Below are 135,824 nucleotides of genomic sequence, written 5' to 3'. Positions count from 1 at the left end.
TGTCAGGACCAAGCAATAGCATCACAGGAGGGAGATGTGACTGATATGCTAAAGAAAAAATCAAAAGATGATGCAGGATAAGCTTTTGGACAAAAACATACCCGTAAAGATGACAAGGCCAATTGACTCTCTATCCCAAGCCAGTTTCTGTCATCACCTGAAGCTTCTGATCTGTACAGGAGTATGAGAAATGGTAATCTGTCTCTTTTAATCACTTATATTAAATTCTTTGTTCACTTGCATCTGAGGGAGCAACACAATCTCCCTGTGGGTAAATTTCCAGCTGGTTCAACCCAGCTTAGCACCAGGTTCTTCATTAGCAGTGTGTAATTTGTACCCATGGTGAACCTGCCCTGTAAGTGTGGTGCCCAAGTCTCTTAGGTTGCTCTGGCTTTTAAAGTGCGGATTGCTGGCATTGTTTTTTCCCCTCCTTCACAATATGCTTCCTTTTTATTAGCTTGTTCTAGCCTTTTTAGTATATGATTAAACTATTTGGTAGTTTTACTGCAAGAGCCATAAAATAAGTAATTTATGAAGAACCTTAAAATCAGTTTTATTTCAATAGTAACTATTTCCAGTGTAATGGTTCTGGTGTAATTGTGAGTCAAGTGAGAAAACTGACCTCTCTGTATGAAGAATACCTTTGATTCTTGAGCCAATTTTTTCTATGACTAAATGAATGACCTGAGCACACTGACAACAGCTGAAGTTTTGATAGCAAGTAATTTTTGCAAGGTGGCCACACAATTCTGGCTGAGGCTGTATTTAAGATCTGATCTTTCATCCTATTTGCATGTGAAAGAAGCTGTGAACACCTCAGATCCTTGTGCAGCGAAAATAAAGCGCTTTGCTTTAAGCTGATGTTCTAGTCAACCACAAATGGAGGGTTTGAAGCCGTATTTACTGGCAAGTACCTGCTGATATATTGTTGAATTGGGGCCAAAAGTAGGAAAGAGGCCAATGTATCTCTAAGTACTGTCTAGGTCCTCAAAATAGGGAGGAAAGATGAAACTTCAGCTGGCATGTAGGCTTTGTACAGGTCTTCTGCACTGGGAAAAAGATCACCTATCTGCAGTGCACTCTCAGGTTTAACTGATGTTGCGTTCCCAATTCCCAGCCTGTAATTGGGCCTGAGGTTCACTCGATTGCTGGACGGACTGGTTGATAACTGCAGAGTGAGCTGTGCTGGTCAAAAGAAATAAAAAGGCAGTGAAGGTGGCAGGTGTTTTTGTCTAATGAAAGCAAACTGGTGGAGTGCTGGGCTGAACTCAGGAGCTTCTCCCTGCTGTTAGGAATGGGCCGGTAGCCAGGGCCGCCTGCCCTTGCGACGCTGAGGGTCACCTTGTTACAGCAGGAGGTCCCAGTGGCAGCCGAAAGGGAAGAACACATCCAAAAGTTTGCAGGAGGAAATAAAAGTTGGAAGGTGCCTGTGTCTAAGCCAACGAAAGGCATCTAGAATGTATGATGGGTAAACGATCACTCTGTGTGGCCTTGAAGCTGCAGGAGCTGCTCACTGGTGTTGGAAAGAGAAAGCTGTGTTTTAGTGTTAAGGCCAAGGTTTGGGGATCTGGCATCCTTAGTTCAGTATATTGCTGATGCTTTTCTGTGCGTTCCCAGGGAGAAATCACCATGTCCTAGCAAATACTGGCCACTGGAGAAGGTCAGAAAAATTATAGCTGTTATGTGGGAAACAAGTTAAAGGGAATAACTAGTTTTCTATTTTTCCTATGGGAGTTTTCTCTGGAAGAAAAAAATATTTTCTCTTATCTTTTCGACCTTTCATTTGTTTTTCTTTTATTTTTGTAAATGGGAAAAGGAAAGGGGACAGTAAAGTCAGTGGAAAATAAGAAGCTTTGGTTTTCTGTAGAAACCAGAAAAAAATAAGTTGTGACAAGTTAAAACGAGGGAGGAATATTATTCAAAAAGCTTTGTTTTCCTAGAAAAAGTACCCCTAGTAGATTTGCCAGTATATTTTTATGAAGTGTTTCTGGTGACTTTGCTGTGTAAGTATAAAGTATCCTAAGCAAGTAGATGTTTCCATGTGGAAAAAGTCCTGTGGTCTCTTGCCCAGTCCATTGTCTCCCCTAGGCATTGGGAAACACTGGACAATCTTTGCTTGAATTTGTTTTTACATTAAAATGACTTCTTAAGCTTAAGAAATAAGGGAGAGCGCTTTTTCCAGAGCATGACCCACTGGTAGATGAGTGCACGCATCCTGCTGCAGGGTGGGTCTGGGGCACAGCCCAGCTTTACGCCAGGACCTGGAGGACTGGAACTACTCCAGCGCTTGGTTTGGAGCGAGCGTCGTGGCTGCTCCCTCACTGCAGCCGAGCAGGGGCTGGTTTGACATACCTTGCGATTGTGTGACGCAGGACACTGTCAAATGGTTCTCCATCTGTTTTTATACTGTCTCAGTAAGGGTTTTCTTTCCCTGGGGTATCCTGAGGATATAAATTAAATTAATCTGAATACTGTACACACCGAATCTTTTTTCCTAAACAGAGACCATCAGAGTCCCATTATTGCATGAGGATGATGTGAGCATCTCTGGGTTTGCCAAGGCTGATATTTATTTCCTTCCTTTTGTTTGGCCAGGAGTGCAGAGGAGCCAGTGCCCTTTTCTTTCTGCCCCACAGCTATTTTCCAGAGCAGTGAAGCACACTCACATGGGGGTGCAGCCAAGCACGTATCCAGAAGTCATGTGTTTGGCAGCTCCTTTTATGCAGCCAGGAGCTCACTATTGCCACTGAATCCATGATGATAGGAAGTGAATGTGGCAGTGCTACCCCTGGAAACCAGAGAGCTGCCTACTGTCACTGCATCCTGCCCACAGGTGCTTGAGAGTTCACTGGGGATCTAAGGAGAGAATCTGCCTGCCTCCCAGTACTGCATTTAAATGTAGGTTCTGAACACGGAATAAGAAATTAAGTAATTAGTGAAAAGAAAATTAAACTGCCAGACATCTTCCTATATAGCTGACTGATAGGAGTCATAGGCTTTGTTATTTATCTTTGCTTTGCTCCCATGAATACCTTCCTAAATCTGGGGTAAATCTGTTTTACTCCATGATATCAAAAGCATTAAAAGGAATTGGAGGCAGTGGTCTGTACCCTCTCAAGGAATGACCAGCACACCGCCTTCTTTTGCTGCACAGGAGCATGAATGTAGCATCTTGCCAGTGTAATCAGAGGCAGACTACCCTCAGGAGATCCAAGGAGGGTGTGATTTCTGCTCTGTCCCTGCGGAGGAACAGAGGAATATTTAAATGATACAGTTGAGGAGTGAGGCAGCAACTCAGTGAATAAATCTGTGTAGCTGGGTTCTAGTCATCCCACAGGGGACGAGTTAGGTGCTGAATACAGTGAGGATCATTTACTTGCAGGCATTGCACAGTCTAAAGGAAAAGGTGAGTTACAGTTTGTGCTTTGTTATTGGACAGAGACTAGAAGAGCGAAGACTCTGAAGTCAGGTAATACTGTGGCCCTTCATCTCTTTTTTCCTTTCCTACTTGTCTATTCTGTGTTCCTATTTAGATAAAAGAACCTCCAGGATAAGGAGGAAGGTGTGTTGCTTAATATCCTTGGTTTTGAGGATGTCATCTAGACCAACTTCCTTTGCTGGTGGTGTTGCTGAAACAGAGGTACCAAATGCCTGTGTGGACAATAAGGATGTCACCTGTAGGTGAAGATCATTCTCCTCAGCCCAGGCTGTTTTAAGTTTGATTTAAAACCAAAATGTTCAAATGCCCTGTGAGCATTGATAAACCCTGCACACACAAATTTATATATGTTGCCATAATATTTGTATACTTTTTAAATGTTTGAGCTGAAGCTTTGGTCCTAATTGAAATCAATGTTAAAAGGACTAATCAGCGAGTCCAGAGTTTTACCTGCAATCTCTTAATTCTTTGAATAAAAATCCCTCCTGGATTCTGATCATTCCCTCCACTGGTCTCTTGACACCTACTTATTGCATAGTAAGGTTCCATTTCTGATCCCTCAGCTTGGAGATGCTCCAAACCTGGCCACAGGTGTATCACTAGTGTGCAGGACTGGAAATGCTCTCCACAAATTAATTTTCTCCAGGTTCTTGGGTTTGAAACTTAAGCAGCAAAAATTAATTTAAAACAATTTCTAGCAATAGGTCAGTGGCAACTTTCCCAAGGACAGACTAGCAGGAATCTGGAAGTGATTGAGCAGGAATAACCAGACAGGTTGATACTGAAATAGATGGTGAAAATGGATGGCGTTACTATTAGCTGTAGAAGTAATAGTGGGAATACTCGTACTGGTAGCTGTCATGAAAAAAAATGTTAAATCTGAAATTACGAACTGCTATCAGCACTGTTAATCTAGCTATGAAATCCTTCAATTAGTATCTGGAATGATAAACTACTGGTCTTTGTGTGATCATTGCTGATGAGGGGCAGACTGAATCTGTTTCTGGACTTTTTTCTCTCCCTCAGAGATTATGTTCAAAGGATAACACGAGGAGCAACAGCTGGATTCTGAGACAGATGTGCAGAGCAGTGAGTCAGCGAGGTTGCTGTGATTAGTGTGATAAGCAGCAATCACGGCACACCAGCTGCCATGTCACCTCCAAGACTTTTGCAACACGGTGTAGCTTCTGCAGCGTGTCAGCCTTGGGAAGTCCTGCACATCTGCATGCAGAACTGACTTCCCTTTCAGCAGAACCGGAGCTAACCTGTGTGAAGCATAAAAGATGCTCTGCAGTGAGCCCTACGGTCGTCAGTCTGCCACCCTGGGATACTGGTGGTCTCCCTCCTGAGCTGAGTGCAGTCCCAAGCCTTATTAGCTACCATGAGATTTTGAGACCCTTCAGGTGACCCACTGTTCCTTCTGAACCCTGACCTGTATGCTTGAGGCATTGTTTCAGTCTAAAGGCAGATGCCACTTTCCCTGATTGCCAGATTCTTGTGATGTTATAATGTGGCCTGATAAAAGTGCCAGCAAAATCCATCCATCTGGCCTCACTTGCTTTGATAACTTGGATCTCTGTTCGTTACCACTTCATCTGCAGAGAGCACAAATGCACACGTGGGCACCCTCTGTGCACCCACGGGGTGTGCTTCTCCACTGCTTCTGTTCAAAAACGTCTGATCAATAACTCTCTACCCATGGGGCAATGCAAAGGACTTGTGTGTCCTGGAAGGAGCCTATCTTCAAGAGAGCCTGTCTCAAGATTTGATAGACAACCCTGAGTTTTCCTAGGGCTTCATCAACAGCTGGTGGCTTATGTAGCTGTGATTGTACTCCTGCTAATGAGACTGGTGTAAAAAGATACTGAGGGCTCATGATGGTGAATAGGTGCAGTTGTTATTGTAACCAGAGCCTTCCACTTCATTTGATATCAAGTGCTGAAGGTATAACTATGGTTATACTGGGTTTTTTGGGCACCTTTTATTGATTGCATATGTTTATACCTGGTATTTCAGGAGTACCCAGAAAGCCTCACACCTGAGGTAGTGAATGGTGCCAAATGCTCTGGAAATGAGTAACAAGGAGAGGTTCATTTCCAAAATGGCAAAAGCAGTCTGAGAGTATTGCCTTGCCTTTATTACTGCTAGCCTTCCAGTATAATAAAACGCAGCAGTGCTACAGCGCAGTGCAAGTCTGACGAAGCTCAAAGTGCCTACTGTAGCAACTAGAACCAAGCCAAATTTCTTCACTGAAGCATGTAAGGAGAGTTTATGTGCTCTGTTTTACCAGCAGAGCTCTAAGGATGTAACTTTTGTCAAGAGAAGAACAATTTAAACCCTTGCAGTTTTTATAGTGAATCTCCTCTAACCTAAGAGCTAGTTCCTCCTGTGACGCAATCACATGCTAAAAGCATAAGGCACGTGTGGGAAAAAAGGCAGGGTTACTTCCATTTTACAGTGGGAAATCTGTAATGTAAGGGAGATGATGTGATTTTCCTCAAACTTCACAGGAACTGATAAAACCCACCAGACATCAGTGGAGGTGTAACCATTTTACAGGTCCATTATGGGAGGCAACTGCATCTTATGACTGTAACTGCAAGATGATGTTCTGATTTCAAATTTTCTTGTTCACCGTTGGATGGAGGGAAGTGGATGAAGGCGGTGAAGCTGCTGAGGACTGTTAAATGTGCCCATGTAGTTACAGGCCAGGGAAAGGTGATGGTTGAGAGCCTATAGTCTTTCAGCACATTTAATACAGATCTTTCCTGCAGCTAGGGCTAACAAAACGGTGTTTGCATATAGTCAGTGTTTTACCTGAGATCCCTCATGCCTGCCACTTTGTGTTCACTGAGGGTCAGAAGGCTGCAGAGCAAGTCAGCCTACGAGTTCTCTCCTTAGAGCAGTTCCTTGCACTGTGCTCTCCTCAAATCTGCCATGAATGCCAGCTGTTTTGCATATATGGAAAAATACATCGGGAGATGAGAGGGGATGTGTAAACCTCCCTAGAGCAGCGTAAATTACCTGTTCAAGAGCTAGGCTGTGGCCATCGCCATTACCTGAGCTACGGGTCTTTCGTCTGAATGGCTTCAAAGCAAGCTCTGTTGTTGTATATTACCCATTCATCCTTTAATATTTAGAAGATGAAAGGAATGATTTCAAGCACCGGTGGGGAACTTAAGCAGGAACAGAACATTGTTACTTACTGTGTAGGCAGAGGAGATCTCATAATTAAGGTAGAAACTACAAGCACAGCTATAGAAATGTTGATTTCTAATGGCCTGTGGATGTGCCTGGGAATAGAATTTACCTATCTGTGTTCCGACCAATTCAGGCCAGAAGCAGGATACACCAGAAGGCCTGTGGTCCTAATTTTTCAGTTCAGTCTTTGATCTGTTGGACAAGTCTCAAGTCCAAGCTGCTGAAAGCTAGTTAAAAGCAATGGATGATGTTAGTTTATAATTTCATTAATAATTACTGCTCTTGATTTTTTCAGAAGAAAATACCTTGTAACAACAGCAACAAACCCCTGGTTTGGGGGCTTTCTGCTAGACCAGAAAGCAGCTCTTGTGAGGCATAGCTGTGTACGTTGCCAAGGAGAAATGAGAGCTAATAAAATGCAGAATATACATCATCCATTTACATTTATTGCACATTAAACCTCGGCACACACAAAAGATAATGACAGATGCAAATTGAGAGCGCTCAAACAGTGTGTCTGTCGATGGGGAATGGGCACGGAGCCAGAAACCCAGATTTTCAGCATCCACATGTTTTGAGGGATGGTGAGGGAGGAACCAAGCTGCAGTTCAGGGTCTATTAGATTGTGGATTAACCTCACCAGGGAAGTGTGCTAGCAACTTTCCTTCTGTTTTGCATCCTGATTCACTGCAATTAATTATTTGCAGAGGTGGGACTGAAGCTGAAGCCAAAATACCACTGTTGCAAGCTTAGAGGTCTGATCCAGACAGCCTAGCTTGGGCTCTGACTGTTGATTTGTATTGGGGCAGCAGCTGGGAACCCCAGCTGAGGTCAACGTCACGTTGTACAAATGTATAAAAGGCAGTCCCTAGCCAGAAGAATTTGATATGAATAGGCAATTCAGACAAAGGAGTCAGCATCCATTTTGCTCGGATGGGGTGACACTGAACTTTGATGCGCTGTCCTTGTGCCAGTGTATTAATTACAAGGCAAACTTTTTAATCTGCTCTAGGAAGGAGCTGACTGGATCTTTCTCCTTATTCTTTGTATTCAAACTGTTTACTCTTTTTTTAGATCACTTTTCTTTAGTCAATCAGCACAAGACTCTGCTCCTCTGCTGCAGAAACCCCTCTTTTAGATGGGAACAGCAGAGCAAGATGCAAGTTTCTGCACAGCTGGAGCATAGCTGTAGTACTGGAGAAACATCTGGATAGAACACAAAGCCCTTAATACAACAAGCGACTTGGTTGACAGATCTCTATCAAAAAAGCCACCTGGACAATTATCTAGAGATCTGATCCTTGTTCAAGTAATTATTTTCAAGAAACAATACTTGCACCAAAGATTGAAGATGTTTGTCTTCAGCTTTTCTATCTCTTCGCCCTCCTGTGAGTGAATTGCTACAAGAACATTTTGCTGCTTCCTTCGCTTCTGCTGTGCCAAAGATAAACAGCCTGTCAGCGCAATGCTGAAAAGGAACAGAGAAAGGGGGCTGGAAATGGTTTAATTACTGAGAGCGCTTGTTTTGTGTACGGTGTGATTGCTTCCTATGATACAGTAACTTCTCTTTCCCTATGCAAGCATGGTGGTTCTATTTATCAGGATGAAACCCAAGCAGCAAATTACAGAGGGAGAAGGAGCGACTGTCTTGCTCTATTTGTAAGCAAAACTGGCTGCTTGTGTGGAGAAAGCAGCAGTTCCTGCTGGAAGCCTATTATGGATTTTCTCTCTGCAGTATCCCAGCTTCCCTGGCCCTTCCTTGTGCTTGTTCTTAATTAGATTTTAAAGGGTTGCCCAAGTTCTTGCCAAGTTTGAAAGAGCTGGATATTATTCCCATTTTACGAAGGGAAAACTAAGAAACAGAGCAACTTTTATCTGTGCACATTGGTAGTTACCTTTTTTTGATACTGCAGATGTGTTGAAGCTGAAAAATCAGATAAGGTGGACAGCGAAGCTGGCTCTGCTCTGGCTCCTCGCTGAGGGAGCTGCCTCAGTTGGGTCCAGAGCTGTCAGGCGTTCAGCTGTCACGGATGATGCACCAGAAACCCGTCTCAGTGCAGCAAACTGGGGAGATGCGGTCTGGCCAGTAGATCCATCTTCAGGTTGATGTGCAACACTGGGGGGTCTGGCAGTGGGAGGAAGGGTTCTGTTTACGTTAGGTAACATTTCTTTAATCACCTTTTCTGTTTAATTTTCTGGGCTTTGTGCTGCCTGCTAGGGATCATTAAGCAATGCTCCAGTTATCGCTGCACATCACTTAGTGTGCTTTGCTCTAATAAGCTTTTGTAAATAAAACCCAGAGAGATGAAAAGGCCAAAGCCTGATTACGAGCTACCAATTTTGTCTCATTAAGTTCTTATAAGGGGAAAAAAGTAAACAGAATCTCTATCAATCTCATACACTTACAGTGCTGAAGAGAGCTTTCCACATTCATTAAGGAGGATGCTGAGGAGAGAGATGTGTTTCCAGGCACTTCTCACTTCTGAAGCTGTTAAGGCATGTTTTACTGATGATCAGCTTTTACTTCAATCAAGAGATGAGAAGGTAAAGATGACCAAAGGAAGCATTAAATATTTACGTGCAGAGGTTGGAAGGGGCCAGTACACAATGGTATGCCACTTTCACTCTTTGAATGTGTATCTTGGCAGTTATGCATACTAAAAGAGAAGAATGGCTTTCCTGCTGGGATTCTCTGCGTTTCCATTTTGGTAGCTGTTTACATGGAATTAACAATAAATGTATAATTCTTCTATTCTATTTTTCCACATAATCATGTTGACCTCTCTGATCAACAGGAACTTACCTGCCATTTTGTTTCTTTTCTACATCTACCATTTAAAAAAACCTGAAATGTCATTTATTTCAGTTTTTGTCTTTTATCATCCATACTTTTTTGAATGTGTTAGTCATCAGTTTAAAGACAAATTACTATTGTGGTCATTTGACTATTCTGCTAAAAACATCCATAAATTTGAAGGTCCCTTCTGACTCTAACCATTCTATGATTTCACTAAGCAAAACTTAAACCCAGCTTCGGCTCTTACTAGATAAATACCTTTACATGGAAAAGCCTTCTTGTTGGAGATATTTCCCTAAAATTTGGGGTTACATTTGCTCCAGAATCTGCAGTTGGGAAATGCTGGCCAACTATGAGCAGACCCTGGAATTTTCATTGGCAACTTGAAATTCAGAGAATCCTCACTGATTCTTCTCAGATACAAGCCTGTGTGATATCCTTACTCTGCTAGTTACACATTATTATATTTATTCTAAAACACTAAATACATAAAATCTCTCATTCTGCTCCATCTTCCACTATTTAGTCTCCTTTTATCTCGCACTTCCATACTCCAGCTTCCGTGTCCTTGTTCTTCCTTCATGAACCAGGCACTCCATTCATCAGACAAATTTGTGAACTAGATGAGTTGAGATGGCTTAGTCAGCTAATTTCTTGTGGGCATCACAGCACTAGTAGATGATTTAAAAATTATAATAGCATTTTCTTTTGGAGAAGATAATGTGGAATTTTTCTTTTCACTTCTCATGTTACTCAGGCTCTGTTTAGTCTTTTTTTTTACCCAGTCTTCACAGCTTTGTCCTCTATCATCTCTGATCATTCCTCCTTTCATCCTGTTTAGGAGCAAGAGCAATCTTCCCCACTGGGTATGATGGCAAGGAGCTTAACCTTTGCCCCTGCCTTTAAATACTAAACAGAAATCATCCATTAGCATTAGCAGAATGAAACCTGTGCTCCCTAAAACTGCTTGGCATTATTATATTGACATTCCTGACCTCTGCTGATATTTGAAGCCTGACCATTTTTCTGGTGTGCTGTTCTCCAAAAACCACTCTGACGCATTGCATATTAAGTGATGTTTAGTCCTAGGCTGCTCAGGAGCTGTGGATGTTGGAGAAGCATGAAGTGACCATCCAGTTTGAAAACTGGGTGCTTTGCTTTCTTAGTTGTGGTGGTTTGGGTTGGATTTCCTGCATTCCGTGATTGTGGTATCACAGCCCAGCTGTCTGCCTGCTTCTCGCAGTACAGACTTTTCTTTTAATTGCAGCCTCTTCTCACTCTGCCCACTTTTCTCCACTCTTTGGGCTGTGCAGTGGCATTTTTGTTCTGTTAGAGGCTCGGATGGTGCCAAGATGCGCTCTCAGCCATTGCAGGACACCTCAAGCTGTAGTCTCCAGTGCACGAAGCTGATGCTACAGAAGCATGGAAAAGGGGTTTTGTGACCCAGTGCAGCTGTAGGTTCTTTTGTGATGAGTGTGTACTCAGGATCAGAGAGGGCTCGGAGGGTCTGTCCTTCCAGTACGATTTCTGTTAAACCTTGCTCAGGCTGCTGACCCAGGGATGCCTGTACCAGTCAATACCTCCGTCTAAAACCGAGCTCAACAGTAGCAATACAGACACACCAGACCTGTTAATGGCAAATGCATACATGCAGGTGTCAGACTTAAACATGGCTTGTGAAGTTAAACAATACACAGTTTTAATCTACAAGCAACTTGATTTAATGTTTTCTTTAATAAAAAAAAAATTGCATTTGCCAGTGTACTGCCCTGAAGAGTAAATGCAACAGCACCACCTTTGGGTCCTGGAACAAAAGGCACTTTGAGCCACAGCTACTTTCTCCCTGGTTTTCTGTGTAGCTGACTTATCTGCTGCATTGATGAAGATTTAATATGAATAGTAAAACTGGGGAGGGGGAGGAACTGCTGCAGTGCTGAAGTAGCCTATCGCAGGGTAGAAGCAATGGCAGGGCCATGGCTGTTGTATACATGATGTCTTCATGCTCGTAGGCACACAAAGCAGGGACAAGCTCTGACTTTTAGGTGATACTAAGACCCACAGTCAGGCTAGCATAGATTTTCCCACCTCTAATTCTTATTTTTGCACCTGACAATAATTCATGCCAATGCTATGCACTTGACTAGCAGCATTTTAATTAGAAAGATTAGCTTTATGAATGGCGAGCCAGCCGGGTACTTTTTCCTCTGGAAGGAAGGTTTTGAACCTTTCACTCTTGCTTACAGAATGTGTGTGCCTGCCCGCGACTGCGTCAGCTGGGCGCGTGTGGCTGTGCACGCAGGCGAGCACGCGTACGTGACGGCTGTGCTGATAGGCGCAGCTGAGCACATGCTGTGAGTTCCCGTACACGCCTGTGTGTCCTTGGGCAGCCAGATATGCGCATAAGCAAGCGGTTGTATGAACATACATTCGTATGTTTTCATCCTGACGTTGTATGTGTTTCTGTGCTCACGTTGATGCGTCACTGTTTATATGGATGTATCTATGGATGGTGCCTGTGCATGCAGAGATATAGTTACTGTGCTTGCTTGGGAATTGAATCCCTATATCTCTGTGTGTGTGCACGTTGGGAATGTTTGCACAAATACCAGTGAAGCTTAAAAATTCCAGTAGAAGTAGTTGGGTACTGTTATTACCAGTGCATTCAGAAAGTGATATTCCTGACCAGAACAACTTTTCCCCCAAAGAAACAAAACAAAAAGCCCCAAATAACCAAGTAAATCAAGTAAAAGTGCTGTTCCTTTTATACGTGGAAGGTGAAATCTAAACATTGTTAGACCTTGCTCCTTCACACGGTCTAAGCGACGGGAAGCTCGCTAATCACAGGGAGATAAACCGGAGAAGTGTTGCTAACAAGCCTTCAAACTGACAGCAGGATTTGGCAAGGTTGCTGTACTGCTGTGTTGAAGGTCTTTAAACTTTAGGGGTCATTATTTTCTGACCCTGGAAAAAACCCTACCAGATATCCAGACGCACCGGCTGCGTGGTTCTCACTCTTAATTGGACACACAAGTGTGCTGAGGAGCATCTGACATTGCTTGATGAACTATCTGCATGGTTATCACACGTGTCTACTTCACGCCTTTACAGAAGAGAACAGCTTGTGCTGTGCCTGTCCAAGATGGTCATCAGCCTCGTACCCAACTGTGGATGCCAGTTAAAAAGCTCCCCTGGGCTCCAGCAGGCTTCAAGCCAGACCTGGCCAAATCCTCTGCTTCTGTAGGTATTTGTGTGTGAATGTAAACACAACCCCGAACTTGCTCCTCTGCACTTAACGTTCACAGGACCTGAGGAGATTAGCAACCTCCAAAAAAACCTCTTTGCATGTCGCGTTCCCATCAGTCCTGTGAATCGGTCCCTTTACATTCAGACTTCATATTCCTGGGAGAACAGTCCCTCAGCACTAATATCCTTCAGGCTGCTTAGCTTTCAGCAAGGTCACTTCCTTGCCTTTGTGTCCTCTGTCATTCCCTCTTCCTGTACTCGCTTTGATGCAATTGATTTCATTGCTGTTTCTCAGCTCCCCAAAGAGTTTTTCTCAGATCACGCCAAACATGCTGCGGTCATGCACCTCGTAGCAATTTCTAGCTGGGCTCTTGTTAACTGAAAAGCTTCCTAAGATGTAGCACTTGCATGCATGTGTGATTTAAAGTATCTGTATTTTTTTCTCATATCTCACTTGGATATAATGCTCAAAGGAACGAAATTAGTGAAGTGGGATTTGGCCTTATTCCATCTCCTTTTCATTCCCCCCGCCATCTCTGAGAAAACGGTTAAAGTGAGAATCTGCCCATCTACAGCCGCAGAAGGAGATCAGCTCCCTGGAGCGGAAAGGACAAAACCCAGATTTGTGTTGGTTCATCTTACGCTACCGCTGCTCTGTTCGCTTCCCGGGGGCTCTGACACTGGAAGAGTGAGCACAGCACTGATTCTACAAAACCTTGTCTTCTCTACGCTGTGGTCTCATCCACACGTTGTCAGACCCCTCTGAGTCTCTTTGAGGTCTACGGAGTGCTTCTAACCACATGCAGCTCTCCTTGGAACAAGCTGTGTTTGAGATCGGCCCCCCGAGACCGCTCGCTGCATCCCCGGGGGGTCTGTGGGGTTGGGGTAAGCTGAGGATTTTTACAGAGGAGTGCAAAGCACCATGCAGATTTCTAGCACTGCACAGATTTTAAGTCCCTGTGAAAAAATAATTGATAGCAGCATTGACACACAACCTGATCCTGCTACGTCTTTCCTGGGGAACGTGATGGTGCCAGCTCTCTGACCTTGGTGCTCGGGATCGTGTTGTGCCCATGGGGAGGCATCCAGGTAACTTCTCTGGATTGGGCCCTTCATTAGCAGTGCTTTCAGACCGCATCCGTTAGAACCAATTATTGGCTGGGTTATCAATAAAGGTCAGCTTGGTGACCAGATGAACTAACGAGCAGATGTATCTTGAGAGAGTTCCCTCATAGGAAGGGGAGGGAGGAATGAGCAAGCGATGTTGCCACTTCCACAACATTTCTTTAGGGGAAAAAAGAAAGCAAATGAAGTGGAATAAAAGCTGCAAACAGAACAGTTTGCTGCTGAATGCAGTTTTTCATTTAGAACCAAGAGGGTGGTTCAGAACAGGAGCAGAATGAGAGGCACACAAGTGAACGTGCCATCCCAGGGAGGTTTCGAAGAATATCTTGAAGAATTTGTGTGATTATCTGGAATTACACAAAGATGCACAAACAACCTTGGCAAAATGGCATGACAAAAAGGGAAAAAAAACTCGAGTCCTTCAGTGTCTGATGCTATTTTGTCTTTTGATGTTTGTTTTCTGCACAGTGCCAGCAATTTCTGTCATCTCTGGTGCATGTTGCCAAGTCTATTATTCGGGATGATTTCTGCTTTAAATATTTTTTAGCAGCAGCGGATCTTTAATCATGGGGAAATTGTTTTCAGGAATGATTATTTTATGTGCATCCAAAAGCAAATCTGAAGGTCTGATCCAAAAGCATTTGTAATCATCTTGTAGCCAAGGGACAAAGCAGGAAGGATGGGGCAAACTCAAAGGCCATTAAGGAGAAGGATGTTTCATTTGGATGAAACAACTGATCTCTGCCCTCTGAATCCGTAGGGTGCTCTTGAGCTGGTAATGACGAATCCGATCTGTGACTGGAGAAAGCAGTCCACCTCTGATATCCATAATGCTGGAAATTAAGTATTTATCTGCAGCGTGTTTGTGATGAGCTACATAAATCATAACTAGAGAAAAGGCTTTTTAATGCTCCAGAATGCTCCAGAATATCCATTGTTCTCTTTTTAAAAAGCCATGATTTTTGATGCTTGAGAGTGAGATACCTAGCTGGTGTATTTCTTTACAGTTCCATTGGCTTCACTAAGGAAACAGCAGACTGGAGAGCAGAAATGTAAAGTCAAGCTTGTCTTTTATTATTTCTTTCCTAGGATCCTGGAATAGAATAGTCTGATTTTGAAAAGGCTTATTATGAGTTTAAGAGCTGTGGCTTTGGAGCTAAGTGAGACGACCTTGAATTTGTTCCCCCTGTGAGGCAAATCTCTCTCAGGATACGCTGGTATTTGAGCACAAAGCTGCCCTGAGTTTTACTGCTGTGTTTCTGTGTGTGTGCTAAATACCTCTAACAATGTTACCTCAGCATCGGAGGCTTGAAGGTTGAGATAAGCACCTAAAATCTCAGATGATTATCTGAATCAATTTAGGAATGTAAAATTAATATAAAAATCTTAACAAGAGCCCAGTTTTTCTCACAGCCTATCTGCATGACTCCTATTGATTATTATTTGTGTTAAGGAAGCACCTGTAGTGGTCTGCAGAAATTAAAGGCAAGTATTTTTCATACTCGCACTTAAAATCCATAGCCAGGGCTTGCAGGCTCAGAAATGAGCACACAACGTGCATTCATAAGGATTTCTGTGCTACTGGTGAAGCAACAAAGACATTAAAAGATTGTTTGCTCAGGTAGATGTAGAAAAACTCATGCAAACTAACTTTCAAACTGCTTTAATTACATGAACTTAAACTGTGGGGAGGATAACCTCGCTCGAAACTGAAGGAAGTGTAATTCAGTGTGGATGTAGGATTGGAAAAGATTGAGCTTCTCGTCTTTCTGAGCTACCGCCTGTCACAAACTCTTACCCTGGCCCAAATGCAAAGCAAAATCCCAGTGAAGCTGGTGGTTTTTCTCTGCAGTGATGGCTAAGAGCATACACACAGGCAGCTCCTGTCTCGTAGAAAGTTATTAAGTCGTGGTAACGTGATTGCTCTCGACAACACCCATTCTCTCTAGACGGAATTAAAGTTGACTCAGTTATGAACCGGTGTGTCCCCATGAGGCGAAGAGTGTTTTAACTAAATCATCTAAATTCACGTCATTACTTAATTAGGATTAACTTTCCTAAGTATCTCAGTGTTGTATAGGAAATCTAGGGCAGAACAGGGAGGCACATTAACCAGCTCATCCATTAGCCAAGACTGTCTTTTGTCATTGCCACTAGATGATTTTCCACAGTGTATTTTAGTATTTTGCTGCTGTTCCTTCTGTGAGCCTATGGATAGGAGCAGAATATTAAATGAGAGCATAAGAAAATCCCATAGAATAGTCCGGCCATTCCACACAAAGCTGTGGTCCGAGGTCCAGTCTGGGTCCTGTACAGATGCAGAAGCTGATCCTTACTTTAGCCCAGGGTGTGTGGTCCACCTCTGGTGCTGATGCTTGCTCTTTGGGCTGTGTCAGTGTTGTATTTACGATTTTCCCAGAGCTGTCACCTCTGCAGAGCGCAGGCTCTCAGCCCCGAGCTGTTCCGCACCAGGATACTGCCTGGATGTGTGCGGAGCGCTCTCGGTAATGGTAATTTGGGCAATGGGTGAGCCGACTGCTATGGCAATCCAGGGAGTACCCTGAGCTGCCCCTCTCTAACAGGAGCTAATTTTTGCCAGCCAGAACGCCGTCTGCTTGGGGCTGGCCGTTTTACCTCGATAAAAAATTACAACAACTGACGGGAGCACATTAGTTACAGTAAATTAGCTTGGGTAACACTCGTAGAGAAACAAGCATGCAAACAGTCGCTGAAGGAGTTCAGCTGCTGCTCGCTGGCTGAATGGGGATGGGATGGTGTGTGGATTCCCGTCCTTCGGTACAGTAACAGAGCTTTGTTTTAACTCAGGGAGCAGCCTGTGCCCCAGTGCTCGGGCTGATCCGGTCAGAGGCGCTACTCAGAATGGAAACAGCACAATCAACTTGGTAATTTCTGAAGAAAAGGAACTGGAAACTAGAAGAGTAATTCCTTGTCTCTTTTGCAGAAACACGTAGGAGTCAGTTCATTCTAAGTTATTACAATGTGTGCCAGTCAAAAGGAGTGCGTGGAACAGGCTGAAATGAGGCGTATTATACTCTGTTACTGGTATTGTGGTTGCAGTCTGCCATTCATTAACCAGTTCCTCAATGGCATAGGCGTACCTGCCCCAGGAAATCAGTCAGTGTGATCGAGACCATCTTCTGAGTAATGTGGGTTCCCATCAACTCTAAGTCAAAATTAAATGTATTGGGGAGAGTTTAAACTTAAGTTTTATGTCCTGTGTGGCTCCAAACATGTGCTTATGCCTTGCTTAGAAATAAGATAATATTTGCAAAAGTGGATTCAGTTGATACAAGCATTTGGGGGCAAGGTCTGTCATTTCTTGTTGTCTTCATAGGACAGTTTTTTTTGTTGTGCCTGTAGGCAATGCTATAATAAACACAATGGCATAAGGTACACGCAGAGCTGGAGTACAGGGGCTGGCTCGGGTCAGCACTGAGGTGCCACAAAAGAGCTAGGAAGCCAAAAAAAAACCTCCTTGCTTGAATAATATAGTCTGATGCATGTTTGTTACTTAGCCCTGCAGAGACTCAGGATGTGACATGCTGGTACTACTGAGCCAAAACAAGTGTATTTCAAGCTGATGCTAAATGCAAAACACAATCATGTGCTTAAAATCTAAGGTGCTGTATACATGTGTCAAAAGAGATGACTAGTGAAATTGGCCCCAGGAGCACCGTTCAGTACTCATTAGCCTCCTTGCTTTCATGATTATACTAATCCAAGGAGATGGCTGAGGTAATCCTACAAGTGATCTTTAAGAAAAAGTTTGTTTTACATCTCTTTTATGATTTTGGGCTGAAAAGAAACCTGGTCGTTAAATACAATGAACAATCGCAAACTAAACCTGAAATAAATTGTTTGTTTTATTAGTTCCTGCATCCTTTTTCCTTACCTTAATGTAGGAGTTTCTCTGTGGCAGCGTAAATGCAAACAAATGAGCAGGGCCCCGAGAAGGGACTGCATTGTTTGCAAATGAGCTCATACAATGCAGTCCATGCCTCGGCTGATCCCTTGGCGCTCCAGTAACAGGGCCAGTTAAGGATGGTAATTATACAGTCCAATCAAGAGGTAAAGGACTGATCAGGTCCCTTACCAGGTAGGGCTCTGATAGGTATGAAAGATTTCACGGCTACCAGCTCTTCATGGAAAGTCAGGCGACTCAGATTAAATTTAAAGCTGTTCAGCAGGAACAGTTCCTGGGCTGACAGCTCATCCGGCAAAGTTTGAGACATGGCAAGGGGACCTACCATGGGAGAAACCTGGAGCTGGGAGAAGAGCTCTTGCGAGCCTGCTGCAGAATCCGGTTTCCTTCATTAAGCTGCTGTTGCAAAGCAGGGCTTTTGCAGAAACCTGCAGCCTGCTTCGGTGGGAATGCCGCACGTCCTTTACTCCTCATTCTTTCTTTCTTTGAATCACGTTAGGCTTCTAGTTAGGAAACAGAGCTGTAAGACTTACAGCTACCAATCTCCCCCCACCAAGAGCAGATAGCTGTGTAAAGCTTGCTGAATGAATAATTCTTGGATTGCAAGCTTTTAAGGATAGGTAGGAGATACTCAAAGTCTCCAAAGGGATTGATAATGTTGCCAGGTTTTGTGATTCTCTCAGTACAAGTCTCTCAGTATTTACTGTTTGTTTTTAAGGCTGTGTTTGTTGCGGAGATGTGCTTACATGGGAAGCTCAGCATTATGCACTTGTTTCTTTATGAAAATGAATGTTTCTAACCCTCATAGATTGAGAGGAAAATGGGAGATGTGCCTTGCCCCTACCCTGGGACAAACAAAGAAATGTAAGCTCTAAGTTTAAAGATATTCCATAAATTTAATTAGATTTTTGCATTTTGAGCAGCTGTGCAGTTTCAGACATTTCGTCTCCTGCCAGAGCCAGAATTGCACGTATATGGACGCTTTTTCAGAGACTTGCTCCCTTTGTCCATATTTCTGCTGCCTTACAGCCAGAGCAGGTCCACCTCCCGGCTGTGACTACCCAGCCTGGTAGTGCACCAAGCCACAGATCATCTTTTACCCTCTGGCAGTCTAACTATCTTCTCTAACGTAATTAAAATGATAATTATTCCCCTCCCAGAACATTTCTCTTACTTATAGTCTGTGGAAGTATTAAAGTTGATTAAACACATATGCTGCCGGTAGATAGCTCCTCCAATCACATATGGAGTGATACAGGGTTAGCTAAGGGAGAACAAAATATAATGCAATATTCTGCTAATGCGAAAGAAGGAGCAACTGAAAAAAGGAGAGTCTGTAGCAGCAGGAAGGCCTGCATTCAACAAAAAGACCTCTTTGCATAAGGTAAGGCTAAGGCAGTAGGGGGAACAAGCCTACGGAAGTTTTGAGAGAGCTGGAAGAACATTTTTTACCTTTTTACCTGGTGGAGGCCAACTATCTGCGCTGCCAAAGCCGGTCATTTAGCCAGGGGACAATGCCATTGCTCTGCCCTCACCAGGTGTCCCTGTAATTGCTTTGCTTGGTTTCAGTTTGTGAGGTTCCGGTGCTCATCTTGGAATGAAGTGCAAATGCAGGGAGATGGCGTAAGCAGGCATATGCCAGATAGGTCTGATCTGTCCGCCTGTATCCAAATGTCTAGCCATCCATTTGCCATCCATTTATTCCTATATTTATTTGCTGCTGTCCTACATGTGTCTTCTCTCAATCCCGACACAACAAACAGAATCAGAGGCAACGTCATTAACAATTATTTCATGGTGTGTTTTCCTGCACACTGAAATTGTTAAGCAAGGTCTGAGTGGGTACATAAATACCCCCCAGCTGACACAGCTGCCTCAGAGCAGTTCAGTGTTGGCACGAAGGGGCCCTGCTCCTGTGATGATTTTCCCCCTCAGGAGTACCTGGGTGGGCACCCGTGGCAGTTTTGAGCCTGAAAAACACTATGGAGAAAAGTTTGCAAGTTTTTGTGGATAAAAAGAACTTCAGTCTCCAAGGCTTTCAAAGAATTTTGTTTAGCTGGTATGAAAACGAGCACGAAGCAAAGCTATTTCCTCATTCCCTCATCTCGTAGATGAGACACAAACTGCTGAAGGTGGCCGTCTTTCTCACCACAAACAAATATATCTTTATATATCTTAAAAGCATTAGTAAGGCTGCGAGGCGAAAGGGACAGAAATAGCACTGGCTTTCACAGCGTAATTGCCTATATTCCATCTGGGGAAGAAGTGTGCATTTTCTAATTTGCAGAAGTCACAATCTAAAGTGCTTTAAAATGTACTTTTTTTTTTTTTTTTTTTTTTCCCCCTTTTCCTCCCATGGAAAAAGTGCTGAGGTAGATTTTTCTCTCCCTGTAAACAGGATGCATTTTATCAGTGTGGTAGGTACACTGCCAACCTTTACAAAGGAAAGAGCGGAGTCGAAGGGAGAGAGAGTGACAAAAGCTCTGCAGATTGAGTTTGTGCCCCTGTATACTGCAGGGAAAGAATAGGAGCGTGTCGGTGTGGAATGAGGTCTTTGATCGTATGAAAAAAGTGGAGGAAGCTGCAGAGGTAGGGGCAATTTTTGAATAACTAATAACTAACAAAAAGTTGTTTGGTGTGTGCTCTTGGCTCAGAATTTAGTTCTTTCTAATCACTGCTTCTGATGACTTGCTTTTCTTTTGCTGCTGTCAGCAGAGTTTCACAGAAGACCTAGGTTCCTCTTTCTGCTTTTTCAGTAACAAGACAGACTTACTTGGGCTGCATATTTTGTAAGAATATAAGCTCCTGAAGCACAGATTTACATTTGCCCACCTTCCTGACGCACACATTTTCTTCTCACATAGCCTTCTGTTAACCTGGCTGTACCTTAGGGCTGTTTATTTTTTAATATATGGCCCCGTGGTACCCTAGTACAAGGGTTAGGTCCAGACTCTATAGCTGCAGCTGTAAATAACAGAAATATGTAGTTCTTACTGCTGGGAAATAGCCTACCATGAGGATTTCCTTCTGCAAGACTTGCTTTCCCTTTCTGGATAAAGCCATGGAGGATTTTTCCCCTAAGCGAGGCCATGGCTATCCGTGAGAAGCTCAAATGTAAGGGTCCAGCCTGTAACTTGGTTGTACATCCAAGGTCTCCAAGCCTGAGATGTAGTTTAGATAAGATCAGACCTCTGAACCTGTTCTGCATGCTCCTACCCTCTCCAGTGCTTTGCCCCTTGGTGGCTACAAATTAGTGTTCCCTACCTGAAAAAGGCCATTTTAGGGCATGTGATGTGGCTTTCTGACTCAGCCTTTGGATAAACTGAAAGCTCTCCCTGACCATCTATCTTGCTGTGGTGCAGGAATGGATGATGAGTAGAGCCTGTTCTAGTTCATCCTCGGCCCATCCATCATGCACCCTGCCACCCGCTGTCCCCTTAACGAAGGGAGCAGAGACAGATGAGACCCAGACAGACAAACAGACAAAGGGATATGCTCTTGAGTTTCTTGAGCCCTATGAAAAAGGGCTACATGGAGCTAATTGAACTGCTTCCTCTTGATGGAAACCGTTCCACTTGGGGTTTTTGTCAATATTTTTTCTCTTAGGGATTTGCAGATAACAGTTAACTTGGGAACAGTATCTGCACAGACAGACGTTTTTGAGGGGATATAGGTAAAGCAGGAATCATTAACCAAAACATATTGGTGGGAACGCCTCATTCTATACAATACAGCTGTGCTTTTGTCATACACCCTGCTACAGCGTGGCGCGCAGAGGAAGGATGATGTCTGTACAAGTAGGACAACCCTTGGAGCTTCATGCCATACTGATGTGTTTACAACAAACATAGCATGAAGGGGTTTGATATCTGGGCAAGATAGAGTTTGTTCTAAGCCGAAAAAGATTTTCTTCTGTGCCAAGAGAACATATAAGAACACACGTGAGGGTGCAGCCCCCGTTACAGTGGCTTTAGCAGAGACATCCAACTGACATGAGTCGCAATGGAAGTGCTGTTTGTTTTTAGAAGGGAAAATGGAAATTCGTTATCCTGCAGGAGGGGGAGGTGATGCTAGCATATCCTTGCCCCAGATACCAGTTTCAGCAAGCAGTGGTACAAAGTGAGAGTAGAAGTTCACCAACACTTACATCGATTCAGAAAGTTGCAGTAGGAAAGCTGGCTCGTCTCCATCCAGTAGTGTCTGGCTTCCTCTTCTCCTGTGGAGTTATTTCAGGTCAGCTCATGCTGAGAGTTCCCTGCTGAAGACTGCTGCTGCCCTCGTCATTGCAAATGCATATTGACATCCTAGAGCATCTCCACCCTCATTTAACTCGACAGAAAATATTACCCTGTTGTAAGCACTGTTGGTGCAGTAAGTTATGTCTGCAAGCTAACCTGTCACCTTCCAAGCGGTGGGAAAGGATGGGGGTGCAGTCTCCCAAGTCTCTTTGCTCAATGGGTTTTTGAACAATGCAGAAGAAAATTCTGTTGTTTTTTTTTTTTTTTGTTATTTTTCCATTTTAAAGCAGACTGACTTGGTTCTAGAAAACAAAAGAATATATGCTTAGCTTTTTTGGTGTATACCCATTTCTTGGAATGGAAAATCCTTGTCCCAACCTCACCCAGGATTTTCATACCTAAAGGGCTATTATGTCACCTGTATGCAGGACTGCCTTGTATTTATCATCTTACGGTTATTGCCAAGAGGACTCAGTAGCTAGCATGGATGCTCGGGGATTTGAGGGAACAACCTCATAAGAATGCAGTTGGCATTACTGCGGTGCACGTACAACCCAGCTGCAGAATGCCAGCTCTCTGCTTCCAACAAACTGCCCGTTGCCACTGGCAGTCTGCGCTCTGGGATGGATGTGTGGTCAAGGCATAACACAAAAGCAGTAAAAATCCGTTCAACTTGCTGAGCCACCTGCAGATATATAGAACCAGACGTAGTGAGAAGCTATTGCATTCAAGTTGTCCCATGTCCTTTAGAGACAGGTAGCTGACTCCCCCGGTGGAAGTGAACACCTGATTGACTGGCATGGTGTTTGCCAGATCCACAGAGCCCTGGGAAACAAGAGAGAGACACAGAGAAGGATCCATGATCAATAATTAATTGCCATACTCTGTTTTATAACGAGTATATTGTTCCAAAACTGCCTTTCCTTTTTCTCTTCCTGTCCAAGCTTCTTCAGGCTTTCTCTTCATCCAACCCTGTTTCGAGTGAGTGTCTCAGCGATGACTGTGCTTTCAGTCCTGCCTGGATACCAACGCTATAATAAACACAAATATCTTCCAGGCCTCTGATCGCATCCAGTACGAAAGGCTCATGAACTCTGGCTCCCTATGTACTACTTCTGGATGCTGTACACAGACGGTGATGAACTTACCGGCTTGTTTGGCACCATCCAGATGAAACAAGTGCACTGCCAGTTAACGCGTCTCTGCCTCCTTCGCCAGCGGATAATTAGACCTGCACAAGGTGGTCCTTGCAAATGAGATGATGCTCACCTGATTTAGCAGCTGAGGATAACTTCTGAACATCTCCCTGGCATGAGTGCTTTATTCTGCCAGTGCTGCCATGAGCTAAACAAGGATCATTCCCATTTTATGTGAAGAACCAGACCACAGATGGATCAAATGACTTATCGTAGGGAGTGGATGGTGGCACCAGGAAGTCAATGCACTTCTGATGCTTTGATTAACCTCTCTGAATCTGGCTGCATGTGGTTATTGGTGAGCTTTTAAGGGCTTTGCCTCCGAGTCAAGAGAAGCGGGCAATTTTTTAGTGTTTCAGGGTAAAATCAGACGCCATTTGTCCTTCTGTTTAGTCACACAATAGGACTTTTTCAGCATTTAAGGACAGTAAGTTCCTTTCACATAATGTCCCACAAACACAGAGGTTAGAAAGAGGCAGATTTCCCATTGCCTTGAAGTGAATCTCTGCCTACCCACCTTGCAGCGCCAGGATGTTTGAAGAGAACTGGAAGTTTAAGATCAATGGGAACCAAGCACAGACGGGTAGGGAAGGCTGCAGTGGTTTTAATATGTTATAAGGGAAAGAGAAATGTGCCTTTCTGCTTCAGCTGAATGGAGAATGGGAAAAGATAGCGCTTTTCCTTCCCTAAACAAACCCATCTGCAACACTTCCAATTTGAATCCAAATAATATCTGAGATTTGGGATTCAGCAGCAAACTAGCTCTGAGTCCTTAATCCCAGCGCCTGATGTTTGGGGGTGTTGGGATTTGGAGCTAATTAATTCAGCCACCTGTAATTCTCGCTCAGATGTGCTGTCTGCCTTTTCCTTAGATATATCATATGGTTTGGAAAGCTGCAGACAATGCTGGCCTGAATCCTAATCCCCCATATTGCTTTTATTTTTTTAATCTGTTAATCTTTTTTTTCCACACTTCTTGTTTCTTCTTCTTTTCTTCTATCTTTCTCCTGCTGCTGTCTCCCTCTTCTGGGTCCTTACTCAAAAAAAACCCAACCTAAAAAAAAAATCTGACATTCAGTAAGTGATTTGGCTCTGGACGAACGGAGAGGTCTTGTTCCCTTCAGGACCATCTGCAGAACGATGGTCGCGGTGCCTGTCCCCATCTCCCTGGCTGGTTTCATCAGCACAAAAGATTCGGTGATGAGTGTTCCTGTTGGGAACAAGGCTTCAGGTGATAAATATTGGAAGATCTAGAAAGCCCAGGAGTCCTGTCCCGATTTCTTTCCCTTGGCAGCAAAAGGACGGAAGAAGAATGAAAAGATAATTAGTTTGGAGTTTTTGGAAATGAAATGGAAAAGGTTAGTTTGTTCCCTTCTAACGCCAAGTGAAAGCTTGGGCTTCAGCTACCCGGGCTGCGAGGTTCTGCAGCCAGCAAACGTGTCTGCTCGCTTGTTCGCAAAACACCCTCTGCTTTTCTGATGCTGTTAAAATAATGCCTCACAATAACTAACGCTGGAGTCAGTTTCCCCACATCTGCAGAGCCTGGAGCTGTTATTTTTTATGACTGCTTTTCATATTACATTAGTGCCAAGCGAGCCTGGGAGCCCAGTTCCACTGGGTGCTCGCTTGCACGCGGCGGGAGGCAGCTGCGGCACCGGCAGCTTGCGGCCCCCGGGCTCCGTCCGGAAACCAGCTCTCTGCAGCGGTGCGGGGCGTTCGTGCAGAGCCTTAATGGTTTCAGTGGGAGCACCACACCGAAGGAGGGTGTCTCTTCACAGCTTCTGCAAGCCTGGAGGCTAACGGGTACACGAAAAAATGCAGAGGGATGGAAGATGTCAGGGCAACAGGAACAAAATAGTGTTGCGCTCATTACCTTCACATCCAGGTTTTAGGTGCCCAGTATAGATGTACTAAACCAGTCACCGATGCCAGGCTCGTCTCATCCTCTGCCCAGTCAAATTGTGAGCTTCTGAGCTACTCCATTTAAATTTCCAAATCCCCACCAGATTTACCTTGATTTTGCAAGAGAAAATGATCAGGCCTTGCAGGATTTCCTGGTTCAATCCCTGTTTTCCCAGGCTGTTAAGGCTGTTAAAGGTAATAAAACGTCCCCTAAGCCACATTTGTCATTTCACTTTTCATCAATTGGGAGCAAACTTGAGAAAATCCTACAGCTGCAAGCCCTTCACATGGTTTGGAAGACTCTCTTGCAAGTATGTCCTATTGCTCCTGCCAGGTTTTAAACATGCCTGGTAGATTCAGGTGGATGAAAAGCCCTCTTTGTCTCCTGCTACCTTAGCAGGAATCAGCTTGTATTCTTGTCTCGTGCAATCAGGCGGCAGAGCTGTAGTTCCTGGTGCTGGAAGCTGTTCATTAATATTGTCATCCATGCTTGGATCTGTCTTGAGGACTCAGGTGGAACACTTTGATATGTTATAGTCAGACTGCTAATGCATGCTACTGCTGTTTCCCTTGCAGAAATCCTTCTTTTGAAGGTACAGAGAGGCCACCCATGCTGTTTCGATTGAAGGTCAGGGAACATCTGCAGTGGTAGCAACAAACAGGCCAAAGGGATGCTGGAGCTCACGGACCATTGCTGTTCGGATGAGATAAAGTTACAACTATTTAACATTCCTGGGTGTGAAATTAGAATGATCACATAATCTCCTTAGTCTCCGACTACAGGTCCAGCATGGGAATATAAATCTTAATTGGTATTTTCTTATCAATATGCTCAAGTCGAAGGATTAAGGATAAGACTCTTAATACAACCTGAACTTTTGGAAGATGCTTCTGATTTTACTGTGATCAAATGGTGCCGAGAGATCCTGGGGAGAAGGGTTGTAGGAACAAGAACGTCGGCTCTCAAGGTGCACGTACTCTGTACACATGACCCCACCCGGGCTGTTCTCTGCCGCACGCCTAATGTACAGGCTGTGAAAAATGTCTCAAAGAATCGGCAACACAGACAGGTAGGAAAGGCAGATGCATTGCTGCTTGGTCTCTAGGTAGTTTTTAGGCATTTTATTGGTATGACAGTGCTTTAAACGATGTTCTATAAGAAAGATCTGTGACCATGTGAGTAAATACACAAAGGACTCCTGTTGATTGCTCTATTTTTATTTGCTATTTAAAGTTAAGGGCATGGTTAAAAACTTTGCTGAACAGTGGTGATAAGATGAATCCCCTTAATGCATATCAAAAGATGCATTACAACCACACATTGTATATCCTCTGTCTTCTCCGAAATACAGCGTCCTGAATTACTGTGTTAATGCAAAGCTCTCGCCATCCTAACGAATGAAGAGTGGCAGGTATAATATCCCATCAGCCCAGTCCCAGAGCATCAGCTGCTGGCTTTGTCAGGGTGACCCGGAGCAGCAACAGGATGAGTGAATTGGTGTATTTTCCTCCGATTAAGCGCAAACTTGGGGCTGCTTGGAGTACATTAGCGTGCAGGAATGCCCTCTGTGCGAGACGGCCTGCCAGCACGCATCCCTGTCCATCTTCATTTCCAGGGAAAGGCAGAGGTTTGTACCTTCTGTGGTAGTAAATGGGCAAATACGACTGCAATAACCAAATCTGCAATTCTCCCCTGCTGTGGATGCTCTTCCTATTTGTTTTCTCCCTGTCAGCTCCAAGTTGCGTTTCTCTCTTCATTATGCCTGCTATAACTGTATATCTCACCCTTCCTTCCCTGCTCCCCCCAGTTCCCTGGAGCTTTTCCCATGAAGTTCTTGTATTTCATCCTTTCTTAACTGCAGTTGCGTTCTCTGCCTGACCATCAACCTTAGAAGCTGAATGGCTACAAGGAAATACTGCTATACAGGGGGATATTTCCATCACCTTACTCTCTCAAATGTCTGGTTCAAAGCACGTTTCCATGGGCTCCTCTCAGTCGTGAGACAAATTCCTCTCGTGAGCCGTTCAGAGCCAGACCCAGTTTAGGAGCAGAGGCAGCTTGGAGTGAGAAGGAGCCGACTGTATCGGTTTCATAATCATCCCTCTGCGAATGAGGACTTCTGTGCAGACAGCCCTGAGCGCGGAGATGATAAGGCAAGCACCCCCACTTGTTTTCATTTTTCATTGCTGTCAAGCAAAAAGATCACAAGATTTGGCTATTGTATCCTGGTGTATATCACACTGGGCTGTGTCTTCTCGTTAAAATATTCGGTGTTGACGGCAGTTAGAGGCTGACAGAGCCATAGCCCAGACAGGGGCCTCATCCAGCCTGGGAGCTGCAGTGGGTCCTGCATCTGATTTTCCTCTCTGATCACTGTGCATCAGAAGTATTTACAATCGTGTATTCGCACCTTGTAACCAGCAAGAGAGTTGTACTTTCTTTTCTTAGCTTCGGTGGCTGAGAGGTTAGAAGGTGAAGAGGATATTTTATTCCTAGAACTCAGAGCATTTACTGTTTTCCTCAATGTACAGATGGAGGTGGGGACACATGGAGGGGCATGGCTGCGTATATTAAAGATGTCATGTATGAAGTCAGTGGCAAACTGGGAAAAACTCTCATCACTCCTAAGACCAAACAGTATTAGAGAGAACAGAGGAAATGCCTTGCAGAAAACTACAAACGCTTCCTTTCCAGGGAGCCAAAATCCCATCTAACTCAAACAGCTTCCAGCACTGTTCTTGGCACCGTAGCGTCAGGTCTCCTGCAATTGCCCTGCTGCTTAATCCTTCATGCCTAGCATAACACGATGCTTAATTAAATACACCGTTTCCTCTTCCAAGTAACGTTTCAGGAGTAAATGGAACCCTTGGCCTCGATGAGCAGGCCATTTTGTGTGTAGTTATTAGAGTCAGTTTGTGAAATGAGCTTGCCGTGCTGTGCAGACGGTTGTTATAACACAGCTGTCGAAGGCAGAAACCGCTCGGGTAGCGGGGTGAAGGTAAGGCTGCCGGCCCGGGGCAGCCTCCCTGCAAGACCTCCACCCCTGGATGCAACCCAGCATCCAGCCCCAGTTGCTCAGGTTGGAGCATGACAGAGTGGGACTTTGCTACTAACGACAGCGGTAACGGGCTGTGCTGGTATCAGCCTGCTTTAAACTAACTTTGCTTCTCTGGGTGGCATAGCATCAAACTCCTGAAGGTACGAGCCCGGTGATACCTGGCTCCCCAGCGCGAGACATCTGCTTTTAGAGCGCTGCTAGCATAGGGAAAGCGTGCAACTGGTGAAACCTAAACCTCTTTTGGACGGGAGCTGGCGCACACCTGCCCATAGCTGACCCTGTAGATACGCTTTTAAATCCAACACCCGCATGCTAGTTGTTTGCATGATGTTGGCTCTCACCCCGTATAATTACCGTCCAGCTCCGGGCCCTGAGGTCAGAAGCTGGTTCCAAGGAGTTAAAAGCGTATCCAGGAAACTTTGGGTGATCTGGTATGCACAGGCTTGCGCTAGCTGGAATAGTTCAGTTCAGGAGGCTGCACTTAATTAAAACTGAAAAATGGAACAATTAGCCGAGGCTGAAAATTTCCTACAGCCTCAGCTAAGTGTAACGGGTGTTTTCTAATCTCTCTATTTATCTCATTGTTAATCTGTAGCTATCAATTTAAATAATTCTCCAAACGCTGATGGGTCCATTTGGAGCCTACTCAGATAACAATAGAATCATTTAACTTTTCTTTTGTGAAGCTTAATTTGCCTTCACTTTCTTTTCAGGACCTGCCCTTACTACAGGGAGTTTGTGCGCTGGTCTCAGACCTGGTGCCTTACAGAGGATGCAACTGGGGCACCAGTGCTGGCCAGGCGGGCAGAAAGGGCAGAGGTATCGCTTATGGCAGTTTTCAGATGCTGTGGTAACTCCCGGTTGTGCTGATAGTTTCCGTCAGTTGGGGAAAAACATACAGCAGTCTTGGGCTTGGGAAAAGCAGCGGAGGTACGGAGCCTTTGAAGTCTGAAAATTGATTTTCTTCAAAAGGAAGAAAGCTTCCTCTCAGCTCGAAGCTACAGTCATGGGCAATGGTGGCTTTTTCCTGTAGCCACAGTTCAAATCCAGACCGAGAGTTAAAGAATAAATAGTGTGTAATGCTTCGTCAGTCGCAAGGCATTACCTCGGGTCCATTTTCCGCTAGTCAGGCTGGGGGCATCTAATTGAATTGGCACTGGTGAGAAACTGTATTGCCAGTTCAGAGTGTCACAAACTTCTGCTGATGTGAGGAGGTGATTTCATCCGAGCCACGCGGCTTCTGCGAGCGCCTCGCCCCGTCACCGCGTCCTGGGACACCTCACCCCATCACTGCGTCCCGGGGCGCCTCGCGGGCCTGGGGAAGGTTGAAGTCAGGCCGTTCTGTCCTGGACCGCTCCGCTTGCGTTGTAACAAGGCTGGCACTCCTGGTGCATGTGCATTTTCTTTTTTTTTTAATCCAACGCAGACACTGTTCTTTCAGGCCGTTCCGCACAAGTTGCTGGGCAGGCAGAAATAACCTGTATTGTCTGCTGGCCTCGGGCAGCGCTGAGAGCCGCGGCGCAGGGACGGCAGCTCTCCCCCCCGCCCCTCTCAGTTCCACCTTAGCATTTGATTCAATAAGCGTGAATAAACTGTGGGAAGAGCTGACCTTTGCAGTGACCCTTCCCGCACAAAGCTCCTATTCTAGCTGAGAGCTGCGTTTTTGTTTTTTAGCATGAGTTTTAAGCGCTCTAATTAAATCAGGGCTTGGTTTAATAATCCTGGTTGGCTCAGGCAGCTGAGACAATTCGTTCGCGGTTGCTTTATTAATGCAGCAGTAATCTCCAGGTTGGAAGTTCACCTTTTTATTGATTCATCCAATTCTTTGGGAATGGGGAACGATTTTAAAGCAGCCCATGCTCTGGCTGGGAGGCCCAGCCTGCGGCCGAGCGTGCAGCGTTGGAGCGCTTGGACAAAGAGGCAGAGAAGGACGGAGCAAGGAAACTGCACTGACAGCTTTCCATCAGGATTTCACGTTACGCTGGTTTGTATTTCTGCAGCACCCAGCATGGTTCAGGTCCATTAAGTCTCGCATCTAAGTTGAGGCACCCACTGCAATTAATAAATCTATTGTCACCTGTCCGGTTTCGAGTAAGCCTAGAAAAACCCTGACCAGGTTTTGAGCTGAAGGTCATGTTGTTCTGTAACTCATAAGTATGTGGCTTTGACTGTTGAGCTTCCTGTATGTGGCTGAGATTAGAATTTATTCTGGTATCCTCCCTGTAAAACTGATCTATTCATCCGCTGTCTGATGCTGTTTACACTCACTAGGGTGTAAACCAGCAGCCGCTCGATTCAAATTGACAGCTACACCACATAAAAATTGGCATGAGCAAGAGGAGAATCAGTCCCCTGTGCGTTTTCAAGGTGTAGAATGAAATGCCTTTCAAAATGCTGCATAATGTACAACCTAGCAAGCATACAGGATGGTTTGGTTTTTCTTGGTTCTCCAAAATACATAAAAGGGTAGAGATATGAAAAGAAAAAATATGCATTGCTCAGTACACGGAAACGATATCACGAAGCGGCTCTAAGGCAGATATATTTTCTTAGATGACACCAGTTCTTAGTAAAATATCTGACATGTCAGCCGTTGTAAATCGGCGTCGCTGTGTTGACACAAGCCAAGCTGCGTTGATTTACACCGAGCAGTGATCTGGCCTTTATTCATTATTATGGCCTCACATTAATCCCTCGGGAGAAAAGCAGAGAAGTTTGGGAAACTGGGCTAGTTTGTTGAGTGTATTCAGTCAAGACAACTTCCAGAAACTCAGATAGAGAAAAACATTCAAGTGAAGCGCAGATGAGTAATTGATGATCACAACTGTGATTATAAGGTGTAATTACAATTAGCTGCACAAGAGTGTTAAGCATGAAAATAGTTACGTCAGCTGTTTCCAAAAGAAAAGGGAGCGTAGTTAAGTGGCCCAAATGGGTGACAAAAACACAGCACAGGAGTGGAAGAGATGGTGTTGGCAGAAGGGGAACAGGAATGTGCTTAGAGGCAAAGTCCACTGGGTATTCACTATTGCCTCAAGGCTTTCCGAGGAAAGAAAAGCAGAGAGTCAAGCTCTTAGCTCTAATAATGAGCAGTTTAGGTTGATTGAGCCAATTTTAACACCATTAGAAAATGGGGAGGAAAGGAATCTCAGGGATGCAGCTACTGGATTTCTAATCTTTGTTAGGTTAGGGCTGTCTTTATTTCTTTTGCAGTGGGATTAAGATCAGACCAGTCCTCGAGCCACCTCTCATCTTCTGGACTCCACTTCTACATGAAGTTCCTCATTTTGTCCCACAGAATAAGGCTTAAGGCAGCCACCCAATTTTTAGATGATATTTATACAGCAAGTCTCTTTTATTTCTCATGAGATTGTTTTAGCTGGCTGTACCGGGAGCTTGCTTTTGGTCCTTTCCCTCTTTTTGCTTAGGCAGCTACTTCTTGTTCCAGCTGGTGCTGGGTGAATCAAATGCTGCAGCCTCCAGAGCAGGTCATTGTGCCACAGGATATCTGTCAGAAAACCCAACCGGCCATTCCCTTACACACGTCGTGAATTATAAAAAGCTCTCTTCAGGGAGTGAGGGTGGCAGGGTCCTGTAATTTATCTTGCATGAAATGAGCTTGTTTGAATGGACTGGAAAAGCCAAACCATTAATTTAGAACAGCTTCTGGACTCTGCAGAGCTGCAATTCCATTCAACATATCCACTGCTGTAAAAGTTATGGGATTTTAATACTCACTCCTTTTTTTTAAATTTTCTTTTGTCCTTCTGCAGACTCAGTGCTGGCTGCTCCGGTTGCGCGCTTCTGAATGCTTCTTCACCTCACCAGTCGCGTGTGAACAATTGAGTAAGTTTGCTCAGTGTAAATCCTCTACTTTAAACTCATTAAAGTGTGCCAAGCCTCTCCAAGAGCCATTTGACAAACTCCCCTGAGTAGCAAAGTAGTGTTTATGATGATTATTATTACTATTATTATTTTTCTCTCAGCTCCATTTGTAATGTAAACACCATTATGTTTTAATTATCTGTTTGAAAAGGAGATTTAAAAGTGAATCCCGCAGGAACCTGGCCAGCATGCAGAATAGAAATCCCCTTGAGAGTCACTCCAGTAGGTGAAGTCTGACATGGGAGGCATCTGAGATGCTCTGGAAGGAACAGAGCTAGATGTCACAGCCGCCCTGTACCCACAAAGACTTTTGTCCCCTAGAAGTGGGACTGAGAGCTGATGGATCACCCCCTCCAAGAAGGTGTTTTTCCAGGTCTGTTCTCAGCTGTATGTTAGGGAAAGGGAGGTGCTGGCAAAGGGATGTGTCTCTACCTTTGGTAAAGGGATTGTCACCCATTCAGCAGAGGAGAGACTCGGAAACTAAAGGAGCATCATCTTACAGACGAGGGAATGAAAATGCAGTGGTTGCCATGGTGCCTCCTCTCAGACACGATGATCATAACAAGAACAGGATCACGCAGGCAGTGCACCTCTGCAGACCCCTTGCAGATCCCCAGCTGGAGATCTGCTGTTCTTGGCCAGCTTTTCAGGTCTCTCTTTTTTGCCCTCACTCCTAAGGCATCTCTGCCCTCTCCCCTGTTGTGCACTAAAAAAGGAACTGGGAGTCTCTGCTCTCTGCCGGTTTTCCTCCCCTTTCTCACATTTAGGACCATGTTTCAATGTGCAGGATTTGACAGGGAACACTTGAAGTCACTGAAGTAAAGGAGATAGATAGGAAGGGTAAGTCAGGACAGGTGACCAAAGGGCAAATGTGTTAACGAATTAAAAATACTGCCAAAAAGAAAGGCACACTGAGGGGGTGAAGTCAGATCAAAAACCAGACAGGAATGAATTGTTGCAAAACCTGAAAAACATCTCTCACTTCTTAAGCTTGAAGTAAACTCAGCTTTTGACCCCTTTTTCACACCCCTGCATTGGGACAAATCTATTCGCCAGTCCTCCTCCGCAATGTAATCACTCCGCTGTTTAATGTTCTGCATTTTCCATTATCGCTAATCTCCTCAAATGAAAGGCAGGAACCCGGGCTGCTCCTCTGCCCGTGCCAGAGCCGATGTGTTAATCGCAGCCCTCCTGCCTGCCAGGACTGCGGGAGCTGGCTCCCCTCCTGCTCAGCAATCTCTTCCTGACCATCCCGTGCTGACCACAGTGAAGACACCTGTAGGAGGATGGACAGCAAGGCACAACATTCTTCTGGACTGCAAAGTTCTTTGTCCCCTTCCTGCACTTCAGAGAGGTCAGCAGCCCCCCACGAGAAGGTCCTATAACATCATCACCTACGCGTGACCTGCACCTGAAAACTACAGAGTTCCCAGAAACTTGGAAGAGGCCCTCCTGCGTCTTGTAAATCCACAGAGCTTAGAATTCCTCTGGGTGGAATGACACTGTGAAGATGTGAGATGAGAATATTAACACCGCCAGGGTTGCCAAATTTTAAAAAATTGATTTTTAATAACTCTAACCATGTCTTCAGCTTTCATTAGTCTCCTCTTCGGCTTTATAGTGCTGGGCATGAAGAATATGAGGATTTGAGGAATTAACTGAATTAATGAGGGCTGATTATTAATGTTCAGAGCTCAATAAAAAAGGGAGAGAGAGAAATAAAACACAAAAAAAATGAGCTGAAAATAAGGGTAATCTTTCATTCTCCCCAAATGAGATGCATTGAATTATTGCCATACTTAAAACTGAAGCACCAAAAGAATGGAAATAAATACCGCCCATTAGCTACTGGAGGACCTGTGAAATGTGCTGCAAGTGAACGTCCAAGTCAGGGGAAGAGGGTGACAATGAGGAAACGGTACCAAAGATGCCACAGAGGCTTTGGGCAACTCCTTTGGGGCCAGACTTTGACAAACCTGCAGCCTCTGCGTTGTGGCCAGATCACCGAAGAACCCCATGCCGCTTCTGTCCTGCCCGAGGATCGTAGAGGATCCTGGAGTCAGGAGAACCTGGTCCATGATCAGAAGCTGTTTAGGGGTTCAACTCCTCCAAAGGTTTTAACATCCCATCGTGTAGAAGGCATGCTCCTTTGCACCTAGGAATATGTGACCATTAATTCCTCATCTCCGGTGGAAGTTGTACGAACAGAACCATTCGTGCTCCCGTGTGTTTAGGTTGCAAAAATCTTCAGGGGAGGGATCATCTGTGGAAGCCTGAACTTAGTCCCATAGGTGAGCGAGAAGCAAAATGACGGACTAGAGCTAAACCACAACAAAGTCTACAGTCAGGGCTGCAGGACAGCTATTACTAACAGCAATCCCTCCATCCCAGAGCCCTAACCAGCTTCGCCCTTACAAGAAAAGCAAAGCACTTAATTATCTGCATAGAAAGAAATACAGAATTGACTGCCATTGCTCCTTCTCCATGGGTGGGATCGCCCAGGATTGTCAGGGCTAATGGTAATTGATGTTTCCTTTCACACCTGCTCTCTTTCCTGCTTTATTAAGCCTCTGCAAACACCGCTGTCTCTGGGGAAACAGTGGGAGTGGAGGAGGAAGCCTGTGGAAGAGAACAATTCCGGTTGTTCGGCACAGCGCTTCGCTAAATTGCATTCAGCCTCTTTTGCAGAGTAATAAAGTGTTGTCTGAAAGGCAGCATGGAGTTTTAATTTTCTCATTGTCAATGGATGCTGTAATCACATAATTAACAAAGTGCGGGAGATAGTCATTTAAAGCAAGCCAAGGAAGGCAGGGCATGAAGCAGATGCTTGGGGGAGTGGAACGACTCTTATTTGAGCTCTTCTAGACCCAGAGACCTTTTTAGTACTTGAAAGATGGAGGAATTGCATTTCAATAACAGGAGTAGTTACAAGGAGGAGTGTGCCTTGGTTTGCTGTTTTATCCCTGTGCTAAGTTAAAAATTCAAGGGTGAAGTTTTCCCCTGCGCTGCCCCAATCGGAGAGTGTGGGCACTCAGTCCGGGGTACATCCTGGCATCCACTCCACTGACTTCAGGGGACACCAATCTCCCGGGTCCCATGCCCTCATATCTCATCCTGCTTTTTATTCCTGCCGCTTCAAGATTTCTCCCTACCCCAGCAATCTTCACTGTATCTATTTTTCACAGCCACTGCACTTCTACCAGAGTTTATTACTGGTTGGACAGAGCCCTGACTGCTTTATATTTCAGTGACACCAGTGTTTCCCTGTTGTGGTTTTGTGTTTTTCTCAGAAGTGAGCAAAGGGATTTTTGGACCAAACAGCAGCAGTGCCTCTCCCTCCCGATGGAGCGGTGAGGGTGCTGGGGTTGTCATGGCACCCACACAGCCGTAGCCTGCGTGTCACATCGCAGGGATCGGCAGTCTTTGGGGAGACGGCAGGCGTGGTTCCTAACCAACGCCTTCTCGTACTCTGCGATCAGGAAGGGGCAGCTGATGGCTTTTTCAAAGTGACTCTGATAACCCAGCGCACAGACCACGGGCACAAATGCAGCAACTGCGTCCAGGCAGCTCCTGGATGCGGCCCCGGAGCCGGTTTTACGGAGAGGGCGATGGCTTCTGTGCTTAGCCCTGGCCTAGAGTCAGATTTTTCCAGAGCTGAAGAGACTAGTGAGTGCCGCAGTCTTGCCTCTGTTCTTGCACATGGTTTTGGAAAGTGCAAAGACCGCTCAAATGTTTCACCCCAAGTACTCCTCGCCGACATGCTGGGTAAACGCCCTCGGGCTGCTGCAGTGCCCGGTGCCTGCCGCTCAGCTGTGCGGATGCTGAGCTTGGACCAGGTCACGCAGCTCCTGAGGACAAGAGCAGATCTGTCACGGCATGTCTTCTCTGCGGGGTCTTTCCTCAGCGCGGGCTGAGAACCGGAGAGGATCAGACCACGGCGTGCCCAGCAGCCTCCATAAGCATCCTACCCTTCTCTTTCTTTTCATTTGTAGATATTTAGGGTGAGGAAATATAGTCTGTCTGCAGGGAAAACTTTCTTCCTCGGTAACTATTGACCAAAGAAAGAGACTGTCTGGAGGAAGGAAAAGAGCGGTATTTTTTTTTGATGCAAGAAATAGCTCCCTGAGTCTGAGAGCCCAGTAAACAATTACAGCAATGGAAGGATCCTGGAGATTTAGAGATGCAAGAGTGCTGACAAAGGCTAAGCTTGACCCATTTATCTCTCAGCCCCTCTCAGCATATTTAGCAGCAGCTAAGAAGCACCTCGCAAAATTGAAACGGTGAATTTAAATGATAGCCCCTTCTGTTCTGGCTTTTTAATTTCACATCCGTTGGATGTGATCCCCTCCCCACTTTGAAATGCGGAGTCCACTGTCTCCAGTGATATATTAGGTGTCTGTCCCCACCTCCACACTGCTGAGCTGGAAAATGGACATTACAGGTCTGCTGACTCTAACCAGGAGGAGATACCAGCTTACAGGTTGCAGGCAGGGAGTGCAGACTTTGGGACAAGGAGGGACTTAGGGAGCTGGTTTGTGGGCCAAAGTGAGCTCGAGGAAATGTTGCAGATAATCCAAGTGTTCCTCCAGATGTTTGCTGCTGTGAAGCTCCTTTGACTACCAGACCCCCTCAAAAATACTTGTTTGCTTTATACCTCATTAACTGAGAAAGCAATCACCCAACAGCGCCCATCGTTTTGTGCTCCTGGCCTGTAGATGCTCTCTACTTATACGGCTTTGCAGAAACCGTCCAGATTTGTAGTCGTATTTACAGCAGGACAGTGTTTACAGGCCCTGGCTGGGGACAAGACCTACAGCACGAGGTCTCATACGCACGTAGTGAAAATGTGTGCGGTACGAGCTCATGGGCTTAGAAGCTGAGGGAGCAAAGAGGCTGCAGGATTGCGCAGGAGAGCAGCGCTGGAGAGGGGCTCGGGTTTGACACCCTGCTGCCAGGGCAGTGCGTTGGGACTGTCTGTAAGCGTCGGCGTAGAGCTGAATGGAGCTGTGCTGAAATTCAGTGTCCTATCAAGGCTTCCGTGTGTACTGGGACTTAACGGGGAACAGCATCCAGACTACATAAAGGTTTGAGACAGACCGCCAACGGAGCTGCCCCCACAGTCAATGGAGGGAAGTAGTTGCAATTTTTGCATAAATCATCTCTAGGAGACAACATTATTACTTGATATGACAGCCCTAAATAGCATGTGATGTGCATTCCCCACTGCTGTCTTGAATGAGGCATCTTGGTGGTTTATCTCTCGGTGCCTCATTCGGTGTTTTGGGTGTAGGGCCAGGAACCAGACAAAGACCTCCAGCATCTCGGTTTCACCCATCGCATCACCGCGTCTGTGTAAAATTGATGCCAGATTTATACACAAGCGCAAACGCGCTGGCTCGGTGCAGTGACTCCCAGTTTGCGTGGGAGTGAATAAAAGGAACATTATTTCTGGGCGTGCCGCATGCCGCCCCTGGTAAGATTTTCTGCAGGACTGTCGCTGTCTGCAGTCTCCCTTCCAGATGGGAGAAGAGGAAACGTCGCTGGTAGCTGCAGCGCCAGCAGCAGTGCAGAGCTTGTCTCATCTGCAAGGCACTGCTTGCACAGCCCACAGCCACCCACGGCAGTAATTATTCACAGCTCTTTAGATTCCTTTTGCACTGCTCCGCTGCAATTTTAAATCACTCCATCAGCTGTGACAGTTTATGAGAGCTGATGTGGCTCATCCTCTGGAACAGATAAGCGGGCATAGGAGCGATTATTCTGTAAACTCCATTTTATTTTTCATCCTATGTCTTCCCTGATCCTTAAGCCATTAAATATCAACTGCTTTCCTTTTTTTTTTTCTTTTCTTTTTTTTTCTCCCCCTTGAGCAACTCTTGTGAGCAGGGCTGGAGCCCAAGTTATTTTTTTCCTGACACCCCAGTGTGTTCATTGCTCCACCACTCCCCCACAAATGACAGGCTCCATGTAGTTCCAGGGAAAGGTAAATTGTTAAGTGCATTTACTTCTGTTAACACAACGGACACAGCGCAGACTCCTGCTTGAGCTGCCAGGCATCCGTGTGAATTTTAAGCAGCTGTCGCTTCGGTGCCTGGGAAGGATAAACTGCGCTCTGAAAACCCAAAGATGACGGGAAAGGTATTTGCTTATGTAGCTCCTGGAAAATGATAAGCCCTATTAATTAATCACTCCTTTTCCAGGATAGCTGTCAGAAGCAGACAAAAGCCAATCCGTAAACACGGCAGCACGAGTTTTGTGCAGGAGCGGCACTGGCAGCAGCATGGAACAGGACAAGGCGAGGAAGGAGCCGTGCCAGGAAGGATGGCATCGTCCCCGCAGGATAAGCTGTCCCAGAGCTGGCCAAGGCCCTACAGGTAAACTGTAACGCCTCTCCTTAGCCTACCCACAGCAATGTGTAACAGGAATAGCCCTACTGAAAGTTCACAGGCTGTGCCAGTGTGAAAATCACCGAAGCCTAGAGTTTTAAAATTAATTTGGGTGCCTAACATTGAAATCAATGTCTGTCCAGTACTAAGTCCCTCAGATACAGCAGATCTTGCTGAAAGCCAGGGAAGTCAGTGGAGAGATCCCTGCTGATTGCGACAGATACTCATCTGAGATGGAAAGGTAAGGTGGAATCCGGGAACCGGTTTGGTGTGGCCCTGTTGGCTTCTTCTGATGTTACCCTACAGCTGGTCCCAGGCCCACTGCAGGTTCTTCTTCCGACACAGGGACACATTCGGATGTAAAACTTGAGCAATAAACTGTTTCCAAATGCGCAGCTAGGTCAAGGGAAGGAGTCAGCAATCCTTGGGCACTTTTATGATATAATTTAATTTCCCGAGTGTATCGGTCTGTGGTTCATAGAGTCCCTGACGTGTGTACTTGGCCAAAACCTAGGAACAGGAATATGTGGGTGGCAGAATAACTCTGGATGAGACAGGAATGAAATCATCACCCCGTTATTGGTTTGAATTGCTTACCTTCACTCTCCTGGAGTCAGATCTCCAGCTAATGCGTATCAGCTGAGGATCTTCCTCATGGCAGCATTACCAGTGGAAATAAAGTCCTTAGAAATGTGCATTAATCGTCCAGGAGGAAGCATCTGCATCTGCGCACACAGCTGAATTTTGCCTTGAGGCGTGTCGGTTTTGTCTCAGTTAAAATGGTAGCAGATAATCATTTCAGGCTTTGTGTTGAGGGCTGTAGTCCCCTTCCACTCCAGAAAGCAGCCGTATGCGGCCGCCCAAGTATCTGAGGAGAGGAATTAAGCTGCAAGATGGCTGGTGAGGTCATGTAACACCATGAAAGCTGTAATTTTCCTGCAATTGATTTCCTAAAGACAACTTGTGGTCTGTGCACAGTGAAAGCTAATTTAAACAAGAAAAATGAGTCTTTCCAACACACCTTGATTGGCAATTGTGATAAATTCCTATAATTACTATTGACTCCACAGAGGGTTTTCGTCTGTTAAAGATGTTGCTAAAATGACAGCCCAGCAATGGAATAAAACAAGTGAAAAGGAAAGCTGCACGAAATCCCTGTCTTTGCAGAGTTCCCTGAGTAGATCCGTGATGAACCATGAGACTTTCTTCTTTCTCACCAGCATCTCCCTTCTCATAGTCAGATAATGCATGCCGAAGTTGTTGTGTTCGGTTTTCTGGCCAGATAGTTTCCAACAAGGTCATTTATTATTCAGTCCTTGTACTAGGACACGGAGCAATGTGTGCTTGAATCACATGGGTTTTAGTCATAGGAATAAAATATTTACAAATGTGAACTATTTCACAAGTCTCTATGTTCTCTTCCAAGCATTGCGAAATTATGAGTATCATCCAGAAATATTCTGATCTCTTTTTAAAAGGCGCAAGTTTATCAATGCTAGAATACATGTGGCAGCTTCATCTTCTAATTTCTGATTCTGCAGGTTGCTCTTGCTTCATATTTTCAAGCTTTTGTCATTTCCCCTCTCCTTTTTAAAGAAAAATGGAAATTGCAACGTTCTTGCCATGATTCAGCTGCTAAAATTGTAAGAAAAAATCAGAGCTGAGACACACGATAAAATAGCAAAACAAGGCAACGTTACTACACCCCCCTAAATTAATCAGGAGGTTTGCAAAGCCCTCATCTCGAAGGAGTCTTTCCAGATCTGTTTGAAAGTTGTTCTTACCTCAGAGCCTCCCAGACAAGAACAAGGGAAAATGGAACCTGCGGATGGACTCTGTGTTAAATCAGAGCAGCTGGAAGGAGTCCTGGGCTCTGATGCATGGGCTTCAGCGGGATTTGGAAGGAGCCCAGGAGGGAAAGAGGTCCAGAGCTGTTTTGCTTCCATTAAGGAACGCAAGTATGAGAGCAGGTCACTCAGGAGCTCATGCTGGATACTGAGCTCCTTTTAACAAGCAGCCCCCAAGCCCGCTGTTCCCGTCCCTGCTCTTTGGAGACAGCCCCAGAGCCCGTGCTGTTTGGTAACCTCACAGATTAAGAAACACAAGCCTGGAATTGCAAAGACTGCCAGTCTGCATGACCAAACCCAGAGGGGTCAGATATTTTTGGTCTGAAAAGAAAACGACATGTTTCCATCTGCTATTTGTTTCCAAAAGACGAACAGTTTGTAAGCGACAGGCAGGCAGACGGAGGCCGCGTCTTCTGTGTGAAACACTCACAAGTAGCAGGAATCATTTTGGCCACACATAAACCTGCCTCTCTGCAGGTTCATACCTTAATTTTGGCCAATCTTGTGGGTGTGGAAAGCTCGGCCAGAAGCCAGGTTTCTTGCAGTGAAGAAGTGAGTGGACACAAAGCAACAGAAAGGGCAAAGAACAGCAGGGAAAATGAGTGCCCTGTAGGAGTCCTCCCCTCATTACTGTGATGACGATTTGGCTCGTGCACTTTTGCTGTTGGGCTTTTTCCCTCCTTGGAGACAGAACACTTAGTGGTAAAATAGCACCTTTGGTAAAGCAGAACTAATATTTAACAGCTGCAAAGCAACCAGTTCACACTGGAGTCAGCTTCTTCAGCGGAGGAGGAAGGGGCAATGTCAAGGACGCAGCAGGTGCCCGGTTTCCTCCCAGCCTGTGTTTAAAGGGGGTTTATAGATGGCTCGTGTCCGGGTCCATGGGCAAACTGGGGATCCAGTCTACACACGTGTGCGTGGATCTGTGACACGCGTAAGTCACGGCTGTGAACACACTTGGCCATGCGTAAGATACGGTGCTACTTCTCTCTTCACCTAGCAGTGCCGGAGCTGGCCCAGATGTGTCCCCGCAGCCCTCTGCATGTGTAAGTGCCACCAGACACGTGTACTGACACAGACGCACATCAGTATGGGGCTACACAAACTCACACGCGACCGCAGCCACCTCAGGAGCACGTGGCTCTGCTCACAGCCGCGGAGGGGTCTGAGCTTTGCTTCCCATCTTGAAGAAGCTGAGAGCTGCGAGCAGCTCACGCCATCCCAGCCCCAGTCTGTCCAGCCTCTCCGAGACCTTGTGAAAGCCACTCTCAGGTGAACTTTTTGGGGATGAACATTGAGGTCCTGGCTTAGACCTGTGGACAAATTGCAGTCTGTGGGGTGTTTGCACTGGAGGGGGAGGGCAGAGCAGGCTGCGTGCACCCAGAGCAGATTGCTGAGCCAACAGAGGGAAGGAAAATGCAGGCTCTTCCGACAGAAATATGTGACAAGACACTGGAAAAATTTCAGGTGGAAAAGTCACTGTAGTTTTGTGTTCTGTAAGAACTTTGTGGGCAGAGAAAAAGTGAACTTGTGGCACTAATGGGCATTTCTGACTCAGCTCTTCCAGCGGTTGCTGAGACTGGGAAGCTCAGCACAGGAGTTTCCCAGCCCGAGCCTTTCCAGTGGCTGGGTTACTGTTCTCGGGAGGGGTCTGCATTCAGCTCCTAAGACCTCCCTGCTGAGAACGAGGGGGAGAAACTTCCTTTATCTCCCCAAATCTGTGTTTGCAGGCCCAGATGTCTCCTTTAGATTCTCACTGGTTTTAGTGGGAATCTGGCACATGCAAGGGAAGCAAGGGCAGAATCAGGGCTTGGAACTTGCTTTGCCCATCTATTATTGGACATATATTATTGGCTTCATTCTCCTCCTCTGGAATTCCAGGAGTTTGTAGACATACTCCAGATATATTCTGCATTCTAGCCAAAGCTTGCCCAGTGCAATGTGTGTATCACACCAGTTACAGCCACAGCATGAGTAATTTGGGGGAGGAGGGAGGTGAGGGAGCAGAAAAAGAAAGAGCTTCTCCAAATCCTTCAGCTCTTCACTTGGACACCGTGAATGAGATATTTAAATACGTTGCCGTGGAAACAATCAAAGAGGGGGTCTTTGTGTGTGTGTGAGTGTGTATGTTTTAGTAATCCCAAAGGGAGTATTTAATTGGAATCAACCGCAGCTTTTTAACTGTGTTTTAAATTGGAGAGAAATAAAAAGAAGAAGCTGCCAGAAAAGGAACATTAAATAAAAGAAAAAAAGCCCACATGAAACAAGATGGGGGGAGAAAGGGAAATCAAAAGAATAAATTTACTGTAACCAGCAAAGGATTCATTAGGGTTACAACAAAGCTCAGTTCAATTTCCCTCCTATTGACATTAACGAGTTTGATGTAGGTCCAGCCTGAAAGGCAGCAGAACTGTCTTTCCCTCTCCGCCTGCTCCCAGGGGAGCAGCTGCCTGTAAATTGCTCCACGCAGGGGAATAAGGTTCCTTTTCTTTCCTCCCCGCGCTTTTCATTGTCCGACCGCGCCTGCGTGGAGCAGTGTCCTGGGAGCCTGCCTCGCCGCTCGCCCCTCGCTGCAGCATCTCTCCTTCCTCCTGGGCTCTCCGACCGGGACAAGCCGTGTTCTTGCCAAGGAACCTGGGATGTTATTTATTACTCTCCTGCAGCTTGAATACATTGGGCTTATCAGGGTTATTTTGGTGCCAGCAACAGCCCCTCTAGGCTCGTAATTAACTATTATTACCATTAATGTTGGTATTGAAGTTGCTATTTAAGCCAAAGGACACTGTTAGTATAAGAGCTACCTCACTGTGAGTAAACTTATGCTGGAACTTAGAGAGATTTCCATGCCTTGGAAAGGCTGGTGTTGGACTAAGGGCAGGAGAAGAGGAAGCCTAACAGTTTAACAGAAAATTTGACAGGGTATGAATGAGATTTTATCTCAAAAAGCTGAACTTCATGGTCCAGAAGGTCTTTCCCAATAATCTTGCTCCTGTGTTTTACACTTTTTGTATTAAAATGAGATGTCAAAGGGTCTGAATTACTATGCAGCGTGTGTTCAGTCACACACACACAGAGAAGGAGCCAGTTCCTGACCCTTGTGTAAAAAGACAAGATTACGTTTGGGATTAATTCTGCACGGACAGCGGTGCCAGTACACGCACATCAAGGAAGGGGCATTGATCCCAGATGCCCGGATCAGGCTCCGATGTTCTGGTGCAGAGAGAGCCAGCACAAAATTAGCACACAAAATAGACAGCAGCTGGGAAGAGTCCGGAGGCACAGCGAAAGGAACGGACTTATTCGAGGTCCAGTCGCAGTGTTATTTTTAGCTACAGCACATTTTCCCCTGGAGAGGAAATGGGAGAATGCTGCTTGGTGCTGCTGTCTTTCTAAAGGACTTGGAGCTCAGGTGACAGAAGTAGTTAGGCGTTTTTGTCGTTATTAATAATCACTGATTGGGCTCGCAAGTGCAGTTGCTAGAAACTGGGAATGCCCAGCGAGGTGAAGGAATGGGAGCCTGAGCAGGACCAAGCTCATTCAGCCTCAGCCCTGTGTGGCCTTACAGCCTGGCTCTGCGACACGGAGAGACGTGTGTGAGGAGGCCGTGGCTGTGACAGAAGTGCTCTGCGCTTGGTGCCGTCCCAACGCAGAAGAAAAGCAGTCTGTCAGAGGGAAGGCTCAGAGACCCTGGCATATGGTCAGGAGAAGCTTTACCTCATGGACCACGAATTAGGACACGCTGAGCTCCCATCAGTTGAAATCATTATGTTTTGGCGGTATTCTCCCTTCCCACTGGGCAATTCCTTGACTGGATCTTCCAATTCTCAGTCACGAGAGTTCCAAGCCCAAACTCCAGCGCAGAAACCTCCGCTTGCTTCTCCCTCCTATTCACCATACACCAAACTCCTTCTCCCAGCCTTTCCCCCTCACTCCCCCTGCTCTTTGCCACTGGCACCTTCCTTGAAGAAGAATAGCAACAAAGGAAATGTATAGCTGTAATAGATTTTCCCCACTGGAGTGTACATTAAATTTAAGGCTTTGCTCTGGACACTGAATGGTTGGTCATTAACGCACCTCGAACCAGCAGCATAAAACAATCCTCGTAAGTGCTGCCATGAAAAATGGTGGCGGAGATCAGAAGTGATCAGAATGCAGACGGGAGCTGCAGCTTTCGGCATAAAAATGATTAATGAAAAATCCCCAGCATCCTTTCTTCTCTTTGCAAGAGAAGAAGCGAGCGAGCTTGACAAGAACAACGGCTCCTCATGTGAGGAGGATAATAGCAGGAATGATATGTCTCCAGGAGATTCCCAAGGCCTTATGTGCACATAATAAATTGCCCTTTTCACTTTTGGGAAACTTACGAAGAAAGATCGCCAAAGCCAGCGGAAGCAGCGAGGGAAAAGATCAAAAGATTCAAGGCAAAGGAGCCCAGCCTTGCCTGGGAGATGCACCGGCTCGGCTCACCCCTTGCTGCTGATTGCTCAGCAAAGTGGTTTTGAAGTGAACAGAAGGAGTTGGGTCCCCAGGCTCATAAAGTGTCTGTCAGCGTGTGACGGCAGTGGAGCTGAGAAAGGGACTGCGAGGTGCGGAGCTGCAGATCTCAGACCCTGTGTCAGCGGGAGCGGAGGAGGCCGCTGACGTGCAGGCCTGTGCTGCCGTGGCGCAGGCAGGGATGCTGTGGTGGGGCAGTGCTGTCGCTGAGGAGAGCTTGCTTTCTCCCTGAATCGAGTCACATTCCTTACGCGAATGGCGCAAAGCAGCTAATCTCTTCCTGCCTCAGTGCCCTACCTGTGAAACAGAAATGTTTCCTTTCTCTGCTTCCTTGGCTTCTTCTACTCAAATCCTTTGGGGCAAGGGCTGTCTCCCGCTCTCCGTGTGTATCACGTAGCTCAAGAGCGCGATCCTGCAGATCCGAGAGCCAGTTGTCACACAAATACAGCCAAGCCTTTTGGTACCGCTCTGGTTCTGCTGTAGGCGTGCAGTGCCGTCCAAGCCGTGCCACGCAGGTTTATCCCTGGGAGTTTGCTCCAGCCCACCGGTGAGGTCAGGAGGGATTCAGAGACAGGGTCACGCTGGGAAATCTGCTTTAATTTCCTGCTCTGCCTCGAGCTTCCGTGTGACATTGTAAATCACTGAAAGCAAGAAAACGTGAAGATAGATGGACTTTGCAATGCTTGACTGGTACTGCCCAGAGCACACGGGGACCATCTAACAGAGGGCAATCAGCACAGCTCCGGGCTGCTATGTGTGCATATTTCACAGAGCAGGAGTCCTTCAGGCAGCGACTCAGGAGAGAGGGAGTTTCCCTTTTTGAGTCATCTGGTGAGACTTAGGACCTTGGAAATAATCTTTGTGGATTTTTCCTTTAGTGTCTGTGTCACACTCGGTGTATTTTAATGATGGGAAAGGCAGCACTCGCTGTTATCCCTCTTTCCTGTGGGCTCATCCTCCCTTGCTAAAGCACCACCAACCTCAGCTGTGAGAATATTTCCACGAATACCTGCCAGGTGTGCAGAGGAGATAAAGGCAGGTCCTGCATCGAGGGCTGCTCTTTGGATTTCTGCCATAGCTCCAGGTCTGGCTGTGAAAGGAGGGCTGGACGGCAGAAGGTAAAGTACCCCTTGGCAGAACTGGGATGACCAGGTCAAACAGATGCCACTGATTCTGCTTTGTTACTCCACTGAGAAAAATAGAGAGAAATGGTTTTTGCTCAAGCGGCAGCTCTCCCAGGTCTGTGTGGGGAGATAACAGGCCGTTGAGGCCAGGTTGGCACTGTTGCTGGTGAGAAAGTCCTGGAGCTGGAGGAGGAGCTTCTGCCTCCGGGCAGTATAAATCACCCCAGAGCTGCTGCACAGCAGTGACTGCCCGCACGGGGACGGCCTCACCTGGACACACTTGTTTACCTGCTGTCACGTGCCATCAGTGCCAGTGCTTTACGCAAGGCCGGCTCTGGCCTCCCAGGCTCAGCCAGGTTCTTTCAAGATATTTGCCTTCCTCCGTGCAGCTCTGGAATAATAGCGGCCGGTAGCAGGGTCATTTATTTGGCCTTTCATCCTTCAGCATGATGGATGAGGATGCTGATAAACAGCTGCCTCTGTAGGAAAGTCTATTTTTGGTCCTTAGCTCTCCTGTGTGGCTGTACGGATTGTCTTCCTGCTCACCTGCTTCACAAGCACCTGGTAAAGACTTCTGGATCCCTGAATGCTGTGCCCAGGGTTAAAGCCGGGCCTGATGATAAAGGCTGGGGATTTTTTTCTCCCTTAGGGTAAATAAAAGCAAGTTTCTTCCCTGCTTATTGTTGGATCCTTCCCGTGGGAGAGTGTCTCCAAGGAAGCCCCACAGACGCCCCTAGGGCTGCATCAAATCTTCCTGGATTTCACAGCCTAATGAGATCCGATCCCTTGGCATTTCCCAGCTCCAAAGGCGCCCTGTTCCTGCGGGATGGATCGCTGCTCTAACTTCCGGGCCAGGGAATCCCGGCTGCATATCACTCCGGAAAAGGGCAGAGGGGGAAACAGGGGAACATCCTCATCGGTTACAGAAAAGTTCGGAAAAGGAAAGCCATGGCGTGGGAGTGGTTTTTCTTCAGCTCCCCGCATGACTTTGCAGAAGTCACTGTGCAGAAGTATGTGCTTTAATTTTCTCTCCTGTTTCTAGGTACATTTCCCATTATTTCCTGTCTTGTCTATGCAAGACAGAACTCAGGATAGATTTAGATACCTGCAGTTTGTGACTGTATGTTGCCTAGTGCCATGGGAGACTGATTTCATTTGGATTTCTAATTTATTTTGCAATACTGTGAAATAATTAGAATTATTAAAGCCAAAATGTTCTCTGCTGCCTGTTTCTATTAGGCAAGGCAGCTCAGACTGTCAGGTCTTTGGGGAGGGAAGAGAAGGGGTTTTTTTTATCACCTCCCAATCCTTTGTCCTTCACAGCCTTTACTTCTTTTGCTAAAATGAACATTCATGGAAAAAAACAGAGGTGGAAAATTGGTCCCTCTTCCCATTGCACCAAACATTCCTGCAGAGGAAAGGTTTTTCTTTTCATAGCCGTGCTGCAGGACATGCTGGATGATCTGATCTGCCCTTTCTCAGGCTAAATCATCAGCTCTAATATGTTTTCCTTCTTTTATTATTACTATCCTCTCCTTGGAACAGGAGTACTTTCACTGTTGACTGCAACGTTACTGGCTCTGCTGGTAGCAGATGGAAAGCCAAGCTGGAGGTGCCAGTCATGTTACCATTAAGAGCCGGCAGCAAAATGTAATGGTTTCTAATGTAACCCTTCAAGTCATTGACAGAGCTGTTTCTCAAAAAAAAGAAAAAGAAAAAACCCCAACCACCCCGAGGCACAGCTAAGTGTAATGGCAAAATCCTGTCTTTAAGATGTTGAGAGTTTTACAACTGGCTTTGATGGAACTGGGAATTTCTAGCTTTTTATTGGAATAAATCAATCAATCAAGTGAGAGCTTTCCTGGGGATAAGCAAGAAAGAGTTCCCATGCTAGGAAATCAAGCAGCCACATTTTCAAAGGGAGGGCTGTTCCTGACAATCTAATTTGAAACATCAGTTTGGGGTCTGATCAGCTGAAGCAAATCTTGAGTGCATGCAATGAAAACCAGGATTTCTGTCTACTGGGGAGAGCCAGCGTGCCTGTATTTGCTCTAAGAAAACTAAAAATTTAGAAACGGCAAAACATTTTGTTGCCACTTGTTAACTGAAATTGTTCGTTTTGGGTTGACCCAGTGTAATTTTCCCCTTTGCTAACATGTTTAATTTCATAATGAGCCAAAGGTTCCCGTGCAGATACGAAGTTCCCGTGTGGATTCTGGTCGCAGTTGGGCTGGTTTCCTGCTGATGCTGAGACACTGACTTCAGGGGCATCCTGCCTGGTAACTCGCAGAAGCAATGCAGAGATGGCAGCTGGGTCGTTCCTGTATCGCCAAGGCAGAAGGGTGGTTGAGGCACCCTGCTAAAGATCCAGGCTCTCTGGGTCCCGCTTTGTTCACGATGGGCACTAGAGGCTCCTCTCCCTTGGCATGGCTGTAGAAGGCAGCTGGCCGTCCGGGTTAGGGAGTGCTGGAAAGGCTGAGTGTGAACTCGAGCTGTGCCACTCGCCTGGATCTTTGATGTTACAGTTAATATCATAGAATAGAATCATGGAATGGTTTGGGGGGGAAGGAACCGTTAAAGCCCACCCAGTCCAACCCCCCTGCCAGGAGCAGGGACATCTCCAACCAGATCAGGTTGCTCAGAGCCCCGGCCAACCTGGCCTGGAACGTTTCCAGGGATGGGGCATTCACCGCCTCTCTGGGCAACCTGGGACAGTGCTCCACCACCCTCAGTGTGAACAATCTCTTCCTTATGTCTAAATCTACCTCCCTCTGTTTTAAAACCACTACCCCTCGTCCTGTCGCACCAGGCCCTGCTGAAGAGTCTCTCCCCACCTTTCCTGCAGCCCCCTTTGGGCACTGGGAGCCGCTCTCAGGTCTCCCCGGAGCCTCCTCTTCTCCAGGCTGAGCAGCCCCAGCTGTTCCAGCCTGGCCTCATAGGAGAGCTGCTCCAGCCCTCTCAGCATCTGCGTGGCCTCCTCTGGACCTTCTCCAACTGGTCCACGTCCTTCTGATGTTGAGGACTCCATATCCCTAACTGTTGACAAGCTTTGCAGAGCCTCATTGCTGGGATGGCTCTCACCCAGTTTAGGGATTCTTTCCTCCCTCACCTCCCGATCCTGCACAGCCAGCTGCTGTTAGAGAGCAAACCCTGAACTCAGAAGAGAGGAGCTGATTTTGATTCATTTCACTTGCAAATGTAGCGCCTTGCCGTTGTTAGATCTTTAGGAGCCCTGTAGCCAGTACGGGATTGTAAAAGCTGTCTGTTAGCCATCTCTCCCTTGTCCCGCTCCCCGCTCCCTCCTCATTCCCTATTCAAGGAGCCGCGGTGAGCCTTTGTGCTCCCAACGCCCAGCAGTCACCGCTGGGTCTCCGCTCATCCACAAAGAGAAACCTTATCTTCTGATGGACACATACGGCGCATTCTCTGTGACATTTAAATCTCCCTTTGTAGCCGGCTCAGATATTTCTGCTGTTAAAAGAAGACCGTGCAGCTGGGTGATTTCATTACTGCAAATGTTATTACAGTGAAAGCCTGTTTAAGACATAATGTCACTGAAGGGAAAATAGGATCTAGCACAAGTGTGGCCTGATGGAGGGTGCTGGGATTCATCACAGGCTGAAAGAAACCTCTCAAACATCAGACCTGCTAATGGAGCAGCTTTTTTCTTCATCAAATCAAACCAGCCACCTCCTCAAAGCCCTAAGGCTAGGAATTAGAAAGAAGATTGAATGGAATTAGGCACCCAGCTCTCACTGACTTTGTATTTGAGCTCCTAAGCTGTTCTTGTTGCTTTAGAAATTATAGCTGGGCTGCCGGGGTTCTCAGTACCGCAGACACGGGGAACAGCAGTGCATTGTGTTAACAGCAGCCACAGGCCTCAAAAAGACGCTGCTGCTGCGTGTCCATGTTCAGAATGATGAGTTCTTGGTCCAAGAACACTCAAGAGGAGAAACAATACCAGACAGGTCCCAGCCTCCCTGAAGTCGGTGTGAATTTCCTAGGGACCTTGCTCCAATTTCCACCCTGGCGCAGATATAATTCCTTTTTTTCTCCAAAGCTGATTTCCCTAAGGATTTGGGATTTGCAAGAGTAAAATTTGAGCTTCTAGAGTCAGAGGTGTCACGCAGACGGATCAGCACTCGGCTCTGAGAGCGGGCGGTTTGGCGTACGTGGGTTTGAGCCACGCCGCGCAGATGCGGTGCTTGGTTGCAGAGCAGAGCCCTCCGGATGGACCTGCGCCGTGCTCCCAGCCCGCTGCCGTTGAGGTATGGGTTTCTCGTCTTGGTTGGCTCTGTGTTGAAGATGTCTTTGGTATGCAAGATAGATGTGACCTTCATCTGAGCCTTTAAAAAGTGCCAGTGGCTCAGACTCCGTGCTACCGGGGACCATGAGTTTCTCAGCCGTGCTCCCTTCCAGGAGGGGCGTGGGTAGCTCTCTTCCATTGGACATCTTCCCAAGCGTTGAAACACACACAACGAGTATTGGTCAACAGCAAACCTCTCACCAGCTTCAAGAAGGTTTGGACTGCGGCCCAGCCTGCTCTGCTAACAAGACGTGACAAGCTGAAGTGAACAGTTAGACAGGAAGCATCAGGATTTCACAGCATATTTTGCCAGCAACTTATTGTTTTTTCAGCTGGATTTTTTGCTTTGATTTTTTTTCCTCCTTGCGCTGTAGCAACTCAAATCTATCCCAGGCGGCTTCTGACATTAACGAGACAGTGCATGACAGGCAAAATGCGTCCACGAGCGATTCAGAGTCTCCCTGCTAAGTAATCATAAACACTGCGAGTTTGCAACAAAGCAAGCAGCTGCCTTTTTCCCTCCGGACAAGGATTGGTTCCTCACAAATTGAGGCTCTGCAGGTTTTACAGCCGTCGGACAATGAGTCTGGTGCCTGTTATTTCCTTCTCCTTGTTTTTTCTTTTTTCTTTCTTTTAATGGAAAATATCTCAGCATTGCCAGAACTCAAATGGCCCCTCCAGCCCTGAATCAATACAGCCGCGTGAGGAGGCTTCAGCGTTCTGGCTGGCGCTACTGGGATGGGCACAGAGGGGTCGTGTTACTGGCACATCCTTTCTTCCAAGGGTTGGTTACCTTCGATCGCATTTCTTACGGGGAAGCAGATATGTTTCTGGGGGCTGGGAGAGGATTTTACAGCACCCAGCTTTGGTCCCAGAGGTGCAGAGGGCGGGCTGGATTTGGGAGAGCCCCGGGAAGGTGGTCACCTTGAGCTTTGCAATTTCTTCCCATACTGCTAGAGCATGTATGGAGCGCCAGAAGAAATCTTCATCCCTGACATAAATGTAGGCAAGTAGAGGGTGAAGATTACTCTTCATTACTTCATTGCTTCGATAGAGAGTTGCTCCCACTCTGGACTGACTGGCTGAATGACCTTAGCCTTTTCAGGTGAATTTTCCATGATCCATTCTGAGCCAGCCTGCAGCAGTCCCCACCTCTACAGTGCTTTGTCCATGGCTGGAAGTTAGAGAAGCGCCCGTGCAGCAGTGCCTGCGGTGGATTTACCTCCCCCAGCTGGTTGCTGTTTCCTCCTCAGCCCAGCTGCTGGGCAGTTTCAGCGCCAGGTAAATCACGTTTGTTCAAACTCCTTTCAGTGGGTGGCTGGGATGCTGCTGTGCCGTCCCGCGCTGCCCTTTTCAGCCACGGCACCTTCTTACCCTGACTGTTAACTTACAGCCGGCTCCATTTTACCTCGGTTTGCTGCAGCTCTCTGTGCCCTCAGCACCCCCTCCATCTGCTGCCCTCCTCTGCGGTGGGTCTGGATGAAATACATAAATTCTCTCTGTTTATGATGGAGTATAATAAAGTCTGGCTCCCGCGCCTTCCAGGTGGCTTTCGGACACGCAGCACTTAGTGTGCAAAGTGATTGATCTCTGATCTTTAAAACAGAGCTGTGAAGGCCGCGGTGAATTTGCATGCGTGGGGAGCGTAAAGCCAGGAAACAGCGGCTCTGAAACTCTCCAACCCCTGCCCTTTATTTCCTTGTGCTGAGTTTTCCATGTCTGACGATGCTCACAGCGGTGATTTATGTATAACCAGAGCAGCCTCCAGTGGTTGGATCCGTGAACTTTTCCAAGCTGTCCTTTATCTTCACTCACTTGTGGGTTTTGCAGACCCCAACCCCGATGCCTCCCTGCTCCCAGCTCAGCCTAGGAGAAGAGAGGAGAGCAGGAAGAAGCCAGTGCCCTGACTATTCTGCTGGGAGCCGATCCCGTCCCTAATGGAGCTGGAAGCAGCTGCTCCCTCCCGGCTGCCGCGGGCCTGCTGCGCGCAGCAGTTTTTGACAGAAGCTGAGATGCAGGGCTGTCATCGCTGCCCGTGCCAGCATCCCACCCCTGCAGCAACAGCAGCACCCCCGCAGCGGGCAGCTCTGCCAGTTTGGGGATGTAAGACATCTCTGCCAGTGCTACCCTGGAGTTAGCCAGCCCGAGACGTGTGCCCGTGACTCTGCGTCTCCGTGTGTCCTCCCACATCATCTTCATCTGCCAAGCGCCAGGTGACCCTTCTCAGTGGGCTCGGGCGTCACGGAGCGACAAAGCTCACAGGGAAGCCAGGGTGCAGGACACCCCTGTGCCCCGTCCTGCAGCTGGATGCTTCCCAGAGGGAACAGCTTTGAGAGAATCAGTGCCAGGAGGGAGAGGTTTGGGGTTCGTGTTTGAAATTCTCTCCCCATGTCTTGGGGATTAGTTCTCAGAGTGATTTTTGCTTCTCAGGACCCTTCAGGGGAAACCAGGCGAGAGACGGGAGTCCAGCCTGGGGACGATGAGAAGGAGGTGAGGAAACTGAGAAAGATGTGTGCGAAAGCCACCACACGCCCCAGACGGTGTTTGTGCCCCCGCCGAGCCTGCAGACCGGTTCCAGTGCTGAGCGGCCTCTTGTCTGCAAGGACAGGAGCTTCAGCAGCAGTGTGCTGAGCTGATAAATCCTGCCAAGGAGCAACTCGCTCTCTGCTACAGCACGGCTTAGGGAAAAGCAGGAGAAGAGGTGCGGCAGAGAGGTCTGGTTTGTGTCTGAGAAGCTTCTCTTATGAAAAGACAGATTGCTGACACTTTTCCTTGAAGCAGCTGCCCGGGCATTTCAAAGCATCGGAGATTTCGTTATCTGAGAAGCAGTCACTGGCTTTGTTGGGGACTTCTGGCTGCTTTACAAAGCAATTCCAGTATTATTATTGGAATAAAAACATAACAAGCACTAATCCTCTGTTTGAACGACCAGTAAGTTCCCTGCAGGCAATGCTCTGCTCTACCTAATTTTATTTCATATAGTTTTTTTTTAAATTAAGGTTTAACCTTTTGTGATGGGGGTTGTAGGCACTTCTGTTTAGACACACGTTTTACAGACTACTGGGAACGTAATTCCTTGGTGCAGGGGAGGGAGAGGGCCTGTGCTCCTCCACGCCACAGGTGTCTCGCAGAGCTGTGAAAGTGCAAATTTCCTTTCAGGTCACTCCGCCCCTGTTTTTTGGAGGAGCGGTGCCGGGCAGAAGTGAAAAACTCAATCTTTCTGCAGGTAAGTGGAATCAAACCCTTTATTCAGAGTACGGGACAGGCTTTTCCCAAGCTGGCAGCAGTGAAATTCCGTTAGCTGAGCGAGGACAGCGAAGTCAGCCCTCGCCCAGGACCTCCTGGGACCTGTCCCTCGCTGTCGCCTTTGCACCCCTGCGAGTCTGGGCATGGAGGAGCTGGGGCAAACCATGGAGGAAGGGGATAAACTGGGTCTCTGGCTGCTTCTCATGTGCTGAACAGGAGCCAAAGGGTGGGACCAGCAGCTGCTCCTCGCTGCCTGTTGCCTGGGAGCAGGGGCAGCTGGCAGCAGGGCAGTGTTTTCGGAGGGCAGGAGGTTTTGGAGGGGGGGAGGCTGCTCCTGGCCGGCCCGCGGAGCTGTACCTGGGAGCTCTGGCTCCCTGTGCCTGGAGCTGGTGGCAGAGTAGCTCCCTGACATGTCACATCTGCTGCCCCGGGGTGGCTGGTGGACACAGGGCCAGTCACCCTGGGAGTACTCGCTCAGCAGAGCTGTTTGAGATGCCCATTTGGGATGGACAGAGCTGGAACCTGTGTTCCCCGAGGATCAGGTGAGTGCAGGCGGCAGGGGGGCTTACAGGGACCCCCTGAATCTGCTGCTCTGGGAGCACATCCTCCAGCTTCTGCGGCATTATCAACTTCCTCGGCTGAAACCGCATCCAGAACTTCACAGGGAAGGCTGAGAGGTCTGAAATCCAGGTGTGTCCAAAGTCTTTTTGAACCTGTGTACGCTGTTAACCTCCAGTCCAGCTCCTGACCACCCTGTCATTTAGCTATGCACGATGTGGGGAAAAAAAGCCAGGCCTGTGATGTGCTGAAAGGTGTGTGCTGCTTTGAGGCTGCGCTCCTGGGACCTGTGCTGTCCGTGATGGGTGTTGGGAAAGCCCCGTCAAACCTCATGCCATGTCCATACGGGTATCTGGTGGTGATGCGTTCATCCCTGAAGCTCCTGCTGTTGTATCCTGGGATAACCACAAGTTCAGCTGAAAACAAAACAGGAAATTTTCCTGGTTTTGAGTGAAATAGCAGTGCGGGAGGGAATGCCATAAATCTTCTTAGGATATGTCATTTGGCCTGGAACAGCATGTTTCGATTCTTCCTCAGGTTGTTTTTCCCACCACACTCCTACTTTCTGGTTTGAGTCAAACTTAAATTGAAAGCCAGCACTTCAAAGGGAAGAGGAGAATATTCTGCCTGGAAAATGTTTAACTGAGATATTGCAGCACTTGTGAAATGAATGGTGTCATTTAGAAAACATCAAAACAAAAAGCTTCAATCTTTCGTGTTTCCTCTTTTTTTCTTTTTTTTTTCCCCCCAGAAAAAAAAAAAAGTATTCCCTGACTTTGCCATGAATTTGTAAACAGTTTCTCATCTCGCCACATACATCCCCCGCCTCCAGCCTTATTTTCTTAGCAAATGAAGAAAATGTCAGCAAGCCCTGGCTCTGCCAAAGAGACCCTGGCAAGGGAAGGGGACAAGGTCAGCTGCAAAAAAAAAATTTAAAAAAATGAAGAAGCATCCTCTAGAGACGGCTACAGCTTTACAATATGGGTAGTCATGTCATCAGCACCACTTCATCGGCTTTTTCTTCTTCTCTGCGCCTGTGGCTTTCGGTTTGCTGGAGGAGGAGTGAGAGAAAAGCTGGCAGGGAATTTTGATATGTTATTGTTGCTGTTGTTTCTGTCTGCGTAGCAATGGGCACTTATGTGAGTGCCTGTGCGTGCTCCTTGCGATCCCTGCGTTTGTGTGGGTCTCCCTCATTGCTCCCTTATCCAGCCATGCACAGCATGATATAAACAAACCTGCCTCTGGACATGTCATGGCTTAAAATAGATGTTCATACATCAGCCTTTCCACAGCGGCGGCGGCAGGAAGACATGGCCGACTGGATCCGGCTGCAACGCTCGCTTTGAGCCGAGAAATCACGGCCCTCGCAAAGGTAGAGTACCGGGGTGGGTGTCTCCTTCCTCCTGCGTGTCTGTCTGTCCGTCTCTGCGGAGCGTGCGGGGCCGAGCAGCCTGCGCTGCTTCAGCGGTGCCTCTTCAGAGCTGGCTCCGTGCAGCCGGGCAGGCTCTGGCTCGCCCTCCCCTCCCTCCCAGCACCGCACTGGTACGGGGGCTTCAGAGGAGCCGTGAGCGTGCTTGGGGGAGCGGGCTCAGAGCCGCTGGGCTCGGCTGCCGAAAAGGGGGGGTACAGCCGACGCCTGTGGGGGTTTTGGGTGCCAGGAGTGCTTTGGGGTTTTGTCCTGAGGTCTTGGATGCGGGGCAGTTTCTCTTCCCCCGCAGATTTGGTGGGGCTGGGGGTGGTGGTGCGTTGGGGATGGTGGTGCGTTGGGGATGGGACGCTGGGAGCCAGCTTTGGGCCTGAGGTTTCCAGAGCCATCCCAGGATAGGTGTGGATTGCTGTTTTCCCCACCAGCTGTAGCAATAAGAGGGTCTGCCATTTGGCTCGTACAGCCTTGTCCTGATGATTTAGTTGTTTTTTTTCAGCCCCTTCTGCTGTTTGTTTCTTAATGCTGCCCCGGGGCTGGTGGCATGTGGCTGTGCCGCAGCCAAGGTCACACAAGGTTTGAGGGCCCCGGCGCACGGCCGCGCGGAATGCCTGTTCCAGGTGGGGTTTGCCAAGTCTGGATTCCCAGCGTGAAGGAGTCCAAAATTCATCGGGGAAGGGGAGATGTGTCGGGGTGAGCTCTGGCCCGTACCCCGTGCGGGGGGAGCGCGGTGTGCTCCGTGCCGGGGATGGGCAGTGCAGGGCTGGCCTCTCCTGTGCCGGGGTGCCAGGCAGGGTCTGAGCCGCCACTCTGGAACACGGAATGGGGCAGGAGACATCCATGAGTCTCTCTGGGCTCCCCCATGCCCTTGCAACGTTTTCCTCCTCCGCACATTGCCAAGAAACAGCTGGAGGCTTCTTCCTCCTGCGCTGTGGGCTGCTGGCTGGCGCCTGGGCAGAAAGTCGAAGCAGACAGACATGTTCTGATCCAGCCTGGCCAGCCCAAGGTCACCGCGTTTCCTCCCTCGAGTCCCAGGGACAACTGGCCGGTGCCTGGCTGCTGCCGGGGCGGTTGGGATGGTCTGCTCGTTGGACGCCTTCCAGAGCAGCAGCGGGATGGTGGGAAAGGGAATTGTGTTGTCATGTGTGGGGAGTTCTGTCGGTGGGGCAGCAGGAAACGAGCCAAAACCGGCAGCTCTGAGAAGGTCTGGCCGCAGGGATGGTTAACGGCTCTGGGTGAGGCTGTCCAGGGAGGTTTCGTGCGGATGTGTGACAAGTATTGGCAGGATCTGAAGGTTTGAGAGCAGAGCTGTGTCCTAGAGGATCCACTCTGTAAAAAGAGCTTCCTCATCCCCTGACATTAACTCCTTCCACCCCAAACCAGTCCTAGGTGCTCAACTGCAGCCGCAGGGCTGCTGTGCTCGGAGGGGTTAATCCTGCCTCTCGCTCCCCGCGGGCTTTTGCGCCTGGTCTGTAGGAGTCTGGGTCCCGGCCAGACCCTGCGTGGTGCCATATGGAATCCTCCACCTGTTTGGGGGGTTTTTCCTCCCCGGTCCTGGTGGCTTGCCCAGACCTGGCCGCCTTTCGTTGCTTCTGATGGCAGGCTGGCAGCGTCAGTTCTGGAGCTGGCATTGTCCCGCTGGCAGGCAAAGCCCCAGAGCCGGCTCAGAAGGAAGGTGGTCCTGTGTAGAACATCTCTTGCCAACGTGGCCTGAACCCAAAGTCGCAGGGCTGGAGCAAAACCTCAGCCTGTGGAGACTCAGCAATCTGGCTGCCTGTCTGGCTTCCCTCACCAGGCCTGGCATCATCAGCTTCTCCCCACCAGCACTGCTTCTTGGAAGGGAGTGTAGGTGATACTGTCTCGCACTGGGAACCACTGGGTAGCTGACTTGACACAGCCCTCTCACCAGGAAGGTCAGAATTGGCTGCTTTGGGCCAGTATTTCTACAAAAGGGATGGAGCGAGAGATCCCCAGTTCTTCTAATGGCATCTCCACTGCTTCCATGACAGGACCGTGGGTGGCAACAGCAGCAGAAGCGACCTCCAGGCCGCTCTCCGGCCTTCACGAACCCACAGGTATGCCTTGTGGGTCTCGGCAGCTCCAATGGCTTTCCTGTCCAGGTTCTCCAGGAATGGCACCAGGTCACCGAGCCGAGGCTCGCGGGAAGAGCGCAACAACCACCCCATCCTCAGCGTCTTTGAGCTTGAAAGGTTGCTGTACACAGGAAAGACAGCCTGTAATCACGCTGATGAGGTCTGGCCAGGACTCTACCTGGGCGATCAGTATGTATCAGAAGGGGACAAGAACCGGGGGGGGTTGAGGGCTATTTTTGTGAAATGGGGAAATCTGGGAGGGGGAGGTTGGGAAATGGGAGGGAGAGGAGGGCGTGATGAGCATGGTACATTGGGACAGAGGAGGAGGAAGGACATAAACACGGCTGTGCAGGGATCTCGGAGCACTGCTGTGGTGAGGTAGAGGGAGGTGAAGGGTCCGTGGAGTCTTAAAATTCAAGAATCTTCAGAGCCTGGTGCTTTTCCTTTGCATCCAGCTTTCTCAGATATACATGTTTGTCCGGGACAGCCCTTACACTGTCCTTGGAAGCTTTTAAGTAATCTGAACTTAGGCATCTCTGCGCCGTTTCTCATTCTCTGCAGAGATATAGCGGCCAACCGGCGCGAGCTGGCTCACCTGCGCATCACCCACATCCTCAACGCCTCGCACAGCAAGTGGAGGGGGGGTGCTGAGTACTACGAGGGCACGGGCATCCGCTACCTGGGCATCGAGGCCCATGACTCGCCTTCCTTTGACATGAGCCCCTACTTTTATCCTGCAGCTGACTTCATCCACCAAGCGCTGAATGAAGGTAAAGGTCACTGGGGAAATTCTCCCCGTGGGAAGCTGTATCGACATCCTATTGCTAAGCATCTTGGGAACCAAAGGTATTTCTAGCCTGGGATGGTGTCTCCTGCACTGGATCACCTCCTCCAAAGAGAGAACAGGCTAGATGGGAGCACTGGTCCCAGCCCCAGCCTGTGTCCTGAGCTGTGGCGGGTCCCGTTCGGTCTGTTTTGCGGGATCACGATACGCTGATACCCTTTGCCGAGGGGGGGGCCTCAGTGCATCGCAGTCGTGCTACGCCTGACCCCAGAGGCTGCACGCCACCACGCCAGGATGCACCATGGCAAACAGCTGTGTCCTGAGGATTTTTTTTTTTTTTATTGGGATATTTGGTCTGCTGTGACACAGCCCCTGTGTTTCACCCCCAGGAAGGATCCTTGTGCACTGTGCTGTCGGGGTGAGCAGGTCGGCCACCTTGGTCCTCGCCTACCTCATGATCCGCCACCACATGCCCCTTGTAGAAGCCATAAAGACGGTCAAGGACCACCGCGGTATCATCCCCAACCGGGGTTTCTTGCGCCAGCTGGTTGCCCTGGACAATGCCCTGAGGCTGAAGAGGAGTTTGTGAAGGAGGACGAGAGGGGTTGTGCGGTGGGAGCGTTGTGTGTGCGGTGCTCACCTGATCCCAGGGCCCGCTGAGTGGCAGAGATGGGGCTTTCCCCATGGTGCAGACGCTTGGCAGCTAATGGGTTACATGCAACTTGCCCCGGGCCTTTTCCTCAGCTCAGAGGGTGCCCAGCCACGAGAGCTATTCCCAGTGGTAAAGCATAGGCCCTCAACCTGCAATCTTGCCACCTAGGTAGGCCTAACGTATAGCCTCCTTCCCAGCCTGCTCGCTCCACGATGCCTCCGGAGGGACTCAGCCCTGCGTTTCAGGTTACTCTATCCCTGTTGGCTCCAGGAAGCCTTCAAGGCTTCCCTCTCCCACATGGCAGATGCATTTGCCAAGCCAGTCCTGGCCCTCCCTCCCAGGAGACTGAAGCTCTGTGTGTTCTTTGTCTTGTTCCCCCTTCATTTTCGGTCTGTGAATTCGGTCTGGTGTGCGGGCTCAGGCAAACGGGCCCTTTGTCGTAGTGTTTGGATGTCCACCATGCCCAGTGTTAACCTGTAAAAATAAAGACAGTGCTAAGGAAAAAGCTTGGCCATCTCTTGCGTGACAGACTTGATGTGTTCAGGCTGGGGTCTGTCACGGGAGTCGGTGGCAGAGCGTCACCCTGAGTCCTCCCCCATCCTCAGTCCAAGAGCTGAACCTGTCAGACCTCACTGGTGGCCAGTGCCTGTGCTGAGCCTCCCCACTTTTTTTCCAGCAGTGGGGCCAGAAAGGGGGGCTCCTGGTGGAAAGCAGAGCCGGGCTGGTGGTCACCAGGGTTGCTGCCCATCATGGGGTCACCGTGTTGGTGTCCCAAAGGCAGGCAGGCAGCCGGCTGTCACCCAGGCCTGCAGAAGGGCCAGCTGGCCACTGGGGCCTGCGAAAAACACCTTCGCCACTCACAGAGGGGATGGGCGAGCGGAGCCCTCGGAGGGTGGCCAGGGCCAGGAGCCGGTGTCCGTGGTGGCACCAGCCACATGGGTGCTGGGTGGCCTCGTGGGTGCTGGGCTGCCCCTGCACGCTGCCAGCACTCATTGTCCGCCCGCTCTTATTATAGCCCCATTCTTCCTCCGCTTCCTGAGCGTGCACGAAGCACCGCTCGGCTGCCGGCCCCGTGTTGTGCTGAGATCACGTAAACACGTAGCGAGAGGAGCCCGACGGGGGAGCCGCTTGGCTCGGGGCACTCCGGGACCTGTGCTCACCGGTGGCCCCAAGCATCCCCGCTCCGGGGATCGCCTTGCCTTCAGCCCGGGTGCGATAGGGAGAGCATCCTTTACTGGTGTCCTGTGCGTGCGAGCACCTCCTGGGCTGGGGGCTCTGCTCCTGTGGTGCCCCAGGGTGCTCAGGGCACGGCACCATCCCAGAAAGTCACCGGCAGTGAGAATGGCAGACCGACCGCTGGCAGCGGGGCCGAGGTCACCCCGAGCAAGGGCTGCAGACACCGAGGCAAGGAGGCACTGGCGTTGGGAAACGCACAGGGGCTGGTCACGCTCCGCTGCGGCGCTGGGTGCTGCTGGGGCTGTTGGAGACGCCAGAAGCTTCGGCAGGGCAGAGAGGGATTGCAGCTTGGCAAGGGCCTGGGGGCTGTAAAATGCCTCCTGTCTGATTTTGCAATTCTGCTTTGTGCTCCTTGCTGCCGCGCGGCTCCCTTTGTGCAGCCTGCTGCTCATCGGCCCCCCGGCGCAGAGCGTGGCCGTTGTTTGACAAAGCTGGGATCAGGGAGGCTCTGCGCACGAGGAGAATTTGTGTTTGGAGGATCAGCAAACTAATCCAGAGAGCGAAATCCCTGACAGAGCCGGTGGCGTGCTGAACCGTACTGCGCGCCTGCAGCGGCAGGGAGATCAGAGTTGTGTGGGAAAGCATCCTGACTTCAGGAGGGGTGGCAGCACACCCAGGAGAAGGTTGATCCTTGGAGGAGGACACAGAGCCCTGATCCTTGGAGGAGGAGGAGGACACGCAGAGCCCACGACAGTGCCACCCCTGACATGGGGCACGTGGGGGCACGCGGAGCCGTTTCACCAGTCCTGCTGCCCTCATGGTCGCCTCTCATCCACAGTTTGGATGGAGACGCTGATCGTGGCCCAAACCATCCCCTGCACAAGACCGAGACCCCCCAGGAGCTGGGTGGGGTCCGGGAGGTTCCCCCAAGGGGCTGCTGCGTGCACCGGGACGGGCTGGGAGGCAGGGAATCCAACCCGGGTGATGTGCTGAGCATTTCTGCTGGGTGACGGGGCCGTATTTGAGCAGAGCCCCTTCCCTGTGCACGCTGCACGGGAACACGCGTGGCGGAAAGTCCTGGGCCCGCGGACCGCGGGGGTGTGCGTGGCAGGAGCGGGGATCACGCAAACACGCGTGGCAGGGGCGCACGTCAGGGGAGCAGCCTGGGCCCCGGGATTTCGGTCTCTCACGCCCGGAGCTCCCCGCCCCTCGCCCTGCCCCAGCTCCGGGGGTGGTGGGAGGCAACCGGTCCCGCGGGGGGGCGGCTCCGGGACGGGACGGGGGGCGCGGGGCGGGGTTTGCGGGCAGGGCCGCTCCCGGCCGCCCAACCCAGCCCAGCCAAGCCCGGCCCAACCCGGCCCAGCCCAGCCCAGCCCGGCCCCGCTCCCGGCCATGGCTCGGCACCGCGCACGGCGGAGGCGGCCCGCGCCCCGCGGAGCGGCTCCCGGATGCCCCCCTTCCAGTGGTGCCACGGTGAGAGCGGGGGGGGGGGGGGCGGTGGGAATGGGGGCGGGAGGGCTGCGGGGCGGGAGTTTGGGGGGAGCGGGCATCCCCCCCACCTCACCCCACCCGACCCCGGCCCCTCCGTGGGCTCGGGAAGGCGCGGCCGCGCTACCGGTCCCCGCTCGCCGCCCCCCGCGCCCCGGCGCCGCTGCTCCGGGCGGGGATGAGGCGGGGGAGCAGTTTTCCTTCCAGAGCAGCGAGTCCTCCTCAGCTCCCAGGAATAAAGCCAATTGCTAACTGAGTTTGCCATGCTTTCGCTTCGTCTGCTGGTTGCAATGAAAAAAAAACAAAACAAAACAAAACAAAAAAACCCAAAAAGAACGAAAAAAAGACCCCCAACCCTCTTTCATCTGTCCGCAGAAGTGGAATAAACTTCTTTTTAAAGGACCCCAGACAAGGCCCTGGCGCCTCGCTCTCGCGTTGGCTGGAGGAAATTCTCAGGAATGTGGAACTGGGTTTGCACATGCGAGGGGGTTTTGGTTTAAATGAGAAGCGGTTTGTTTTTATGACTAAGTAGTGGAGAAGCTGCGCTGGGAATTCCACCATCAAAGCCCTGCCTGAGCAACAAAGGCTGGGTTATTTTAATTTATGAAGGGGTTACAGCCTTTGATGCTAAATATAACGCAGCCGGTGGCTTCCTCCCCGTAACGCGTACCTTGTGTGTTCTCCCGCAGCCCGGGGGCCGCGAAGCCCCTCACCCTGCAGGCAATCGGCCCCGGACGCGTGGGAGCGCGCGGCTTCCCGTTAAACGGGCTGCACGTAAACGCTCCACAGCAAAAACTTGGCTGTGTTAAAGAAACATCCTAAATCGGAGAGACTTTGCTTTTCCAGCCACAGCTCTCACCGGCTTCCCAAGGCTTTGGGAAACACCGAGAAGAGAGCCCACCCTTGTTCAAAAGGCCAAGGCGTGGGGTTGGGAGACCAGCCGTGGGCATCTGACTTGTATGGTTTGGCTTCAGGCCCTGAGCTCGCAAGTATTTACATGAGCAGAGGCCAGCGAAGTTGCTTATCTGTGCGCCGTTAAGGACCTTGGCAGAACGGGGGCCACTGGTGTAAATAAGTCTGAAACCCAGGAAAGAAATCGCTTTTCAACCTAAATAGGTGGATTCAAAGTGTCTCAACAGACGGCGTGTACTGTGCTGTCCTGGCTTTTCAGCTCCTCTCTTGCACCACGGGTTTCCCCCTGTTGCTCGGGGCACCGTGCAGCCACCGGGCACGAGCCAGGTAACTTCATTCGGAGGGGAGCCGGTTGTCCCCCCGCGGAGAACTGCTTGGCTTGGGGACAGCTTTTGCAGGAAGCCTAGTCCAGCATCGCAGCAAAAATGATATGGAAGCTGCATCCAATTTTCTGACGCAAAGCCCACAGCTTTTGTGTGGGAGTAGAAAGAATGGTTTTATTTAATGACCTGCTGAGTTTTCCATTTGTTTTATTGAACAAGAATTGGGGAGAAGCTCTGCTCAGCAAAAACCCCGTGCCTGCGCAGTACGGGTGGAAACTTGTGTCTGTTCTGGCTCGAAACACTGTGAAATACTGCAAAATGAGTGTGAGCATCCTTCTTGTAGTGAGAAGAGTCCAGAAAGTCAGCGCATGTCTGTAGGCACCTTCACAGATGTCTAGTGATCCCTCTTTTCTTGTTTTTCAACTAAATTAATTGCTCCAGCACGCTGCCTTCAGGGATTCCAGTTTCGGGTACAAAACTGGTAGAGTTGAGCTGGTGGAATGGGTGGTTCCAGTTTGGGTTGGATGCCCATCAGGTCTTCGTTTCATGTTGGGTAAAGCCAGGTTTGATCCGTTCCCCTTGAGCTAAAAATGCAGACGCCTCTGTCAGGTTTGCACTAATCAAAACCATCGCTCGGCCAAGGCGCCCACCCTGCCGATGAGCTCTCGCGGGGAGGAGCGGGAGGGGAAGGAGCTGGCCGGGGTCGGGAGGACCTCGCTTTTCGGGGAGGCTGGGCTTAGCGGCTGCATTGCCTCACTGAGACCTGCCGCTCGAGGGCTTGTCCCGGCAGGACCTTCCCATCTCAGCCGAGCCGATGGCCGCTCCCCGACCAGCAAAGGGCACTTCCCCGGATTCGCGCCGGCTTTTCGGCACCACAGCCTGGAGCTCGTGAATTCTGGGAAGCCTGTGTAACAGGAATGAGCCTGGCTAAGCTGGTGAGTCTAAAATTAGCCTGGCCAGCTGTGTTGCGGCTGGCAGGGACACATTCAACCGGCTCCTCTCGGCTTCCTTCGGTACAGGGCTGCGAGTTACGGCGTCTCTTGTTCCACCTCAAGTTTTTTCCCTGCTGCTGGTTTGACTGCCCCTCTTTCGGCACCCACGTGGCTTTTACTCGGGTGTCTGGCGTGGAGCGGTGCTCTGTAAGCGACTTGCGGGGTCGGGGGACGTGATTGCTGCCCCGTGGGATGGGGCGCGGCCGGGCAGAGCGCGGGGACCGTAGGGACAAGCCCGGGCAGAGGAGCAGTGTCCGGGTGTGATGTTTGCAGGCTGGGTTTTGAGCCCCTTAAAATGAGCGCAGAGGGATGCGCTGGGGAGGTTAGCCTGGCGTTTGTCCCCCCTGGGGCTCTTCTTCCCGGTGCTTCTCCTGGAAAACCTCTGGGACGCGCAGCCCAGCCTTTCCCTGCTCTGTGGAGCCCATTCTCCTCCTGCCATCCCCAGAGAAGGGCTTCTCCATCTCATCACGGGCGGGCACGAGCTGCCCGCCGAGCAGGCCCAGGCCGTCCCTGGCTGGCCGGTGCTGCGGTTCAAGCCTTTGGGCCCCTCGCCCCCCACCTCTCACGAGGCTGTACCTGGGTGTTGGGCTCTTTCTCTTTTCCACGGCTCTCACGGCACGGAGGGGAACGGCTGGTGCTTTTCAGCAGATTCTTGGAATAGCTCTCCGCTTGAGATACACGTAGGAAACGTTATTGTTTCACTTCTGCCCCGGTATTGTCAGAACCCACCGCTCTCTGCTCGGCCAGCTCCAAATGAGGCTTCCTCCCTCCATCCACAGCTGCTCGGCAGCCTGCGTCCCGCCGCCGCGCGCACCAGCATTACCTCATCTGCTTGTTCAGTGTTTTGTTGGTTTTTTTTTTAAGAGCTGATATACTTTTTCTTTGTTTGTTTTTAGCATTTCTCAATAATTTCCAGCAGGGAAATGGAAAACAAAAATAACCTTTCCTATTGTCTTTTCCTGCACCTGGTGATCTCAAGAGCAGAAGGCCGGGAGAGCAGGACCCGACAAACAAATCCTCCCTTTCTCACTCTGTGGATGAGGTGGCTGATGAATTGTCTCTGCAATTACCGGAGGCAAAGGCCGGCAAGTGGCTTTGCCTCCATAGCAGGAAAACCCCATTTCCTACGCTCCGGGCTCTCGTCTGGTGCCTGCTCCAGCTGCAAACTGCGATTCCCGGAGCGGGGTGCCTCTTTGGCCACGCTGCCTTTGAGCGTTGCAGCAGCGGGGCACGTAAATTCCAAGCGCAGCGCAAAGCCGGTACCTGACGAAGCGCCCGGGCGCCAGCGCTGCCGGGAGCACCGACGGCACGCGGGACCCCGCGAGATCAGCATCCATTGCTTCTTTCCCCAGCCCACGGGTGCCTGCGCCGGCCGTACCGCGATTGCGCCGTGGTTTAAATCTTGGAGGAGCTCCGAGCCGCCCCGGCTCTGCCCGTGGGCGCAGCTCACGGCCACAGCTCCTCAGGAACAGCTGGGAATTGGGGGTCCCGGAGCAGGATCTCACCCCGGGGATGCTGCCTGCCCATCCCGCTCGGGCTCCCCTTGCTATGCAGATGTCCCGGGCCCCTCTCGACGCGGCGGGGAGGAAACCAGCCAGACCGAACCTGGGATCTCGCCGCTCGTGCCGGGGTTTCTGCCGCCCGCTCTCTTCCTGTCTCCGCTCTCCGCGGTGGAGAGCAAATTTCATCCTCTCATGAGAAACAGGCGGAGGATTTTAGTGGGCTGTAATTAAACCCAGAAGAGTTTCTGTGGGAGTTTTTTGATGAGATTGTGCGGCGCGGGAACGGGGGGTGCCGAGCGGAAGGGGCGGGGGGAGATGCTCCGCGGAGCACAGATGGGGCTCGGGGGCTGCTCCCTTTAAAGTCCCAGATCTGATGAGAAATCAAAGCTCCAGCCCTGGTGGGGTCAGCAGGATTTCAAGGCAGAAAAAGCGGCGCTTATGTAGTGCCAGAGCCCGACTTTGCACCGGCTCCCAGCAGAGCAGCCGCAGCGGGACTGGTATTTCCGCGCCGGTCCCCTCTGAGAGCTGGGGACCCTCCTGGGGCAGCCGCACCGTCACCGTGTGACGCCCTCCTCCGCGCGTCCCCCACGGTGTCAGACTCGCAGCGAGACGCGATGGCCCAGGCACCCACGGTTTTGCTCGGGAAGGGAGTTCGGCCAGCGCGGTGACCCAGCGCGCTTCTCCCGGCGCCGAGGACGAAGCAGCCGCTTGCCATTCCTGGCTCCCGCGGAGCAATGACAGACACCAACTGTTCTTGTTTTTCAAGCTCTTTTTTTTTTTCGCACTGTCCTTCCCTAAATCCCCTTCCAGCCTCCATGTGTGTCTCTGGAGATGGAAGCGCGGGGCCTCCCGGACGCCTGGGGTACCTAAACCTGGTGCTGCTGGAGGAGGGTTTAGAAACGCAGCGGCGTCTGCTGCCTGCGCCGCGCTGAGCTGCTGCTCTTCCCGGGGACACCTCCCGTTCACAGGCCACGAGACGATGTCTTGGTGTTGGTTTCTGCCCACTTTGCAAATTCTGGAGGGGACGGAGCCAGCCCAGGCTCTCTCCACTCTCACAGCACATCTTCTTCACCTCCTTTTTCCCTTCCTCCATCCTAAACGCTGACTTTTCTCTCCCCCCCAAAGGGTGCTCCTGCAGCCTGGGACTGATTTACACCAGTAAACCCTGCACCATGCCTCCCATCACGTTCCAGGACCTGCCGCTGAACATCTACATGGTCATTTTCGGCACCGGCATCTTTGTCTTCGTGCTCAGCCTCATCTTCTGCTGCTACTTCATCAGGTGAGCCGGGGCGGGGGCCGCGGCGGTGGGTCGGCATCCCAGGGGCACCCCCGGCCCTTCCCAGCGCCCCGTTGTTTTGTCCCGTAACGCGGGAGCCGCTTCGCCACGAGGATCTGCCGCGAGGAGAGGGGCCGCTCGCCCGCCCGCTGCGCGGGGGCCGGGGGCAATCGCCGTCCCCGCGTCCCCTGCGGCCGGCGCGAGGCAGGAAACGCAGGAAGGGGCTCTTGTTTTTCAGGGGACCACGCAGAGGGGGATGCATTGTGTCGGGCGGGGAAGGAGCGGTGCTGCACGGGAGAGGATGTGCCTGTACGCTGCGCTCCCCGGGCAGCCAGGGCTATTTTTAAACCCGGAGCCGAGGCAGCAGCTGGTGTTTCTGCAGGGCCTGAGCGGCTCAGTCCTTCCCCGTGGGATGCTCCGGCTCCGCCGACGTCCCGTGCATCTCAACCGTTTTTGGGACAGCGGAAGCACTTCTCGGTGCCTGGGGTGGAGGAGAAAGCGAAGGCTGCGAGCGGCCCCCTTCTCCCCTTCTCCCCATCTCCGGCCGGGTTCCCCCGGTGCCCTCACCCCAGCCAAGGTCACGGAGGGGCTGGGAGCTGCGGGCGGGCGAGCGCTGGGAATACAGCGCTTCCTGCACCGCGAACGACTTCCCAAGGCAAACAATCCAGGCTGCCGGCTCTTATCGCTCCCCGCCGCCGATTCCTGCCGGCGCTGGAGGCGGCACGGGGCCCGCGGCGCTGCTCTGCGCGGGGCACAGCCTTGGGCTGCTCCCGCTGCTTATCCCAGCAGCCTCAGCTGCTTATCCCCAAATCCTGGTCGGCACGGGCGCGTTCCCCCGGTTTCAGGTGCCTCCTGAATATCTGTGGCCGTGCTGCTCGGGCGTGACCTTTGAGGATGCTGTCAAACTGACGCGGTGCCTTTTTCTCCCCCTCTCCAGCAAACTGCGGCACCAGGCTCAGAGCGAGCGGTTCGGGTACAAGGAGGTAACGCCGAGGGTTGTTCTCCGCGCGATTCGGGGCCGAGCGGGAGGTGGGCGCAGGCGGGGTGGGGATGCGGTGGGGACAGATGCCGCGTGTCCCGGCTGGATGCCGTCAAAAGCGGCGTGATGGCACACGCAGCCCGCTGCCTGGCGTGGTCCAGCTCCCGTTCGGGGTCCGAATCCCTCCGGATGTTGATCCTCTGCCTCCTTTTCTCCCGCAGGTGGTTTTGAAGGGCGATGCCCGGAGGCTGAACGTGCACGGGGTGAGCGGTACCGCTTCTGGGTCGGGATGGAGCCGGGGCGAACGGGGACGATGCTGGGGGACGCATTCCCTCCGCTCCACGGGGTGGCAGGAGGCTCCCAGGCAGAGTGAGGCCGGGAAGCTGGAAATCGGGGGAGGAAACCCCCTCCCCGGGAGCGGTTTGGGAACTGGGCTGAGCTCCCAGCTGGAAATACCTGGGAAGAGGCACCGCAGCGGTGGGATTTCCCCGGCCACGGCGTTCCTGGCGGGAGCGGGGCCGCGCGTGGGCATCGTGCTGGGTCCCGCGCCTTCGCGCCCGCCCTCACCCCCCGTCCCGCCTCCCGCAGCAGACCTGCGCCGTCTGCCTGGAGGATTTTAAGGTGAAGGAGGAGCTGGGGGTGCTGCCGTGCCAGCACGCCTTCCACAGAAAGTGAGTACGGCCGCGGCGGCGGGGTGCGGGGAGGGGGAATTTCCCCGCCAAGGATTTGCATCCCTCCCCGCTCTCTCCGCCCCGCAGGTGCCTGGTGAAGTGGCTGGAGGTGCGCTGCGTTTGCCCCATGTGCAACAAGCCCATGGCGGGCGCGGCGCAGCCCCGCGCCGGCCTCGGCACCCTCCTGGACGAACTGGTGTGAGGCGCCCCGCTCCTCGCCGGCCAGATCCCGCCGGGGCTGCAGCCGGACCGCGGCTCCCCACGCGCGGCGTCACCCGGCCCCGCGCGTCACGGCGGGGTGCGAACCCTTCGTCTCGAAGGATTTGGGACTTCTGAGTTGGGGTTTTTAACTCACAGGTCTATGCTTTGTTTTGGGGGGGGGGGGTGTGATTTTTTGGGGGGTTTTTTTTTTTTTTTTTTACGTCGCCCCCGTTGCGCTCCGCGGGGACGGCAACGGGAGCCTGGGGCTGCCCGGGGAAAGCTGAGCCCCGCGGCGCAGGCGGGGGCTGCGGCCCCCCACCCCTCCCTTTGCTGCACAGAGTATTTTTGTACCCGACGCCCTCCGGCCTCCCCCGCGGGAGGCGGCTGTACAGTTTTGTGTAAAACAACGATTAAACGGACAAATTTCTCAGCCCGTCTCAGCTGTGAGCGCTCGCGGGGGCCGGCGGCGTTTGAGGAGGGGCCCCGAAGAAACCGGCTGCGGCGCAGGGAGCTGGGGGGAGGCCGAGACCCCCAGCCCCGGGGAGGGGAGCCCAGCGGCCGCGGCCCTGCACACGCAGCAGGCGAGGGGGGCGGGGGGAAATGACCTAAAGTGGCCGAAATCACCCCAAATCCGTCCCGCCGCGCGCCGGCCCCCCAACTCTCTCTCTACTGCTTTTCAACGAATCGGAGAAACTGACGCCATCTCTGACGTCATCGACCCCCCGGCGCTCAGAAGGGACTGTGCCACGTCGTAACGCAAGGGCGCACACGTCACGCAGCCGCGTGCCACTCCCATTCATCATTCGCTACGAACCGGAAGGATCGGGAAAAGGGTTGCCGCGCCCGAGCCCACCGCAGCGCCACTCACACTCAGGTCAGGGCGAGCCGACCCCCAGGGCTCCCCCCCCCTGCTGCCACAGCCCCCTCTGCACCAACCCCTCTCGCGCTCACAGCACCCTCCCGCCCTTCTCCGGGCCGTACGACCACCTCATCCCCGCATACGTTGATTCATTACTTATGCTAATTTATTCACTCATTGCCACGCCCCCTTACAGCCACCTTTACGGCAACGACGAGATTTTGCGACAGTGGCGCGGTCTGCGGCGTCTGCGGGGGGACATGGAAGCGTTCTGCTCTGAGGCGTTCTGGGGGTGTCCCGGGGTTTTTCCTCGCAGGGTGCCGCTGCCTGCGGGCAGTGCAGGGACGTGCGTTTAAAGGCGTGAGTGGGGGTGTGTTTAAAGGGGTTTTAGAGCGGGGGGGGGTCACAGCGCGGGGTGGGAAGCGGGTCAGGCCATGGAGCTCAGCGGCCTGGTCAGAGCCCTGAAGCAGGAGGGGCCGCGGGACGAGGCGCAGCCGCCCCCCGCTATCCCGCCGGCCGAGCAAGTCCTCCTCCGCCTCGGGCTGCTCTTCTCCCAGGGGGCCGGCGGTGCCCCCAAGGCCGACGCGGTCAGAGATCTGAGCGCGCTCGTCGAGGCTGCGGACTGCCGGTGGCTTTTTGGAGGCCTGAGCCCTGCGACGCTGGGTGAGTTGGTGGCTGCGCTGAACAGCTACGCAGCACCCCCAAAGCAGGAGCAAGACGCTGCGGATCTCCCCAGTACGGACACTGCCACAGCTGAGAGAGCTGCAGACGTGGGCTCGGTGTTTCTGCACCTCCTTGCGAAGCTGGAAGCTGCCAAGACCCAGGAGTCTCTGGGCGCCCCCGTGGTGGGTCCAGCCCTGCGCCGTGTGATGGGACCCATCTACGTCTTTGCTGTGACACATGTTGTGGAGAGGCCCTGGACAGACGGGAGGTCTCAGTCGGTGGCACAGGAGCTGCTGGCCTTGCTGGTTCAGGTTGCAGGCTGCGGGTCGGTGGCTGAGTTCCTTCGGGGAAAGAATGCAGATGAGGAAGGAAGATTTGCAGCAGTGATGGGGCTTCTGAAACAGGAGTTGACCAAGTGAGTAGGAAGGGGAGGGCAGCCGTGGAGAGGGTGGTGTGTTTGGCTGGTCTCTGTGTAGGAAGTACTGGAAACTTTTGGGAGACTGTGAGCTCAGGCATTACAACGGGATGAAGAGCTTTTCAAATACCCAGTAATGGAAGGCGGAGGCGGGGAATCAGTCTGAGCTTACTGTCAGCTGAGCGACCCACATGCATAGGAAATGAGCATTCCTTAGTTCCAGCGTTCACTGAGCTTATGTTTGTATTTCCAGAGACACTTGGAAGCGTAATCCTGCCACAAAGTTCGTGTTCTCCTGGACGCTGCCTCACGTCGCCCGACCCTGGCTCAGCCATTACCTGGAGCGTGTCCTCCCGCCAGCGCTAATCATCTCGGACGACTACCGGGAGGAGAATAAAATCCTGGGTGTGCGCTGCCTGCATCATATCGTCCTCAACGTGGTAAGGGGTTTGAGAAACGGGAACCTTTTCTGGGTGTTGGCTGAAGGAAGGGTGAGTTGGATGCCTGTTAGGATTCCTAACTTCTGCTCCTGGTTCTGCTGTTAACTTTGCCGTTCTGCTCCATCCTCCTGTGTGTTTAAATCTGTGTAGTTCTCACATGTGTTAACGCGAAGCAGAGAATAACGTTCTGTTCTCTGTTGTTGCAGCCGGCTGCTGACCTGTGCCAGTTCAACAGGGCTCAGGTTGTGTACCATGCCCTCTACAACCATCTCTATTCTCGAGAGGCCCCTCTCATCCAGGTAGGACAGCAGAACTTCATTATAATCTGTCCCGCGGTATCGTGTGTCAGCCCCATGAGGGACAGCCAGCTTCAGGCATGAGGAGGCAGAACCTGTATTCTCGCAGACAGTCCTGTCAGGCCGTTACTAGCCAATTCTTGTGGCCAAGAGACAAAGTAACTCAGTAGATTTCTGGAAAATCTCAAAGTGGAGGGACGATCTCCTGCCCCCTTCCAGGTGGCAGCCTTGCTGAAGAGGCCTGGAAACGGGCAGTAGAAGGAGTCGGGTCTGTCAGGTGAACTGCAGCAGCTGTGGGTGGTCAGGGGGCTTGGGAGTCACTGGTGCTTTGGGGAGAATATCCGAGGCACTGCCCAGATTTCCTGTCTCACACCAAACCAGGCTGTACTGCTGTGCCTGCTGGACTTGCTGCCCATCCTGGAGAGAGCCCAGCGGCAGCAGAAGCGGACCAGACCGACCGCCCACTGCGACGAGGTGCTGCAGCTGGTTCTGACCCACATGGAGGCCGAGCATCGCCTTGCGCTGCGGCGGGTCTACGCCAGGGCCCTGCCCACCTTTGTGCGGAGGTGAGAGCGGCAACCGCAGCCCTGCAGGGAGTTGCAGGCTTGGTCCGTACCTCCCTCTTCAGCGTGCGTTTCTTCGTGTCGGCAGGCTTGGCATCCTGATAGCGCGGCACCTGAAGAGGCTGGAGCGAGTTATCCTGGGGTATCTGGAAATCTGTGATGGCCCTGAGGAAGAAGCCCGACTGGGAATACTGGAGACGCTGCAGTGCACCATAGAGCATGCTTGGCCCAGGTAGTGGTCTGGGGTGAAATGTAGAAAGCATACCCCGAATGCTGCCCCTCTTTCAGGGCCAAAGGTGCTGTTGCTTGAGGAAAAGGCCCTGAAATCGTACGGGAGAATCTCTCACAGGGAGCAATGCTAGTGCATTACTGCTTTGATGGAAAACCTGGCCCAAAAATGAAGCTAGGTCCTCATTTTGATCTGACTTCTGCCTGTTCTAGAAAGCATCATTTGGCTAAAAACTAAATCTTATGTTCTCGGCATGGCAAAAGTGCGGAGGAAGCCCTGTGCTGTGAGTTAGGCTGCCCTGGTGACAGGCACTGAGGTTACCTCCGTGCTGGGGCCCGTGTCCTCCCGCTGCTGAGCACACTCGACGAGGAGGCTTCTTCAGCCTCATCGCTGAAGCCGTTGCTCACCTTGGGCCAGCTGCAGTCCTGCTCCACACGTAAATGGCAACTAGCGGCTCCTGCAGCGGCCAGGAACCGCTACGCGAGGCTGCGCTTTCCCCTGGCTCGCGAAGGGGATTTAGCGCAAGGCACAGGCGCTGTTTCCCTCCGCAGGATGCCGTGCAGGCTCCCTGTGCTCCTCAAAGCCCTGCTGAAGATGATCTGGGACGTACACACTGACCAAGGTTCCACGCCAGAGCCCGTAAAAGCCGCCTTGCTCCAAGGGGCCACCGAGTGCCTGATCCTGCTGGATCGCTGCTCTGAAGGGCGAGTGAAGGTGAGCTGGGGACCCAGCGCTGCTTCATCGCTGGTCCCTTCCCCTTGGAAGGGGCAGCGTGGTGCGTGCAAGAGCCCGTTTGCTTCCTCAGTCCCACAGCATTTTGAAAGCATCAGTTTCCACCCACCTCAGCATTAGTACTTGATTTGATTGAGAAGAGATTGATAAATATCGACAGGCGTAGCTGGCGGAGGGTTGGGAACACCATAAACCTGCGCGTGCCAGCGCCCTGGAAATGCATGCTTTCCTTGTTTCAGGTCCTGCTGGAAGGGGTGTACAGCAGCTGCGAGGAGAACCGCGTACGGGAGTGCATCAGGAAAGTGCAAGAGAACACGTGATCAATGCTCACCCCGCTTTTTGTACAGTAAATTTTTATTTATTTAAAGTTACTGTCTTTTTAATCCCGCCCTTAGCTCCATACCTCCCCCCACACAAGATACGCTTGTGCGCTCGCTGTGTGGCGCTTAGCTGCCAGCTGGGGTTAAACCACAACTCTCGCCCGGCCACGTAGCGGCTTCTCCAGCTTTAGAACGAAGCAGCGCTGCCCCCAGTGCAGGTTCCTGCCCGCAGCGCAGTCCTAGCTGAGCCTTCTGTGGTCGTAGAGAAGGTGGGGAGTCCTCTTCCTTCAAACTGCACTTCACGCAGGAGTTACACAAACTTGCTGTAATTGTCTGGGATCGGGACAGAAACCTTTTGTTTTCTTCAAGAAAATTATTTGTCTAGAGTATGGAAAAAAGGAGTAATTTCTGAGCGTCCTGCACAAAGTGGCCAAAGCTGGAGCAGTTCTAGGGGCAGATCTGGAGTCTTGTCATTCAGTACAAAGTGCAGCTCAGGAAGGCGTCAGGCTGCTTTTGTTTTGGTGGTCGGCTCTGTTTCTTCTTCATACTCTATCTCAATGTAGGGACGTTTTCTTCTGGCTGGTCCTTTCAGGGGAGTTTTTCCCTTCAACTTGGGGTGAGAGGCTTTCTTCTCTACTTCTTCCTCCTCTTCCTGTTCCTCTTCACTACTTGTCTCCAGCTTATCCATGTCCTGAGAAAGACAGACAAGAGTGACGTCAGCTCCTAAACCTCCTCTTTCTGCAAAGTTCTCTCGTGTATCCGATTCCATTTTATAATTCCTGGCTCCCGGCTGTGTAGCCAGAGGCGCTGGGCTGTAGTGGATCCAGTGCAGTCTGTCTGTACCATTACGTTCCACAAATCTGATTTTGAGGGCTCTTATCCCATCACCAGACACACCAAGAGGGCGGAGGTTACTTTCAAACGGCGTAGCCTGACAGTTTATACCTGGTGCTTCACCTACCTCAAAGTCACTGAGGTCACTGTCGTCTGCTTCCACAAACTCTCTTTTATCCTGTAAGAAATAAAAGTCAGGAGCTAGTACACGCGCACGGAGCACAACGCAGACTCGCAACGGACGAGCCGTCAAGGCCACCACGTGCGCGCACGCGCTGTTTCTGAGTTCACCTCTCCTCCTCTCTCCTCCTCACCCCGACACTCGCGCTGCAGTGCGGGCGAACCAGCGGTGCTGCACCAGGTCAGGGAAGGATTCACTGGTGCTGCGGCTGAAAGCATTACCTCGTCGTCTTCTTCTTCCACCTCGGCATCCGACTCGCTCTCGCTCTCTGCGTCTTGCTGTTGCAGAGCTTTGTCGAAGGCGTGAATGGGGAAGTTGTAAATGTCTCCGTACTGAAAAGGAGAATGAGGATTTTCTCTAAGTCCTGGGGGAAGACCGCCGTTGGTGGCGGGGTCACCCAAAGCCTGCACAGGGGCAGTATCGAAGTAGGCTGAGCTCGTGGCTCAGCCCCTTCCCTAATTCTGAAGTACACGCCCCTGTACAGAAACGAGGGGCTCTGCGTTTTGGTGAAGCCACTTCTCCAGCCAGTTACAAAACTAATACAGAAGGGCAGCGTGCAGCCGTCCCCTGTCCCTCCCGCACGGGTGGTGCCTCTCCTCTGTACCACCCCCCTGCCCCTCCCGAGAGCCCGCAGGACAGAGGGGAGCAGTTCTCCTGCTGTGCTCTGAAGGTGGTGATCCTTACTGTATCCTGTTTCAGTCTTTCCAGTAGTTCCTTCTCGATGGCGTTATCCAGCTGCGCGGCAATCAGGGCTTTCTCCTGATGGAGCAAAGAGGAGCTGTGTCAGGAGTTTGAAGGACAGGTGGAACAGAAGCAACGGGCGGGAGATGACATCAAAGAGCGGCGTTACCTCTCTTCTGTTCTCTCGCCTTTCGATCTTTCTCCGTAGAGGAACGAGCTTCCTCCTGCGGGAACAACGAGCGCTAGTTAGTCAGTCTGTCGGCCTCTTGTCCAGCAGGTGAGCTCAGTCAGGGCAGTTAAATCGTTAGAAATGCGGCTGCAACGACTTTAAGCGCGTTTAGGCACTCGGGCTACCGCGCAGTTCCATCCCTGTCAGCCAGGTTCATTTCCAAGCCCGCCAAAGCCTTGGGAAGACAACCGGTGACGCTGGCCGAGTGGGCAGACAGCGGCTCGGCGAGGCAAACCGACGCGATTTGGTCGCGTCACTTACTGTCGCTTGAGCGTCAGCTTCCGGATGCGGATGAGGTACTGCGTGATCTTCGTGAACCGCTGCTTGCACTTGTGGCGGAGGAACCGCGGCCAGTAGATGAGGTTCTCGTCGATCTCTTCCAGTGCCTTCTCGTAGTTCTTGCTTAGCAGGACCTGGGGGGCAGGAAAGGGAAGGAGTTGAGCTACGGAGCAGCAACAGCTTTCAGGAGGAGTCCCGTCGCGCTGCTGCCAGCCCTCCGCTGCCTCTCCGCTCTCCGTAACTCACCCGCTCCCAGAGCCGGCGGGGAAAAGCTGCCCGCTCTATCGTCTTCATGTACAGGTAACACCGACCTGCAGGAAAGAGAGCGTCACTCCAGAGACCGAGCGCGTCCCCGACAGCGGGAGGGTGCTAGGGGCTGGGGTGCCCGCAGGCAGGCGCCGTTTGCCCCCCTTTCCCCCCCCAAAAAAGCTCATAAATGCCGCGGGACGCTCACCTTTCTCCTCCCTGACGGTGGCGTACTGGCTGTTGGCCAGCGGGCAGGAGGAGCGGTTGCACAGTCCCGTCAGGTTGTACTCATTGCGGCAAAAGTTCTGGGTTTTGGTCCTGGCAAGGACAGAGGGGGGGATCGGAGGGGAGGCGGGGGGGGGAGTTTACCCCCCCCCCCCCAGCCCCCTGCCCCTCGCAGCCCACCCCCTCCTCCGTGACTGTCACGCGCGGCCGTGGTGTCACAGGGACGCCCCGAGGGGCGCCCAAATTTCTCCTTCACACCCCTCTCTCTGCAGACCCCGGCGGGGGGACCCCACCCCGTGGTCCCACCCCCCCCCCCCCCCCCCAAAAAAAAAAACCCACCACCCCTCACGTTATCTTGTAGGAGCAGAACTGCCTGTTGCCCAGCGTGTCCCAGACAACCTGCGAGGGGAAACAGCCGGTGAGAGACCCCGCCACCGCCCCCCCCCCCGCCCCAGCACCGTGCGCACCAACCCCCCCCCCCCACCCCGTGAGCCTCTACCGGGGCGGGGGGCACCCCACGACGACGGGGGTCCCCACCGCCGGTGCATCCCCCGGGATGGGGACATGGGGGACACCCCCCCCCCCCACACCTCGCGCCACGCGGTGTGTGGCCGGGGGCCCGGGGAGGGGTTGGCGGGGGGGGGGGGGGGGCGCCCCAACCGGACGCCACCGGCTCAGCGGCGTGGCGGGCGCTGATTGGCCGCGGCGCGGCCGGGACGGAGGGGAGCGGCGGACTCACGTCGTCCGAGTGCATGGTGCTACCGGGGCCGCGCGGCCTAGCGCGCCGCCATCGCCGGAAGGGGCGGGGCTCTGCCAGCTCTCGCGAGAGCGGCGGCGGGGCGGGGCGGGGCCGGCCCGTCATGGCGGAGCGGTGTACCGGGGCAGCCGCGCCCGGGCGCTGGTCGTGGCCCGTCTGCTGCTTGAGGCCCGAGGGGGCCCGGCCCTGCCTCCCCCGCGCTCTCGGGCGGAGGGGGCGGCCCGGCCAGCCGCTCCCGGTGCGGGCCCGCAGAAGCCGTGAGGGGAATATTTGCAGCAGGAGGGGGAAAAGCGGTTCCGTGCCCCCGGGCTGCAGGGCTGGCCGTGCCTCACTGTACTGAGCTGTTAGCTCACTCAGTAATTAGGTGCTTTGTTTTGGTTTGTTTGTTTTTTTTTTTTTCAGCAGGATGGGTAAAACAAATCTTTGATGCAAAGATTACAGCCCGATTCTTCACTCAGAGCAGAGAAACTCCGTTAGCCTTACTGACCCTGCAGCTGTTTTGTTAAGTGAGGGAAACTCATTAGACCCTGCTAACTCTTCAGCAGGGCCTGGTGTGACAGGACACGGGGTAACGGCTTTAAAACAGAGGGAGGCAGATTCAGGCTGGAGGTAAGAAGGTATTTTTTCCACTGAGGGTGGTGGAGCACTGTCCCGGGTTGCCCAGAGAGGTGGTTGATCCCCCATCCCTGGAAACGTTCCAGGCCAGGCTGGACAGGGCTCTGAGCAGCCTGATCCGGTTGGAGATGTCCCTGCTCACTTCAGGGGGGTTGGCCTGGGTGGGCTTTAACGCTCCCTTCCCACCCAAACCCTCTGTGGTTCTAAGCCTGAGCTGCCAGTGCCGGAGGAAGGAGCCTGGCTCGCGTTGCGGATGGGAACAGCCAAGTGCGAGGTGCCCTGGGAGGGCTGGCTGGGCAGGAGCCCACCTTGCAGGAACCAAAGGCTCCGCTGCCTTCCGGATGCTCGCGGCAGGTGGGTTTCCAGAGCAACCGGCCACCAGGCACACGGCAGATTAAATATTTAACGGGGAGGTGCGCTGTGGAGGCGTGAATAGATCCCCAAATAGAGCAGCTCACATTTTTTTTCCTGCCATCACAGAAAGCAAACACGTTTTTTCCTTTTATTCTTGGCAAAGCAGGGAAACAGGTGGAAGATAAAAATAACGCAGTTTTGGAGAACAGGCTTAGCATTAGTCACTTCCAGTCAGGCTAAGAAATATAATTTCATCTTGTATGTGCAAAGCGAGGGGCAGAGGGCCCGCCGTGGATGTGGGATTGCCTGACAATAGCCATTTATGACCTTTGGTAATGAGTCATAAGGTACCAAATCTTGATGAATTGTTATTATCCTCCTGTTTCCCTGCTGGCAAGCGCATCTGCATTGTGCTGCGCGGGCTCTGGAGCAGTGAATCACCTGTTCCTTTTGGCGAGAGAAACGGCTGCGCGTTACACAACTGCTCGTTCAAGACAGAAATTAGTTTATATAAACTGCCAACGGTGGAGCCAGAGAAGTTGTAAGTTTGAGGCTTCACTGGAATCATTTTTTCCAGTCACAGGAGTCTTCACCGGTACTGACACAATTAGTTTGGTACTTCTGGTACTTCACTCACTCTCTCTTACCTAACTTCACCATACTTTTACAGACCGTAATACTCAATAATTATTAAGAGTACAGCTGGTCTCTTTCTAAACTTGTGGGCAGGAGATTGCCAACTGACGATTCAATCAGTCTGTGGTAGTTCTCGTGGCGGTGGGTTAGGATCACAGACGCAGCCCGGTACCCCAGCTCGGCTGCGGGGCAGGGATTTTTAAGAATGCTCTGTTAGCGGCTTCGAATCACGAGTGATCTTTGCTGTCTGAGTCTGTGTCTAAGTGTCTAAAACTGCGTTCAGCCTTATTTCTACCTGAATTTCTTAGAGTTCTTCAAATAAATGAGTTGATTTAATGGGTTGTGGAGGAGACATGCAAGCAGCCATAAGTAGCTCATAAATAGCACAACACACAAAGCTATACCGAGGCAGCGAGAAACTTTTTGGATTTTTTTTTTTAACTGTCTTCAGAGGAGCGTGGAGCACGTTAGCAGCACGGACCGGCAGTGACACGGATGGCTGGTGCCCTGTTGTTACAGAGAGGTTTCCTGCTGGGGATCGTAGGGGAATCCTGGAGAAGGCAATCTCCCAAAGCTGATGCCGCTGATTTCATTTTCGTTCTCTCCAGTGCTTTTCTTTCGAGAACAGTAAGCGCTTTAAAGACATTAACAGATGCCGCTGGACTCGGCTGGGAGAGGTGCTGATATTGTCCCCTACGGCGTGGGCAGGCTGTCCCCAGGACGATATGCAGGACAGGATGACACGATTCTCCTCATCCCTGTAAGTTTTTTTTTTACAGATGAGATTTAGTGAATTTGGGTAACTTGAAGTCACACAGCAGATGAGTCTTGGGAAGGCTGGGTTATGCTTGAGTACTAATACATCTGCGTTCTGTGAACATAATATTAGTTTCAAAACGGGCACGCGTCCTTGCGCTTGCTATTCCGCGTTTTCTGCCTCCACATCGCTGTCGTCTGCGAGAGGGAAGTCGTGCGGGGTTTTCTGAGTGCTGTAGCTTTTGGTTTGCATGGGGCATTCCTGGCTTAGGATTGCCTGGGTAAAGGAGAGAAGAAATCACGCTTTAGTGGAAACGGTGATTCATTTGGATCGCTGACGAGAGCATTACTGCTTTTAGAGAAAGCCAAGCAGCCAATGACTTTTGCTCAGGGAATAGCAGCTGTGAGTTAGGGGAAGGACCATGGCTCCAAACTTTTCTAGGTTTATTGTCTGAGGTTTTTGTCTCTCCTTTAAGGGCAGAGTAAGGCCCAAAAGGAAAGACAATCCCTGGCAAATTTATTGCAATGCCCCCCCTCCGAAATCCCTGGATTATAAATTCCCTGTGCTTTAAGGGAATAAAGTACACTTAAACTCACAATCTTCTCCTCGTTAGCGGGGGGGTTGCGCAGGTACCAGCAGAGGGGAGCGTAAGCAATATTGATAACGCCGATGATGGTCATCAGCCAGGGAAACCCGATAGCTCGTACGATTGCTCCGCCAGTGGATGGACCTGCAAATTTAAAAATTGAAGAAGGCTAAGATGACCGAGAGCAAAGGTGCCTTTCCAGTTTGGAGGGGGTCTGTTAATCTGCGGTGACTGGGTTGCAGGCTCCATGCCGGTTGCGTGCAGCGAGCGCTGGGTGGAGGAGGGGGAGCGGTAACCCGAGGGAGGTGCACACGGAGTACGTCATCCCGTGGGAAAGGGTTTGTCCGTACCAATCGCAAAGCCCATGCAGAAGGCGACATCAGCTATGGCGTAGACGTTGCCGTAGACAGAGGTGTGGCGAAGGTCCACGAGGTAACCCATGATAGGCATCATTGAGGAGTCCACCATTCCTGCCCAAAGCAAGAAGGACCCCGTCAGTCATCGCCTTCCCCGAGGGCTGCGTCTGAGCTGCGTGGCACAGCCTGACCACCCACAGCTTACCTATGGCAAAGCCAAGCCCACCGTTCGGGCCAATCAGCCCGTAAATATTTTTGGCCAGAGGTACCTTTGGGAGGGAAGAGAGAGGATGCGTGAGGGAGGCCAGAAGAGTGGTGTGAGGTGTGAAGGTGGAACGTAGATCTGTGAAACCAGTACACACGTGCAGCCGCTGAACATCTGCCGCCTGCCAGGCCCGTAGCCCTGTCTCGGTACCGTCTCCCGCACCGCCCCTGCTGATTCTTCTACAGAAAGGTTTCAAAATCATCTTGCGCTACTTACGCAAAGGAGACTGATTCCCACCACAGCCATGCCGATCAGGGAGCACAGCCACCTGCAACAAGGGCGCAGTTAGGAGAGGGGAGGGATTCTCAGTGTGCGCAGCACCACGAGCGTAATTTGTGCTGAAAGCGCGGGGCTGGGCTGGGTTGAGCTGAAATCTCTGCGTTCCGCTTACCGGCCCATTTTGTTAGCCAGAATCCCAAAGAGATTGGTGCCGATGAGGTAGGATATACTGGCAGGGAGGAACGCCATCCCTGAGAGACAGAGAGAATAAAAAAGGGTGTGTCATCCCTAAGAAAATACAGGGGATTTGCAAAAATATTCCCTTCGCTAATTGCCCCTCTCCTTTGGAGCATATTGTGAGCCAGGCAAGGCCAGCTCACGCCCAGCACCCGCTCTGGGGGTGCAGCGGTCCCTGTCCGTGTCCTCCGCTGCCGCTGCTCCGTGTCACGGCTGCGCTGGCTCTCCCGGTGCTCCGTGCCCTGTGAAAGGGTGGGGGTCCCACTGGGAAGACAGAGGGAGGCACAGAGAATGTGTTTGCTTTTGGTGGGGGGAAACTGAAGCACAGAGAGGTGCGGTGATCCACCCACAAGATCGGGGAGACAATCAGAAGCTGAAATGCAGAACTTTTTTGTCCCCGCTGCTTTAATAAACTCATCCTTCTCGCCTGTCGCAGTTTCTTCCCCTTCCGCCTTTCTCCCCTCGCCTTCTGCTTTTGGCTCACTAAATAAAGAGGAATAAAATAACCGCACGAGTAAAAAACTTGAGGATCATTGTGTAGTTGAAATTAAATATTTGCACTGTTTGCTGATTTGCCGGTTGTTTATTTTTAATATAAAACTGACCAGCTCCGTTTCGCTAAGACAACTTCCTTATTGAGACACGCTGATTTATGTTTAGTTTTCTTTCCCTAACAGCTACAGAACACGGTTAATCCTGCAGATTTAGTCCAACCTTTTCTGTTTGTTTGGTTTTTTTTCCAGAATTATGGGAGCGGGCAAACGGAAGCATACAAATAAAGAAACTCTTCGGGTACAAAATGGCTGTGAGTTGGGCGGCTTGCCGTGTGCCCAAATCCAAACTGCTCTCAAATCTCAGGTACCTGAAAATTTAGTCAATGTATTTGGGATTTTTGTGGATGTCTACTGACCTCTGGGTCCTGCTCAGTCACTTCAATGTGCCCCCTGAGTTCAGCGGTGACGGGGACAGCCCTGAGTGCGTTTCTCAGCCTGCGGCGTTACCAGGACCCTACGCTGCCCCTGCTCCGCACTGCCAAACCCCTCGGGACTCCGCTTCTCCCTCGCCCGTCCTCGCTCAGTCGCTTGTTCCTGAGAAGCATCCTGGGCTCTTACCGGGCTGGATGCTGCTGCCTCACCCGGGGATAACTCGATTAGGAGCGCTCTCAGCCCTCCTGCTCCCAGGCTGCAATCCGATTTGGGATCTAAGTGTAGCCTGGGGCACCCCCCGGGTCATTCCTCAGCCAATTGGGTTTTGTAACGATTAGTTTTTATTTTTGTGGTAAACACAGACAGTGTTATCTCCAGATCACATTTTCTAGGCAGCTGGTAATTAGCACGTACCATCCTGTCCTGCCTGGGACTCTCTAAATGGCCTTGTTTCAGTCAGAGCTGCCTCTGCAAAACCCATCTGGCTGCCACCATTTCAGCCCAGCACGATACCATTATCTGCCCTGCAGAAGACAGGCTTCCCTGTGCGCAAAACAGCCTTTCTTCCACTGTTATTGCTCTTGTGGGGAGCCTGATTCATACAATTTTTTCAATAATGGAGAAAAGCACGTTGTATAGCTACCACTAAGGACATTTCCAGCTGAAATTGGAGCAACACACAGTCTGGGATCACTCGCTCTGTGCGGGTGAGGGTATGTTTTCTTCTTTTTTAAAATGATAGAAGAGATTATTCAATTCACCTTGCAGTGCCGAAGCAGGACCGGTCCTAGCTAAACTGCGTCAGGCAGCTGTTCGGGAGTGAAGGCTGCAAAGCACGGCACCTACCTAGCTGCCATTTTGGGGAGCACATGGTCTGCATCATCCAGATGGGCAGGGTGGGCTCGAGCATGGCCACCCCCATGTTGGAGAAGCAGAGGGCTCCTGATGGGGAGAAGAAGGGAGAAATGCTCCGTTTTAGCCGCCCTCTGCTGCTCGTGGGTGCCGAAGAGGAGCATGGCGCGTGCTACCGTCCGCCTTTACCTGCGGCGACCAGGATGTAGGGGTCTCGCAGCAGGGTGACCACCGGCGTGCCTTTGGTGCTCTGCGGGGTGGCAAAGCGGGGTCACGTGGGCCGAGGGCCGCCCGTGCCTTTGTACCCTTCCCCGGCTTGGTGCCTGCAGGGCCCTCCTTCCCGGAGGAGCGCCCGCTTCGTTCGCCCCGGCTGGCATGCGCGCGCGCGTCTGTACTCACCTCGGGGGAGATCTTGGAGGGCTGCAGTATGCAGAGCTGCAACGCTGGGGAGAAAACACTGCTGTTAGCTTGTTTCTGGAGACGGCATCGCTTCAATCCACATTTCCCTCTGGCTTTTCCTTCACCCCGAGCCCTTTCATCGGCGGAGCCCCCAGGGATGCGGGAAGTGTGCTTGGGGACATCGCTCAAGCTGGGACGGGGAGAGGTGGGTCCCAGCCCTGCTCCCACGGGAGGGAGCAGCAAATCTCCCTGAAGTGGGCTGCGTTAGGAGTGTTTTTGCTAACCCATGGAGCAGTCAAAGATGTAAATGCTCTGTGTCAGGCTGTCAGCTGCCTGCTGAGGAGCAACAACTGGAGCATGATGTAGAGAAAAGAATCGGATTAAAAAATAAAGTTTCATATGTGTGGGACCTACATTTCCTCTTCCAAAAGCTCTTACATGCTTCATTAAAGATGTCTTGCATTCCATCTAGGCCAAGATGGTAACTGTGACTATAATTTAATTAGCTTAATACTTCCCACTCAAAAGACAGGGCTCTGCTCTCTGCAACGCTGCCGTCACGCTCTGACGGCTGCCGCGGCCGGCATCTGTGATCCCGCCGTCGGAGAAAGCGCGGGGACCACCGCTGGTGCCGGCAAAGCCCAATTCCTTTGCGGCACGGTGAAGAGGCTGCGGGCAAGCGTGACTTTCACACAGCATTCACAGTTCAGAGAGCTTCACTGAATGTGCTGTTTGAGCCATTAAAGCAATCAGGGGGGTTATTAAGTAATGAGGGACTAATTCTTAACTGTAGTGCGATGTCATGCGTCTGGTGGTAGAAAACATGTGATTTAGCAATAACAGAATAACCAGTGCTGATGATAGCACGCGTGCTCTGTTAATCTGCCTCTGCCTTCGCACAAACCCTGCGAGATCCTCCAAAACGGCTGCATTTAAATCTTTTCATGTGCTTTTTTTATTGATAGGATTAAACCATTTGGTTTCTCACCTCCATCCAAGAGGGCAAGGAAGGCCAGGACGAGGAATGGAGACGATTTCCCCACGAACTCATACATCACGCTCCCAAAGGGCGCCCCGACTGCAAGGGAAAGGCTGCGTCACACAGCGGCAGTGCCACCGTCCCCAGTGCCCGACTGGCAGCGCTCGGCTCCTGCCGCCGTGGTTTTCTCCGAATCGCCCGGCAGGTGTTCGGTGAGGAGAAAGGTTTGTTTGAGAGAAGGTCTCGGGTCTGGCGGGCAGTGGCTGTGGGGGGTGCGCAGAGGGAGGGAGGAGGACAGGCCGGCCGTGCCCGTGGGGTGGCGGTGGGGAAGGGGCATAGCCGGGCGGGTGGAAGCCATAGGTGATGGCCCTCAAGGCTCTGGGGATGCTGTTGGTGTAAATCCCATCGGGAGCAAGGTTTCCTTACTCAGCAGACCCAAGGCCAAGCCTCCGAGAGCGATCCCCATGGCGTTGCCCCTCTCGAAGTCGTCTGTGTACACGCTGGCCAGCATGCCCAAACCTGGGAGCAGAGAGAAAGCAGAGGCCGCGTGAGGCTGGCTGGTACTGTGGTGGTGGGGATCCTCTCTGAAAGCAGCCTGGGCTTTTTGGGAGGGTTTAATCCCCTTCCCAGCTGGGCTGCGTGGGTGCAGGAGGAGGAGTTCAAAGCTGAGGAAGGTACCCGGTGTGTCTGTGCTGCTTGATCGTTCCTGAGATGCTAATTGAACTCAGACAAGGGGAGTTAATGTAGAAGGCTGGGGTGTAGCTAAAACATTTACCTGCGACCGATGAGAACGACGAGCCAATGCCTTGGAGAGCTCGGGCGATGAACAGCAAGGTGTAGGTGCCTGAGAAAGCAAACACTGTGGAGGAAGGAGAGAGACGGCATCAGGCAGAACGGCAGACGGAGCGTTAAAACCCTGAGAGGGCAACAGCAGCCTCAGCTTGCACCAGTTTGGGTGCCGCTCATCATTGTTACTGGTTTTGGAGACCAGTTCCTCTGCTCACACTCCTTTCTCCTGCATGGAGACAGTGGTGCAAGGCACAGACCAAAGTGTTTTCTCCTGCGTATGAAGGGCAGACCGAAGGACAATACTCACTGACTGTGGAGAGGAACATGATGATGAATCCAATGAACATGGGGATGTGGTATCCTATCCTGGAAAGGGGAAAAAAAGAGGCACTATCGCAGGGGGAATTCCTCATTCCAGGATGGGATCTGGTCTTGCTGCCCAGCCTTAACACATGCGCGTCTCTGTGGGCTGTGAGCATCTCCTGAACGCGTGGATGTGCCCGTGAGCACTGTTCAGGGAAGCATCCAGTGTCTACGTGCCTCTGGATCATACTCTAAAGCGCCCTCAGAGGCACGGCTCTGTTTCACCAACTCCTCTGCCCGCCCAGACCACGTGAGATGAGCCCAGCACCCCCCACCCAGGTCTGCTAGAGACGAAGGCAATGAAAAACTCAGGGCCAGAAAATCTGAACAACAATGTTATGTCCGTAGCAGGCTGGGAATCTTTGTTTATTTGGTGGTTACTGGTATGAAACAGCATCTGTCCATACCTGAGGAGAGCATTGGGCTTATGTTGTAATGCAAACTTGCAAGCCATTTGTAGGTTTTTAGAAAAAGTAAAATTCATGCTTATTTTGATGCAGATATCCTCCTCCTTGCTATTTCACCCACCAGTTCCTGTAATTCTCTGGTTGCAGCAGCTGCACATGTGCAGCCCAGACCTCTCCTGCCCAGCTCACGGTGATTTCATCAGCAGGCAGGAGCTGCCCATCCCTGAGGGTGCACCCGGGTACAGACCCAGGTCTCTGACCTACCTGTTGGTCAGGAGACCCACGGACGGGTTGACCAGCAGCTGTACGAGAGCCTTGGAGGCAAACATCAGCCCGACGCGGACGTTTTCCTTGGCGAGGAACTCCTCGCCCTCCGGGCAGCCGCTCGGCGGTGGTGGGCTGCTGGCAGGGGGCTGCGGTGGGCGGCTGCTCTCCGTCCCGTTTGCCAAGTCCGGGCTGGCAGAGCCCGAGACTGTCACCGTGGTGTTGTCAAAATAGGAGAACATGGAGGAGAAAGGAGGAGCCTTCAAGGCTGGGGCAGCCGGCTCAGTCCAGGCTGGGGCAGCAGAGCTGTTGGCACCTTTGTATTCGGTTGTATAAAGGAAGGTGGGGACGATCGGTACTGGAAAAAAAGCCAAGGAAGGGATTAATTAGTGATTTCACTCCCTTTTCTGGCTCGGCCCGCAGCTGAGCTGGATGGCCCTGACTAGAGGCTGGTGTCCTGCAAGCTCCCTGCACCCAGCCCTCCCCAGGCAGGGACCCTTCCAGCATCATATGGAGACCGACCGAGGAGCCGAAACCCCGGGGTGGCACCCGGAGAGTGGAGCGGGAGCCGCGTGCCGTACCCACGACCGTCAGCAGCATGTTGTCCAGCAGCAGCGCGACGAACACCACCACCAGCACCAGCCTCCGTGACGCCCTTCCCGCTGCCAGCCAGCGCCGGGGCACGCGTTCGGCAGCCGGGGACATGGCCGAGAGCCTGGAGCTCTGCCTGGGTCCCTCTGGCTCCCGGTCTTCAGCGCCAAAGGTCTCCTATAACCTTTAAAGAAAACGGTCCAGGTTACAGCCTCCCAGAGCCCATGGTTTCTCCCTCGAGAGAGCAACTCCTGAGGTCACTTCGTGTCTGTGTCCTCCAAGAGCTGGGTGCTCCTCCCTAGGAGCTGAGACCACCAGCTTTGCTGTCAGAGACCATGGTTTTATCAAGCTCGAGTTTAAAATTGCAGATGGAGTGCGCTCTTAACCCATTTCCACTCTCCTGAGACATCTTGTACCTGCTTTAAGGCATCATTTAAGTCTTCTTCCAAAGACTCAAAGCACAGATCAAGCCGGTAGCTTATCTGTGGTAATCTCTACATCCTTTATTTCATGTTTGTTCTTCGGAGATTAAATTAGGTCTCAAAGGAAATTCATTTTACTTCCATGTCTTTTCATTTGACCTAATTGAAATATCATGGCAAGGTACAGGATTTAAAAGCCTAATGTATGCGATTAAGATCAGGGCTTCAGAGGGGCTGAGAGAAGATTGCTTGCTCAGTCACACTGAAAACATCGATCAGAAATTTCCACTCAACCAACCAGTTAGCCATTTACGTCCTCATAGCTCTTAGGCACTTTGGAGATGAAGTGGCGAAATGGATGGAGCCGGGTCCAAACTATTGCTGTTTCCGATACTCCTGTGGTTTCCTGAAATCCCCGCCGATGATGTTTATCAATTTTTAATAAAAAAACCAAACCCTCCAAGCCCTTTATCACCGAATATGAATGCCACACAAGTCATGAAGTTAGAAAACAGGGGTGCTTTCTCATTGTACCTTCGAGTACTAATAAATGCCAAATAATAAAATTAATGCAAGAGAAGTTATATATAAATTAGAGAGAGAGAATAAGTAAGGAAGCACGGACAATAAAGACACGTAGACTAATGTAGCCCTTACGTCTCAAGCCACAAACCCTGTCCCCTTCTCGGTGCAAACCTGTTGCGTGGAGCAGAGGCACACGAACTCTTACCCCGAGCCCATCGTGGTGCGAGGCTGCTGCTGCGGCAGGCGGTGCGCTCTGCCGCCGCCGCTCCCGGGGGATGCGCGACTGCCTTTTATCGGAAGAGGATATGAGTGTCCCTCTTCCATGGAGATTTAATTGGAACCTCAAACAAGTTTCATTCAGCCCCGCAGCTCGCTCTGCGTCAGAGCAGGACGGTGGGGTGGGCTGAGCAGGAGAGGCAGGAGTGTTTATCTGCAGCTCTCCCGGCTTTCATCAACGCTTATCTCTCTCCCAGCACCTTAACTCTTGTGTGCGTCTGCGCACGCTGAACGTGCCGTCCTGGAACTGCCCAGCTCGCTCTGCTGTGGAAGAAGCCTGCTCTGCCCCGTCGGCGGGCGGTTACGAGTGGCGGAGAACGGATTCGTCCCTGGGAGGCAAGGCTGGCATCATTAAACGGCCCTGGGAAATTAATTTAAAAAATACAAAATAGTCTCGGTCTTGGACTGCTCTCCGGTGACTGATGGCCATTCTCATGCTGCCTAATGCTGCTTGTCCTTGGTGCGGCCGCCCTCGTTCCGACTGTGACTCCGTGCTACACATCCTGGGGTAAAACCAGGCAGATTCCACCAACGAGACCTGCGGCGCCCCAGGGATTTTCGGTTAACGCCAAAACTCAGGGAGCACAAATGGAAGATAGCGGGACAGCGCGTCTTCCCCGCTCCCTCTGCACGCGTTTGCGCGTCACCGTGGGCCGTCCGTGCACGTTTCCCAGGTTGAGCCCGCGGACGTTGGCAGCGGGTGCCGGTGCGTGGGCTGACGTGTGCGTGTCGCTGCCGTCGCGCGCGCCGGGCGCGTGGTGAAGGAGATGCATCAGCGGGCGAGCCGGGGAGGACCGGCTGCATGGGTGGAAGAGGTTTTTGCGGGACACACAGCTGAAAAGGCAGCAGCTGGGGGGTTTTTACGAAAGGGTCTGCGTGGGGGCTTTGCAGGGAGATCTGCGTTGCTTCGCAGCCTGCGAAGGGAGGGAACGGAGCTGCGTGGCCAGCAATCCCCACAGCGGCAGCACCAGGGTCGACGCTTCTCCCACGGGATGTGGGACGAGGAGCTCCCTCCAAAGCATCCCTTCTCAGGCAGGTTTTTTCTTTATGTGCTGAAAGTTTTTAGCATTAGAAGGAAAAGCAACTGAAAGAAAGCTCTTTGTCAAACGTCAAAGAGAAATGTTTAGGTCGCTGAGTCTCAGGCTGTGGGCTGGTCCATAGGATGCTGACAAGCTGCCGTGACGTGGTCCACAATGTAGATCAGCTTTTCAGGGTTTCCAGAATTGTAAGTGTGATGATAAGCGTTCATGGTGGATGGAAATGTTTTTAAGGCCAGGACGCACTGATCCGGGCCGTGATTTCTGAGAGGTATGGCAGAATCTCGCCTCTCCCCTGGGCATCAACAGGTTGTGGTCCCTCCACAGCTGATGTTCTGCCCTTGGCTCCTCCCCGCAGGAGGATGCTGGCGGTGGGGTGCCTGTCCAGAGCCTTTCGCTGCGCTGTTATGCTGTCTGCTTTGTCTCCAGGGGCAAGGAGATGTTTCTTGGACTGTCAAGGCCACGTTCTCGTAAGCAAAGCTGGATGTAAAATTATATCCATGCATGGGCGAGGTACTGCAAACGCCGTTGAAAAATGTGAGCTCTTTTCTTCCATTATTTCTGTTTTCTTAAACTTTTGAAACTTTGCTCCCTGATTTCTTTTTTTTAAAACCAAAGATGAATGATACCATCATTCATTCAGAATACAGAGATTTACCACAGAGAAATAAAATAAATCCTAAACATATTCACCTTCTCTGCTGGCGCATAAATCTGCCGTTGAGGCTGTTTATCTGCCTTCCGTGTGGCCAAAAACTATTGCCAGCAACGTGAGATGAGTACATCCTACCAAGGAATTCCCTGGGTGTGCGTTAGAGCATAAGTTGAAGCCTTTAAATGTGTTTCATGAGCTGGGAATTGGATGGCTGGGCCTGGAAATTGCTTTCCGAACATCTGCGGAGGAGGCAGAGGATGGGCAGTGCAGCACCACCATCTGCTGAGGGAGCTCGGCATTGCTCAGCTCTGCCTTGGGCTCCGGAGAGAAAATAACTCAGGTTCCCCTTCAGGTGAGGAGAGGCGTTTTTGGAGATAGTTATTATTATTCTTGTTATCTTTTCCTTTTGCAGGCCCCGAGGTCAGGACACCCTCTCGTTTGGCAGCCCTAAGCAGCCGAAGGATATTGCAGTGTCGTGTCACTTGTTTTGCAGAAGTGATGGGAAAGCTTACTCGGATGTGCTTTGGGAGCATTTCCACGTGGCTGTCAGATTTTTCCAGGTGGTTCTCTTCGAGGTTGTTTGTTTTTTTTTTTTTAACCATTATAAACGTTTGCCATGAATTTTTCTTTCAATAACCCTATGGAAAAAAAAATAATCACTACAATTTTCTTCCTGGCAAGACTGAGGTAATAAAGGATAGCGAACATTTCTCATGTAATGAAAAAAATAAGAGAATTTATGGGCTGTCTGGAGGCCCCGCATAGGATTTGGGCCTGAAAAATGCCTGATAGCAGACCTCATGCCGGCTCCGAGGGCTGATTGCAATTCCAGTGAATTCAGTCGACGGCAGGCTGCGCGCGGTGAGATTGCTCTCTGCCGCCGCCTCACCTCAAAGGTGCTGTGAAATACGTGTGCTGTGCAGCGACAGCTCCTGCGCGGCGCCGCAAAGCAGCGTTTCACAAAGCAGCGTGAGACAAATGGCTTCTCGATGCAGTGCCGCCAGCCTGGGGTCGGGTGGACGCGACGGCGTGAACAGAGGTTGGAACAGGCACCCTTTCTTTGAAGCCACCCACTGCCGATATTTCCTTTCCCAGAAGGATCTGCTGCCCCGGCGTTGGCCGCTGCCTGTTGCCTTCTGCTCTCCAGTGGGCAAATTTGCACCATCCTGGGCCACCTTTTAGCTGGGCTTTGGATGCAGGTGGCCGTTTGTGAGTGGCGCCGGTTGAGGAAACCCTTCAGGCTGCCGTTCGGCGAGTCCTGCTGCTTTGTGGTTTGTTCAGCTGCGAACAACAGGAGGGCTTGGTAACGAGCTCAAGGTCACGTCACATTAGAAGGAGAGCTGAAACCTGGCCAAAGCCTTCCAGTGTTGTGTTTAATCCACTCGACGGCATTGTCCCCTTGTCTGGGGATTATTTATTGTGTTCCCTCTCTCCCTAGCCAAGCGGTTTCTTGTGCGATTGTTTAGGTTTTTTTCCATCAGTCTCACCAGTCCTTGGTACTTTGTTGTTCCTCCAAACAAGCACAGAACTGCCAATATCTCTTTGAAAACATATTCCCCTGAAATATTTCTAGTTTTAGAGTAGAAGGAGACAGAATATTGTTTTATAACATGACATAGTTCTGTCTCACTGTGAAGCGGGGAGGAGAACAAACAGCAGCTATTAAAATTTAACATGTATGAAGAGATACGTAACCCGTAAGGAAATAGAAGGTTGACAGACTAATGGTTTCCTGGGAAAAGGTGTTTACAAATAACCCACTGTCTTTTTTTTGTTGTTTTTTGTTAAATGAAAGGTTTAGGGGGTAAGGCAGCTCTCATTCTGTGCGTTAAACAGTTTTACCAGTCAGCCCTTGACCGTGCGGCACCAGTGCGGGTGGGGTTTTCCACTGACAGCCCTGTCTCGTTGCCCGGCCCTGCTTTATTTCTTATCTCCTACCTCCCCTAAGCAGCTCTGTTACACTCTCAGATCAAAGCGCTGGTTTTAGGTGAAGCGTATCCATGAGAACATGGCTGAGTGCAAGACACACGCAGAGGCTGCGGCACACCGGAGCCCGCTGCCGGAGCGCTGCCGAGTCGAGGCAGCGGGGCAGAGGGACCCCAAATACCCCTCACACCCTGGCCCAGGGCTGGGGACGGCTGTGCTGGGGGGGCCTGGGCAGGAGCCCAGGGCTCCGCGTTCCTTTTATGGCAGAACTGCCCCTTGTCCTGCCTTCTCAGCCATTGACCTTCTGTCCATTCATCCATTCATTCGTTCATTCATTAGCTTTCTAACTTTTCCTTCTTTCTCTTTCTTTCTTTCTTTCTCTCGTTCTTTCTTCCTTCCTGTCTTCCTCTCTTTCTTTTCTTTCCTCTTTTTTACTTTTCCTCTGTTTTCTATTTTTCTTTCCTTTTCTTTTATCTCTCTCCTTGTTTTTCTTCTTTCATTTTCCCTTTTCCCTTTTTTCCCTTCCCCCTTTTTCTTTCCCCTTTTTCTTCTTTTCCTTTTCCCCTTTTCCCTTTTCCTTTCTCTTTTCCCTTTTCCTTTTTCATTTTAATATTTTCCTTTTTCATTTTCATCTTTTCCTCTTTTTCCTTTTCCTTTTTCCTTTTCCTTTTTCCTTTTCCTTTTCCTTTTTCCTTTTCCTTTTCCTTTTCCTTTTCCTTTTCCTTTTCCTTTTCCTTTTCCTTTTCCTTTTTCCTTTTCCTTTTTCCTTTTCCTTTTTCCTTTTTCCTTTTCCTTTTCCTTTTCCTATTCCTTTTTCCTTTTCCTCTTTTTCATTTTTCTCTTTTCCTTTTCCTTTTCCTTTTTCCTTTTTCCTTTTTCCTTTTCCTTTTCATTTTCCTTTTCCTTTTCCTTTTCCTTTTCCTTTTTCCTTTTCCTTTTTCCTTTTCCTTTTTCCTTTTCCTTTTTCCTTTTCCTTTTCCTTTTTTCCTTTTCCTCTTTTTCATTTTTCTCTTTTCCTTTTCCTTTTCCTTTTTCCTTTTCCTTTTTCCTTTTCCTTTTTCCTTTTCCTTTTTCCTTTTCCTTTTTTCCTTTTTCCTTTTCCTTTTTCCTTTTCCTTTTTCCTTTTCCTTTTTCCTTTTCCTATTCCTTTTTTCCTTTTCCTCTTTTTCATTTTTCTCTTTTCCTTTTCCTTTTCCTTTTTCCTTTTCCTTTTTCCTTTTTCCTTTTCCTTTTCATTTTCATTTTCCTTTTCCTTTTCCTTTTCCTTTTTCCTTTTCCTTTTCCTTTTTCCTTTTCCTTTTTCCTTTTCCTTTTCCTTTTCCTTTTTTCCTTTTCCTCTTTTTCATTTTTCTCTTTTCCTTTTCCTTTTCCTTTTTCCTTTTCCTTTTTCCTTTTCCTTTTTCCTTTTCCTTTTTCCTTTTCCTTTTCCTTTTTCCTTTTCCTTTTTCCTTTTCCTTTTTCCTTTTCCTTTTCCTTTTCCTTTTCCTTTTTTCCTTTTCCTCTTTTTCATTTTTCTCTTTTCCTTTTCCCCTTTTTATTTCCCTTTCCCCTTCTCCCCGTGCCCCCCTCACACCCCCCCCCCCCCCCCAGCACCCTGGACAGCTCCCGCCGCCGCCCCGCCCGGGGCGGTTTTCCCGACGGGCGGGGCCCGGCGCGGCGGCGCTATATCAGCGCATGCGCGGCGGCGCGCGGGGCCGGGCGGCGGAGAAGATGGCGGCGGTGCGGGCGATGCGGGGGCTGGTGAACGGCGCCGGGCCCGGCGGCCCGCGGGAGCAGGTGGCGGCCCTCACCCGCGACTTCCTCTCCCAGCCGCGCCTCAGTGAGTGCCGGGGCCGGGGGGGGGGAGGCGGCGGGCGGGCTCCCCGGGACCGGGCCGCACGCAGGCCGGGCCGCAGCTCCCGCGGCCTGGGCCGCTGCCTGGGGCAGGACCGGTCCGCTCCGAGCCCGGGCACAGGCACCGGCGTGGCCTGCGGGTGCGCGGGGGTTTCTGGAGGGCTGCAGGCCGGTGTCCCGCTCGAGCTGGCCCTGGGTGTCACCGAGTGCTGCAGTGGGGCTTTTTTGTCTAAACAAATCAGTCACACGAGCCTGTGCCCTGCTGGGTAACGCGGGCCTTTTCCCTGGCCTTTGTGGAAAGGTTACGTTTTTAGCAGGAACTGAAAATTGCGGTATGTTGTACGGGGTGGTGTGGGTTCTGTTCCTTTAGAATGAAGTTGAGAAATCTGATGAAAAAGGGGAAATACAACAGCCTTGTGAAAAACCCCTTATTGCAATATAGGAGGGGGAAGGTCAAACATGTTTGAAGGTGCATTTTTTCCTGGCTTTTAAAAAAATCTAGGTAGCAATTACGTTAATGACTCTACCTGTGTGCCTAAATAGCGTGATTACTTACAAGGTGGTGGCCAGGGAGCTCCTTTGTGACGGTTCCTTTGAAAATGTCAGTCTGGTTTGAAAGCCAACTCGATCATTTCCATTCTGTGATTCCTGCTCCCCCCGCGTCTGCTGCTCTGCTTCCCTCTGTTAGCAGAGGCTTCTGCCGGGGTTGGAGCTGAGATGACTTTCATACTCAATTCATGTTTTTCTCCGTCGATTTTGGCTTTTGCCCAAACTGACATTGCTTGCAAGCTGGGTATGAAAAACATTCCAGTTGCTTTTGGTTTGTCATAGAACCGGTTAATCTTAGTGGAAACAGGAATTTTGAGTCAGTGTTGAGCTGCTTTCAAGGGGAATTGATGCTGATTGGTGTCAAGGAAATATTTTCTCGTGGACAGAGCCAGGAGTGTAAGCGCTTTCCCGTTGACCAAGGGGGAAGTGCTCATGAGACAGTCATGAGATGAAATCCTTTGCTCGAGATCATGTTTTCCGTTTCTCGTGGAGAGTGGGATGAAAACACTTGCAGTCTGAGCAGAGTCCTCTTCACAGCATAAAGTCTGCGTAATTCTCCTTGCTCAGGTGGGAGGAGCAGGCCAGCCTGTGCTTTTGATTAAGGCTAATTCAGGGACGCATGCTGTGCCTCAGGGTGTTTAGGAGGATTTTGACAAGGAGTTAAAACTGAGAAACAGGAGTTCCTGCCTGAGACCATCTCAGGCACCCACTGGCCCTCAAACCTTATCTAACGCAGTTTTGATTATTGCTGTTTAAGAGATTACATTGCAACACTTCAAACAGTTTGTTTAAGTGTAAATACCCCGCTGTTGGCAGTCTAGACGACGTGTGGTGATTGTGCCAGGCCTGGGCAGGCTGGGCTGTCTGAGCCAGGTGATTCCCTGCGGCCTGGCGCTGGTGGAATTTGTGATCCTTCCTAGTACCCGTTTCCTCTGCCTTGTGGCATGACCAAGAAAGGGTGCTGGCGGCTCTCCTCTTCTGCAAATGGCTCCACGTGCTCATTTTTCTCCCACAGGGATAAGTGATTAACAGTCACTCTCCTGGCCGCTGCTCCTTGTGAACCTGATGAAGCTCTGACTCAATGTTCCTTTTATCTTCTGGGCTCTAGCTGGGATATTGGTGCGTCCTTACAGCAATGCAGGAGGGCTGTTTCCTGCATTTTCACAGTGTTTCCGCTGAGCTGGTAGCAGAGTGATGAGTTCTGGGCACATGGCACCTCAGAAGTTGTATGTAGTGCCAATTCTTGAGCTGCACATGTTTGAGACACGAGCGTTCTGATGAGCCGGCTGGCTCTGGCCTTCTATCAGGTGTCACTCCTTGAGTGAAACCAGGATAACCCAAAGGTAGGAGGAGTTTGGCTAATGTGAAATTCAACCTTTCAGTATAGCGCATTGACCTTTTCTTGGGAGACAGGAAAGGTTTCTTCTTAGCGATGTGCTAAAACCCACAACTTGCTGTAGAAGCTCTGCTGATCAGCTTTTGAGCAGGAGATCTGCTTGCTTTGCCAAGTCCAGGCTTTCACCTGGGCTGGTTCAGTGTCATGGAGCAGGACACTTCTGTGTTTAATAAAAAAAAAAAAAGCCTGGAAGTTGAGTATTGATATTAAGGTCTTCTCACCATTTGTTGGACATGAGTTGCAGTGGCACCTTCTTTATCACAAATTACACATGTTGCTATCCCTGTTTTTTAAAGGTCTTGTCTCTTTTAACTTAAAATGTCAACTCTGCAATATATTGGTGTTTCTGGTGGCATTCAGATTATCCCTGGGTGTAGACTTGCATCAGTGAATTTCTCTGACAGACAAGAAAATGGCAATATCGTACATCCCGATGTTACCTCGGGTGCTTTGCAGTTAACAACAAAAAATGCTGGCAACGCAGTTCAGTACCTAATCCTTCTTGTTGAGTTCACAGGAAGCATAGAGCTGGGCCCAAAATCTACAAACCTGAGACTGGTGATAAGCTTTTGGAAACTCTGTGTAGATTTTCTGAGGAAGTACCTGACTTGTGGCTTGTCTTCTTCCAGCTTATAAAACTGTGTCGGGTGTGAACGGGCCCCTGGTTATCTTGGACCAAGTGAAGGTAAAGTTTCACGTGCATAATGAGTGACGCTTTTTGAGGGAGAGTTTACAAGAAAAGCTGTGACAGGTTAAATCCAGACTGTTGTGACATTTTTGGGTCCGCTGAGCAATTTTAGTACAAAATTTTTTTCTGCCTGCAGAGGTAAATGAGAACGTGCAAGCTGCTGTACAGCTGAGAGCTGCCTGTGTCCGGGAAGAAAGGGAAAGTCGTTGAGACTGTTGGGGGACAGAAAGGAAACAGTGTTTCAGTTTTACCAAAACTCCCCGGAATGTTTTCTAAACTTGGGTGAAGAAATATACCTGTTCACTTTGTTCTTGACCTTTTTGTTACCCAAACACAAGTGCTCTGCAAAACTGTAAACAGTTTTGACTTGTTCTCAAATTCCTGGTCAGTTATGGTTGAAGGCAAGGAACTGGTGCTCTGTATGGGCAAAAGCCAGCTTTTGCTTCGTGTCAGGCACGGCATCAGGGCTTCCTGTTAGTGTGTCAGGGCTACTGGGGGTTTTGGAATGGGTTCTGTCGGGTATTTCTGCAGCCTGTAAATCTGAGCAAACGTTGTATTGCCTCTGTAAAAATGACTTTAGCCTGCTAAATTTTAATTGCCTTAGAATGAGTTTTGTTCTGATGATAAAATTATTTTTTTAAAGTAATTGAGTAGTTGTTGAGCTTTAACTTGCTTGACACTGATGACCGTTATTTCAGGACTGTTCTTCTGGATTTTAATGTTTTTTCTCCATCTTTCGTGCTCATCTTCAGTTTCCTAGGTACGCAGAGATTGTCCACTTGACTCTTCCTGATGGCACAAGAAGAAGCGGGCAGGTTCTGGAAGTCAGTGGCTCCAAAGCTGTAGTTCAGGTACGATTAGGGACAGGAGTGTCTCTTGTTGCAACAGAAAAGTGTTTTATTAATCAGCGTGTGTCTGAGCCGTGTCAGATCTATCTTGTGATATGTTCTTTTGGTACTGTAAATTAAAACATGGCCTAGTTATTCCAGTGCAAGAGCCATGAATAACTTTACAAGATTGAAAACTGGAGTACAGTGATATTTTTTTTTTATTTGCATCCTCCCCATAATTTTTTTTTTTGCTAGATTAAAGGAATCGTACTGTAATTGTATGATATTAAATTCAAGATCAGCTCCTGTGCTGTGTGGATGCAGGTATTCCTTCAAAGCGGCTGTTTCTTGTTAATAGTAATTCTTCTTATCTGAAGAACTTTGCCCTGTTGGCAAAGGGAAATACTTGAGATCAAAGGAATGGTACCGGATTTGTTGGTTGCTGCTGATACACTTCATGAATTTTGTTTAAAGTAGATTTTTGTGATGTTTTGTGTTAGCAAGCTGCTCTTAAAATGCTTTGCTTGCAGAGGACTGCCTGGCTTTTCTGCCCTGTGGCTGATCAAGTTCTCAAGCTGTGAAGCAGTTTTCTAGTGTGTTCTTGTATAAAGCACAATACTTACTCCTTTCTCCTGTGTTTTTCTTTTTCTTCTGGTATATTTACAGGTATTTGAAGGAACTTCAGGTATTGATGCTAAGAAAACTTCTTGTGAGTTCACCGGGGATATTCTTCGAACCCCTGTCTCTGAGGATATGCTTGGTAAGTACTTGCATCTTGCTTTGAAGAGTGAACAGACTTATCACACACTAACTTATTTTCACAGCAACTGACTGTCTGGTTTTATTGCCACTTCTTGTAGGCAGAGTATTTAATGGATCGGGAAAGCCTATAGACAGAGGCCCCATTGTTTTGGCTGAGGATTTCCTTGACATAATGGGTATGTTCTTAATCCATTGCTGGTATGGAGTTAAAGCAAAATCTGGTGTTTGTGAATGCTGTAATAGATTTGGTTTTGAACATGGGATTTAACTGTTACGGGGAGTTTGATCTTATTTTTAAGTATGTGTGTGGCATCAAACTCAAATCAAGTTTACACAAGTGCCAGAAGATGACGTAGTGGAAAAGAACTGTTTTCAATAATGCTTAGAAGCTGTTCTTTGAGGTACTTTTAGACTATCTGAAATACCAGCTTTTTACCTTTGGAGGCTGTATAACTTGACAGGCTTTTCTTGAAATGTTGTGTAGTCTTGCTGTGTACATGACCATAGAATGCCAGAGTCTTGGGATCTCCAGAAGGGTCCGGTTTGACCAGGTGTATCTAAAGATTTGTAGGCCTAATGGTGGGGTCTGTACCTTTTGACATAAGCCCTATATCAGTGCTCAAGTTCCGTGGTGGTTTGATCAAGCTTCGAACATGTTCATGGAATAACCTGTGTTCACTTAACTATAACAGGTCAGCCAATCAATCCCCAGTGTCGCATCTATCCAGAAGAAATGATTCAGACTGGCATTTCTGCTATAGATGGTATGAACAGTATTGCCAGGGGGCAGAAAATCCCCATATTCTCAGCTGCTGGCTTGCCCCACAATGAAGTGAGTACTCAGAGCTACTCTCTAAACCATTAGTGGCTTGCATTTCACTGGGGTTAAAAAGTAAACGAAGTTAAGTTCTGCTCTGTGTAGTAGCATCAAATATACAGACAGACTGAAGCCGTTTTTTCCGCTAGATTGCAGCTCAGATATGTCGCCAAGCTGGCTTGGTGAAGAAATCCAAAGATGTGATGGACTACAGTGAAGAAAACTTTGCCATCGTGTTTGCTGCTATGGGCGTAAGTCAATATTATTGGAGGGAAAGGATGCTTGTCAGGCGTACTGGGCAACGCTGAGAGTAGCTGAGATGTTCTAAGCAGGTCTTAAGTGTGTAATTAAACAGGGCTGAATTGGCTGGTTGAGTGGCTGAGGATCCCAAATGGCCAGAAGTATTGTGACAAAGTGTGTCTGATCAGAATAAAGCATCTTCAACTTAATCTTTACCTTAGAAATAACTCATTTGGTTGGGAATGTAGGGTAGTTTTTGTGCCACAGAGGGCTTTGGCTATGGGTTATTAACGAGGTGTCTAGACCTCAATATGGTGCGAAATGTACGCTAAAACCTGGCCTGGAACTGATGCCTTAATACTGTGATTTAGGTGAACATGGAAACAGCGCGATTCTTCAAATCAGACTTTGAGGAAAACGGGTCCATGGACAACGTGTGTCTGTTCCTGAATTTGGCCAATGATCCAACGTGAGTAGTTACACTGTGCTGGCTGGGAAAAGGCTGAGAAAAACAAGTGAAATGGAAGATGAAGCCTCACTGGTGTCCTGCCAGATGTCACTTACGTTGGCATTGTGCAGCAAAGTTGAAAGTGAAATGCCGGTGCTCCAGTTGGTGCACGTAGCAGATCTTCAGAGGGTTTTAAAGTATTTGTAACCTCAGACTGTAACCTTGCAGCCTTGAAGCACTTGTCATAAATAACGCCCCGCTGTTCTGTTTCAGCATTGAACGCATTATCACGCCTCGCCTAGCTCTGACCACAGCGGAGTTCTTGGCCTATCAGTGTGAGAAGCACGTGCTGGTCATTCTGACAGATATGAGCTCCTACGCCGAAGCTCTGCGAGAGGTACGTGTTTGTTAACTCGCGTGTTGGGAGAAAGGGTTTGTAGTATGAAGTGAGAATGTAAATTTCTGCTCAAGCTGGTAGCGTTAGTATTTATTACAGTGTTCTTAGATAGCCAGTGAGGTTTTCAGTTATTCATTGATTGTCTAGGATTATGCTCAGCAGTTAAAACAGCTGTTGCTGCTGTGATAGCTGAACTTATTTGGCCAGTGGCATTCAGCAGTTTGATACTATCGTTTCTGCTTTGCCGTGGCATCTTGTCTGGTCATACATGGTTGTGGTGACATGCTTCTCTTAACAGGGGTTTGTGTGGCTGTATTTTGCTGTCACCTGCGGGAAGAGGCACTTAAAGTTGCTGATGTAGCTTAATTAGGGGAGAGAGCAGGTCTGTATAAGTCATCTGACTTCTTGGAAACGTTTTTCTGGATTGCCTCAGGTTTCAGCAGCTAGAGAGGAAGTGCCTGGCCGGCGTGGTTTCCCAGGTTACATGTACACGGATTTGGCTACTATATATGAGCGTGCTGGGCGTGTGGAAGGCAGAAATGGTTCCATTACTCAGATTCCTATTCTTACCATGCCCAATGATGGTGAGTTATCTTCAAGTATTTTTAATAAATAGCACTTTAAAAGACTTGTTTAGAGCAACCTGCGTTATTTTGGTCACACAGCAAGACAGGAGGTCCTGTGGCCTTTAGGTTTCCATTTGAATATTGCAGTTCTTGGCTGCCTTCTCTGTCGGTATTGCTGATAGAAGTGCTTTGACAATTCCAGACTTCAGGACTGCTCTCCACGCTCTCTCTGGAGTGCTTACAGCTCTAGTCCTTGCCTAGGAGCACTTGATGATATACGGGGGTGCTAACTTGATGGCATTTTACTTCAGAAGTCACTGAACAGCAAAAAGCCACTGTGTCGGTGCTAGAATGGCTATAAAAGGTCTGAAAACTCTCAAACCACTTATTTTTTTTCCACAGATATTACTCATCCTATCCCCGATTTGACTGGATACATCACTGAGGGACAAATCTATGTGGATAGGCAGCTGCATAACAGACAGGTGTGTACCGCAGCGGTTAGAACATATTTAAGATTACTCTGTACTTCTTAAAATATTAATGCTGAAATTCTTGGATGTTTCTTTCCTCCAGATTTACCCGCCTATTAATGTCTTGCCCTCCTTGTCTCGACTGATGAAGTCAGCTATTGGGGAGGGGATGACCAGGAAGGATCACGCAGATGTGTCCAACCAGCTGGTATGTGAAAACCTCTTCAGAGAAGCAGAGGCGTATTTCTAATGTATCTCTCACTAAACAGCCGGGGAAGGGCATGCCAAACAGTCGCAATCCAGAACACTCCTGAGGCTGCTTTAAAGCATTGATGGAGTGTTTGGTGAGACCCTTCACTTGGGTTTGGACAGAAATCGTTACGTGGATGATGAAGGTAACAGCACTTGCGTTTCGATCCCTCCTAGTACGCCTGCTACGCTATTGGAAAGGACGTACAGGCTATGAAGGCTGTAGTCGGTGAGGAAGCTCTTACCTCAGATGATCTTCTTTATCTGGAGTTTCTGCAGAAGTTTGAGAAGAACTTCATTGCTCAGGGTAAGTGTCTGTTTGAAGAACATCACGGTTTGCAGTGACACCTAGCAGGCTGCCTTCTCAGATCTGCCTGGTGGTGGTGAGATGCTTTCCTGCCCTGTATTTTAGTCTGTGGTTGCTTTCTGCAGGTCCTTATGAAAATCGCACTGTTTACGAGACCTTGGACATTGGATGGCAGCTTTTGCGAATCTTCCCCAAGGAGATGTTAAAGAGAATTCCTCAGACAACGCTGGCTGAATTCTATCCTCGAGATTCAACTGCAAAACACTAGCCACAGCCTCATCTCTAGCTCCTTGCTCTGTGAAATGCTGTTTGTTTTCTTTTTTCATGTGTTGGTGTTTACTTGTCGCCCTTACAATTAAAATCAAGAGTAGGTGACATTTGTGCCAGTGTTACAATGTACACTGATACCAGTTTTTAAAATATCCCTTCTTCCAAAGCCTGGATTTTCAGGAAAATACTTAGGCCAGCTCTTACAAATGTGCAATAGCTACCATGAAGCTTGTTTTTTTTGAACTGGATCTTTTGCAGACATTTCAAGGGAATGTCTGAGGATTACCACAAATTGCAAATCTCTACTTTCAAACCAGGAGCACGTGGTTTAGAAAACAAGAAAGAGCAAATGTGACTTCCTTTGTCCAAGGCATCTAAATCTGACCACACGCAGTTGCCATGCTGCCGGTAGAGCAGATGGCACGCTGCTGTCCTGCTGTTGTGCCTGAAGACCGGGCTCATGTGGAAGGCGTGCTGCACGACAGCATACCTTTCTAAAAAAATGCAAGTCACTGATTTTTTTTTTTTTTAACTGTGGCTTAAGATTCTTAAAGGTATGCACGAACTGAGGGCACTAGCAGGCATGCTAGGTGCTTTTCCACAAGCAAAGGGTCTTTTTGGAGGTCACAGGCCAGTGGGTTGCTACCTGAAGGTGGCATGATAAGGCTTAATTACTGCGTTAAAGGCTTTAAATTGAAGTTTGCAGAGTAAGTTTCCTACTTACCCTTTTTATTTTCTTCGAATTCTGGAAATGCCAGAGGCACAAAACAGCAGCTAAAGCATTCTGAGATAGTAGTGTCCCAGTGGGTGAAGCTATAGGTAATTCAAGGCTTTGTGCTGCTACTGAAGGGGATTCTGAGACGTGGAAAAAACCCCATCTTGTACCTGACACAGTTGTACTGGTGGGAGGTCAGCTTTTAAAATTACCTTGTACGACACGATGCAGCAGGAGAAAGCAAGCTAGATGTGTGAATGGATATTTTGAATTCTGTTATAGAGCATGCTCCAGGTGGCACTGGCTCCCGAGTCGTGTTTGAAACTGTTGTGGCTTGCACTCCAGGCACAGATTTGGCTGGCCAGGGGAGCTCAGCATTCCCAAACACTGCAAACTTGGCTAGTCAATTCAGTGCTGGGTTTTCTTTCAGATTAGTTCAGATGAGGCTCTGAGCCCGGTGCTGGCAGGCTTTCTTGCTTTTTTTCCAGGCTTAATGTAGTCTAAGCTGTGGTCTAGCTAACCAAAGCATGTTGCACCTCTCGAAACGCCCTCAGTGCGTGTCTAGGAAGGTGCTAACATGACAGGAACGATAGCGTGCTAATTCCGGCTTTCCCTGACGTCTCCTGTGTGCAGTTCTTTCTATAGTTTGTTCTGTGTTCCCTGTAACTTGGATGCAAGAGCAACTTTATTCCAGTGCATTCCACCTTAAAGCTGTGTCAAGTCTATTTTTCTCGAGGTAGGGATGGGAGGTTGGACGTGTTGGCATGAGAATACTTTAATGTAGAGAATATCTAAATAAATTAAATATGGAAAGTGTTGAACAAAGTGGAAGCTTCTGTGATTCTGTGGTTGAAAACAACTTCAGGTCTTTCAGCGGTGGCTAAGATGTATTTTGCCGTATGATGTGGATGAAACTACTTCATAATGTGCTGAAAACACTTCTCGCTTCCATTTCTAGGTGTGCAGCGAGGGCCGCTTGAGCCACCCCCGTTATTAGCAGAGCTGTTTGCTTTTGTCGATCAGGATTTGGCCTTCAGCTTCAGGACTGGGTGGTTTGGTGGAGTGGGTGGTGCAGTCAGGGGCAAGGCCTTTTGCAGGAATGTTGGAGGGTGATACGATACCGCTCTTTCCCGTGCCTCTCGACAGGTAGTTTGCACTAGAGCAGGGTAGGAAACCGTGAAAGGCCTCTTGAAAACGAGCTTATGCATATACTGACTTTAAATTTTGTGTCTGAGCGGTGCTGCTGAGGGCGAGGGGGGCCTGGGTGGGTTTGCTCGGGTGTTCTGTGCAGACAGCCTGGGGCATGACTGTGCTTAAATCCCTGCTGTCAGCTCCTCCGTGAATTTACTGGTGTGAGGGTTTCCCCGCTGGGGTTTGCAGCCTGGCTGGCGAAGGTGAGAGACTGAGAACAGCGTGAAACAGGGAGAACTGGGATTCTTCCTGATGCGCGTGGGAGAGTGGAGGCAAACCCGAACAGACCTGCCTTCGCTGAACGATGCGCACATCGGACCCCGTCACTGAACTGCTTTCTGCTGGTTCTGCCATTCATTTTTGAAGAGTTGTGCCCCGGTGCGCTGAGCTGCACCAGCGCTGTCTCTGTAAACCTGAGTTTGTTCTGACTGATGAAAGCCCGAGGCTGTCTCAGGTCTTCTCCTATTAAATGCTGTACTATGCTATAATTCAGGCTGTTTCTCGTACAGAAGTACAAGTCCTTGAGGTAGATAAAAAAGATCTTTTTTTTTTTTTTTAAGAAACAGTTGACTGTCCAAGCTGATTCCCACAGTATGTTTTTCACCAGGAGACTCTCATCCTCAGTACTGACAATGGATTTGATTGTCCCACAGAGCTTGAAAGACTGTTCATTTAATGCAGAGGAAGCAAGATCTAGGGTGCTAAAAAATGTCTGATGACTTAAAAATGTTTGTCACAACTTTTTGTGACTTTTTACCCGTTTACCCCCTCAGTTACAGTCACTGTGTCCTGAGGGAGGGCCTGTGGTTACGGCAGGGGAATAACTTCACAAACAGACGGCAGCTGTTGCTGCCCAGTAACGCAGGCTTTGAAAACATGAGTAAGAGGAGAGATTCCAAAGTCCGGTGAATTCCTGAAATCTTTCAGCAGGTGACAGGTTTAGGGGACAAAGGCTGACCAAGCATTCCTGAAGGGCGGGTGAGTGCTGCGGAGCAAGGCAGCTGCCTCTCACCGGATACCTGCGTGTGGATAACGCGGCTCACGAAATGTGCTTGCGTTAGAGAGCAAAGCAAAAGGAGTTCTGCAATTATAAGAACGTTCATGGCAATTCAGCTCCACTGATTTGCAGCTGATGGGAGCACAGGGGAAAGGAGGAGATGTGTTCTGTGGCGCAGGGCAGGCTGGTGAGCAGCTCTGACGCGCAGGCAAGCCGCACAGCAATAGCTGGCTCAGACAAAGGTTTGGGTTGAATAATTTGGGTGGCTTTGTGCTGGGGATAAAATAGCTGTTGTGTGTGACACACGGGAGCTGCGCGCTCAGCCTGCGTGGCGGGGAGAGGCCGGCGGTGCTGGATGGAGCGCGGCAGCCACGCAGCGGCACTGCGTGCCCAGCCAGGAGCGAGCCGCTGCGTGTCAGCTCTGCAAGCAGCAGCGCTACTGCCGTCCAGAAGGACAAGGCTGCTTCAGATCCTGTATTGCCTGGAAATAATTTATTTTTTTTTCAATTATATGTTTAGAGAGCAGTGGAAGAACTGCTTCAGAAATTATCAGATTGCCCTGATGCATGGATACTGCTTGGCATGCTTCGATGCCACTGCCTGCAAACACACTGGGTTTTTGGAAAGTGCTCATGGGGAGCAGGGGTAGGGCTGGCTCTGGTTCGCCTGGCTTTGTAAGGTCGAGGGAGAAGGTTGTGCTTACAGGCACAAAACCAGCCCGCTGCGGTTCTTCAGCTCTTATCTGGGGGAGTTAAATCACGCTGATTTGTCCTCCCCTCCCTGGGCTCGTGCACGTGAGCGGCCGTCCTCGCTGGGCACACCTGAGCCTGCTCTCTTCCAGCTCCGGAGACTCAAAACAGGGCAGAAATCTCATCTTCCACCCGGCTCGTGCTCCGCAGCTGCTGGAGAGAATGCATCTGCCAACGCAGGCAGAGCATCGCTGTCATCCTGCGCGCAGGCAGGTCCCCAGGTTGCCGCAGAGCCTGTCCTACAGACCAGGAGCTCCGGAGCAGCCTGAGCCTGGCACGGGGCCCGGTGCGGGAGGAACGACAGAAATAGCTTCAGCTCCCGCCAGCCCGAGGCCCCGGGAGCAGGCTGGGGCTTGCAGCGCAGCTATTTTAGCGTGGCCCGTAGCCCTTCGCTGGGAGAACAGGGTGGGAAAGCAAAGGGGCACCCGGTGCGGGGAGCAAGGGGTGCCCCTCTGCGTGGCATCGGGTCCTCCCCGGGCAGCTCCTGACACGGCGCTCAGGCGGGCGCTGAACAAACAGCCCGATATTTCACGGCGTGGAGACAGCAGGTACCGCGCTGAACGGGACGTGCTGCTCTCCCAGCTGCTGCCTTAGCGCATTTACACACTGTTTGCTTTTTTCCTTTTTTTTTTTTTTTTTTTTTTTTTTGGGTAATAACTAATGAGGACTGCCCGGGGGTCTTATCCCCCTTCGCCAACTGATGTCAGCCAGCCGGGTCCCCGCAGAGGCACACGCCAGCTGTCAGCTCATTCGGGAGGGAGGGGAGCAAACACCGCCGCCTTTCCCCCACCCTGCCCCTTGGGTTTCCAGTTGGGACTGGCAGATGCGAGGCAGGGGAGCGGGCTGGTGGGGAGGGCTGCCGCAGGTTATTTGCACATCAAAAGCAGCTTTGCCTCCGACCCTCTCTCACCCTGTGAGCAAGGGGCGGCTCGGTTTAATTGCTCTTTCAAAGGCAGCCCTGGTCCTGTCTCTGCTGAGGTTTTACGGCTGACTCTGCCCCCACCACAGCCAGAATCTGGTGCAGTGGCACCGGGGTGTTAAAAGAAGATGCAAATCAGCTTTTCTCCGTCTTGAGGCTTATTAGCATCCGCTGATTAGTCCAACAACTAATTCAAACTCCTTCTGTCTGAGGACGGTTGGCGCTGGGGCAGCTGGAGCGGAGCTAACCCGCAGCACGGATGAAGCCGGGAACCCCAGCAACTGGGGGGGAGATGCGGGAGCTGGCGCTGCTTCTTTTGCCCCCCAACACCCGAGCCAACGATGCCCCTCGTGCTCGGCCGCTTCCTCAGCCCGGGAGCTGTGCCACACACCGATGCCATCCCGTCCATATCCAACCTGCCGCGGAGGAAGCACCGGGCACCGTGAGGGAATGGCTTCACCCCGGTGTCACCATGGCTTTTGGCTCCCTCCGAATGTGCCTAATCTCGTGCTTGGAGCAGGGCCTGGGCTGCCCTGCCCTCCGCTGCTCTGCTTTCCTTTCGATCCCAATCCCGCAGCATCCTAATGCCGGGGCTGCGCTTCTGTTGGTGCCGCAGCCGTTCGAGGGCCAGGCGCTGCCCGATTCTGCCGCCCGGGGCAGAGGATGCTCTGAGCCCTGCCTGCCACAGCTTTTCCTCATCCGCTGCTTCGTTAGCGTTTGGGTGGAGAAGGGGTGTGACCCTTACCTGATTTAATGGCAGAAGCAGCCCAGGGTTCCCAGGGCTGGGGTTTTGGCTTCCCAGTCTCCTGGGCACGGCGAAGAAGCTGCTCTCAGGGTGTGTGTGCCCTTGGGGATGCTGCGCTTGCTCCCGGACCCGTCCCGACTCCCGCTCACAGCCCCAGTAAGGCTCCGCTTTGCTGCATCTGCAATTTTGTCTGTGACTCCCACAGGATAGGGATGTCCCCTGGGATAACAGCCAGCTCGAGGGTCTCCTTGCCGCTGACCCGGATCCACGGAAAAGCCTGGGAAGGGCTCGGCTGAGCCGGCAGCCAGGGCAGGCGATGCTCAGAGGTGATTTGTAACAGAAGGTGCCGCAGAGAGCGCTCGCGCCTGGTTTTCCATCTCCTTCCTCCTCAGCAGTTTTCAAAAGCTCTAAAAATAAACTTCCCTCGGGCGGCGTGAGCAAAGCCAAGGTTTCCCTGGAAAGCATCAGTGGGGGCCCTTTTGGGGGGCACGGAGCAGTGTGTGTGGCGTGGGCCCCCCGCCCTGCAGCGTGGTGGGGCGAGTGCCCGGTGCAGATGGCCAGAGGAATCAGGATGAAGAGTGTTTTCTGCAATTTGAGGGTTTTTCTGCCCCAAAACCTCCCCCTTTGCTGTTTAGATCTGTGGAACTGCCAGATCCGTGCAGTGCGAATAGACCCCAGGGTGATCAATTTGGGGCTAAAAAAGCTTAAATAGTCAATAATCAAAATAGTCGATAGTTGAAAAGTGTGCTTGGTTTCATTAAGGCGTTCCCACTCTATCTCTCCCTCTGTAATCGTTTTCTCTGGCTCTCCTCAGGAGAGATGGACCAGCTCCGGGGCTGGGGGGTCAGGGATGCTGGGGGTTTGGTGGGGATGAGAATCGGTCCCAGCGGCGGAGCAGGAGGGGTGGGCTGGGAGCGCGGCCGGGCGGATTATCTCCTCCTCTCCCAAACCCCGGTGTTTGCCGGAGGCAAGTTGCCGCTTTTCCACGCATGGGTTATCCCAGCTGCACGGCGGAGATAACGCCGCTCGCCCACGCAGCAAAGCGCTCGCGGGGCTGGAAACAAACGGGGCCAGGTGGAAGGATGTCCCAAAGGGGACCCCGGGGCGCCGAGATAAATGGTTGGTGGCTTGGAGTGCGGCACGGCAAAGCGCCGCCCTGCATTGAAAACCCTCCGAACGCTGCCAAGCCAGGCACCCAGAGAGGCTAAGGAAGTTTTAAAAAATTTATTTATAAATAAAAACATAAAATTACCAGTAGTTTACATCGGTCACCAGAAATAACATCCAAAAAACCTGCAGAAAAATAATTATCTGTACAGGCTGAGCCCGGCCGGGGCTCACACCGGGAGCGACACACCTGCGATGCGGACGGTCACACACAGCGTTGTGCAAAGGCAGCACGTCGACGCCTCCGGGCGATCACATCGTACGGCGCTGGCTGGGGAGGACGCGGGGCTGGGGCGACGGGGACCGGGGACGGCGTGGCCGAGGCCAACGGGAACGGGGCTGGGCGGGCGTTGCCGGGATGGGGCAGCCGGGGAGGGCTCTGCTCCCATCGGCACCCCGCGTTTGGCACTGGAGCTCACGGTTGCCGCGCTCCGGCTCCGACGCGGGATGCGGAGCGGGCGCAGGGCTATGGCTTGGATGATGCACTAAATCCCTTCCGGCCCTGTGAGCCAGAGCGGAGCCGGGTGCCGTCCTTCATCTCCCGGTCTTCTCTCCGGGATGTCCTTCGGCAGGGCAAAGGCTGCTGGACCCAGCAACCGCGGGGCTGGAACTGGGATCGGAGGTTGGCTTTTCCTCAGCGGATCACGGCTGAGGGGCCGGGGCCGGGACGGCGCGTGGGGGGTGCTCGGGGGCAGGTGCAGAAGGCACAGATTGGTTTCCGTGTGTCGCCTTGCCAGGCTGGCGGGAGGCGGGTGAGGGGTGCTGAATTTTGCCGCTTGTGCGTGGCTTCGAGCCCTTGGCCGAATTTGTGGGGTGGGGTTGTGCAAGACCCCCCTTATCCCCAACCCACATCCCCGGGACGGGGCTTCCCGGGCCGGTACCCAGCTCGTTAGTGGGGAAACAAAAACATTGCAGCAAAAATACCGCGGCGCTGGCACAAAGGGGTCCTGGCTGGAGACCTCCACCCCGGCAGGCTGGGCGCCGGCCGAGTCCCTCCCGGCCCGAGCTGAGGGACAGGAGGGTCCCCGCTGGCGACGTGCAGCGAGCCCTGTTACCCGCTTGCTGGCGGCACGGGGAAATTTTAAGAGCTGGGGTGGAAAACAAAATGAAAGTGGTTGATTTGGGGTTTGGTTTGGTTTTTTGTTTTTTTTTTTTTTTAAGCTGGTTCCTGTTGATGGGATGCCAGTAAGGGCACGGGAGGAGATAAGGCAGCCAGGGTTCCTGGGAGGGCCGGTCGCAGGGTCACGGGGCAAACACAACCCATTTCCCCCCCAGTTCCTCAGGCTGGACCGTGGCTTGGGAATTTCTGTTAATTCTTAAATCCAGTTGCCCGGCAGCTGGAGGAAAGGGACACCGAGGCCTCGCCCATCGGAGCGGGGAACGCTGGGCTCGCCGTGGCCGTGCGGGTCCGGGGTGCGGGGATGTGCCGGTGCGGCCGAGGGACGGGATGGGTGCAGGGTGGGCTGTGCTCGTTGGTGAAGGGTGATTTTGGTGGGGGCGTTGGCTGTGACGGGGTGGGGTGTGCGTGTGTGCGGGTGGGGTCCTTCCTGAGGCACTGCGGCAGCCGAAGGATGGGAGACGGGGATGCGCAGACGGCGCCAACCCCGGTCCCAGAGCGGGGAGATCGGCACCGGCCAGAGAAGGTTAAGGAAGAGCGGGAGCAGCTTGGCTTCCTTCGGGCTGCGGGCAGGGAACGGCGCCGGGAAGGCACCGCGGCCGATTCCTCGCCGGGGGCTGTGGTGTCCCCGTCCCCAGAGCCATGGTGTCCCAGGGTCTCTCTGAGCCCGGAGCAGGGCATCCCCTGGGAGTTTTGCATCATCTCGTTACCCAACAGGAGGTTATTTCCCAAAGTCCCGTTCCCCGGCCGCCCCCGTCGCCGGTTTCTCAGTCCTATGAGGGCGCAGAAGGGACGCTGCCCGGGTGGCAGCGGGGGTGAGGGGCAGCTGCTGGCACGTCACCACTGGCACGAGTTGCTTGTTCACCTCTGTAACACGACAAGCGGCGGAGGGCACCGCCGCGGTGCGGCGCGGGGAGGGGAGGAGGGCTGGCGAGCCGGCCGGGCCGCCAGCTCCGCTAATAAATACATGGCTCATCTGAACGGAACGAGGCGCGGGCCCTGAGTTGCAGGGAGGAGAAGGCAGACCTGGCTCAGATCTCGGTGGCGATGATGTCCTCGTAGGGGACGTCGGCACCGGGTATGTCCAGCTCGATGGGCTCCTTACCATCCTCCCCCGCAGCGAGCTGCTGGAGCATCTTCTCCAGGTTCTGGTTCCTCTTGTACATGTGCAGGTAGCTCTGCTGCAGCTGCTTCTGGTAGTGGATCACCTTCTCCTTCTCCTCCTTCCACGTCTGCCGCTCATGCTGGAAGCTGGAGGTCATCTGCTCGTTGTTGTCCCGCTCGGCCTTCAGCTCTGCCCTCAACCTCTCCACCTCTCCCTGCAGGGCCTGAGCGTCGTCCGCCACGGCGCGGAGCCTGCCCACCTCCCGGGCTTCGCTCAGTTGCTCCTTGAGAAGGGCCAGCTCCGTCCGCAGGTCCACGATCTCCTGCTCCAGCAGGTTCACCTTCTCCCTCAGCAGCTCGGATTCGTTCTTCTTGCGCTGGAGCTCGTTCTCGCACACCTCCAGCTCCATGGCTTTGGTGCGCAGGGAGCTCTCCAGGTCCTGGGTCTTCATCTCCAGCCCTTCCATCTTCACCCTCACCTCCTTCAGCTGAGCCTTCAGGCTGAGGATCTCGGTGGTCTTGGTGTTGAGCTCCGTCTGGGACTCCTTCAGCTGCTGCTTCAGCAGGGAGATCTCCCCTGACTTCTGGCACACCTGTGGGAAGGGATGCGGCACCCGAATTAGGGCTGTGCCTCGGAAAAAAGCCCGTGGTACCCTGTGCAAGCCACGCTGGGCACGGCTGGGGTTCGGCACGTGGAGACCCTGGCCACGAAATCCCATCCAGGGAGATGCCCCGGCACAGGGAGCAATGCCCTGGGCTCTTAGCAGGGGCTGGACCCCACGCTCTCCGTGCCGACACGGAGGGATGCTCAGAACAGCCGGGAGGATTTAAGGAGCTGATGCCCCTCAACTGAGGTGTGGAACCTGCGGTTTTGGTAGGGCTCGCGGACAGCCTGGGCAGGTGGCTCAAAACCGCAGCTAAACGAGAGATCCTCGTGGTGATGGGGAAATCCTCGCGTGCGAGGGAGCGAAGCTGAGGACCGCGCTCCCTGAAGCACGCCGGGCGGCAGCCGCGCTTCTCTGCGTGCAGCTGCGGTGAAATGCTGCCGCTGTGCTGCGGGGTGGCCGGGCGCAGGTACAGGAACGCAGCAGAGCTGCGTGGTTTATTGCTGGTGCCGGAGCTATCGCCCTCCACGCGCGCCCCGCTTTCGGCATCGGCAGCCCCAGATCTCTCTCGGTGCTCCAGTGCCGCTTACCTCCCACTGGGTCTCCTCCAGCGCCGGGGCGAAGCTGGTCTTCTCCTTCTCGTAGGATCTGAGCTTGGTCTCCAGCAGGTTTTGCTCTTTCATGAGGTTCTCCAGCTCTTCCCGCAGCTGCTTCTTCTCCTGCTGCAGCTGGAACACCTGGAGGTGAAGGACCTGCTGCGTCCGCTGTGTTTTCTGCGAGGTTTGCTTGAGCTTGCTGTTGCATTTCTGCTTGAGGCCCTCCAGCTCCTCCTTGCAGCGCCGCTGCTTCTCTTCATAAACCTGGCAGGAGCTGATTTCCTTCTCCTCGAAGCTCGACTGAAGCTCCTGCAGCTCCCCCTCCCTTTCCAGCAGCTTCTGCTCCAGCTCCTGGATGGTGGACTCATCCGTGGAGATGGGCGAACGGATGCAAGCGGTCTTCTCGGCGGCGTGGTGGTGGGAGGCTTTGCCGGGGTTGAGGATCTTGTTGCCCCCGTCGGAGAAGGACATGGCCTTGAGGCTCATCATGTTGCTGTCCTGGATGACGGCGCACTGCAGGATGTTGTGGGCCGAGCCCCCGAAGCGGCTGATGGGACCCATGGGCGTGACGAGGGGGTCGAGCTGGTAGCTGCTGCTGGTGCTGTGGGTGGGGAGGCTGGACATGGAGTTCCTGCCGGAGTCGGAGAGACCCCCGGAGCACAGCACCGGCTTCAGCTCCTGCTCCTTGGCTTTGTCCGAGGGGTGCAGCTGCTGGGAGAGGTGACCCCCGTTCTCCGGGGAGGAGGAGTGCAGGATGGCGCCGGGCCGGGGCAGCACCGGCTTGAAGGCGGTCGGTCGCGCAGCCGGCTTCTCCGCGCCCTGGGGAGAAGAGCAGAGCCCATCAGCACAGACCGACGCCACGGCGTCTGTTCCCCCCCCACCCCTTCTGCCGCCAAGGACGAGACCCCCGTGGTGGGGACAGCTTGGGTCTCCACCAAGGGCTGAAGGCTCAGGAGGATGCTGACGACAACCCCACGTGGGCCCCGCACCCCATCCTGTGCTAAAACCCCAACGGCGCTGGGGGACACCCCCCACCCACTTCTGGGGCCACCATCTCCCCTACTGACCACTTCCAGCTGACTGGGAAAGGGCATCAGCTTCTGCGGCGTGGGCGTCCCGAAATCCACACCGCTCGTCCCGGCTTGGCCGCCCAGCTCCCCGCCGGCAAGCGAGGTATAGTCCGCTCGGTGGGAGCCGTGGGATTTCTGGCTGACCTTGATGTAAAAGAAGTCCTCATTCTTGCTGCTCTTGGAGCTGGACTTGTGGCTGGAGTCCTGGGAGAAGCCGAAGCGGAGCAGCCCGTCCGAGTACCTGTTGAGCTTCTTCAGGTGGGACGACTTGCGGAGCTTGTACTGGGAGGCTCGGCAGTGCTTGCTGTGGAAGCTGTGGCCGGAGATGAGGCTACTGACGCTGCCCATGCTGGTCCCGGGCGCGGGGTACGCAGCGGGGGGAGCGGAGCCCGGCGGAACCGCGCGGCGAGGGGTCCGGGCAGCCGGTAGAGACGGCTGCTGCTGCGATCATAGCAAAGACCTTGCTGCGCCCGGGAGCTGCGAGCCTGGGGGACGCAACGAGAGCAGGGTGAGGAAAATTGCCTGAAGCGATAGGATGAGGGGTGATGGTTTCAAAACAGAGGGAGGTGGATTCAGATTGGATATTAGGAAGGAATTTTTTATGCTGAGGGTGGTGGAGCCCAGGTTGCCCAGAGAGGCGGTGGATGCCCCATCCCTGGAAACATTCCAGGCCAGGCTGGATGAGGCTCTGAGCAGCCTGATCTGGTTGGAGATGTCCCTGCTTTGTGCAGGGGGTTGGGCTGGGTGGGCTTTAGCGCTCCTTTCCCACCCAAACCATCCTGGGATTCTATAAAAAGCGGTTTGGCAGACAGAGGCATTTCTGCGCCCACGGCCCAGGCGTCGGCAGGAGCGGGGCGGTTTCTGACGATGTGAGCGCGTAAAAACGCGCCTTGCACGCACGTTTGGGTACAAGCTGGCATTGGCACGCACAAGGGCTCGTGCGAAGCGGGTACGGGCACCTCAGCGTGCGCATCTCCCCGCGCCTGTGTCCGGGGACAGGTCAGTGCGTGTCAGGCTGGCAGCGCGGATGAGCCGGTCGCTCCGCGGGTGCGTGCGAAGGGAGAGGGATGCTCGCTGAGGCCGGTACCCTGCCGCCAGCCCGGGGCTGCCCTTCTCCATCCCTCCGCCAGCGCCCCGGGATGAGGGAGGCAGGGAAGAGCAGGGCTTTCCCCTGCGCCCGGGGACGGCTCCAGGAGCATCCCGAGCTGCCTGCGTCCGCCGGGCTGGCTGGCAGCCACCGCACCACGGCTCCCGCATCCCGCCCCGCGGCAGGGAGCTGCCGGGTACGGCGCGCCCGGCTGAGGCCAGGAGGGATATGAGAAGGAAAGGAGGGGAAGGCACTTGCGGTGATTTTTAGGTGGCGAATAGGCATGAACCTCAACAGGCACCCGTGCTTGTGCCGTGCAGGATGGGTCCCATCTCCCGACAGCTGCGCTCGGCACTGCGAGATGCAATCACATCTCCCGCATCAGCCTGGCGCTGCCTGCTTCCTCTCCAGTCTCCAGTGCTCCTCTTAACCCACCCGAAAAGGGATGCTGCGCGGCTTAATTATGCTTAATGTCTGCGCAGCACTTAAGAAGAGGGGAGGCGTTCTGCGTGCGCTGAGTATTGTGATTACGGTCCAGAGGTATGCGGGGCTGTGCATTCGTTCTCTTTGCTACGGGCTGGAAAAAAAAAAAAAAAGGAAAAAAAAAAAATCCGCTTGGCTCCCATTGCCCAAGCAGGCATACCGAGGGTAAAACATCACGGGAGAGCGCTTGGGCTCTGCCGGGCGAGCGTCGGGTGATGGAGGGTGCAGGCACGGTGTGCCAGGGAATCTTCGCTGCCTCACCCTCAGGACCCAGGGAGTTGCTCTGATTTTTTTTCCCTTTCTGCCTTACGTCCTGCCGTACGGCCGCTCCAGCGCAGCATCCCAAGCAGGGCAACGCGAGCCTGCGCTCATCCCTCAGCTTTGCCTGTTTCCTTTTCCTCCGTGCCCCGAGGTCCCAGATTGATTAAGTGTCAAAGAAAAGTCCCAGAAAGACAGACTATCCGCTTTAATCCCTAAATCCATTTTTGGGAGATTAAGGGAAGTAAGCAAGAACCAAGGGCTGCACTGCTGCCTGGATGCTGATACGCTAAAAGCGATCGATGACTTCGGCTCCGTTCGTTTTTGCAGGGTAGGAGGCGTAAGGTGTACGGAGGGCGAGGAATCGCCGCAGGGAGCAGGATCGTTGGCGCTGGAGGCCGCTCCGCCAGCACACTTTGCCGAAACTGTGCCCCAAGGTACACACCCGCGGAGGGGAAAAGGCAAGGTCGCGGCAGCAGAGCTGCCGACGGCGGCAACGGCATCCCAGAGAGAGCGTCGGATGCGTGCGAGGGAGCGGGGGGAAGCCCCCCTTGTATTCTCACACACCCGTGGCAGGGGCATCAGGGAGGTCTGATCCCCTGAAACACGGAGCGGTGCAGGGTGCGCGGACCTGGGGATGCCAGGTTCGCTGTCCCCATGGCCAGAGCACCTTGCTGGGGAGCAGAGAGGCCCCTTAAGTAGATGCACCCTTGGTGTTTTTGGGTGCCTGAGGAAGGTAGAAATGTGGGGAAGGAGAGCTGGGACTTTCCAGCCTCTTGGCAGGAGGTGTTCCCATCAATCCCAGCCCTCCTACACATGCCCGAGAGGGTTGGGCATGTCTTCTTCTTCTTCTTCCCTCTTTCCATGTAAAAATGAAGCCTTTGAAAGCCGTGGAGGAGTTGGCGTTCACGCACAGCGCTCGCGGAAAGGGAAAGGCTCTGGAGACGGCGCGGCTGGGAGGGAGCAGGCTTCTGCTCCAGCTTTGGGGCACCTCCAAAAATTGGGGCTCGGTCTTGTCCCCCTGCCTCGCTCAGCCTCTGCGGAACGCGCTTGCATCTTCCCCTGTGTCAAATCTGTGTGACTGCAAGGAGCCGGGTCGGTTTGCCGAGCCAAAGAAACCGCGTCATTATGTACATGCGTATATATTTAGATGTATTTTAACGGCTTTCGTGCCCGTTGTCTGCTGCGGGTCCGTGTGCGCGATGCCACCGCGCCAGCCCGTCCCTGCCCCTGGGAGCGGCGGCTGCTGCCCCCCACCCGCGCAGCTCCCGGCCTCGCCTGGCTCTCGCTGCTAAATGAGATTAATTGGAGACGTGATTTGCCCTGTCACTCATCAATTAAGGAGAACAGAAAGCCAGAAAAGACACGAGCCTTTCCCTCTCGCTCTGCCGCCTCCGGCAAATGAGCCCCTCAAAAGCGCTTTTGTGGCCGCGGCGGGGAGGGGGCCGGGGCGACGGCACGAGCCCCGCGTCGGTCGAACCCCGGGGCGATGCCGTGCCGAGGCGCAGTGCCCGTGTTTGGGTCTGGCCCCGTCACCCCTTGGCGGGACCTTGGGGGGCTGTTACCAAACCCCACTGAGGCGGAGGGGCGAGGCGGGAGGCACGGGGGTCCGGCAGTGATTCCCCGTGGGACACAGCCCTAATAAACACCCAGGCGGTGCAGGACAAGCCCACGGGATCAGGGGCTGAATGTGTGGATGCAGCTACTCTTATTTTTGCAGAAACAGAGGGGAAAAATATGAATGGCATCCCACACTCATTGCAGTCGTGCCTGTCACAGGTGGGAGAGCAGCTCTTCCCCATCACCTCCTTCCCGAGCGGGCCGCAGGAATTCAGCCTTATCTCCTCGCAGCGCTGTTTCTTTGAAGCCTTTCCCTCTTCCTTGCGGAGTTTTCGCGGGCGGTTGCTTTCTCTCTGCCTTCCCCAGCCAGGTCATCTCAGCAAGAGCCTTCGTTTTCCTTCCCGGCTTCGCGGCGTTGCCCTCTCCCCGCCGACGCTGTTCCTCTCCCCCCCGGTGTGCGAAAGCTTCCTTCTCCCCCACACCCTCTCGCCTACTCGTTTTCCCTCTCCGATTATTATTCATCAGTTCTGTGCAGATGCACCCACACGTTTGGGTGTTTGTTGGGAGATGCAGGGATAACAGAGAAGCGGCAGCAGCTGCCAGGAGCCTGGATCCAGGAGCAGGCTCCTTCCTCCTTCCCTCCGTCGCTGCCGGGTGATGTGTCCCTGTTTTACTCGGCGATTTGGGACTTTTGAGGCACCAAGAACGTGGCCCCGGGGGAAAACGTGGGCATTTCCACGGTGAAAAGCCCTGCACATCCTACCTGGAGCATCTGATTTATGGTTTAATGAAGAGAACGGCTTAATTCGAATCTTGGAGCGCAGCAATCCCACTGCGCCAGATTTGGGATCTGCAATCAAAACCAAGTTCTGATTTCTGGACCCCCAGGCCGATGAGACGGACCCATCCCGGGCTGCGTGAGCATCTGCCTGTCCCTGCTCGGCCTCCCCAGCTCAGCCCGCTCTCCCCGTGCCCAGCGGGGCTCCCCAAACCCCCCTCATTTTGGTCTCCAAAGCAGTGGCAGCAATGGGGCTGGGAGAGCCCCACCGGCGGGGCCGACCTCGCCCCTGCCCCCTCATCTTCACCCTAATGGTGCTACCGGGGACGAATCCAAACGCCGCCCCGGCAGACGCCGTCCTTGCGCCGCAGGGCCCCACGACAAGGCTTTCATTCACTGCCGCTCATTGTCCCCCCGCTCATTCACTGACATTCATTGGGATCATTTTGATCGGAGGCCGGGAGTGAATCGAGCCCAGGCCTCACAAAGCGCGCGCCATGTGTTCTGCCCCGATCTGCCATTAGCGGAGCGGGGACACTCCAGATGAAGAATAACCAGCCTCAATGAGACGTTCCATCCACTCTAATGGCCCGGGAGTCCATCACACTTCATCTTGTTTCAATGAACACTGAGAGAATTCACACCCACGGGCTGGCGCCCGTTAGCGGAGCCAGCAGCGGCTCTGGCAGGGGGCCGGGGTGGGCTGCGCGCCAGCGGCGGACTGCGCCGCGTCTCCGCCACCAGCCCCTGGCAGCTGGGCTCTTCGGCGGCCGGTGACCCCGCTGCAGGCCAGGAGGTGAAGGTGCAATTGCTCAACAAGAGGAGAAAAAAAAAAAAAACAAAAAAACCCCACAATAAAGGGCAGACTGTATCCGTTCTGAAGCCCATCGGCAGCACTGAGCGCTGCCTCTTTGCACCCAGGTCCTGTGGGAGGGTGAGGTTCCTTCGCTGCCCTTTGTCCTGCTGGAAAAGCCAAAAACCAACACCGAATTCAGCATCGGCTTTGGAAAGAGCTCGAAGGAGCTGTGTACAGCTCTGTTCTGTCCATCCAGCCACCGAGGCACCGCTCCCGACCAGGGATGAGCCAACAAGTGGCTCTGACGGGACAGCAGGGCGAAATCATCCGTGTGACGATGCAGGCGGCACTGAGGCGACTGGCTGGAGCTGTGTTTGGGGAAGCCAGTGCTAAACGATGAGGAATTTCTCAAATTACCAATGAATCACATTGGCAGAGCGAGCTTTAGAGGATATCGGCTCAACGCCCGCTCTGCTGTGCCGGTTTGCGTGCTGTCTGGTCCCTGCGTGGGGAGAGGCTCCTGTCCCTGCCTGGCGACGATTGCTCAACCCGCAGCAAACCGGTGTAAGTCCCGTGACTTCCAACGTCCAGCGGCTTCCAGCCTCGTGCTTTCTCTCCAGCAAACGCTTACTGGGCAGTCGCCTGAGCACAAACTCATAGCACCAGTGAGTATGTGGGCTAGAAAAAGTGATGTATTATTATTTCTGCCTCCCTAGCTCGAGAGGGACTTAGAAGTGAGACAAACTGTGTGGCTGGTGGCTGAAGGGTGGCGATTCCCAGGAAAATTCCTGGTTGATTCCCAGGAAAAGGTGGCATTTGCCCCGGCAGCGCACAGAAAGCCGGGAGCTGAGCAAAGCGAGCTGCCGGGAGAGGGCTGGGCTGGGGCAGCGTAACCCATCCTGGGGCCGGACATGTCACCAAACAATGCGGTGACGGGGATAAACCATCGCCTGCTTGACCTGCTCCCAGCTGCCCCCCGGCCAGCGATGGGACGCTGTGCTGGGAAGCCGACGCTCCCTGGCCAGCTCCCGAGCATCGCTCGTGCCGACCTGGGCGAGACGGGGCTGTTTGCAGAGCTGCAGAGCGACGGGGGATGGCTGGTGCCGAAACGCCCCGGCTCTCCCCCGGGGCAGCTGCAGTTTATATGAAACAGCTTCACGTGGAAGGAAATCCAACCAGCGTTATCAGGAGCTGGGCTGGAGCCGGTCCCGGCCTCCCTCCTGCTGTCCCTGTGCCTGGGAGGGGTCGCTCCCAGGAGGAGCTGGCCCCATACGATGCTGCCCTGCCCTCACCAGATGCAAGCGCAGCAACAGCAGGGCATTGTGGGAATATCCCGGCACTGCTGTGGGACCCCCGTCCTCCACGTCCCTACCACCTTGGCTTGGGCTGTAGCTCTTCTTTACGCTCCTGATGCCAGATGTTTCTACTAGAAACCCTCAGCCCCACCGCGACGTCCCCAGCTCCCTGCTCAGAGCAGAGCCCCAACGCTTTCTCGCTCTTTCGTAGGTTAAACACGACGCCAGGCCCCTCCAGCTCCCAACCTCGCAAACAGACCCCACCTGTGCCCCCCACCCCAGAAACACCCAGACCGCCTGGCAGCTTCATCCCCGCTCCCGCCAGCAGCCTCGCGCCGCAGGGATTTGGGAGCCCATCGGTGATTCACCAGCCGAGCGCAGCACCCGCACAAGCCGTACCAGTCACGCTCCCGGTACGAAGGAAAGGCTTGCGTGAGACACGGTTAAATATTCCTGGGCTGGAGAGAAAGATCTTTTCAGCTTACTTAATTCCTAAGAGCATCTGGCTTTTCCCGCTAACGAGCAACTAATACTGCAATTAAAGCCCTGCTAATTGCAAACTCAGAAATGCTCTGGTCCCTGCTTTTGTCTTTCGCAGGTCCGGCGCCGCGGCTGGCACACCTGAGCGATGGCGATGCCAGCGCCGGGGAACGGCCGCCGCCACCAGACCGGTGAATTCACAGCCCTCCCGCCGCAGGCACCGTCACCCCGCGGCAAACAGCCGGGTCAGCCCCGCGGAGGAGGGCGAGGGGGCCCTCTCACCGCCCCTCCACGGGTCGGTTATTTTGGGAACCGTCTGGGGCTGGCAGCTGGTGCCGGGGTGGGTGACAGCTGAGCGCGGCTTTCGCTTGGGATCCGCGAGGCCCCTTCTCGCACCTCTGTTTCCCACCCTGTAAAACACAATCTGCCGGGGTGTGAGCACGGGGTGGAGGGGGGGAACCCAAAAAAAAGCTGGTTGCAAGGGACTGGCTTGCTCTAGGCATAGGCAGCTCGGTGTCTCCGTACATCTTGCGGGTGCCTCCGAGGGTGCTTGGGAAGCTGCGGGGATGTTGTCCTTTAATTCTCACCCATGTAGAGAGGTCCGTGAGTGGTGCTCGTCAGCAGAGCCGCAGCCCGACCGGTGAGGTCTGGTGTCCTACACGTCTCCCGCGCGCTTCCTCTGGGGTCTAATTGATGGACAGGGCTTGGGTCCAGCTAAAAATAGCAAGAACTTCGTGTAACTTGAGATGAGCCCAAAATACTTTTCCTCCCAGCTTTCCGCTTCCACAGGCTTTGCACGTGTCTTCTTCTGCCCCCCCTAATTATGGATAATTAACAGTAACGAGGGACAGCGAGCCCGTTTCCCCCAGGGTAGGACAGGACGGTGGCACCAAGGATTTCTTCCACAAGCCAGTCCCTCACCAGCCAGGACCTGGCCGAAGGCTCCTTCTGCTGCAGAACTCCCCCAGGAGCAGACAGGGGAGAAGCATCCTCCTCACGTACAGGGAAAATTTAGAAGTGGAGCTGCAGGCTGCCATGGAGACAGGGCTCTGTTTGCAATCTTCTCGCCTTTTATTGTTTCTCCTCCTCTTCCAAGCAGTTGAAAAGCAGCCAGGAGCATGGCTTCTCCTAGCCCACCTTCCTTGGTCACCATGTAAGTGCTCAGGAGGCCCAGCCAGGTCTCCTCGCTGGTCCTTCACCTCTAGCCTTTTCATAGAATAGTTATGAACTTCTGACACCTCCTTGGTCTACCTGGGGGTCACAAAGCAAATCTGTGCTGCTTCTCTCTCAGCCTCGTTGGATTCACGTGCAACATGAGCACTGCCCGGGTGCACGGACCCACCGCCTGCTCTTCATTGCTCTCTTCTCACTGGTGATAGGTTTAGATGAGACATGAGGAAGAAATTCTTTGCTGGGAGGGTGGTGAGGCACTGGAAGAGGTTTCCCAGAGAAGCTGTGGATGCCTAGAGAAGCTGTAAACTTCTCCACGTCAAGTCTGTACTTGGTTTCACAGCACCTGAGCTCCAAAACCAAGGTGTGCATCATTTCTACGCTGTCTTTCCTTGTTTGTGACAGCAGTTATGCTGTGGTTTGTCTAACCGCTGGTTATTTCTGTACCCTGCACGACGCTCGGCCAGGTGGGAGCTGAGAAAAGGCAACTCCTGCATGGTGATGGAGAGCCAGCCTCAGTCCTCGCTGCTCGCAGCATCTGCTCATCCTCCAACTCCCCCTCTTGCGTTCCAGCACGTTACACGTCCCCATCCCTGCTCTGCTCAGCCAGGCTTCAATACAGCAGCCGCAAAAGGAAAAAAAAAAAAATAAAAAGAAGGCAAATTCAATTCTTGCTTCCTGTTTTCCTCCTCCTCTTCTTTCAAACTTGGCCCGTTGTGAAAATCCACCCCTTTAATGCCTGGCTGCCAAATAGAGCAGTTCCCTCAAAAGAGAAACGTACACCAACATTGCAAGGAGTGTTCAATTAACCTTCAGAGGAGATCATCCGTAACTGGCTTGCAGAGATGTCATTTAATTGTTTTAAAAAAAAAATAAACACAGGCACTTGCGTTTCAGAGAACGTGTCTGTGGAGACAGTTGTGGCTTTTGCTGCTGTTACCGCTGATGTCTCGCTAAAAGGCAATTAAACACCTAGAACCTGGCATTGCCGACCCTCTCTTAGGAAATACCACCGCGAGGTAGGAGCGACCGCTCGGAGGCTTCTCGTCTTCCGGCAAGAGGGAGGTAAGCGGCTCTCCGGCTCTCGGACCCGCCGGTGTCCTGTGGGGGAGAGATGCTCGGTTCTCCAAAAGTCAGAGGCTGAGGAGACAAGGCTCTTCCAGAAATGATTAAAAATCCTCTTATTCTAAGGAGGAGGGAGTGCACACGTATTGCTTCCCTCTGCTGCAAGGAGAGAAATGGAGATCTTCTAGCTCAGGAGGAAAACCAAGCGTGAGGAAGAGGATGGTCTGAACTGGAGCACCGCTGTTGAGAGGATCCAGTTGCAAAGTGATGCAGGGTTTGCTCCCGCAGCTCCAGCATAACCCCAGCTCATGCAACGGGGTGTCCCCCTCCCCCAGATTCTGCTCTCCAAACTGGGCAACGGCCGCTTCTGCTCAAATTCTGGGCTTCCCAGAAACAATTTGTCGAGCCTTCCTGCTCACGGGGGGCTTTTCTTAATTAAGCGAGCAAGCAGAAAAACCCACTAGTAGGAAACACTCCGTGTAGGAAAGACTTTGTGACCCACGTGCCAAATCTTTGTACATTCCCTGCTATTTTTAACTAATCCCTACCGGCACCCGGCCGCTGCGGTCCTGCCCGCTCCCGGCCGCGCGCTTTCACCGCTGCTCTCCCCGACCCGGGCACCGCGCGCTCCGCGTCTCCCCCCTGCATCCTGCCATCAGCTGCTGGGACAGGTCTCCTGGAAAAAAAAACCACGCCACAAAGCCCAGGGCAGCCCACAAACAAAAAAATTAGGCGGAGGGGGGACTTTTAAGGGCTCCCAAGAGAAAGAAATGTCTATGAACGCACATGCAAGGCGGCGGTGAGGGGGAGTAGGGAAAAGCCTCCAAGTTTCCTGGCAGTGCTAAGCTTTTCCCAAGCGCTGGAGAATTAAGGTCCCCCGCCTCGGGGTGCGGGGCAGGGGAAAGCCGGCCACCCCCTTTCCCTGCCAGCCCGTGCAGCTTTGAGGAGCAGCTCCAGCAGCAGTTTCGCGGCGGGGCTGCAGTGATACTATCTTTTCACACTTGGCCACGCAGCACCTCGCACCACGGGCGCGCGGAGCTCTGCCGGGATGCGGGTGACGGCGTCCCGCGGAGCCAGGCTGGGGCTCGGCTGGCGGAGACGCGGCTGGGCTTGTGAATGGCCTCCAGGAAAGCGGCCAGGCCAGCCGGCCCTCCAGCGGGTTTTGCTCTCCGTCGCAGCGGCTGCCCACCTCTCTGCATGCCGCGGATGCCTCGCCTGAGCGCGTGCCGTGCATGACCGTACCTGCCCGCAGCAAAACAGAGGCATTCAAAGAGGGGAAAAAAAGAGCGAATTAGGGCTAACGATATCATCACAGCCAGGGCTGCCAGAGGCGCGGGATGGGAGAGCGGCGGCGGCTCGCTGGGACACCGGAGCATCTGCAAGGGCTGAGTTTTCCCCTTTCCTCGGCGCTGTGGCCCCGCTGCCCGAGCCGGACCGGGACCGGGGTCTGCCCCACGCACCCTCGGTGCGGGAAGCCTGCCCTGGAAGTCCCTACGCCCGCTTCGGTGGCTGGCACAGGACCTGACTTTTCTTGAAATCTCATTTTCCTGCCTGAGTTTCACATTCATCTGCCTCCCACCGCTCCGCAGCGCTGCCTGCCAAGGAAGAGTGACTAAGGGGTGGGTGGGAAAAAGAACGACTCAAGACCAATTTAGCAGCCTGTGGTGCCAAGAGGAGGGAGGTCACCCGGGGAGCTGGGGGCTTCGAGGGCGAGGGAGCTGCCACGGCGGCCAGCGCAGCCCCTCGAGCGCGTGCACGCGCGTGGCACGGGGCTGCGGCTGGCGGCCTGGCAGGGAGCTGAGAGCATCCCCCGTAGCGTGCGATTGTGTTCCTGAGTGCACTTTTGCAGCTGCCATTAATTGCCCCCACCACCGACTGCGCCGATGATTTTGCACTTACAATTCTTTGTCCCGCTGATTAATGGCCCTGGTGATTAATTGCACGGGCGATACGGCAGAACGGCTAACGGAGGGCCCTGCAGACCCTCGGAAGAGCCGGGCTGCGGGCGTAGCTGTGAGCTGGGCACGTCGGTGACACGGAGGGTCGGGGGAGACGGCGTGCGACGGTGCACGGCCGTGACGGGCGGCTGGCGTGGGCGGCCGGGGCCAGGCGAGGAGCAGCCGGGCAGGCTCTGCCCTGGCACTGATTTCAGAGGGAGGTTAATCAGCGTCTGGAGCGATGGTATCAGGAGGACAGACAGTACGGACTCACGAGGACTTTTCCTCCTGCTCGCATTCCGCTTGCCGTAGCCTTCAGTAAGGAAAACAAAGCTCTAGGGAGGAATTTGGACAGCCTTGGTAACTACTGCGGAAATGCAAGCTCGCTCCGGAAAATGGGTCAGGTGCTGGTCCCTCTGCGGTCAGCACGCGGATCACACGTGTAAGGAGCTCACAGGCCTCAGCTCACGGGCCGACTTCTGCGTGTGGGACCCTCCTGCCGCACCACTGGGAACCTGTACCCGTGCCAAATAGCCCTGACCCACTGGAGCAAGCGAGGGGCTCTCCGCAGAGCCCAAGCCGGCTTCCAGCCCCGTCGGAGACGGCAAGGGGCAAACCCCTCGGCCGGCTGAGCGAAGCAGGGAGCACCGAGCAGGGACCCTGGCCTCCCTGCGAGCTCCTCGCCGGTGTGTGTGGATCTGGCACCGAACTCAGAGCGTCAGCGGGGTGAGAAGTGACGGCCCGGAGCTGCCTTCTGCCACCATACCCGGCAACGCCGCCTGCAACGCTGCCCGCATCCAGATGCAGTTCCTATTTGCACACAGAGGTGCCCGATGCCCACGCAAGCCGCTCTGCTTGCTGATCCTCTTTCCACCCATGCTGCCCACCCGCTTGCTGCCCGTCCTACCCCACGCACACGGGCGCTATGGGCAAAATCATTTCTAAGGCAGACGGGCAGCCCCTTTCCCAGGGATGGCTGGATGCTGACAGCAACAAACCAAAGGCATCTGCTCCTTTCCTTCTCTTCCCGGAGACTTTGGGGACTGTGCAACCAGAAGCAGCCCGAACCAAGGTGCTGAACGTGCAGAATTTTCTCCTTGCCTCCAAAAGAAGTTTTCCAGACTTTCCGAGGGAAGGGAAGAGACGCGAGCCGAGCAGAGGGACGCGCGGCCGGACCCACCGGATTTCAGCTGCTCGCCCGGGCAGCTCCGACCCTTTCGTGCCCGAGCTTGGCACCGCGGGGTCTGGCGGGGAAGGGTGCTGGGCACCCCCGGGTTGCGGGTACCGGCCGACTCCCCCGCACCGCACCGGTGAACCCCGAACCGACGCGCTCCGCTCGCAGCCCCCTCGCCGGGAGTGGCTGGGGGGGGATCCCCATCCCATGCCCGCCTCCCCGGGCAGCAGCACCCCCCCGCACCCCTCCCCGCGTCCCCTCCGTCCCTCACCTCGGGTGGCCGGTGCCTCCTCAACCGCGGGGCTCCCGGTGCGCGGCCGGCAGCAGCATCCCCAGCGCAGCGCCTGTGGAGGAGGAGGTGGAGGAGGAGGAGGAGGAGGAGGAGGAGGAGGAGGAGGAGCCTGGAGCCCCTTTGTGTCCCAGCCCGCTGCGTGTCTGTCTGTCCGTCCGTCACCCCCAGTCCCGCTCCCCCCCCCGCTCGGGGAAGCAGCCGCAGGGGGTCGGTGGGATGGGCAAAGGGGGTGGGGGGGGGGCGGGGGTCCTATGGTCGCTCTGGGGCCGGGGTAGATGCTAAAGGAAAGGAAGAGGGGAGAGGTGGTTTTGGGGAAAGGCGGCCGGATTTGGACAGTCGGGGCGGTCGGCTCCCGCCCGGCCCTGGGATTCAGGCTGGAGCCTTGGAAAACTCCTCGGGAAAAGAGCCGGGAGGCCGGGGAAAGCAGCCAGCAGGGAAAGGTCTGGGCTGAAGTTCCTGTTTGGCTTGATTTGGGGCAGGGACTTGAAGCCGAGTCTCCGGTATCCCCCGCTCGGGATGAGCGCGGGGTGTGTCCCGCTCCTGCCGCAGCCAGTCCGGCCCGGCAGGAATAAAGCCGCTTTCCCCAGGCCTCTGACCACGCGGGAGCCGGATCCGTGGGGCCCCGGCCAGAACCGCCCTAGGTACAGACGGGGAAACTGAGGCACGGTACCCGCAGACCCCCCCCGTACCCCTGCTACGATGGGCGCAGAGCCGGGTGGGCTCCCAGGTGTCGGCAGGGACTCACTTTCCCCGGGGTGATGGGCGCTCGGTTGAGTGGATTTGGCTCTGCCGACAACCCACCCCCTCGGTGGCTCTGCTGCGAGCGCCCGTGTCAGTGCGTTTACGGGGGAGAAAGGCAAATAAATGCAGGGGAAGGGGTTGCATGTGCAGGGGTGGCTGCCGCTGGCCTGGCTCCAGCTCTGTCAAGCTCTGTCCCCAAAACCATCCCAAAAACAGGAGGAGGAGGTCAGTGCGGGCTGACGACCAGCTGTGGGGCCAGGAACTGGTGTGCCAAGGTGCAAATGGGGGGGGGTCCAGCCTCCCGGATGCTCTAACGAAAGAACCCTGAGCATCTCTGCCACATCCCCTTCCTGAGGCGATGCAGGCGGGGGCCCTGGTACCGATCTCTGTAGCCCAAGCAGGCCATGCTTGGCCACAGGTAAGGCCCATCCTGCTTGTGTAGATGTGATTTTTTTTCCAATATCAGGAGGAAGCCGAGCGGGTTCCCCCAGGCCCTGTGACTTTCCAAGCGCTGAGCAGCGTTCAGCACGTCGCGCTGCGCTCCGGGAGGCTGCAACCAGGTTGGAGGTGCAGTTATGTTCCCACATCCCTTCCTTCCCTCTACATCTGCCCCCAAGGAGATCTGTTCGCCTCCTTCTTCCTCACCTAGTCGTTAATCTCTTCCTACACAGAGGCAGGTTTCCTGCCTGCGCGCGCTGAGCAGGCCTGTTTGCCCGTTTGCCGCGGAGAGCTGACGCAGCGCTCAGGAATTCGCCGGGTGGCTGGTAGCACATCTGGACTTGCCCCATGCGCGGTGCTGCGTGGCCGCGTCCCGGTCAGGTATGCAGCGAGGGAGGCTCCCCCGGCTCCGGCACACACCTCAACCGTGCCGGGGAGCAGCCGGAGGCTCCCCCAAACCCCGCGTGGGCTCCCGCCCCTCTCAGCGCTGAGATGGAGCGGGGAAGGGGGTCCAGGGAGACCCCCAGCGTGAGCTGGGACATCGCAGCAGGTGTCCAGCTGTCTGGCAGGAGAGCTGCAGCCGTTCCCCTCCCGAACTCAACGTGGGAAACCTTCCTGGGTACAGTGTTAGCGTGCACAGCCCTGCAGTAGCACTGGGAGAGGCAGGTGGGCCCCGTGGGACCCCCGGGAACGAGAGGACTGCAGGTCCTCAGGGGCAGGGACTAAACTGGTCTCAAACTGGGTCTGCACCCCCATCAGCTGGCAGGTGCCCGTGGGGCCGGGCTCGTGCCACGCCGCGGTTGCCAGCCTTTTTGGCTCAGCGCCGGGGTTTGCTTTGCTCCCACCGTAGGAGCCCGGCCGGCGGTGCGAACCGGAGCGGCGAGCCCTGCCTTCGCCCCAGCCCCAGCCCTCGGCTCCCACTACCGGGGCATTGGACACGGAGCAAAAATAGTTACGCCGAGGCGGAGCGCGGGAGAAAGCGAGGTTTTAGCTCTGCACAAACCGCAGGGCTTTGATTTACGGAGCTGGCGCTCGGCAGACGAGATCCACCCCCCTGCTTTTTTTAATATTGTTTCCTGGCAGCTTCCTTGGTTTCTCTGCTGATTTGAGCAACGCTCCCACAATCCCGCGGGTGCCTCGTTGCCTTGAAAGCAGTCAGCTGGAATTTGCTATTTTAGGACCTAAAAATTGACGCGAGGAAGAGGAAGAAGAAGAAGAAGGAGAAGAAGAAGGAGAAGAAGAAGAAAGTATATTCATGTGAGCGCAGAGGAATGGTTTAGCAGGATTTCACTCAAGGGGAAAAGGCAAAAAAAAAAATCATGATTCATTTTCAGTCGAGCGGAGCTTCGTGTTTCTATAGTAAGTCATAACAAAACAAGGCGGCAAAGCCAAGAAGTTATTTGTACCAGATGGGCCAGTGGTTGTATCTGCAGCTTTTCAGGAATCTTGGGCAGGTTTTGCAGCCAGGACCTGAGGAGTTCAACCGTCGTGGTGGGGACAGGGTGGCAGGGGGGCCCCTCTGTCCCTTGGCTGTCCCTGCCCGGCTGCGGGGGGGCTGCTGGCCCTCAGCCCCATCGCCACCCCATCGGCCTCGCGCGGGAGCGGCTCCTCCTGGGCTGAAACTCGTCCTCCCCGGCTCATCCATCCCGTTCATGTCAGCACTCGCCCCGTCTGCCGTGTCCTCGCCCCCGCAAACGAGTCTGGCTCCAAGGTGTTGCCTCACCTGCCCAACTCACCTGGAAGCTTTCCCAGGGCAAGGGAGCCCCGGAGAGCAGAGGGCCCTGGCAGAGATTTGGGTTCTTGAGGAGCGTGGGGTGAGGGCCCGGCCCCTGCCTGTCTGTGGGGCGCTGCGGCAGATGCTCGCCTGCATCCCGCCAGCGCGGCGGGCAGCTTGGATTTCCCCGATGCTGGGAGCTGAGCGCTGGTGGAAGACCTCCCTGCGAACACGCCCCGCTCTCCTGCCTTCGGTAACGAAATTCCTCCAGCAAAATCCAACTGAGAAAAAACAAACAAACAAACAAAAAAAATCCACTTTTTGCACCCTCACTGCAAACAGGTGATGGAATACCAGCTTGTTTCCCTGAGGGAAACTGGGGCAGAGTGGATGAGATGCTGGCCCGCCTCGCTGGAGTCTGGCACCTCCGGCTGCCGGCAGTGCCAGGACCGGCACAGGTCGTGGGTGAGTGAGTCAGGCCCCGATCGCTTCCACTTGATACTAGTCTGTCTTAATCACTTCGCGCAGTCATCCTGGATGCGGCCCTAAGTGGATTTGCATGGTGAGATTGAATAAGCATCCCTTCTCCCTTGTATTTTAGGATAAAAGATAAGCAGAAATGACAAAGACAGGATTTTTTCCTCTTTTTTTTTACTAACAAATTATTTACAAATCCATTGAAATTGGATATAACTTAAACTAAGTTCATACTAATTTACCGCTCTGTAGGGGAATTACAAGATAATAAGATCAGAAAAGCAAGAAGTAGGTGTGTTTAATGACTTTTCCCCCTACGGAGCTGTGAAGCCGTATTGGAAGAGCGAGGCAAGCCTGGGAAAAGGAAACGAGCCTGCAAAATGCTCCGGAGGGTTGGAGGGCTCGGATGGTACCCGAAGGAACGGGATGAGGATGTATAATAAATAGTGCCAGTATAATTAATAGTGCCAGTATAATAAACAGTACCTTTATTTTTGCGCATGCATTTTAAATAGCAGTACAGGCACCAGAGGTGATGCCAAGCTGGGAAATGCTGGCGGCGTGGGGAAGGGGCATCCCTGGTGCCGGGGCCGTGCCCCACCATAGGGGGGTGTCATGGCATGGGGACAGAGGTGCTCTGCCCTCACGTGCCCCACTTTGCTTCCCAAAACTGCGCGGCCGGGCATTTCCCTTTCCCAAGGAAGAGGCAGCAGGGAAAGGGAGCGAGAGAGGAGCTCATGTCTGTGGCCGAGGAGGATCTCGGCTGGTGCTGGCGGTGGCTGCTGACGGGTCCCACGGGCTTCGCTGTCAGGGTTTGCCAGGCTGTGGTGCGGGGGGGGGATGCATATTCATCGGCTCAACCCCGCCGCGGCCAAGCCACCAGCTGACGTCCCTGCCGCCCCCGCGATGCCGCACAAAGCGATTCCCGGCTGGTTGCTTGTTTCGTTGTGGAAGGGGGGAACCCATCCAGCTAATCCCCTCCGACCGTGCCCTTCCTGACGAGGGTCAAGGACAAAGCCAAGCGACGTGGCGCCAACGCGACACTTGTCAGCGCTCCTCTGCCCTCCCTCCTTGCACGCTCTGTAATTTTAGGTAAAACGAAGCCACCCGAAGCTGGAGTGGAAAGTAAACTCCACGTGGCTTTCCCAGCCTCGCGGCAGACTTTCACTTGGCGAGTTGAAGCCTAACTCAGACCGGACTTTGCTCTCTGCTGCCTTGCCTGGAGCCCCAAGAAGCGGCCAGCAGCCCTAATTTCAATCCCAGCCGGTTCATCAGCAAAAAAAACCCCAAAAGGTCATGAGAAAAGCTATCGCATCTGAGCTTCTAAAGGCAGATTGAAATTTCCTCTTCCACCTCTGGGATTCATCCGTTCCCTTCCTGTTAATGATAAAAGCACATCGCCTTGGTCACTCTTCAGCCTCTTCCTTTGCGTGATGCTGGAAGAAAGACAAGCCCAGACGTCCCCAGAGCCTCGGCGCAAAGTTTGCTTTCGCAGCCAAACAAACCAGCTTCCTCTGCCCGGCGGAGCTGCAAACCAGCAGCAAAGGCTCCAGCCTGGCTCTGGGTATCGATGTGTGACGCTCATCTGGGTCTTTGTTAGCTGGACACCCCGGTCGCACGGCAAAGTGTTGCTTTTCCAGTCTGGATCTCACGCAAGCGGGAATTCTTCTAAGGCATCACCCTGGCGTCATTTGGGTACGGGAGTCTGGCAGGCGACGCAGTTTCTAGTCCTCGGGGCCAGAAGGAGAAGCTGGGAAGTTGGGCTCCTGGGGCACTCAAGACGAAAGGCAGAGGTGCACGGCCCCTCAGATGCGTTATCTTTCAGAGCATCACGCGCTCCAAACCCTGCCTGTGGTTTGCGGAGGGGGCTGACGGACGGTCCCTCAGCGGGTGACGGTGGGGGGAGCGAGCGGGTCATCCCAAACTGTTGGCAGGAGCTGGAGCTGGCCGTTACATCTGGGGTGAGGAATAAAAACCAGCTGCAAACCTGCAGCCCCCAAACCCCTGTGCTGGCCCGACCCTGCAGCTCAGGCTGGGTTCCTCACCAGGTACAGAGAAGCAGAGGGTTTTTTTTTCCCTCTTGCAGCCTTTTCCTCCTGCTCCTCCCCTCCTCCTCGGCATTACTCACTGCCTTATGCAATGCTTATCTCCCAGGAACCAGTTGGGCTGCAAAAATAATTCTGCTGGAAAAAGCAGTTTGTCTGACTTGTCTGCCTGCCTCGCTGCCAGGACTCACCTCGAATATTGTACAGGCTGCTTTTCTGCCGCTTGCCAGGGGAAAAAGAAGAGGAAAAAAGGGCCTGGCTTTCTCTTGGGACTATTCACCGTGCTGCTCGGCTCAGTTTGCTTCTGCTTCATTGGCCTACAAATCCAAATCCCCCTAAATAATTCAGCAGAGCTGCTGCGCTACGGGTCTAAATAATTCATCCTGGCTCTTTGAGGAGGGAAATGCGGTTACATCACCCCTCAGAGCAAAGCTGCTGGGTCTCCGCCGCTCCCTTCCAGAGCAAAGTTTCCCTCTGATCAGGCCAAGATGCTCCTGTTGTCGGGGCCGTCGGGAAAAGCTGCCGTGCGAATGGCTTTGAAGGGAGCGGGATGCCACGCGGCCACCAAGGGCTGGGTCCTCGCGTCTCCCTTTGCCGTGGGTGCCCGAAGGCGGGAGGTGTTTGGGACAAAGCCTGGCCTCAGCCGGGAGAGGGGAGCAAAGGGGCGGCGGGCTTCTCCCCTTCTCCCTGCGGATGTTTGGGGTCCTGCTGCGCGGGAGCGGGGGGGTCCTGGGGATGGGCATCGGGGAGGAGATGGGGGGTGGGAGCTGCGAGGAGCCGCGTGTGAAACACCCGTGTTGTGTTTTCTCCTTTCGCCGGAGATGAATCTCCCACGGGGAATCGTTGAGCAACTCGTGTCAGCAGCCGGCTGATTTCTCCACGAGGAGACATATGTGCCTGCTTTTCCAAGGGGCTGTTTAAATTAAAAATTCCCCTCCGGCGGCCAGGGCAAAGCAGGGACCATTAACCCAGCCGGGGACAGACCGCTTGCACGGAGCATCCCTGGGTGTGGTACCCAGGCACTTATCTCTCTGTATTTCCATTTTGGTGCTCAGTGCCAGTAGCACACACCGTACACGTATCATGCTGAAAATGTTTTTGCTTGAATATTTATGGAATCCTGCCAGGCCCGAAGCTCCGGAGGTGTGCAGAGCTCTGCTGTGACACGGGTCAGCACTGGCACGAGGTGGGGCTGCCGGGGCCGGCGCGGGGAGCGTTTGGGGGTGACGCTGTGCCGTGTCAGGTAATGGAGAGCTGGATGGTTTTGTGACTCAGAAACAGGAGAAAGAAGCAGGATGCTGACAGATGCTTCTCCCTGCTCTGCCAGGGTAAGCCCAGTCCATGTCCTGGACCCGGAATCCATCCCGGTCTGCACCCCAGACCCCAAATGTGCCCTGGCTTGGGGAGGAAGGAGAAACTCAGCCTGAGGTCAGAGCGGGCTGAGGGTGACAGCATTTCTCTTGGAGGAAATTGGGGTGAAAGAGCTTGAGCAAAGGCAAGGAAAAAACTGATACATCCTTCCACTGGTCAGGCTCTCTTCATTTTTCCAACCAGCAATGCCCCGCTCTGCAGGCTGCAGAGTCACCTAATCCCCAACCGGTCTCCTCATACTTCCCATCCCTTTCTCCCCTGCATCCCAGAGATAAAAAGCTGCCATAGGGCTCCTTTCCTCCAAACCCTTCCTCCCCGGGTGTGGGGCTGGGCCTTGGCCTTGTCTCCGCGCAGAATAATTTGATTTTCACGGAGGTGGAAGCATTGCCAATTACCACAATAAAAGATGAGATTTGCAGCCGAGCGGCGGCTGGGCTGGTGCCACCATCACCCTCCTCCGTAGCTGAGGGGTTCCCCAGCCTCCTGGGCTGGTGTGAGCCATGTGCTGGGGAATATTCCCCCCAAAAAGGACAGGGAGGTGGTTCCTCTGCCCCTCCTCAGCTCTGCATGTGGGATGGCAGCGGGACGTGCTGCTCTCACGCTCCCCTGAGACCGGGGTGCAGGAGGGGGCTGGCCCACGCTGCGGCACGCAGCAGCAGAAGCACAGGGGCTTGGCCAGGATCCCTGGTTTGGGGGTTCAGCCGGCGTCGTTTGCTCCGCATCCCGATGGGGATGCGACGCCCCGCGCGCTGCCGCCTGGCCCGGCTGCTCTTTCCCAGGCGCGCTGCCGCTCGGGTTCACGGCGCCCGTAAAAACCGACCGCACGTCACCGTTTAGCTTCGTGTATTACAAACGGTAATCCAAACCCCGTAAAGGAGCGAGCCCTTCGCGTAATGACCGCATCCGTCTCTCCGTGCGCTTTCGTAGCGTGCTGTGGGTCCAGCAGCTCCTCGCTGAGCTGCAATTAGAGCAGCGGGAGAGGCTCGGTGGGCACATCCCCTGCGGAGACCTCGCTCCCTTGGTGGGAGGATGAGCAGAGCCGGGGGGGTGGTCCTGTCCTGACGGGACCTGGCTGGGCTGGAAGGTGGGAGCTGCGCCGCCGCAGGACCCCTTCCCCAAAATGATGCTGTGATGCGGCCTGGGCTGAGTTTTGGGTCGGGACTGGAGGATGTGGGGTTATTTCGCCACGTGCTGGAGGGAGTCACAGCGTGTTAGTGCAGGGCAAGAGGCCACGGAAGGATGCCAGGAAGTATTTTTAGGGAAGTGGGTTGGTTTTTTTAAGTCGTGACTCAGCCCTTGTCTCTGCTCCAGTACAGTCAGGGTTCAGGAGTCAGACCTGAGCAGAGGTGAGGCAATAGCAGTTGTCTCTCAAGGGGAACGGGTGATCAGTTAATTTGGTGTGTGCAAAACCTCCTTGCATTTACCCATGCCTGCACCCACGGCCGAACCCCGCATCCTGCCCTTGCCAAGGCTCCTGGGGGGCTCACGGTTCTTTTTGGGCATCGGTTAAGCCCAGCTCTCTGCGCAGGATGAAATATTGGTGCTGTATCCAGTGCAACTAGATGAAAAACAGCCCCGTGGCACAGGGAGCATCCACCGCTGAGCGGAAAGGAGAGTTTTCGTACTGAGGTTTCATCCCAGCTCAAACACAGGATGTTTAAACCGGGTTAAAAGGCCCCACGGGGACAGTTTGGGGGACGCAGCGCGGCGCAAGAGCCTCCCCGGAGCCGGTGCGTGCAAAATGGGTTTCAGCGGGGTCTGAGAGCTCTTCTCCACCAGTCGTTTATTTATTTTGCCCTGGTGTGAAATACCGATTTGCCTCCGCTGTTGCCAATTCGAATCCCTTAAATAACTTACAAACACCAGCAGTAATCCCAGGATTTATTGAAGCAGGATCTGCGTAAACACAGATGTAAACTGATTTCACTAAATCAGGGCGAAACCTGAAGCAGAATGGTTTAAACCAGGCTCAAAAGCCCATCCCAGCAGCAATGGGCTTCTCGACCCAGGTGGGAGGCTCAGGTGTGTGAGAGCTGGTTTTTGGGAGAGGGGGAATGCCCACAGAAGCAGGTACCCCACAGCAGCACTGAAAGGGTTAATTGGGAGCAATTAGGGAATCCTTGGCACCTGGGGAGCACCCAAGGGTGGTGCAAGCAGGTGGGCTGAAGCCCATAAAAGGGCTCCTGGGGGCAGAGATGGTTTGGCTGTGGGTGGAAGAGGAGGATGCTGAGGAGCTGTGGCAGAGGTAGGTGTGCGTGTGCCCGTGCCCGGGCTGGTGCCGTTGTTCTGGTTGTTCCCTTGCTGGGCTGAAGCAGGTATGGGTAGGACCGTGTGCTTTGCAGGTGTTTCTGCTGTGGCAGGACAGTGTGGTTCCCCAGACACCGAGCCACTTGAGCATGTAGATGTTGTTCCCTGGTCAGGAATTAACAGCCTGGGGGAGGGCGGGCAAATAAAGCAGAGAGAGAGAGATGCAAACTCCTTTTTCCTGGCTGCTCTCCAGAGCAAGGGAGACGAGGAACAGCTGCCTTGCAGGTGATGCTCTGCAGCCTGGTGCTCTCCACCTTTTGGAGCTGTGGGAGAATTCACAGTACAACATGTCCTGGGGAAAATGGTCTGTTTTTTTTGCTGCTCAGGGGACCGTTTGTTTCGGAGAAGCATGAGGGGCTGTCATGTTTCTGGAGCAGGAGGGCTTGTTTGCTCTGTTTGCTTGCACTTGGCAGCTCGGTGCAGCCAGCTGGTTAATGGAGAGAAGACCCTGGCAGGGGACAGAGCTGAGATTTTATTTTTTTGGCTAGAAACCCAGCAGAAGGCTGACACCTTGTTTGAGGAGGGGCTGACAGAAGGGTCATGGTGGAGAAGGTGAGAAGCTGGTGCTGCCCTGGCTGCAGCTTGCTCTGATGTGCCATGGGAGAGAACTTTGGATGGATGCATCGTTGGCTCCCATCATTTCATACCATAAGACCTCTAATGATTGCTCACCCTGTGGTAAAGATTTGTGTCCTCTTGGGAGGGTCTGTCTTGGTTAAGAAGCCTAGAATATGATAATGTGGGGTTTTAGAGGTGGGGACAGGCAGGACTTTGCTGGGGAGGGAGTGGAATTTAGTGACTTTGTGCTTGAGAGGATGGTGCTGCTGGCTTTGGCATGGTTCTGGGGTCTGGGTGGTCTTGGGCAAAATGTTTTCCCCCTTCTTGTCTGCTTAGTCCTTAATGCGCTTGTGGTCTATCTATGGTGCTTGTTAAGTGGGGGCAGGTTAAAAACAGCATCCCAGGTTAGCCTGGAGCAAGCGGGGTGGCATCTGGTTTGAGCAGCCCTTTTTGTGTGCTGTGCGATAAAATCACAGCTGTGCCCTGCCTGAGTGGGAGCCACTGGAGGAGAAAACAGGATCGCTGACAAGATAAGGCCTGGCAAACAGGATCGCTGACAAGATAAGGCCTGGCTTATCGATGTGGAGTCTGACTTGAAGTCAGCACTCAGCCCAGGTTGTGCAATAAGGTAGAGAAAGCTGATTTAATTGCTTTGTCACAGGGTGATTTTGTCAGGTGAAGCCCTTCTGATGTGATGTCTTTTACATGTAATTCATGATTAGTTCTGTTGGCTCTCTGCAGAGAGGCATAGTGTGGTGCCGTTTGGTTTTAGGAGGTTTATGGAGGCAAGATTCCGGAGGTGAGCATGGACCGCTAGCATCCTACTCCTGGAGACACCTTTCTTTCACTTTTATTATCTTGAAAGAGGGACTGCAGAGGGCTTGACCGTGCTGCGTGTCCTTTCCCAAGGGTTTCCCTGTTCGGGTGGGCGATGGGAAAGCTTGTGCACGAGCCCCCGCCCAGGGCGGGGGTCTGGGTGCTGGCTGCTGTAGGACTCGCCTTGCCCACAAGAGGCTGCTGGTGCTGCTCGCAAGTGTCCCCAGTGCCAGCTTTGGCTTAACTCTTGCTCCGAATACTAACAATAAACCGAGACCCGGAGCGGCAGGGAAGAAGTTGTTTCCCCTCCAAATGTGTGAGGGACCGGGCGCTTTCCAAATCTGCGGTGGGGTCACCCCAGGGAAGATGCTGGGACAGGGCAGGACAGCCCCGTGGGTGTGCTCCCAGGGGAAAACACCTTGGACCCTGGGGAACGGGGCAAAAGGGGTTGGTCCTGTGCAGAGTGAAGGAACGGGATGTGTGGTGGGCAAACAGGGACAGGGCTGGTGCTGAGACCCTGTATGGCTGCGTCTTTGTTCTGCTTGGGGGTTTTTGTAGGGTCTTGGGGATTTGGGACCTGTGCTCCCATGGGAATGTCCTGCTGTAGGGGAGGGAAGAGCTAGTCCTGTTCTGGACCACTCAGCAGCTGGGTGGTTCTGCTGAAGCCAGGGGAAAGGGAGAGCCTTGATGTTCGTGGTGTCCCAAGGGGAGAGGAGATGCCTGGGAAGAGGTGGAGATGAGTGGTTGAGTATCTGCTGGCCGGGGCTATGAGGGGAGGCTCCTTGAGTGGTTTTGGTCCTACTCCTTGCGCATACTAAAATGTGTTTACAGTGTGTGTTATTTCACATCAACAAACCCCGCTCCATGCCAAGGGGCCTGCTGAGAGCCACCTGAGGATGGCACCGCTAATAGACGGAGCTCATGCATTTTGCATGCGAATAGTTTGGACTGGATGATTAAAAAGCAGCAACACTCCGTGCTGGGCTTTGCTGCCTGGTTTTCTCCTGCCTGTTGGTGGCAAGCAGCTCCTTGGATCTCGTCCTCCACATTAGCTGAGAAGTGACGGCACAGGAAGGGGGAGCATCAATCCTAAAGCCAGAGGGTGATTAAAACCACTTCATCTCCTTACTCCTGCAGTCTGCTCTGGACATTGGTCTTTGTGCTCTGCCGGTGCTGGGCCAGGAGCTGCTGGTCCTAAAACCTGTGTCCTCCTGTCATTGGCGGTCAGGCCGCTCCTCAGAGCCTTTTCTGTCTCATTTAATCCAGCAAACTTGGCGTGGCTGGTCTGTGCGATCCCCGTGGACGCCTATCTTTTAATTTGTTGTGGATGTGC

The 135,824-nt window shown here is 52.4% G+C and overlaps 7 protein-coding genes, 1 long non-coding RNA gene and 1 other non-coding gene across 14 annotated transcripts; 5 read left to right on the top strand and 4 right to left on the bottom strand.

Moving 5' to 3' along the window:
• The first annotated feature begins 55,115 nt into the window (after window positions 1-55,115).
• DUSP26 (dual specificity phosphatase 26) lies at window positions 55,116-59,446 on the top strand. The gene is made up of 4 exons (XM_086767837.1): window positions 55,116-55,361; window positions 57,422-57,694; window positions 58,067-58,275; window positions 58,679-59,446. Exons 2-4 carry the CDS (start codon window positions 57,516-57,518, stop codon window positions 58,876-58,878), a joined length of 588 nt encoding a protein of 195 aa, XP_086623963.1. The 5' UTR covers window positions 55,116-55,361; window positions 57,422-57,515; the 3' UTR covers window positions 58,879-59,446.
• A 2,025-nt stretch (window positions 59,447-61,471) lies between these two features.
• Window positions 61,472-68,894, top strand: RNF122 (ring finger protein 122). Of its 3 annotated transcripts, none has more exons than XM_086767897.1 (6): window positions 61,472-61,590; window positions 66,460-66,616; window positions 67,551-67,596; window positions 67,814-67,855; window positions 68,184-68,263; window positions 68,351-68,894. In XM_086767897.1, exons 1-6 carry the CDS (start codon window positions 61,566-61,568, stop codon window positions 68,463-68,465), a joined length of 465 nt encoding a protein of 154 aa, XP_086624023.1. In that variant the 5' UTR covers window positions 61,472-61,565; the 3' UTR covers window positions 68,466-68,894. The 3 variants fall into 3 exon arrangements, with proteins under 3 accessions (XP_086624023.1, XP_086624022.1, XP_086624024.1); XM_086767896.1 differs by having other exon boundaries at window positions 68,181-68,263; XM_086767898.1 differs by lacking the exon at window positions 61,472-61,590 and adding an exon at window positions 63,642-63,775 and having other exon boundaries at window positions 68,181-68,263.
• A 297-nt stretch (window positions 68,895-69,191) lies between these two features.
• LOC147597409 (small nucleolar RNA U13) lies at window positions 69,192-69,287 on the bottom strand. Its single transcript, XR_015261237.1, has one exon. It is a non-coding gene; the product is annotated as a small nucleolar RNA U13 (small nucleolar RNA).
• Window positions 69,288-69,583: 296 nt separating this feature from the next.
• On the top strand, window positions 69,584-73,028 carry TTI2 (TELO2 interacting protein 2). Its single transcript, XM_010126820.2, has 7 exons — window positions 69,584-70,401; window positions 70,655-70,841; window positions 71,048-71,140; window positions 71,519-71,703; window positions 71,789-71,932; window positions 72,481-72,643; window positions 72,901-73,028. The coding sequence occupies exons 1-7, from the start codon at window positions 69,758-69,760 to the stop codon at window positions 72,979-72,981; spliced, it is 1,497 nt and encodes a 498-aa protein (XP_010125122.2). The 5' UTR covers window positions 69,584-69,757; the 3' UTR covers window positions 72,982-73,028.
• Window positions 72,998-76,452, bottom strand: MAK16 (MAK16 homolog). Its single transcript, XM_086767832.1, has 10 exons — window positions 76,396-76,452; window positions 76,006-76,055; window positions 75,640-75,749; window positions 75,432-75,496; window positions 75,168-75,319; window positions 74,847-74,901; window positions 74,681-74,755; window positions 74,218-74,328; window positions 73,943-73,993; window positions 72,998-73,672 (listed from the first exon to the last, which is right to left on the bottom strand). Exons 1-10 carry the CDS (start codon window positions 76,408-76,410, stop codon window positions 73,484-73,486), a joined length of 873 nt encoding a protein of 290 aa, XP_086623958.1. The 5' UTR covers window positions 76,411-76,452; the 3' UTR covers window positions 72,998-73,483.
• Window positions 76,453-78,500: 2,048 nt separating this feature from the next.
• LOC147597408 (uncharacterized) lies at window positions 78,501-83,701 on the top strand. The gene is made up of 3 exons (XR_015261206.1): window positions 78,501-78,778; window positions 81,182-81,296; window positions 83,581-83,701. It is a non-coding gene; the product is annotated as an uncharacterized LOC147597408 (long non-coding RNA).
• SLC18A1 (solute carrier family 18 member A1) lies at window positions 78,938-86,439 on the bottom strand. Of its 4 annotated transcripts, XM_086767828.1 has the most exons (15): window positions 85,999-86,439; window positions 85,418-85,775; window positions 84,691-84,749; window positions 84,370-84,453; window positions 84,021-84,113; window positions 83,604-83,693; window positions 82,616-82,659; window positions 82,406-82,466; window positions 82,211-82,306; window positions 80,374-80,452; window positions 80,199-80,250; window positions 79,923-79,986; window positions 79,712-79,831; window positions 79,372-79,505; window positions 78,938-79,051 (listed from the first exon to the last, which is right to left on the bottom strand). In XM_086767828.1, the coding sequence occupies exons 1-15, from the start codon at window positions 86,120-86,122 to the stop codon at window positions 78,938-78,940; spliced, it is 1,572 nt and encodes a 523-aa protein (XP_086623954.1). In that variant the 5' UTR covers window positions 86,123-86,439. The 4 variants fall into 4 exon arrangements, with proteins under 4 accessions (XP_086623954.1, XP_086623956.1, XP_086623955.1 ...); XM_086767830.1 differs by lacking the exon at window positions 82,211-82,306; XM_086767829.1 differs by lacking the exon at window positions 84,370-84,453.
• A 6,115-nt stretch (window positions 86,440-92,554) lies between these two features.
• ATP6V1B2 (ATPase H+ transporting V1 subunit B2) lies at window positions 92,555-102,214 on the top strand. Its single transcript, XM_086767881.1, has 14 exons — window positions 92,555-92,668; window positions 95,257-95,312; window positions 96,068-96,166; window positions 96,812-96,905; window positions 97,006-97,083; window positions 97,600-97,739; window positions 97,874-97,975; window positions 98,336-98,433; window positions 98,686-98,809; window positions 99,243-99,393; window positions 99,778-99,860; window positions 99,952-100,056; window positions 100,275-100,404; window positions 100,530-102,214. The coding sequence occupies exons 1-14, from the start codon at window positions 92,560-92,562 to the stop codon at window positions 100,670-100,672; spliced, it is 1,512 nt and encodes a 503-aa protein (XP_086624007.1). The 5' UTR covers window positions 92,555-92,559; the 3' UTR covers window positions 100,673-102,214.
• A 5,976-nt stretch (window positions 102,215-108,190) lies between these two features.
• On the bottom strand, window positions 108,191-124,126 carry LZTS1 (leucine zipper tumor suppressor 1). Its single transcript, XM_086767852.1, has 4 exons — window positions 124,004-124,126; window positions 111,647-112,134; window positions 110,574-111,398; window positions 108,191-109,971 (listed from the first exon to the last, which is right to left on the bottom strand). The coding sequence occupies exons 2-4, from the start codon at window positions 111,995-111,997 to the stop codon at window positions 109,306-109,308; spliced, it is 1,842 nt and encodes a 613-aa protein (XP_086623978.1). The 5' UTR covers window positions 111,998-112,134; window positions 124,004-124,126; the 3' UTR covers window positions 108,191-109,305.
• Between the last annotated feature and the right edge of the window lie 11,698 nt (window positions 124,127-135,824).

This window comes from Chlamydotis macqueenii, chromosome 27, assembly GCF_036417535.1.
Source record: "Chlamydotis macqueenii isolate bChlMac1 chromosome 27, bChlMac1.mat, whole genome shotgun sequence".
In the NCBI taxonomy this organism is placed as follows: domain Eukaryota; kingdom Metazoa; phylum Chordata; class Aves; order Otidiformes; family Otididae; genus Chlamydotis; species Chlamydotis macqueenii.
The sequence above is the reverse complement of the archived record's forward strand: the minus strand, read 5'-3'. Positions and strand labels throughout refer to the sequence as shown.

What these genes read in the sequence shown, in the direction of transcription:
- TTI2 (XM_010126820.2), top strand. Translation starts at nt 69,758, where the DNA reads ATGGAGCTCAGCGGCCTGGTCAGAGCCCTGAAGCAGGAGGGGCCGCGG. An exon ending in ATCATATCGTCCTCAACGTG is followed by an intron (nt 70,842 to 71,047) that starts GTAAGGGGTTTG and finishes CTGTTGTTGCAG; the next exon opens with CCGGCTGCTGACCTGTGCCA. An exon ending in CTGCCCACCTTTGTGCGGAG is followed by an intron (nt 71,704 to 71,788) that starts GTGAGAGCGGCA and finishes TCGTGTCGGCAG; the next exon opens with GCTTGGCATCCTGATAGCGC.
- RNF122 (XM_086767896.1), top strand. Translation starts at nt 61,566, where the DNA reads ATGCCCCCCTTCCAGTGGTGCCACG. An exon ending in CCCCTTCCAGTGGTGCCACG is followed by an intron (nt 61,591 to 66,459) that starts GTGAGAGCGGGG and finishes TCCCCCCCAAAG; the next exon opens with GGTGCTCCTGCAGCCTGGGA. An exon ending in CAGCACGCCTTCCACAGAAA is followed by an intron (nt 68,264 to 68,350) that starts GTGAGTACGGCC and finishes TCCGCCCCGCAG; the next exon opens with GTGCCTGGTGAAGTGGCTGG.
- SLC18A1 (XM_086767828.1), bottom strand. Translation starts at nt 86,122, where the DNA reads ATGTCCCCGGCTGCCGAACGCGTGCCCCGGCGCTGGCTGGCAGCGGGA. An exon ending in CCTCCAAGATCTCCCCCGAG is followed by an intron (nt 82,467 to 82,615) that starts GTGAGTACAGAC and finishes GCCACCCCGCAG; the next exon opens with AGCACCAAAGGCACGCCGGT. An exon ending in TGGGCTTGGCTTTGCCATAG is followed by an intron (nt 79,832 to 79,922) that starts GTAAGCTGTGGG and finishes TGCTTTGGGCAG; the next exon opens with GAATGGTGGACTCCTCAATG.
- ATP6V1B2 (XM_086767881.1), top strand. Translation starts at nt 92,560, where the DNA reads ATGGCGGCGGTGCGGGCGATGCGGGGGCTGGTGAACGGCGCCGGGCCC. An exon ending in GGATTTCCTTGACATAATGG is followed by an intron (nt 97,084 to 97,599) that starts GTATGTTCTTAA and finishes TAACTATAACAG; the next exon opens with GTCAGCCAATCAATCCCCAG. An exon ending in TCGTGTTTGCTGCTATGGGC is followed by an intron (nt 97,976 to 98,335) that starts GTAAGTCAATAT and finishes ACTGTGATTTAG; the next exon opens with GTGAACATGGAAACAGCGCG.
- DUSP26 (XM_086767837.1), top strand. Translation starts at nt 57,516, where the DNA reads ATGGCTTTCCTGTCCAGGTTCTCCAGGAATGGCACCAGGTCACCGAGC. An exon ending in GGACTCTACCTGGGCGATCA is followed by an intron (nt 57,695 to 58,066) that starts GTATGTATCAGA and finishes CATTCTCTGCAG; the next exon opens with AGATATAGCGGCCAACCGGC. An exon ending in CCACCAAGCGCTGAATGAAG is followed by an intron (nt 58,276 to 58,678) that starts GTAAAGGTCACT and finishes TTTCACCCCCAG; the next exon opens with GAAGGATCCTTGTGCACTGT.
- LZTS1 (XM_086767852.1), bottom strand. Translation starts at nt 111,997, where the DNA reads ATGGGCAGCGTCAGTAGCCTCATCTCCGGCCACAGCTTCCACAGCAAG. An exon ending in TTCCCAGTCAGCTGGAAGTG is followed by an intron (nt 111,399 to 111,646) that starts GTCAGTAGGGGA and finishes TCTTCTCCCCAG; the next exon opens with GGCGCGGAGAAGCCGGCTGC. An exon ending in TGGAGGAGACCCAGTGGGAG is followed by an intron (nt 109,972 to 110,573) that starts GTAAGCGGCACT and finishes CCCTTCCCACAG; the next exon opens with GTGTGCCAGAAGTCAGGGGA.
- MAK16 (XM_086767832.1), bottom strand. An exon ending in CCCGCCGGCTCTGGGAGCGG is followed by an intron (nt 75,320 to 75,431) that starts GTGAGTTACGGA and finishes CCTGCCCCCCAG; the next exon opens with GTCCTGCTAAGCAAGAACTA. An exon ending in GGCGAGAGAACAGAAGAGAG is followed by an intron (nt 74,756 to 74,846) that starts GTAACGCCGCTC and finishes TTGCTCCATCAG; the next exon opens with GAGAAAGCCCTGATTGCCGC.